General features: G+C 43.6%; 8 protein-coding genes and 1 long non-coding RNA gene across 25 annotated transcripts in view; 4 read left to right on the forward strand and 5 right to left on the reverse strand.

The window, feature by feature from the left end:
- pde1a (phosphodiesterase 1A, calmodulin-dependent) overlaps positions 1-17,944 on the reverse strand; it is a 22,860-nt gene extending 4,916 nt beyond the window's left edge. Inside the window, exons 1-10 of the mRNA XM_076030740.1 lie at positions 16,612-17,944; positions 9,878-9,904; positions 6,037-6,150; positions 5,760-5,942; positions 4,183-4,249; positions 2,736-2,852; positions 1,851-1,991; positions 1,667-1,767; positions 1,450-1,575; positions 1,228-1,329 (exon numbers count right to left, since the gene is read on the reverse strand). Coding sequence (XP_075886855.1) covers positions 1,228-1,329; positions 1,450-1,575; positions 1,667-1,767; positions 1,851-1,991; positions 2,736-2,852; positions 4,183-4,249; positions 5,760-5,942; positions 6,037-6,150; positions 9,878-9,904; positions 16,612-17,324 — 1,691 coding nt within the window. The 5' untranslated portion in view covers positions 17,325-17,944. The remainder of the gene's footprint in view (positions 1-1,227; positions 1,330-1,449; positions 1,576-1,666; positions 1,768-1,850; positions 1,992-2,735; positions 2,853-4,182; positions 4,250-5,759; positions 5,943-6,036; positions 6,151-9,877; positions 9,905-16,611) is intronic.
- Positions 17,945-24,023: 6,079 nt separating this feature from the next.
- On the reverse strand, positions 24,024-30,692 carry dusp19a (dual specificity phosphatase 19a). The gene is made up of 5 exons (XM_076030692.1): positions 30,522-30,692; positions 29,408-29,666; positions 28,493-28,539; positions 27,876-28,028; positions 24,024-24,566 (listed from the first exon to the last, which is right to left on the reverse strand). Exons 2-5 carry the CDS (start codon positions 29,628-29,630, stop codon positions 24,360-24,362), a joined length of 630 nt encoding a protein of 209 aa, XP_075886807.1. The 5' UTR covers positions 29,631-29,666; positions 30,522-30,692; the 3' UTR covers positions 24,024-24,359.
- Positions 30,693-36,383: 5,691 nt separating this feature from the next.
- On the forward strand, positions 36,384-51,212 carry frzb (frizzled related protein). The gene is made up of 8 exons (XM_076030749.1): positions 36,384-36,746; positions 42,313-42,561; positions 44,731-44,766; positions 44,936-44,995; positions 45,130-45,195; positions 46,908-47,112; positions 48,107-48,170; positions 48,639-51,212. Exons 1-8 carry the CDS (start codon positions 36,542-36,544, stop codon positions 48,696-48,698), a joined length of 945 nt encoding a protein of 314 aa, XP_075886864.1. The 5' UTR covers positions 36,384-36,541; the 3' UTR covers positions 48,699-51,212.
- Positions 51,213-56,871: 5,659 nt separating this feature from the next.
- dnajc10 (DnaJ (Hsp40) homolog, subfamily C, member 10) lies at positions 56,872-75,838 on the reverse strand. Of its 2 annotated transcripts, XM_076030742.1 has the most exons (25): positions 75,710-75,837; positions 72,519-72,758; positions 72,259-72,424; positions 72,092-72,142; positions 71,378-71,460; positions 70,243-70,374; positions 69,832-69,925; positions 69,628-69,705; positions 68,788-68,831; positions 67,907-67,972; positions 67,452-67,517; positions 67,274-67,363; positions 66,358-66,465; positions 66,168-66,282; positions 65,228-65,355; positions 63,541-63,657; positions 63,250-63,351; positions 62,688-62,748; positions 62,076-62,170; positions 59,697-59,830; positions 58,594-58,647; positions 58,334-58,481; positions 58,014-58,136; positions 57,269-57,376; positions 56,872-57,186 (listed from the first exon to the last, which is right to left on the reverse strand). In XM_076030742.1, exons 2-25 carry the CDS (start codon positions 72,726-72,728, stop codon positions 57,175-57,177), a joined length of 2,385 nt encoding a protein of 794 aa, XP_075886857.1. In that variant the 5' UTR covers positions 72,729-72,758; positions 75,710-75,837; the 3' UTR covers positions 56,872-57,174. The 2 variants fall into 2 exon arrangements, with proteins under 2 accessions (XP_075886857.1, XP_075886858.1); XM_076030743.1 differs by lacking the exons at positions 56,872-57,186; positions 57,269-57,376; positions 58,014-58,136 and adding an exon at positions 58,154-58,252 and having other exon boundaries at positions 58,294-58,481; positions 75,710-75,838.
- A 559-nt stretch (positions 75,839-76,397) lies between these two features.
- Positions 76,398-82,607, forward strand: nup35 (nucleoporin 35). Its single transcript, XM_076030751.1, has 9 exons — positions 76,398-76,735; positions 77,551-77,706; positions 77,799-77,935; positions 78,705-78,762; positions 79,572-79,680; positions 79,776-79,845; positions 81,676-81,804; positions 81,894-82,025; positions 82,355-82,607. Exons 1-9 carry the CDS (start codon positions 76,723-76,725, stop codon positions 82,430-82,432), a joined length of 882 nt encoding a protein of 293 aa, XP_075886866.1. The 5' UTR covers positions 76,398-76,722; the 3' UTR covers positions 82,433-82,607.
- LOC142891321 (uncharacterized) lies at positions 81,371-83,929 on the reverse strand. The gene is made up of 2 exons (XR_012927259.1): positions 83,852-83,929; positions 81,371-82,042 (listed from the first exon to the last, which is right to left on the reverse strand). It is a non-coding gene; the product is annotated as an uncharacterized LOC142891321 (long non-coding RNA).
- A 3,021-nt stretch (positions 83,930-86,950) lies between these two features.
- On the forward strand, positions 86,951-98,067 carry ddx3xa (DEAD-box helicase 3 X-linked a). Of its 3 annotated transcripts, XM_076030717.1 has the most exons (20): positions 86,951-87,293; positions 88,756-88,804; positions 89,009-89,056; positions 89,946-90,038; positions 90,130-90,198; positions 91,893-91,991; positions 92,296-92,422; positions 92,604-92,720; positions 92,814-92,913; positions 93,200-93,335; positions 93,431-93,528; positions 93,892-93,990; positions 94,092-94,252; positions 94,362-94,506; positions 95,267-95,411; positions 95,542-95,723; positions 95,897-96,014; positions 96,849-97,002; positions 97,597-97,739; positions 97,842-98,067. In XM_076030717.1, exons 1-20 carry the CDS (start codon positions 87,249-87,251, stop codon positions 97,925-97,927), a joined length of 2,214 nt encoding a protein of 737 aa, XP_075886832.1. In that variant the 5' UTR covers positions 86,951-87,248; the 3' UTR covers positions 97,928-98,067. The 3 variants fall into 3 exon arrangements, with proteins under 3 accessions (XP_075886832.1, XP_075886833.1, XP_075886834.1); XM_076030718.1 differs by lacking the exons at positions 89,946-90,038; positions 90,130-90,198 and having other exon boundaries at positions 86,952-87,293; XM_076030719.1 differs by lacking the exons at positions 86,951-87,293; positions 89,946-90,038; positions 90,130-90,198 and adding an exon at positions 88,261-88,402.
- A 9,519-nt stretch (positions 98,068-107,586) lies between these two features.
- nyx (nyctalopin) lies at positions 107,587-115,417 on the forward strand. Its single transcript, XM_076031180.1, has 4 exons — positions 107,587-107,608; positions 110,777-111,063; positions 111,682-111,986; positions 113,597-115,417. Exons 1-4 carry the CDS (start codon positions 107,587-107,589, stop codon positions 114,417-114,419), a joined length of 1,437 nt encoding a protein of 478 aa, XP_075887295.1. The 3' UTR covers positions 114,420-115,417.
- A 1,950-nt stretch (positions 115,418-117,367) lies between these two features.
- The window catches only part of caska (calcium/calmodulin-dependent serine protein kinase a), a 99,599-nt gene continuing 75,263 nt past the window's right edge, over positions 117,368-141,703 (reverse strand). For 4 of the 14 annotated variants that reach the window (XM_076030729.1, XM_076030725.1, XM_076030730.1 and 1 more), the window contains 15 exons: positions 140,395-140,475; positions 136,135-136,323; positions 135,837-135,915; positions 135,001-135,086; positions 134,828-134,896; positions 133,039-133,107; positions 129,262-129,297; positions 127,721-127,762; positions 126,956-127,152; positions 126,734-126,849; positions 120,821-120,901; positions 120,095-120,175; positions 119,806-120,008; positions 119,619-119,702; positions 117,368-118,278 (listed from right to left, as the gene is read on the reverse strand). In XM_076030729.1, coding sequence (XP_075886844.1) covers positions 118,102-118,278; positions 119,619-119,702; positions 119,806-120,008; positions 120,095-120,175; positions 120,821-120,901; positions 126,734-126,849; positions 126,956-127,152; positions 127,721-127,762; positions 129,262-129,297; positions 133,039-133,107; positions 134,828-134,896; positions 135,001-135,086; positions 135,837-135,915; positions 136,135-136,323; positions 140,395-140,475 — 1,590 coding nt within the window. In that variant the 3' untranslated portion in view covers positions 117,368-118,101. The remainder of the gene's footprint in view (positions 118,279-119,618; positions 119,703-119,805; positions 120,009-120,094; positions 120,176-120,820; positions 120,902-126,733; positions 126,850-126,955; positions 127,153-127,720; positions 127,763-129,261; positions 129,298-133,038; positions 133,108-134,827; positions 134,897-135,000; positions 135,087-135,836; positions 135,916-136,134; positions 136,324-140,394; positions 140,476-141,703) is intronic. The other 10 variants (XM_076030732.1, XM_076030728.1, XM_076030734.1 and 7 more) reach the window with 6 other exon arrangements.

Below are 141,703 nucleotides of genomic sequence, written 5' to 3' on the forward strand. Positions count from 1 at the left end.
TAACATGTTTCACACACAGTATGAAAACATTTGAGAACTTCAATGTGTTGTACACGCACATCGATAAAAGTTAATAATGTAATAATAATAATAAAGTAATAATGGGAATACAAACTACATTGAATCAAAAACAGATAAATAAAATAATGATGACCACAATAGTGAATACAATTAAATAGAATAGAGTTTTCAAAAAAAAAAAAAAAAAAAACTAAATGCAAAATTAGCTACATAAATGAAAATGTATGACAAATTGTAACTTGTTCCCCAACAGGGAGTTTTGCAACATACTGTACAATAGAAATGGTTGCCAGAGCATTCTGAACTTCCTTTCCGGGCCTTGAGTTCCATATGGTATCTAAGATGAGCCACCATGTCAATCAGCCAACGCCTATGTGTCGCTTGGTTAGCTGTGACGTGCCTTTTGTTTGAGACACTGGTCACTGTGTAGCTACAGTATGTACGGGGTGATTCTCTTGACTGCTGTGTTGATGCACCAGGGTGCTGCCAGGCTGGACACAGGTGTCTCAGAAGCGATCTAAGTGCGAGAGCCCCAACAAGCCTGGCAGCTGTCACCCCCCATCCCTCCACTGACAGTGATGGGAAGTTGCTCTCTGCACGTTTTATGTCGGCGCTCCCGCAGTTTGGTTCAGCACAGTTTCCGTGACCTAACGTCCTACACTTCATGAAGCTCCCGCTTATGATCTGCTTGTCTTTGATATTTGAACGGTGACTTGAATATTAACTAGTGCAGTTGCATCTTAATGTGAAGTCTTTAAAAAAAAGATTTTTTTTAAATGACATGATTTAAGAAGTCAAAAAAATGAAGTCAAAAGCAAGCTTTCTTCTGAAGGACTATAAGAAGAAAAGTACATGTTTTTTTTTCTCATTAAAACTACATTTTATACATATATACACATTATAGAAATAGACACATATATATACAAAAAATATATCAATAAAAGTGTGAAAGAAACATAATGACATATGTATGTACACACACACACACATATATGTATATACTGAATATACATTATAAATATATATATATATATATATATATATATATATATACATATATATATATATATATATATACATATATATATACATATATATAAATACATACATTCATAGTCTGATATTATCAGCATACAGACTCACATCACATCACAGATTCTACCAATGCTGAATGCTGCAGCAAACCAAAGCTACTTTAGTGCTGACCTGTGCGTTTGTGTCAATGCGTTCCTCATGGTCTTGATCTGCTGAAAATGGCAAGACATGTCTGTGGACATGACCATCTCAATGACCAAAGCCCTCAGCTCCCTGCAGATAGATGGCCAATACACAACATCATCTGTGAATGAGTGCACAGGTACTGAATGATTGTTGTGTGAGCTGTGTGTGTGTGTGTGTGTGTGTGTGTGTGTGTGTGTGTGTGTCTACCTCCAGTCCTCCTTGTTCAGGTTAACCAGAATGTTCATGTCCTCCTCTGCCATCAGCCTGTAGGCAGCGCTCACGTGATGATTCTCCAGCACTGATCGGTCATTGTAGAGGATGGCCACCTCTGACCTGACGTACAGACAACCTTATAATGAGGCAGTGCGGTGCAGACTGGAACGCATCAGCTGTGCGTTTGTGTTGTCGTTCAGATCTTCGTTACCTCGTATGAATGTGGAAGTTGTTGGTGGTTCCCGTATGTTCAAAGTCGTGGATCGCTGCGGCAAAAACCATAGCAAGAATCTCCAACTCACTTAGCCAGTGCTGTGAAAACGCAAGCACATTGTTGTTTGATGCCCAGGTAGCCAAACGATTGTGTTTTGAGTGGTGCCTCGTGTGTTTATTACCATCAGTCCCGTGTGCAACATTAGGAAGTGAGCAGTCTGTGTGACATCAGCGGCATGAATCAGGTTGTGGTAGGGGTTCTTGTATTTGCTGTATCCACACTCCAGCGCTTCGACAAACAGCACCAGAGCCTGAACCGGAATCTAAAAAAAATAAAGAAAGCGGGGAAAAAAATGAAAATTCTAAAGTCAATGGTAACACTTGCCCTGAGAGTGTCAATCACACTGAGCTCATGCAGAATGAAAAAGCTTTGGAAACGGTTGCCAGTCTTTGATATCAGTTTCAGGATTTGCAAGTCTTGCAAAATCTAAGCCATAGCAGCTCATGTCCTTTTAAGCAGAGTACCCAGTATTTAAAGGTCCAGTGTGTATATTTGTTACGATTTTTATATTGGTAGAAGCTTAATATACTGCACATAAAATACATTAATAAAAATGTATACTCACAGTATAATAAAGACAATTGGGTTTTCCTACCCTTACACTACTTCTTATATCTAGAAAAAGATCAACAAGGGTCTTGCTCCCAGTTAGCTGCCATCTTTCACCGCCATATTTCTAAGGAAGCCTGGTGTGGACAATCCAGTCTGCCAGCCAGCATGTTTCGTATTTAGGATAAACACTGGTGTCCTCAAATAAACCAACAAAGTAGAAGAAGGACGAGGAAGCTAGGTATGTGCGTGCAGGCCACCGTAGTCACTGGTAAGCTCGGGAGAGGGAGGATGGGCAACTAAGCGCTGAGTGGCTTCCTGTGATTGGTTCACTTGATAGCGGACCATAAACCACCTCTTTCAGTTGAACCGGACTAATTAAGGCTGGTGTGAACGCGCCCCTTCGCCTGATCCGTGACTTCAAGGACTGTTGCAACGATAAAAAAGCTGTGTGTACCCTGAACCTGTTGATGAGGTCATAGCGAGTGAGCAGGTCATAGACCAGGAACTTGAGCGCATGGTCTCCAGTGGCCTTGTGGAATGCGAAAACATCAAACGACCACTGATCCACTTCCTGGAACAAGACAAAGCAAAACAGAATAGTTAACGCACCGAGATTATTATCAGCCCTCATCCATCTGGTCATGAACTGAACACCATCTCTCATGCGACGAGGCAGCATCATTTTCATTTGAGCTAATCTGATGGCTGATTGCCCTCCATCATAGTTTTAATTTATTCTTTGATGTACTGATTAATAATTGATTACATTCTCAATATGTTTCTTCCGCAGCTTTGTTATGAAAATGAAAATTTTCATTCTATTAATATTTTATTTTACGATTGTGTCGTTTAAGTAGAACAAAAACATTCTTTACAGTAATCCGGAATTCTGGGCCATAAAACTTGCATCAAAAAGATATTGAAATCGTTCTCCATCTTTTTTATACTCTTCTACTCTCATCAAGTGCCTATTCAGATGTTCCCATCATTTTGGGCCTTTTGTGCTTAATGCACCTCTTTATTTTTGCCCACTTTGGTTTCTTTTTGTCTTTTTAAATTCATTGTTATCAGTACATTTCAGGCACTGGCTGCTTTTCCACCTCTTTGTTTCAGTCTTCAGCTTCTTGCATTTCATTACATCTGTTAAAACCTGCGGCTGGCGGCACGATGGCTTCTGTCCAACTTTTCTATTTTGCCTTTTCTCTTGTTTAAATTTTACCGTACTTTTTTTTTTTTCAAATACATTTGTTTCCATTTGCTCTCTGTCGTCTATTCCAAATCTTTCCCTCTGACATCCCTGCAGCACCGTCGATGTTTAGCTGATGTGGACCTTCTCTGTTCCTTTGCTATCCACTTGGAACCTCTGTTTTCAGGGAAAATGTCCGAATTAAAATCCATCACAAAATGTTCATTTTTCAACGCAACTGTTTCATGCAGGCTAGAAATTGGACTTGACATGCACAAAATATGCCTATGACTGTACAGTTGAAGTACAGAGAGACAGGAAAGGGACTATCAAAACTGATTAAAACTAGCGAAGTCTTGAAACCTCTTGAATGACACTATGGGTCATTTGTACATAAAAAAAAAAAAAAATCGAAGTTAAATATTTTGCCTTTGGTAATAAAGATAGATTGCACAAGTGACTGGATTGTGTCTGCTTCAGTTTTCATTTTCAATAGGAATTCAACTGAGGGTCTGTAATACCACTCATCCTATATTCACACCCCCTTTTATGTCTCCAACTGCTTTTTTCCTTCCTCACCTTGCCTCGGAAGATCTGAGTGTGGTCTTTATTCACCTTTAGCATATTCTTTTGATTAAATCATGAAGAAAAAAAAAATCTACACAAAAATCGTCCCTTTCAGCAGATGGGACTGTGGTTATAAAACTGTTCTCACCTTCAGTGCAGTCAAAGCTGTGGGAGGGTAGGTCAGACCAGCCATGTTAGACGTCCGTCTGTACATCCTGATACCAATCCACCCACACAGACGCACACGCACGCACGCACACACACACACACACACGCGTAAGCTTTCAAGAAATCTCATGCTTAGATACATTTTAGAAGTTGACAGACAGCAGCTGCATCGGAATAAGCGTTTCATCACGTCGACGTCCAGCTGCGCCTCTCTGCACTTTTGCGAGCCGAAAGGACGGCCGTCGCCGCGGCAACCACTCTCTAAACACACAGCGACTGCCGCCACGGTGCACAGATATTCTTTTATTTCATGCGTCATTAAGCAGCGGCAGATGAACTGATAGTGTCCCATTGCCGTGACTCATTTACACTCTAATGGTATTGGACCCCGTCGTTCCTCCGAACCACCCGCAGGTCTCTCAAACGCTAACATCTTTACACTCCGTGTGACACAGCCAGCCGGATGTAGCTGTTTTTTTTTCTTTTTTTCCAATAGTAATTTTGATAAGTTGATGACCCTTTTCTTGAGTGTCATTAAGTACTTGTGGTGTCTGCTGGAGACATTGCCATTAGTTCAAAATATTATATGCCCAACTGGATTTTTACACCGCTCTTAATTATCACTTTAAATATAATTAATAAAAACCATTAAAGGCCATATCAAACTGCGTGTTTGTGTTAGATGATTCGGTGATAAAGCCAGAGGAGTCAGGCTAAGATTCTTGGGATATTTACGAGGAGGGACAGTGAACATATCAGTGGAAGGATGAAGAGGTTGGAGACTGGAGAAATAGGGCACGGGGAAAAGCAAAGTGGAGATTTATTGGATGCCGTGGAAGAGGACATGAAGTTAGCTGATGTGAGAGAAGAAGATGCAGAGGAGAAGGCCAGATGGAGGCAAAGGATTTGCTACAGCACCCCCTGAAGGGAACAGCTGCCTTGAGATTCCAGAAGCAAAGCCATGGATTTGCTACAATGAATACATTGATGGATGGATGGATGGATGGATGGATGGACTGATTGATTGATATTTAACTACCAGATGAGTTAAGAGGAATTGTCAGATCTTTTTTCACTTATATCAGCACCTTTGAAACATTTTAAAATGTTGATTTGAAGATTTAAAGTAAATTCACAACACTTAAAAAATGTTTCTGCATACAAAAATTGGAAAAATAGTAAGTAAGTAGTAAATTGTTTGATGTTATACTTCTATTGTTTGGTATATGGACAGATAAGTGGGCATGGGAAAACTATGGTCTGCCGAATTTGAAGAAATTACATTAATAGTAAGGAAATCGTAAAATAGCTATATTTCATCAATTCTTTCAGTTTTTCAAGAGTCATTTCAATAAAGAGCTAAATATCGTGGGGCTTCAATGACATATTTTGTTGTAACACTTTTGTTCATTTTCAATTAAAGCACATGTTTTTCACATATCCCATGATATATTTTTTGGGTCACTCTCCATCCATCTGCTTTGGCCCCTCCCTGGTCTTCCCCATAAATGTGTTATATTTTCACTCTCAGTAAATAAATAAAACAGTTCCCATTACCTTTCTACAAATATCCCAGCTTGCACTGCGTGGACAATGCTCCTGAATCTCGGCTTCTCCTCGGGGCGACGCCTCGCCACGCCCGTCTTCCGGCTGAAGGTGCACGCCAGCCAATCGCGCACCTCGCTTGGCACCGATTCCACCTGCAGGTCGCTGAGCTCGTCCTCGGTGTCCAACAGACGCCTTCGTGACAGACAGAAACACCTGTCAGCAACATCTTGGACGGTAGATGTGTTCAGTTGTCAGCCAGCTGATCCGCCAGTGTCCGCCGGCCCACCTGGTCTCGTCTGTGTAAACAGTATCCAGCATGGCCGCAGCGAGCTCTATGTTCCTGCGGAGTTCCTGAAGGTCGACGACCCCTCGGTCCATCTGCTCCAGGACCCCCTTCAGCCTATAATACAAACAAACAGTTCAGTCAGCCACTAGCTCAGCTTTTGGACCATGACCAACAGTAATTACAAGGAAATTAGATGTCAAAGTCAATTTTTTTTTTTTATTTCGGGGCTCTCAAGGTCAACAACATTATGTGATACTCACACTGGAAGTTCAAAGGATTTCTCCATGCTTATGCTACTGTAAGTCTGACACCCATGGCTAAAAATGTATTTGACGTTTAGGTGAGTTAGATGTGGTAACTAGACAATTGTGCTTACATGTGTTGTTGTTGGCCTAGTGAACGGGACTGCAGTCGCTTGTGGCTGAGATCAATACAGACGTCAAGAACCTTAACGAAGACATTAGTTGTCCAACGTAACCAAGTAAAGAAGCACATCTGTTTTTCATGAGATGAACAAGAGATGTGTGTGTGTGTGTGTGTGTGTGTGTGTGTGTGTGTGTGTGTGTGCGTGTGCGTATGTGCGTGTGTGTGTGTGTGCGTGCCACATATTAATTTTCTCTTTCATTAGAAATATTCCCTGTTCAATTTTTAAAATTCTCCATCTTTTCCTTTGTTTCCATGAGGCCTGCTTTATTATAGTTGAAAAAAAAAATGTCAACCTGTTTCATTGTCTTGGTCTTTGGGCTTTTTTTTTATTTTTTATAAAATGCGTTTTATATCCTTGCAGTCCAATTTTATTGCTGAAGTCCAGGCTTTATTTGCTGGTGGTTTATGGACACCCTGGGTCATCGAACCCCATAGAATCATTGTTCTGTAATGCAGAAATGAAATGTCCTTCTCCCAGACTCACACACACACACACAAACACCGGCCTATATCCGCCTGACAAATGCCAACCCATGGCCCGAGTCAGTCCTTACGTGGGCTGCCGATAACAAGCATTTGTAAACAGGTCTAAACAGATCAGGCGACCAGCACCATTGTCACTATGTCTACTAATGTCTTCTAATGTCTTCCCTCCAGCCTCCTACTACTGCTTATCCTGGGCTCAGGGATGTGGGAGGAGGTTGTCAAAGCTGTAGTGGGGTGACTGAAGGGTTTCATAGGGCTGCAGAGTCATCAAAGCAAACTGAGCAAGTAAAACAAAGTTGTTAGAAAAATGAAACAGACATTAATCGGGGTTCTAACTTGAACGTCAAAGCGTTTTGGGCTAAATCAAACCTTTTATGTCACATGCTTCTATAGGAGCTAAAGTATGCTAAAGAAATCTCTCTGCAGGCTCCACCAGCTCAGAGCGGGGTGTACCAGTCTTCATACTTCACACCCACACGGCCCTTCTTTCTCTTCACACCACAAAATAAGAACATAAAAATCTGTTTCCTCCAGATGGACACACGACACTCCGCCCCCTTCAAAATCAGCTGACTCCCACAACAAGCAATGGGAGGCTCACCCAGGAAATAAACATGTCACCCGACGAGATGAGTCACGTCTATCATTTCTCGATTTGTGGGCTTTTCAAAGAGGAGAAAACTCTTCAGGTAGCTTGATAGACATTTCATACAATCCTCACTTGGGCTGTGCGCGACAATCTCACCCTTGCAGACCCAAAGAGTTTTGTTCCAACACTGGAGGAGCATGAAAACACCAGTGCAGCCAGGCATCGAGCGATTGCCATGGCAACGAAACGCCTCCCTGTAAACTGGAGGAAATCGGTTTCAGTTGCCATGGTTGCAGCTGGAGTCACGTAGGGTGATGGAGCAAGACAGAGGGACATTTAAAACTTCAACAATTAAAGTCTGTAACCGCATTGGATTCATCCTCCCATCCGTCTTTTTTATGTCTCTCCTGCACATTGAGGCTCGCAGGGTGGTTGCTGGAGCCTCTCCCAGTCATCAGGGCGACAAGTTGCAAGTTTATGACAGAGGTAAGTGTGACACCCACGGATTGTATTTTTATTGAGTTGTTATCATTTTATCTTTTTGGTATGGCGACAATTGTAGTTTTTGTTTAGGCCGCTACTGGCTAAAATGAACACCAGGTGGCAGCACCGATCGGCGGTATCACTGGGACTCGGCAAGGTGAAGCGGAAGCTAGCTAGGCTCATAATGTAAATACCGGGAAATGAGTTACAGGTGTTGCTTCGCCGGTGTAGGTTTTTAAGGTAAGTTATTATTATATTTTGTTCACTTTTCATACCACTTTATAAACACACGCAAAGCAGTCCTGGTTATGCGTGCAAGAAAAGGGTGTTGAATGTTTATGTGTTGCAACTATATGTGTTGCAACGTAGCGACATACATGACTAGCATGGATGAGAAAATGGCATCCGTCGCCGCAGCCTGCCGTTTTTTCTTTTATTTGTTTCTTTTTGGCTCCTGGTTAATTTGTGGGGTTTTCCCTCTGGGTAATTGAATTGATGAGCTAATGTTGCAGGCGATTGCTAAGTTTAAGTTTCAATCACAGTGGGCAGCCTTGTTTAATTGCGCCCACAGTTATTAGATAATGATAGTTCAAAGGCGAGCGTTTTAGTCACCTGATCTATCATTTCACTTCGCGTGTCTACCTGTCCAAATCCATCCGTCTGCCTGTTTGACAGACACAGTCCTCATCAGCTTTGTCAGTAGTTTACATGTGCAATGACATTTGTGCATGTTTTTTTTTTCCACCACAATGCTTTTGCGCCAGAAAATCCGTGTAAATAGCGCCAAAAACAGTGATTCCGATCCACAGAGGGGACGCAAACGTGAAAACAGGCGGAAAATGCGCCGAGGCGCAGGTAGCAGCAGGGTTGCGCCAGACTCATTTGAATGTATTTAAATGAGTCATTACGCGCAAAAGGACACACCCCCTTCTATGCAAATATGCCTCATTCAAACAGCGGCAGATCCAGAAAGAGTTTGCGCTCGTGTCCGCACGATGCAGTTTGACAGACGGAAACACCGCCAGCCAAAACCAGGCGCAGCTTCTGTCTGTCCAAGTGTTTCTGGCTTCTGAGTGAAACTTTCCTCTCTGAAAAGCCTGAAATATATATATATGGCTCCTGAAATCTTATATATAGATAGGCATAGACTACAGTATATATGCCAATATTTTAGATAGGCTATGAAAAATACAAATGGTACTCAGGTGTTGGTGACTAACGTGTCTTGCGTCTTGACTTTCTTTCCATTGTGGCAGCAGTCTTGGTAGACGGAGGAGGCATCGTAATGCCAGGCACATTTATCGTCCACTTGCTTCAGCAGGGAGGGCAGCCGGCTCACGATCTGAAATTTTTTGTCTTCTTTTCCGTGCTTCCATTAACACACGCACTCACGAACAACCTTTGGCGCAAACTGCTCTCAGGTTGCCAGACCGCAACATTTGCACCTGTTTCAGGTGCCGCATTTGTGGGTGTTTGCGCCTGCATGTCATTAGCGCAAAAACCTTTGTGGATACACGCATCTGTGGCGCAGATTGCAGCCGCAATCTCACAGCAAAACTCACCGCATTTTACCGCTGCGCGTCCGTGTGTGTGTGTGTGTGTGTGTGTGTGTGTGTGTGTGTGTGTGTGTGTGTGTGTGTGTGTGTGTGTGTGTGTGTGTGTGTGTGTGTGTGTGTGTGTGTGTGTGTGTGTGTTTACAAAATTCCTGGCAAGGGCATTTTTGACCAGTCATCTCTTTTCCTCACAACTGTCTCATGTAATTGAGAGTCTAACCAATGTCCAAGTACTACAATGACCTTGACGACCGAGAACCTTGACAAAAGTGCGCTGATGTGCATGCATGTATGTCTTTCTTACCTCTGCGATGTAGTTTTGTATTTTTGCCTGTAAAACAAACAGAAGAAAAACAGTCAAATTTAAATTTTAATACATATGCATAGCATAAACCAAGACAATATAGTACAGAATGGACACTAGATAGATAGATAGATAGATAGATAGATAGATAGATAGATACAGAAGGGTCTCTAGCCAATCACAGCTATATAGTCTGACCTTGAGGGGAAACTACAGCTAAGATGTGTTTTAGTGTTGACATTACAATAGACCTGTTATTTTGTTGTCTCTCTGTAATTGCATACTGGCCTGTGTGGGCGGATCAGCAGTGAATAACTAAGAGCAGTGAGCAGCGTACATTTACAACTGTACTACAATTAAAGGTTGTCAGGATTTGTTGGCAAAAGCTTATTACGCCACCCATAAATATATTTGTGTATGTGTACAAACGCTGTGACATAAAAGCAGCTTGGCTTTCCTACCCATGGAATGGTTCCTTCACATATACAAATAGTCAATGATCAATGGTTATTTTCTGTCACAGTGGACTAATTAGTGCATATTGGGGGGAAAATAACAGACGGACTGAAATTATGCGACCTTTATTAAGAACTCACCTTTCGCTAAGTCCTGTCCCCCATGGTTACTGTTGCTACGCCTAGCACACTTTCACTGCCACTTCATTCACATCAGCCATTTCAGTGAAAGATACTCCAAAAGATAATAATTTACGATTTCTGGAGTAGCACTAGTTCGGAAATGTCAGGGAGAACGAGCTAGAAAGGAGTGCAATATGTACACGAGGGGCGGAATAAGTGAACAAAACGCTCATACAGGCTGCTTGCACCAGCCGGCCAGCTCAGACAAAGACACCGTAACACTGGCTGTCTTGCGTGTGGATGGATGACTTCAAGTTAAGAAATCATCTTTGAGATGCGAAGACCACCGTAGCTCCCTGGCAATCTTGGGAGAGGGAGGGTGAGCGGAAGAGCCCTGCAATTCTAAAACCTGAGCCCTTGATGACAGAGTTTTACTCACTGTACCTTTAACTGAAAAACATGGCTGAGGATAGATGAAGGATGGAGGACATGGGGATGAAGGTTGCTTTTTAGGAATGAGTCATCGCTCTTCCATTTCCTCTTGGTGTGATACTTTAGGTAGAAGTGTTTCTCCTGTTGACTAAAAGCCCTGCAGCCAGCTTCTCCCCTCACTCGTCTCTCACTTTTTTCACCCTTGAGGATTCCAATGTTCAGCATGTTCAGCTCAGGTGTCAAGAGGGCGTTCATTAGTTAAAGCAAGTTTGTCCCAAAAGAAAAAGCAGTATTTGTCCGTGAAGAAGCACCACGGGGCGTATTTAGCGCAACAGTCGTTAACTGCATCTACACCGCCTACACCTACACTGTAGCCTAAAAGGAAAAAGATAAGACATGAATATCCATTAACTTGCTGTTCTGTTACCATGGAAACTAGCGATAACAACTAAAATGTGTGCACCTGTATATGCTCCTATACATTTCCAATTACCTATATACTTTACAGATTGATTTGAGTAAAAAATGAATGGCACTGCCTACACTTGGGGTCAACTCCCAGTTTTGGTTCAAAGGTTAAAGTTCAGAAGTTTCCCCAAATTCTCTCGACAAATGCTTGTGCAAAAAACACCTTAAGGAAGGAAACATTAACTAACAGAGTTCTTGTAGTCATGCAAGTTTACAATTTGGAAAAAGTGCTTTTATTCTATATATTAAATGTGATTATGAAATGACTACATTTTGGTTTCATTTTTTCTTTAAAGCAGCCCTAGGTAACTTTCGGTGGAAATGGCGAAGTGACGAAGTAAACACGCTGCAGCGCTAGTTTATCGATGTGGGAAAATACAAGTAGTCGCCTAGCTGGAGCGCTCATATGTGTTCAGGAAAAACACCAATATGAAATGCAAAACAGACATTGACAATAACGTCGTAGCAAACGGTCAAATACTTTTATTACTTTGTCTTTCATCGAGGTTAATTATTGGGTTCCATTCCGTCATTTTATAATCTCATGTATTTGTAATGGTAGTATGTGAAACCACCGTAAAGTGGTTCGTCCGGCATGTCGGGTCGCGCTTGAAAGTTACGCAGTGCAGTTACAGCCGGCACAACCCCCCTCTCGCTGCCGAGGCGGCACCATTGATCCTATTAATTGGTTATATACCGCTTTACTGAGTTTGGAATCATAATTTTAGGACAGATGTCATTGATGGTTTGGCTTGTGCTGACAGACACTTTACTAATTCATTCCTGTAAAAATCCAAGTGATGCAATTAACGTCTTTGTTCTGTAAGAAAAACATGGGAGTGATGCGGCGTTTGCTGTGTAAATCCATGTCTGGCATTCATGAGAACAGCTTAAAAAGAAAAAAATCAAAGAAGCTTTTAGACTCGTCAGCGCTTTGTAGTTCTTTAGATCGTCGACAGTCAGTTCTCACAGAATGGAGCTTCTTCTGATAGCGGCAGATGATGACCAGGAAGGCGAGAGTGAGTAAGTTGTGTTTTAAAGTTTCACCTTCTGTATCTCAGTCTGACTAAACCGCTGTCGACAGGTAGCGCGCTCTACTTGCCGATGTTTCCCTGCAGAATTTTGCAACACTTTTCTTGGCTTTGACTTCTTCGTCTACCACACAAGCTGCTCCATTTCAATTTTTTTGAGAAAAAACAAATTCTCTGTTGTTGTTGTTTATGCCAGATCGTTACAAATACAAGATGTTGTTTGGCAACTAGAGCCCATTTCTCTTAAAAAAAAAAAAAAAAAAAAGATTGCCAGAGGGCATGTTTTCTTTTGAATCGAATATTCATTTCAGTTATTTAGCTGCAGCAACATTCATTAACTCAAAAACTGATTTCGCCAAATGTTTTCCTGTCACAACATGATGAACGAGATGACTGCGACATGAAGGGGAAACAAATAGTTCCAATAGCATTTTTAATCAGCAGTGATGGGACCCAGAGGACTGTGTAGTTATTCTCGCAAAGAATAGAAACTTGATTGTGAAAATAAAAACCTCTTGGTTTAATGCGTGGTTATGGAGTAGTGCACCCATTTAGTGGTCCATACATCTTCTTGTGGAAACCACAGTAGAAATTATTGTGTGTGCCACCTCCAGAGTAATAGCAGAAAAAAATTGAAAATGGATGGATGGATGATGGATGGATAATTTGATATTTTTGGCAGCCAGTAGTTTGGCTAACACCCGGTCAAAAGGTCCAGATTCCCAATTTCAGCCTCAATTGTATAACTTTAATCTATTATTTAACATAAGTTCAAATTCCACAACGGTCCAGTGGCTTTTTTATGTATATTTTATTATATATCAAAAACAATGGCAAAGAGTAAAGTGTTCATTGATAATGATTTAAAGCTTATCTGACCACTGCACATAATCAATATAAGGGAAAGGAACAAGTACTTGGTAATCTGTTCCTATACTTGGTAAAGGACCAAGTAGAGTAAAAGTAAAGTATAGGAACAGATTCTTGCTTTTGTTAATGTTTGGTACTTCATGAGACCAAAGGCTGTACTCTGAGGTAATTCTTGACATAAGAGCTTATCGGAGAATGTAATGGAAAACTCAACTCAACTCAACACTGGTTTCGTATCAAATAGACCAGGCCTAGCCAAACTACGGCCCGCGGGCCACATCCGCCCCGCTGCGTGTCTCTGTCCGGCCCGCGTGAAGGCAGTCATAAATATACCCCCCCATCAACGAAAAAAAATGCCGGGACACAATTTCCTACCAGCACCCGGCCACCCCCGCCCCCGCCAGTCAGAAACAGAAGCAGTATGATTTAAGGAGAGTATTCAAGTATTAAGTCATATTACAACAAAAAGAAATGTGAGTGCAATGTGGTTCAGCCACCGTATTCTTGTTTGCCTTGTATTCTGAGAATCTACGCCTCCGAGATCTGATTTTAAAGACTTCTTTATTAAATTTCTCAAACTGCCCATGACCACCTTATATGCCTTACATAGAAAGAGGGACACGTCAGTGTTGCCTCCGGAGTCTGATGCTTTTTGTGTTATTCATTAAACCCGTGACCTTGGCAATTAGGGACTCTGGTAGAAAAGGGGGTATCATCGGCAAATTTATGTTTGCAGACGATATTCTGCTTCTTATTTCAAGCTCAACCTCAGGCATTGCCAAAATTACATTTAGCACTTACATTAGATCCTAATCATTTCAGTGGCATCACATTGAGGTTTAGGTCAAATTGAATATGTAATAACACCTGTAGGGCACTTGTTGCCAAATATGTTGACTAATAATATGCATATTAAGGAAAATGGGACATATTGTGATGCGTACGAGCCAGTGCATAGTGACAGCACATCCAGACAGATGTCAAGCAGAGATTGTTGTATTCTGTTTGATTTCGAAGTTTACTGGAAGCAATGAATGCTTACTCTGTCAATAGTGTTATGACACTGTCAGTCTGTGTGCTTCAGACTTAAACATGATGAAGATGCACAGCTGCAAGGTTGAAAAAAACAACAACATTCTTCTATCAGTGATTTCAGTGATCAGTCTTTAAAGCCTGAATAGGGTCGTAGTGTAATAGTTGCTGAGACCAGTCTTGAGACCAGTCTTGAGACCAGTCTTGAGACCACTTCTATGCCATCTCATCCCATCTTGGCCATTTGTTCTGGGTCTTGTCATGGTCTCAGACTCATGGTCTCGGGGGGGGGGGATCTCAAAACCTGGTCAGGCTGTTCCTGCTGCAGTGTCATTATTGTTATGTGCCTCTCTTCAAATGCAGCTCAAAAGATGCATGTCTTTTAAAGACATGTTGGAATGTCTATTTTTTTTCCTCATTAGGTGTTTAGGTCTTTGTTGGAACTGTCAAGCATCTTGCGTCTATGCATTTTATACCTTGTCTGAACAAACGAAAAAAGAAAAATATAACTTTTTTTTTCCCTATTGGTGCCTCCACAGCCTGCGCTCCTGCATCTCTTTTCTTCATGAGCTGAACAACCTCTGTCACGTACTGTGATGTATTGTGCCTGCAGTTGAAATTAGCCCGTTACCATAACAGCTGTGTTGAGTTCCTGCTGTTGAGCTCGGCCCTAGTATGATGTTTCTGTTCTACAATTCATGCCAGTGGTAAGTGGTGGTTCCAACAATAGACTAGTGTTTTGGCCTCAGTTACTGATGACGTCACTACTCAGGTGATGAAAGGGTGGTGGTACTGCCAGTGTACCTTTTTTTTCCTGATTGTATGTGATTGAGAATCAGTGCACACACTGTCGCAAATTGTTAGTGGTGACTTATTGATTCACCGCTCAACAACATTTTGTGAAGGGGGGTGTAGTCTGTCTGTCTACTGTTAGTATTTTTTATTTTTTATTTTATTTCCCTAATAAGTTTTTACTTATTTAAGTTGTCAAATTGAAAATTGGTACTAACAGTGTGTAGACCTTTGGCAGACGTTGCAGTCTCTGGTGACTTTATTGATTTTGTAATTTTTTTCCAGCTTCAATGATTTGCTGTTAATGTAAAACCCCCTTCGAGCAGATTTAATAGTTGTCCGGGCATGAGTGATGCACCTCATTTGTTGTGTTCCAAAAAGGTCTGTCTAACGCTTGTCTGACTCATGTTGTGTCTTCAGTGTGGCTTCAGTCCAGCCCCAAAAAGTCGTTGCTTCCACATGCTCACTGTAACTTTGAGTTAAACAACACATATCCGTGAAGCTTGGCTGAACATGATACATATGGTTGGTAACATTCCAGCGCCTACGTTGTTCAGCTTCTGCCATTGTCTAACCTTTGACAGTTGAAAGTTCTTGGTATTGTCCATGCAGTGCCGTGGGTAACACTGATCCAATGCTAACCAATAGTACACAATTTTTCCAGCAAGTTAAGTGTTTGTAAATATTTCATCTATTGGTTTATTTACTGTGTATTCGTACTTGACATTTAGATACGAGGACCCCAACCATAGCCCGAATCCATCATTTATAAAATATGAATTTCCATCCATCCATCCATCCACCTTCTCCTCAGCTTCCTCCGCGAAGGCTGGGTACAACCAACAACGAAACACACACAAATAACAAAAAACGTGTAAAACTGCAGAGAGTGTGCACTTCTTCAAAAGTGGTACCCTGCAGTCTAGAGAGGCTGTGATGAGGCTGCTGAGAACACACGTGCTGGAATACTCTCAATCATTCTAGCAAAAACATTGTGATGGTCAGTTCAAATATTTTCCTCCAGTTTTTTCCAGTCCTGCCTTGCCTCTTTCCACGCCTTCCTCTCCCATTGCGGACTTTGCTGCATTACAACGCGCGGCTGTTACCATGGCAACTACGGGGAACAAAAAGACAAGCTGTTTTACATCCCCCTGCCGTCGCTTCAGATTCTGACAGATGCCGCTATGGTCTTCCTGCTGCCGAGCCTGCTTGCTCACGTCCACTCCAAGAAACCGAAAAACAAATAAATAAATCAAATAAAGCATGAGGTGCTGTCAACAACAACGCGCTCGTGTTTGCGGCACGTTTAGCGACGACTCGCACATTTTCTCCTCTCACTCATTTCTCCGATGTCTGTCTTCCCTTCCCATCCGCTGCACCAGCGCCACTGCCTGCCGTCACCCCGATTCTAACGTGGACCTTCGCATGAACTCCAGTTGACTACTCAGCTATGACATCATCATCATTATGATCATTGCATTACATCGTTACCGGCAAAGCTGCCGCTGCCGCTGTTCTGGTGTCTACTCACATTCCTCTCAGTCGATTCAGCACCTGGCTGTTGTGACTTTGCTCCAGAACGTCCTCAAAGTCCTGCACCTCCCGAGTCCGCTGCCAGTCCTCCTCAGCCTCCTGCTGCTGTTGATGATGATGCTCAATTTGTAGCTCTGCCTTTACGGGCTGTTCTTTGGTCTCTGGCATCTCTTCTGTCTGGACATGGTCTTCCGGCAGCTCCTCCTGGACTTGTTTCATCTCGCCTACGGTTGCCTCCTCCTCATGGTCTACATGGACCTGCTGCGGCTCCTCCGGTTGCAACTCCTCCCCCTCCTCTACCCGGCAGTCCTCCACCTGGTCCGTCTTCTCAGTCTCTTCCTGTTCCTGCTTTAGCTCCTCCTTTAGCTCCTCCCTCTCAGTCTGTGGGACTGCCCACTGCTCTTCCTCCTGCTCCTCTTGTACCTCCTCCTGGTGCTCCGGCTCCTCATTTTGTTGATGCTCTTCAGCCACCAGAGTCTGCTGGGAGTCGTCCTTCTCCACCAACTCCTCATCAGCACTATTTTCCTCCTCCTGCTGCAGCCTCTCCTCATTCAGAACCTCCTCTTCCTGCTGCATCTCCCCCTCTTGGTGGTCTTCCAGTCGGTGCAACTCCTGCTGTTCCTGCTCCTGGTCTTTTTCTTGCATTTCCTCCTCTTCCTGGTGGTCCTCCTGCTCTGGAACAACGTCCACTTCACTGTTCTGCTGCTGCATGTCTCCCTTCTAAAGCTGTTCCACCACCTTGTAACCCTTCTCGGTGTGGTGGACAGAGGAGAGGAGGAGTATGAGGTGGAGGTGGAGTCTCCTAACGGGAGTCGACTTTAGTTCGCACGGCGTGTCCAGGCGTCTCTCAGAGTGACCTAAGCAAATGAAGCATCTAGACTGATCGCAGCTGAGAGAGTTGCATTTTGATTGACATTCCAACATCCAACTTCCCGTGAAGTCACTGGACGAGCCGGCCAATCCAAAACAAATGTTTTGCGATCTCGTCCTGCATGTTGCGTGTCATGAGATAAACTGGTGCGAGGAGAAAAAAAAAAGTTGGAAAGCCGAGACACAGAAACCAGCCGCCTGTCATCGATAAACCAGCAACAAGTTCAACAAGGTAACTGCTTGACGATCTCCGTCAGGGGTTCGAGCCGTGGAGCTCCGCACTCCGGCACTGCGGCTGCCAAACCATCCCGCTGAACGTCCCACAGCACTGCGTAGCAACACAAGGAGGAAGTCGACCAGCAGTAAAGACAGAACGGAGGCAGAGGGAGAATAAGAGAGAGGGAGAGGGAGAAGGAGAGAGAGGGAGAGAGAGAGAGCGATGGATGGAGGAGGACAAAGCAGAAGCAGAGAACATCACAGAGCGTTTCCGTGGTAACTCAATAACGGTTGCTAAGAGTGATGGAATCCTGCGGACCTCTTCTTCCTCCCCCTCTTAACTCCTCCTCCTCCTCCCCCTCAGCCTCTCTCGAATCCAAACACACGCACGCACAAACACACACACACACACACACACACACACACACACACAACTTTACCCTCCCATCAGATGCAAAAAAGCAAACAGGCATCTCAGTCAGTCCTTCATCGCTTAGCAGCTGCATCAGAGGAAACAAGATCAGGAAAGTGTGTGTGCGTGTGTGTGTGTGTGTGTTTGTCTGTTTGTGTGTACAGTGCTAAGCTGTGTGCGTGCTTTGCATGCCTGAGTGTGAGCTCTTGAGTCTGTGAATTCCAGACAATGATGGTGAAATGTTCCTTTAAAAATGACAACGGCAGGCTCAGACGCTGCTCAGACCTGCTGACGGCCTCTAGGGGCAGCAGTGGCAATTCAGAGACTGAAATGTTGTATTATTAACTAGCTGTCAAGTATTTGATTCCTTTTTTCATTTGTCCTTCCAAAATTGGACACAAGTCGGATACAAAACTCAATAATAATATTATTTTAAATTGTAAGCAATAATTTGTTACATTAATTTACATATATACATATACATATATACACACGTGTGTGTGTGTGTGTGTGTATATACACACACACACTCACACACACACACACACATATATATATATTTTCCATACAATACCTAAGTGGTGTTCTTAGCAGCACTTGCAATGCCATTATGAAGAACAATCAGAAGACTTCACTTCATAGTACTCCAGTACCTTTAAAAGATTTGATATAGATGCGATATCATCTAATAAAATATAAAACTGCCCCAGTATGATAATACCTTGGTAAATGATCGTCCTGCAATATGTATTGCAATACTATTAAAAACAACGAAAACAAAAAAAAAAAGGATTGCGGCTCTACTATTTTACAATTTTAACAGCCATAACTGAAAAGATTTTGAGAGTTGTGATGTCCTCCATCAACGAAGCTGCACAGAATTTTGATCTCCTGTTGATTATGTGAGGTTGTTCTTTTTACCATGTTGTGTCTCTCCTGTTGAGTCAGGTCAGGTCAGGTCAAAAGTTGAATAATATACTACACACAATTATCCTCAGTTGGCCAAAGACAACTCAAACATTCTTTTCATTGAATTAGTCATTTGCAAATTCTTGCTATCTTTTCTTTCATAAAGTAACTCTACTTCTATAACTTAACACTGCTACACGCATCTCCATCTCTGTATAGCAGATGTAAAGACAGTACATGAGCAACACAGTGGCTCTCTCCTCTGCTACTGGAGTGGATCTTGTTCAAGCTGGAGTCTACAGTTGCCGGCCTTGATTAAATGCCTGTCGTCCTCATGGCCCCCGAGGGGAAAGTGTCTCACCATAAATTAGTTCTTATCTTCATTTCCTGCTGAGGCCTATCGCCGCTGAAACACAGCTCTGTCTCAATCCCCTCCAAATAGTCATTGGGTCTGGTGGCAAGTCGGCTTATCACCGATTCACATGCGTAAACTCGAGCATATGTTTGGGTGGTTATTTGTCCGTACGTTCGAGGCACTACAAAGAAAACGTGACTTAAGCTGTTGCATAAGATTTCAACTTTTTTTTTCATACAGACATACTGGCCGAAGTCATTCCAGCACATCTAAATATGACCACATGAGGCACAAAGCCACGCATGACCATTTCACAGACAGAAGAGGTTTTGTTGTTGTTGTTGTTGTTTTTTTACCAAGTCCTTGGTGATTTCAGCGAAGAGTGACTGATGGATCCACAAACTCGACTCTTGATGTTCCACCTCTTCCTGAATGGGCATTGCAGGTGACTGACTTTAACTTCCAGAAGAGAGTCCCCTGCTGGAGGAACAGCAAGAAACACCTTTTTAGTATTTATTAAACACCACACCAAATACTCAAATAACAACCAAGCTGGACATGGCTAATAAAGAAGCAAACCTTTGGAAAAATCATGGGTAAAAATCAACTTTATATATTATCAACTTTTATTATTCGCTTTTAAAACTTTTGCTTTTGGTCTTTAACATGTATGTCACATTGTAGGCGCAGTTAGCGGTGGCTGTTGAGAAATACTCTAAGCATATTGTACAAACACGCGTTTAGATCCAAATTGGAAGTAAGAAACTAACAATTGAGTTCACACATTTTTTACAGACAAGGTTTTTGACTACAGCAGTGCTCTCTTGTGGCACAGACACAGAGCTGACAGGGAAATGGTGAATGATGTACAGCATTTAATCATAAAATCGATGTCAATAGTGTAATCACAAATTCACACTTATTTTTACTTAGCATATCAAGAAAAAAAAACCTGGCTGTCTAGCTGCATGGCAATGTTGGCTCTGCCTCGCACGGCTAGCTTGACCGTGTTAGCCCTATGCCTCCTCCAAGACTTTGTGGGGTTTTTTTTACTTATCAGTCTCCCACAAATTACACAGGCCATATCTGTTTAGACAGCAAACACGAAGATTAAGGAATTTGCGCAATTCATCCAACTAGCCAAGTCTTCTTGTATACCAATTACAGTAGAAGTCAATTTACCTTGCTCCTTCATGCTTGCTTATTTTGAGTCCCTGCCTGTTTTGTCTGCCTACACTGGATCTACAGGCTTTTGCTTGTTGGTGGATTAAAGAGATTGCCGACTGGAGCTGAACCCTCTGCTTCGCTCCGTTTCCTTTTGCGCCTGTTCAGCCCATTGCAACACATAACTCTGATGATATTGCAGCATCTTCTCACATAAATAAAGGGCTCTTTCCGAGCCTTCACTGACTCTGAACGTTCACTGTGGGATACCCCTACACCCAGAATTGTTTTTGCATGAAGGTATTGTAAATTAATGAGTAAGGTCCCATCCATCCATCCATCCAGCCATCCATTTTCAATACCCGCTTCTTCCTGAGCTCAGGGTCACGGGGGTAAATACAGCTTGGCCTGATTCGCTACCTAGATTATACTGACGTATAAGTGGCTGAAAGATCCAATCTTGACCTTCCATTGCGGCCTGTGCAGAACCAATTTATATCAAACATGTTTGATATCATGAAAGAATCTGAGTCTTTGTCTGAAAGTTTTACTCACAGATGACAATTTTTTTTCAAACCAATTCAAACCTCTTTGGATTTATTTAAGTGAGGATTTTTGTTTTGGATAATTGGTTTCAGATTAGCTCTGTGTTGTCTATAACAGGGCTGTTTTAGTATGTTTTGCCAGGAGGAAGTGGAGAGATCAAAATCCCACGGCTCTAGTGACATCAGCCAATTCAATTGTTATGCTCCAACTCCACCAGGAAGCAGGGCTGTATCACCTAACCAGCAGCGGTAATCTCCCATCCGATAAACATTTAAAGATATGTTGTTTTTAATCCTATGAGATCTACAATTTCATAAGAGATTAATAGGGAAGTTTTGAAGTAGCCATACCTGAATCACAGTTCAACCGATTTATCCAATTCATTTTATAATGTAACTTTGTAGCATAACTCTCACATAATCTATCCAATAGGAGCATGACTATTTGCTGAGGAGGATATTCGGGGCCATGCCACAGTCTAGAACAGGCATTTGGCAAACTATGTATTTTAGAACCCATTGTGGCCCCACCAGTCAAAAGGTTTCCCCACCTCTGGTCCAGGTAGTATCAGCAGTCCCTCGCTGGGTCTCTCACATGTATGATATGGAGCCTGGCTCTGTTCAAGGTGGCAATATCGTTTGGTCTATGATCAATCACCATGTACTAGCGTAGCTAAGAGATAGGAGGGGGTTGTGTGAGTGCGAGGGCCAGTGATAACAAGATCAGTGTCCAGCCTCAGGAAGTTACCACCTGATGATCCATAACACATCCTGCCATAGCAGCTTGTCAGTGGGCTTAGCTTAGCAGGCTAACTATGTGCTAATCTTTTTTTTTGTTTTTGTTTTTTTTTTGTTGGTAGTAGCAGTTCCTTGTGTTGCTATTGATTCTATCTAATAAGGATTCATCTCATTAAATCTAAGTCAGTTTTTTATCGTGAAAAACACAGAATTGACTCTCGTTGAAAGCCTAAAAGATTGTCAACTGAGTTTTAATTTGGACTGTTCACTTTGGGTTCACCTCCGGGGGGGTACCAACAACAATCATGGCAACGGCAGACAGTCTGATTGGTCATCTGGCTAATTCACTGTTAATTGGTTCTTCATCACCGTAATCAGCACCGTCATTGAGGAGACCGTTAGAAATGACCGTGTGTGTGTGTGTGTGTGTGTGTGTGTGTGTGTGTGTGTGTGTGTGTGTGTGTGTGTGTGTGTGTGTGTGTGTGTGTGTGTGTGTGTGTGTGTGTGTGTGTGCAGTAATATATTCAGATGAAAACCTTTTGAGGGAGCAAGACAGACAACAGGTCTGCACTGAGGGAAATGTTATTCAGCAGGTTTAGACCTTCATGGAAAAGAAGTTTCGAGAGCAACGTATTTCATATATTGTGGGGTTTTTTTTCAGAAATATATAAATAAATTCAAGTTTTAGACTGCACTTCTTCCTCTGATTTAAAGCTAATCAAACAATGACATTTGAAATGAAATAAATTGTCAACTTGTGCAAACTACATTCGGAAATGACACGGCCCCATGACTGCTACTCACATGGTTGGACAATGACAAGGGAGGTAGAGGAAAGTGACCGTCTGACCTGCTGTTGGCTGCTCCAACGTCTTCTCCTCGGGCTTCACCATCACCACCATTTTCTTCGCTCCCAGGGCCGAACAGAAGGAGCCCATTGTCAGGTGGAGCGCCAAATGAGAAACTCCACCCTGGCGACAGATCTCGTCGTATCTCTCAGGGGTTCCCAAACAAGCGGCGGACTCATCTTCCCGCTTCCATTGACGTGCCACTCGGCGCGGACCTCTGTCTCCCGAGTGCTGTTGCACCCCTCACACTCTCACTGGCCTTGCCCTCTGCAATCATTAACAGAAGGGTGTGTGTGTGTGTGTGTGTGTGTGTGTGTGCGCGCGCGCGCGCATGTACGTGCGTGCGTGTGTAATCATTTAGCAAGACTAATAGGGGAGCAGCAGGATTGTCTAATTGTCGTCCTGGAAGCTAACGGAGATAAATAAAGCCAAACAGCTCACACGCTGCAGGGCTCCTCTGTGTAACATTCTGAGCTACGTGCTCGTCCTCTAGACTGGAAAAATACATCTGGATCGGCTCATCATTCTATTGGATGTGCATATTGCATAGTTATACTTGGAAGCTAACCGAGCCTTATTTGTGGTACAAGCAGTGTGCGAAATACAAGGGGTCTGGTTGGACCGGACCCCATCTCATGAACCAATGAGACCCCCTGAATGCAAAGTTTAAAGGGGGTTGTGAGAGCCATATTTATTATTTTTATTTTTGTTTTCCTGTTTATATGCCAAGCCAGTAGGGGGCTGTATTGGGTCAGCACAGGCAAGACCATTTAAGCCAGGTGAACCTGGTAGCGACCCAGCGAGTTAGGTGGACCAGTTTTCGGTCTGTTAGTTTCGTTAATGCGATATTGACTCGTCATTATTGATGCTATACGCTATTATGAGTTATTGACGTGATATATGGAAATAAACAAATCGTAACATGTCGTAACAAATCCACAGTAGCAACCATAGTAGTGGCACAACAAAGGGGCTTTTGCCACTGCAGGGGTCTTATTTTATCAAAATGCTAAAAAAATAAATAAATAAAAAAAATCAATGTCACTAATGGTCACTAAAATGCCTGTCAGGTCAGCCTGACATTCAATTTTTCAAAGGAAATTTAGATTGGTGTGGAGTAACAATCAGGAGGATGGGGACACCCCGAATATTGATGGGTATTTTGCACACTGGTTACAAATATTGTGCCATGTCTACAGACGGTTTGCTACATTTTCCATCATGTCTAAATTTCATTTGCTAAAATATTCTTTGAATAAATGCGACAATAAGGCAGTGACATTAGCAGTCACCAAAGCGTCAACCTTGTTAGCGTGACCAAATAAGCTGAGGCTCAGCGCATGTTTTCAAAATGTTGCTTTTAAAGGATTCATCCAATCACATATCACACAGAGCTGAACAAGATAAGTGCACCGCAACACACAGATAATATGAACAGCAAAACACAAACACGTTTTCATTTTTGTGCTTTGCAGTCAACGAAGCTGTCTGGGAAAGGAAGGAAGAAACTTCACATCACCTCATCTCATTACATTTTTTTGTTTTAGCGTTTCATACAAACATAATGCACTATGATTCAGGTTTACTCAACCAAAACAAACAGACACGTGGACAAATCAATTCAAACTTTGCACAATGCGTTGCAGTTCTGCCTTCCTCGGAACGTAGGCGATCACTTTCCTTCCGTTCTCAGTGCTCGGATCCATTCGTCAACTGATTTTTGTATCTCTTCAGCTGCTCTACGAAGCCAGGGTTGGGCGAGGCGGCGGGCCGAGCTGACTGGACCAGGGACAGAGCGGCGTCAAAGGTGTGGTCTTCGCAGGACATGAGGAAGCCGATGACCACGGCAGGCGCTCGCGATACACCAGCGTTGCAGTGGACCAACAGAACTCCTTTCTAGGAGAGAAAAAAAAATGAAAGTAAAAAAAAAAGGCTGTGTGTACGGCTGGGCGATATGACCAAAATGTAATTTCCCGATATAGCTCCTGGTACGATATACATCACGACATAGCACATTTTTGGTAAATCAATTCAATTAATTAACACTCTAAATAGGGTGATTTTTATGTTATGTAAATAAAAAAAAAAAGTATTAAATATATATTTACTACAATCCACACAATATTATATATTTTTTTATGAACATGGTAGTGTTGTATATGATTGTCATTTTCTGGAATTGTGTCTAAAAGAGGTTCAGTTGTGTTGCAATGCGCAGTATGGTTGGCTCGTTTTTTAGTGAAGAGGTTTGGCCGCTAGCCGGAGCCTCACAGCTGCTTTTATGAGTGTCGCATATCTTTAGCTTCTGGTTTTAACCACCTTATTTAAGAGCATTGTTGTTGGACCATACGTTTTTGAAATTAATGGTGACTGAGGCTTTGCGAGTCGAATGCAGTGACTCATTTTAGTGTGACAACGAATAAACCTTTACATTTACATCCCGCTCTGTAAAAAGGAAAAAAAAAAAGAAAAAAGGACGGGATCAGCGTGCGCGACTCATTTGCTGCCTGGACTCGCAGTGGTGAGGGTCTCCTCTCTGAGGGTCTCCTCTGCTCCTCTCCTGACTGCAGCTGCCAAAGACTGCCGCGCGACTCGCGGCTCGACTCTCGAGGCTGTGACCGGTTTTGACTCCTTTGGGGGCGGGGCAGGCGCTCGCGGCAGCCCCCGCTGCTCGCTAAGAACAGGAACTGCGGAGGAATGATACGTGCAATCATGTCGGTCTCCAAAATACCGGGAAAGTCTCCAATAACACCAGGACAAGTCGCTAGATTTGTCGCTAGTCGCTTTTGACAACAACAACAAAAAAAAAAAGTCGCCATGGGGAGTTGGAAAGTCGCCGGATTTAGCGAGAAAGTCGGCGCGTCGGTGGCTAAAATACTGCCTGATATATGTGAACGATAGAGCTTCATGTTTAACGATAGACATTTTCCATCGTCCAGAAGATATATATCGTCATATTGCCCAGCCCTAGCTGTGTGTCAATGACTGGTACTGCCACAATGTTGTTTGTGGTTTGTTTCTTGGTAAGGAAGTGACTTCTCATCATTATTAGAATTATGAACGTGTATTAGGTTAATACAGGTATGGGCAAACTACAGCCCGGGGGCAATATGCGGCCCCATAAGCTTTTTAATCCCGGCCGGCCCGATTTGAAGAAATTATATTGATCGTAAGTAAGTAAAAAAAAAAAAATAGTTGTATGTCATCCATTTTTTTCAGTGTTTTTCAGAGTCATTTCAATAAAGAGCTCAATACCGTAGCGCTTCAAAGACACATTTTATCGTTGTGCTTTTGTTCATTTTTAATTGACATTAAAGCACATGTTTTCTCCCCATCCTATGATATATTTTTCCCTCCTATGAGGAGGGCCACCCAAACACTCCATCCACCTGCTCCTGCTCCAGCCCTCTCACTCGCAGTCAAAAAGGTTGCCCACCCCTGGGTTAATATTGTCCTCCTCCAAATGCGGTGATGAATATCTGGATTTGGTCCCTGGCTGGCTGCAAAACAATGACCGTCTACGACTGGCACGCAGAGGAAGGTGGCTCGAATTGAAGAAACTAATCATCATAACAAAGGCACCTCGACCAAATCAGGGCTGAATTCAAAATGCGCTCGATCAATTTGCTCGGCAGCCTTCCGGCGCTTATTGCAGCCGTTCCCGGTTGCTTTTCATTTCGGGGACGCTGTTCTGGCCTTCACCGGAGATAAGTGAGTCATTTTTCCCAAGTGTTCAGCTTGTGCAAACGCTCAACGTTAATAGACCCCTTGTTATGATTTTGGAAACCATGGTTATTTTTGCATTGTGTGCCCTTCTGACGTGCAAAAAAATCTTTGCAGGGAAACAATAGACGGAAAGAGGGACGTTTTTTGGGGGGGCTTTGTTTAAAGTGGCTTATAGGATTTTTATTAATAGTTTCCACTTTTGAAAAAATCAATACATCTCCATGAGACTTCAATGCAAGATTGATTCCATTGTCGAGCCTTGTGTTCTCTCCTCAAATTGTGACGTTTTGTCAGTGTTCCCTGTTGGATGGCAGAACTCTACAATTGTTAACTTTGCGTTTCACTTTTCTCAAATCAAACTGACCCCTGCAGGAGATTGGGCTCCACTGCAGCCACTGTGACCTGGTCAGAGGACAACAACAACTAATTTAAGAATCAAACTAATTGCCAATATTAAACAGGTCTGTTATACGGAATGCTGACCGTTCATTATGACAATGGTGTAATTATTGTGATGAAGGTGTAAAACTTGAATCTGAAAAAAAATAGAAACAGACTACAGGTTGTGTAGACAAAACGTTTCCAAAAAAAAACACATCACGTCACTCGCAGTCACATGACCTCAGAAAGAAAATTCAATTAAGACATGGACGGCCGTCCCGCACTGGGAGGGTCATTAGCAGTCAGATGGCCTGCTGGGTAATTTGACCCTGTGTTTCAAAGTAAAAGCATCAGTTTGATTATCAGGTTTGGAATTACCTCATATACAGGCCATCATATTAGAACAAACACACACTCCTGGTGTAATCATACACCACTAATGATAGCCTAATGACCGTGCGGTTGTGTGTGCGTGCGCGCGGTGCGCCGCAGCAATGGGGTGTCATGTTAAGGTGAACCACAGGATCAGCCGCTAAGAGGTTGTGTGACACTGAGATCGGATGCAGTTTAATAAAAGATGAACAAAAGTAGACATCTATTATTCAGGCGAGAGGAATGAGAAGGGAAAAGAAGGGAGGGAGAGAAAGACGTGTCAAATCTCAATCTGCCCCTTTTCCACAATCCCTTGACTGTGTGGAGTGGCTGCCTGCTGCTGGGCTTGGCATGGATTTCCCTCACTCATCGTCTTTTATGTATTTTGCAGAATGAAGCCGTTATCGCTCCAACTGTTGCTGTGGACGGGAGGTTTGATAATATATTTGTTATATTTATTTTTCCCTTATTTTTTCTTTTTTTCCCTTTTTTTTTTTTTTAATTTAATGATTTATTCACTCGCTGAAGGACATCATTTGGTGGCGCCATTGATTTTTGAATAATTACCAAATGAAGGGTTTGTGACTCTGACCTCATCACTCACTCAGTTTCCCCTTTGACCATTTGTTAAATTTTGCATGGGTTTATTAATTTTTTTTTAGGCATGCAAATTAAAAAAAAAAAAACACACATACAGAAATAGTCTTGATTCTAGGAGTCTATTACCTCACTGCGAGCCCGCCGGATGAAGTCACAGCAATCAGGTATGTGTTGCAGCAAATCAGCATCAGGGTGATCCTGGATGCTGACGGTCTTATAGATGAATAAGTCGGGGAAGACATTCTCCACCCCGTAGGCCACGTTTAGGATGTGAGACACCTGGCAGCGACAGGAAGTTGGGGGTTTGATCTTGCTCGTCTTTGCGAGCAACAAAATAGCAGCAGTGGGAATGTGAACGCAGACGTGACAATGTCACTGCTGACCAATAAACCAGGGAGTGAAGCAGGTGGAGCATCTTTTATGAGTGCATTTTTGGTCAAATTTGGTCTAATTGGATAGTAGCCTCAAACATGTTTCTTTTCTGATTATGGAAAAGAGACTTGATAATGATAATTAGTAATTATAGATAATAAATAATCATTGACGTGTAACAATATTCATGGTGCCTAGAATGGTAACATGAAAGCAAAAGATGCATTTTGGGCTTCAATTTTCATTATCAATTAATTTTTCGAAAGCCCCCTGAGACCTAGCACCCCCGTTTCAAGGAGGTGGGATTCTTGAAAGTCTCTGTTCTTGCATGGCAGAATAAGGAGAGGAAAATTACAGCCTTGGACCCTCACCTTGTGTTTTCTTAAAGTGGCAAAGTCATTTGCGGCGTCTTGAGAGCCTACAAAAAGACACCCGGAGGAGATGATGAGAAAAGAAATAATAAAAAAGACATAGAAAATAACAGATTCTAGAGGGGTTTCTGTGTGCTTGTTTTGTTTTGTCCCTTTCACCCGTAATGCCGTGTGACCTCGGGGGAACATTCTCTTTGTGAGCGTGCCGAGCACGGCCCACAGGTCACGGGGTCATTTTAGTTTCACCTGTGAAGCAACTGAGCCCTGACGGCTCCCTGTGACGGCTCCACAGCCGCGCTCATGTTACCCTCCGAGCTAAATTAGCAAGTCGTCCAAGTGGATTGAGCGGAGGTGGTATAGAGGGAGGGATCGCTGTTGTTCCTGTAATTATTTCCAGGAAATAAATAAGAAAATTGTAGAGGTACAGCCCATCTGCACTGTGGCGTGGCTTCATTTGAAAACGCATTTTGGATTCTTGAATTATAGAAATTCTAATTTATCTGTCCTACATATTCTTACAGAACTAATATTATATACAAATCTACCAAATTATACCACATTATATGTATGTTTTATTAGGATGATGCTTGGTACACTGGTTCCATACAAATAAGGTATTTCCAAAGAAGTTTAGATGGTATCAGTACTAGTATCGGCAGATACTCAAGGTACATGCACACACAGTGGGTACTTTCAGGCATTGGATATATGCAAGTGTGTGTGTGTGTGTGTAACCGAGTCCCTGATAATCTGTCTGCGTTTAATGTAGTTAACGTCATAATTTTTTAAACACCTAAATTAGAGGTCCAAAATTATAAGACTATTTGTGTTGAGTGTGTGTTGAGTGTGTGTTGAGTGTGTGTTGAGTGTGTGTGTGTGTGTGCGTGCTAGAGTGGGACAAGACGTATGACCTACCTAGAAGTAGGTACGGCCTGACGGCGCCCACCTGCAGGTCCCAGGAGGTGTCAGGGACGTATCCCAGCATCCTCTCTGGGGGGCTGGGATCTTCCACCACAGTGACTGTGCAACCCTTCCAGGTCTCCACGATGCGTCTTCCACTCAGTGACGTCACTCGGGTGCACTGCTTCCTCAGCCTCGTCCGAGAGAAGCTCTGTATCTCCTCCGTCAACGACTGCATGGCTCAAGCAGACTGCAGTGAAGTGGGCCGCAGCGACTTGGGTGGAAGAATAAGAACATAGCAAGGTTGTTTTTTTTTTTTTAAAATGCAGCTTGCAGGGAAATCACAAAGATGCTTTGAATTACAACTCGATATCCAGTCACAGCTCACACTAACTGAGGTACTTCCTCAAGGTGATCAATAAGTTTTCATTTTGGGAAGATGCGTGTTTTTAGGCTACGAAATTGATCGTTCTGACCAGTCAAACTGAGAGATGAAAGTGTGATTTCTACTCAGGTCACTCCATCGCTAGTCTAATCTTCAACCATCATTGGACTTATTGCTACAAGTATATGAAGCACATGTATTAACCAAAACACATGTTAATACTTGAGGTATGCATCAACAAGCTAGAGGGAAGCAGGGATGGCTCATCTCCCGTTGAAACGGAGTCAGTAACAAAATACAAATTACATGTTTGTTTTGTTTTTTTTTTAGTCATTTGTAACGCAATCCCGAGATTGTTCCCAAGATTCAAATTCCCATTTGGAAAACTCTGAAGCAGAGCCTCGGAAAAAACAGAAAACATTACCAGCATGCAGGCAGTTTGTGTTTTGTTTTGTTCCCTATTTGATCATTTATCATGAATGATGAACCATTTTCTGAAGTTTTGTAACTGCTTTTAAAAGCATTCTCGCTAACTGTAGTTCCTTACTCTCTGTAATTTCATTATCCATTCCAGATCCCTGTAAGTCACTGACCCAAACTAGGACCAAAACGTGTTATGTGGCTCTCAAACTTAAAAGTGCAGGCTGGAAGCCACAAAGGGATGCCAGCTCATCTCACTGCGGTAGATAGGACACGACACATCAACTGCATGCATCCGTTTAACAAACTGCATCTCATGAAGACCTGCCTCTCTGGACCAGCGGTTCCAGTCCTCCTCAGCTCCAGATGGATCCGGTTCCACTAAAAGCACTCGGTCCAGTTTAAATAACCGACACTGCGATCCAGGATTAAATTCCAAAAAATAATTAAAAGGTCTTTTTCCTCATTGACTGTTCCACAGAGAAGCACATCCAGGTTCCAAATGATGCCTGACGCTAGACCGGATCCAGAACATTACTGGTCTTGGCTCTGACCCGTTTCAATGAGCAGGGTTGAGAAGGTGAACTGGTGCAGCTCCGCTGGAGGTGGTGAGACTGAGTGCCTGTACGGTAATATGATCCTCGTTGTCTCCGTGTCACACTGTAACGGCATCAGGCTCTCGGTCAGGCGTGGGCAAACTGTGACCCGTGGGCCATATGCGGCCCGTTCAGCTTTTCAATCCAACCCGCCCAATTTGAAGAAATGATATTAATAGTCACTATGTCAATAATTAGCTGTGTTTCATCCAACTTTTCAGTGTTCTAAGAGTCATTTAAATTAAGAGCAGAACGCCATGGGGCTCCAAGATGCATAGTTTTAATGTATTGGGTGATTTTATTAGACATCTATGCGTATTCCATGACAGTCGTGACGATTTTCTTGACTGAATATCTCCGTCTGCAGTGCTCGTTTTAGATGCGTTTAAGTGGCGGGAACTTTCAGAGGGCTACACTGAATTTGACCACATGCCGATGTGCCGCTAGCCGGCAACAGTATCCAGCTGCAGACTCGGAAGAAGGCGTTTGAGGCTAGCCGGGGGCTAACTCAAACAAGAGTCCACAGTGACTAAGAATGCGCAGACACTCACACACTCGCACTAACGCAACACGCAACCCAACACAACGGCCGCCTCCCCCCCCCCATAATCCTTTGCGGCTCTAGAGAGAGCGTTCAGCTTCCCCCGGCCGCCACAAGATTTTTTTTTTCACCTCATCCTCATCTCCTCATCTTGAGATGGGTCACCAAAACACTCCATCCATCCATCCATCCGCTGCTGCTCCGGCCTCTCTGTCACATTTTAGAAGCCGTTGTGGCCCCACCAGTCAAAAGTTTGCCCAGCCCTGCTCTTGAGGGTTTCTCCTAACTTCACCATTAGAGGGCGCCACATTCCAAACTTTATCATTGAGCGTTCCTGCATGAAGTGGGTGCAGGTGTTGACAGAAAACAACAGTTTCAGCAAATCCACCTTTTTAATAAACATGTAGCTGTCAGTCAAGCTAAACTTCACTGCGAAGTGTTGTTTTATACTTTTAATAATTGATGAGATCTGTCTACTATTCATTTATTTATTTATTCTATCTTAAAATAGTTTATTCATAGCTTTACCTGGAACTCTGGTACAATCATATTTTTTAGCCACTTCGTGGATTTGCCAAAAACAATTCTGTTTTTTATTTACTATCCACTTCATTTGCTGTTAATCTACAACTCCAATTGGTCGCAGCTGTTAGCGCCCCTTCCTGGAATCGGAACACTCTCCGAAACAGATGTCAAATTCTGAGATGTTGTCAAGGGTCTGTATGAAATTTGTACTATTAGCCTAAATGGTTCAGTTTGGAAACTCAAATAATTGCCTGACCAAAAATGTGCTTTTTATTTATTGATTTTTTTTTTATTTTTTTTTTTCCAGGCTGGGATGCATTGAACATTTGGTCTTTGTAGGGAAAGCTATTATGATATTATTATTATTATTATTATTATTATTATTATTATTATTATTATTATTATTGTTATCATACAAAATTAAGGAGTGTCTTAAAGTACACAGAGATATGTCAATCATTTCCATCATGTGGCCTTCAGTGGCCTTTACACTGTTACAATATTTCTTTATTATTAAAAAAGAGAGTATAGACAACAGGAAGTATCATGATGATGATTGGTAAAACTCTCTCTCTCTCTCTCTTTCTCTCTCTCTCCCTGTGTGTGTGTGTGTGTGTGTGTGTGTGTGTGTGTGTGTGTGTGTGTGTGTGTGTGCTTGTTTACGTTGGAAAAGAGTCTGATAGTTTCCAAAAAATATTCTCACATGTACACTGGGGTGAGAAAAAAAAAAAAGGTTGCCAGGGTGAAATTTTTCTTGGCATGTAGAAGGGAAGAGTGAAGAGTTTGCTTTACACACCTGAGATAGAAACAGTCAGGTGGTATAAAAGAGGAGGGGCTTAATTGACTTAATAGGTCATATGTGTGCACACGTGTCCCTCGACACTAAAGAGAAATCAAAGGCGGGGAAATAATAAAAAAAAAAAAAAAAAAAGTCTTGTGCTGATTCAGCCTCGCACAGCGAACCATGACTCAGAATTCCCAGTTCTCTCGCTCTCTCTCTCTCTCTCTCTCTCTCTCTCTCTCTCTCTCTCTCTCTCTCTCTGTCTCCCCCTCGCCCCCCCACCCCCATTTTCTTTTTTTGCGCGCGTGTGCGTGCGTACGCGTGGGTGTGTTTGCGCGCGCACATGCGTGAGTGTGTGTTGGCTGCAACTCAAGCCTAACATGAGAACATGAGAAGTTCGTTCAACATCTGACAGCCATTACCACTATCGCGCGCGCGCGCACACACACACACACAATCGCTGCGTTTGCAGTGCGCAACATCATACTTAATGGGGCAGAGACATAACTTTAAATGTCAAAAAAAAAAGAAAGAAAGAAAGAAAGAAAGAAAGAAGAAACAGTTGGGTCAGAGGTTCCGATTTTGCCCATCGCGCGTTCTTCATCAGAAGAGCTTAAGCGGTCTGTTTGGGTGTGAAGCTTTTGACTGCACAGACAAAGAAATACAGTGTCGATGACCAGTGTTGTTGGGATTACTCCATGAAAGTAATCGAACTACTGATTACTCCTTAAAAGTAATCTAATTACTTTTTTCACTACTGTGTTTCATAAGTAATCAATTACCAATTTGTAATTACTGTAGTTAAAAAAAAAAAAAAAGAAAGAAAGAAAGTAACAGTTGCTCAGTGCTTTGGAATGAACTTTATTAAAGTGCAAATTCCAAATATTGCCTCCACTTGTCCAGGGTGTCACCCTGCCTTCGCCCTATGACAGCTGGGAGAGGCTCCAGCAGACCCCCGTGACCCTGAGCTCAGGAAGAAGCGGGTATGGAAAATGAATGAATGAATGAATGAAATATTGCCTCTGTCCCCTTAACATGAATGAATGTTTGCTCTCTGAACACAAACTGCACATTTCACAGAACAAACTCATGTTCAGCAAAAAAATAATAATAAAAAAAATAATAATATCTGCAAAATCGTTGTTTTTCTAAATTTCAGACATTTTGTGGGTGATAAGACATTTTTAGCTTGTAACGCAATCGTTACTTGATAAAGTAATTATGATGCTATTACTTTTTGCCACAGTAATCCCGTTACATTACTCCATTATTTGAAAAAGTAGCCAATTACAGTAGTGGATTACTTAGTAATAGATTACTCGCCAACACTGGCAATGCCAGCAGGCAATACATAGATTACTTTTGGCAAGGACGACTCGAGTTGCCATGGCAGCGTTCCTGTGCAGCACGCTGGGAGTTGTGGTCTTTCTAAGACATAAGAACTTGTTTCATCTTCCTCCTCCGTGTAGTTAAAAAGTAACTTTCATGCGTGCAGGTCAGAAAGAGCTGTTAAACTTTAACAATTAAACGCATAAAGATCTGATTCTGACCTTTATCACAAAATAAACATTGAACATTTCCTGACATGCATGCCAGCAGGCTAAAATTTTCATAAACCCCTTTTTAAAGAAGTAATTATAATGATGTAATTGTAATCATGAGCACTTTATCTGTGACCGATTTTGATAGTCATTAAAACATTGGCTTGAGAATGAAAGCAAACCACTGTTCACTGCAGTTCATTGACCTCATACGAGCCAAAGAGTTTTATTGTGTGTTTCCAATGTTACACTTCTCTGAACTTTTCTCATTCAGGGTGATTAAGGACGTTCCAGGTAAATGTTCTGAGGGGGCAGAACAATGAAACGTCAGTTCGAGTAAATGTCAGTGGAAAACATTTTTATATTCTATTTGCTAAACCGGTTGTTGCTAAACTTACCAAAGTTTACTGGCAAATATAAATGAAAACATGAATAACCTAAGATATATTTTAGGTTATATCTTAAAACTGTGCACGTATGAGCATATCGAAGGGTTGTTTAAAAAAGAACTAAGATTATTTGAGAGCTCTTGTTCATTTTGGGTAATTACCAACAACAGTGATTTGGGCCTCTTGCCGCATTTTAGACTTTAAAGACGTGAGATTCATATTTTCCAATGCCAGTTGAGAAGATGATTCTTTTTTTTATTATTATCTTTGTCCTATAATTGTGCACTAATCCCTCCCTGCAGATTCCAACATCTGGTTTGGGGGACAAAAGAAAGCCTGTTACCTCAGTCTCACTTATCCTAATCAGCATGTAGATTAAGTCGTTCTGCAAATAAAAGGTGGGAAGCTTAATTCTAAGTTTACGTGAGAAACAGACAGGACAGACATTATTGTACAGTAACTATAATCAGGCCAGTAGTAGTTGTAGTAGTAGTAGTAATCAGGCATACTAGAGTGTCTTGCTTGTCAGTTCAGGGCCTATCTCTGTTTTTATACACCAATAGAAAAAGAAAACTAGACCTTCAAGCCAAGGTTTTCGTTTGTGTTTGTTTTGCTTTATCACTCACTGCTTCTCTCGGACACAGCCATTTCTTACGCGGATCTGCAACACGAACAAACAAAGCCTCAAATAATGATTGACGCACGGACTGAGATTGTGCTCATGCCGCCCGTCGTGCCCTCAATATCAGCCCGAACACGAAGAGTTGGGGGGTCGTGATCAGACGGAGGACTACAGTGGAATGCTTTTTTTCCTGCTGTGCCCGGTGTCTTCATCATGTGGGCGCAGCCCCGCTGACTATATGAAATGAAACGGCGCGCATCCACCAGCTTCTGACGGCTTTGACCGGTGTTGACTTTTCATCTAAAAGGAATCTGACTTTTCGCACGGAGGATAAGGCACGAGGAGGAGGAGGAGGAGGAGGAGGATGGAGTAAAGGCTTGACAGAGGACGAAGAGGAGAAGGGGGAGGAGGAGGGGGAGGGTAGGAGGGAGGAAAGTCTTGACAGAGGAGGAGAGGGAGGAAGGGGAGGGTGAGAGGAGGTGGAGGAGGAGGAGGGAGTAAAGGCTTGACAGTGGAGGAAGAGGAGGAGAAGGAAGAAGGGGTAGAGTGAGAGGAGGAAGAGGAGGTGGAAGGAGATGGATGAGAAGAGGAGTAGGGAATAAAGGCTTGGCAGAGGAGGAGGAGGAATGTGTAGAGGAGGAGAGGGAGGGTAGGGAGAGAAAGTCTTGACAGAGGAGGAAGAGGAGGAGAAGGAGGATGGGGAGGGTGAGAGAAGGAGGAGGAGGAGAATGAAGACGAGGGAGGAAAGGCTTGACGAAGGAGGAGGAGGTGGAGAAAGGGGGACGGGGAGAGGAGGAAGAGGAGAGGAATGAGGAGGAGGAAGAAAAAGAAGAGGGGGGAGTAAAGGCTTGACAGAGGAGGCAGAAGGAGAAGGGTGAGAGGAGGAGGTGGAAATAAAGGCTTGCCAGAGGAGGAAGAAGATGTAGAGGAGAAGGTGAAGGAGGAAGAGGAGGAGGAGGAGGAGGAGGGGGTAGAAGGGAGAGATAGTTTTCACAGAGTAGGAAGAGAAGGAGGAAGGGGGATGATGAGAGAAGGAGGAGGAGGAGAATAAAGAGGAGGGAGGAAAGGCTTGACAGAGGAGGAGGTGGAGAAAGGGGGAGGGCGAGAGGAGGAGGAGAATGAGGAGGGAGTAAAGGCCTGACAGAGGAGGGGAGGAAGAGGAGGTGTGGGAGAGGAGGAGGAGGAGGAGGACGAGGAGGAGGAAGAGGAGGGGGGATAAGAGAGCGACTTGTGGAAGTGCCCTCAGAGCGGACAGCAGCGCCAACCGGCTCCGGACCTCCCGCGGTGAGTGAGTGAGCGCTTCCCCGGACTACCGACAGTCGGTCTCCCCGCCGCCGCGCCGCGTCGTCATGCTCCCGCCCGGACTCTCCGTGTCTCTGCTGGCCGTGTCGTGCGCGCTGTGGCCGGCCGCGGTCAGCGCGGCGTCCTGCGAGCCGGTGCGGATCCCCCTGTGTCGCACCATGCCGTGGAACATGACCAAGATGCCCAACCACCTCCACCACAGCACGCAGGACAACGCCGTGCTGGCCATCGAGCAGTTCGAGGGGCTGCTGGGTGAGTTTCTCCTAATAAGGAACTCCTTCATCACAGCAGGAGCGCACCCATCACGCCTTTAACGCGTCTCGTTGAGGTTGCAGGATCATCGTTCAGGCGTGGCGCGATTGATCCATTGAAGTTAATGATGAAGCGTCAAACTTGTGTAATACTTAACAATGTGTGAAACTGTCCCAATGTGTCTCGCCACGTGTGTTTCGATGAAGGGATGCATCGATACCATTATTTTTTATTTATTTATTTATTTTACAGAGTGCTACTAGAGTACTTGCATTTCATTGCTCACCATTACTGAGTACTTAATAAGGCCATTACACATTACAGAATTACTTTGTGTATGTTCCAAAGATGTTCCGTCATTTGAACAACATGTTTTTCAGGAGCACGTTTCACTGCAGTAGAAACACAAATTTAACAAAAAAAAATTTGTTTGATACATACATACATACGCAAATGATATCGGTGTCGTGGTATTGGTATGTATTTTACGAGTATGAGTAAAGTACTCAACCCCAGTATCGGTACCGATACCCGATACCGGTATCGGGTATCGGTGCATCCCTAGCTAGAACTGTGAAAATGTAGAATGTGCAGGGTTTTGTTTGTTGTTTTTTTCTCACAGCATTCAACAACAGCAACAACAGGGTAGAGTTACATTAGGGTTGATTCTGTGTGGGGGGGAAAAAACAAAGTAAAATATGATGGATATTAGTCTTTGTTCTGAGGAATGTGCTGTTCGTAGTTCTCACATTTAAATCCCCTATATTTGGCATATATAAACAGATTACCTTTTTGTAATCAGAGGTTAAAGTTGAGCCTCACTGTCACATGATGATGATAGATAGATAGATAGATCAGAGGTTCTATGTTGCAAGATCCCTCGCTGAGACACTGGACTTGACCACGTTATCTGCTTTGTGTTCACATGACAGCTCCGGTTAGTGTTGCATAGCTGTGGCACAACTGTGGGTAAACACGGGCGGCTCAGCAACAACAAAAAAAAAAAAATCGAATGCGAAAACGGAGGGGGAAAAAAAGACACTGGAAGAATGAGTAGAGGGGTAATAGCCAAAACCAGAGCACCAGGCGGAGCCAAGTAAAGCAAAGCCACTTTATTTATGCAGCGCATGTGAATGAAGACAGACAACCACAACAGTGCTTAGTTTTCGATTTCGGGAGAAGCCATTCTCTGATTATTTATTGGTGCCTGAAAATAATCTCCCTCAAATTGTTTTTATTTTTAAAAAAAAGTTAATTAATTTAAAAAAGATAGGAGGAAAAAAAAAAAACCCTGGAGACAGATGGAGGCGCAGCAAGCAGATACAGATGTAGCTTTAATAAAACGGCTGTCATTATGGCTTGTTCTTTTTCAGAGCCTCGGTCCGCCCACACTACCAAAAAAAAATGTCTTTTTTCGGGTAATGATATAACTGCTGGCAAGTGCTGCGTTACAAAAAAAAAAAAGAAAAAAAAAAGAAAGAAGAAGAAGCATGTGGCTCTGCGGCCCCTGCGAGACTTAGTGCAGACACTGACTTTGACAGGTGACGAGGCATTTCCAGCAGATCCCAGGCCTGCGGTGGCGGCCGCGCTGCACTTTCTTCTCCTTCCTCGATCTGTGGGCGATGGGAGATGGTTTGCTGCAGCTGCCGAAGGCCTGGATTTGTCCCTCATCCCCCCCCCAACATCAGTAACAGAACCTTGTTGAAATCCCCGCGGAGATCAATTTTACACGAAGAGAGAATATCAGAGACACGGTCCACTTTTGGCTTTTGTGCGCTTCACTCGCCAAGGCAGCGACTGGACAAACATTCTTTTATATACTTCAGAATTAATACAAAAAAAAATTTTCTTTTATTGTGAAGGTGTGTGTTCAGGATCGCAGGACTGTTTTCACCCCTCAGAACCATATCAGTGTGTCATCATTGTAGCCTCACACGTCCTCATGGCTTCTTAAAGTAGCCAGTCCTGAATCAGTCGGGATGAGTTCACCTCTGAAGGCACAACACAGTCTGCTTAATAGCCAAGGAGCTTCCATTATTTTTATTTGAACACATTTTAAGACACGTTAAGGTTTATAGCAATGTATGTAATAAGAACAAAAAGATTAAATGCAATCCAAAAGCAGATCTTTTAACAGACACATTTCGGTGTCAGAGCTTTTAAGTGACATTTCTGCAATACAATTTAATTCATTCCCTCCCTGTCCTTTGTTTCCATGGAAATGTCGTTGTATTTGTGATCTTGGAGGACCTAACCAGCTTCATTGTTGCCAGGCCATTTCCTGTTATAGATTGATTCCAAAGGTTAATGAATTCAATCCAGATTTTGATGCCCATAATTCATGGAAGCCTGCCACAAATGTTAAAGTGATAAAAACGTATCCATTAGCTATTTAAAATAAGACTCTCTGCCCTTGTCGATACAGCACGAAGCTTAAAGTCTTAATGCCTGCTGACTGAATCACTGAACGTTGTGCCTCCACCGAGCAGCACCACAGGAGGTGAAAGGGGTTTAAGACACTTTTCACTCTATTGTGTAAGCGGTTCTGCGGTTGCGCTCGGCTCTCTGTTGAAACCTTTCTATTCCAAACACCGGAAAATCACAAACGTCTGTGTGCTTTTTGATAAGTCGGGCGGCTTCTGCAAATTTGCACGTCCCGTTTCCGTTCGAAAGGTTGGGGGGTTTTTTTGTGTTACTTTTATGCACGTGAAAGCATGCAAATAAGGTAGGACCAATCCAACAGTCCCTGACAGAAGGGCATTAAAGCTCTTTCTGGCTTTGGCGTTACGTTTGCATCGCCACTATTACCGAAATAGGTGCCACTTTTAAACATTTAGTTGTGCAGTTGTGCATGGTCAATAAATGCCGACATCTTGTACTTGAGCGGTGGAGGTAAATGTTTTTAAGACTTTCAAAATTGACTACATTTAAACTTAGGTTTGATCTTGCTGTTTGTTAGTTAGCGTGTTCGTTCTAACAGCTGGGAAATGTTTTCCTGCTCAGGTTATTAATTAGAAAATGTCTTAGAGATGTATAAAAATGTTTTTACACTTTCTACCAGCTTCTTCTACTGCTTAATATATTATTATCATGATTTAATTATTTTTACAATAATAATTAAATTTTAAAAGAAGAAGAGGAAGAAATACCCACGCTTTGAACCATGTTGCGATTTTTGCTTAAGGTAATGTGGTTTTTTTTAAATATGAATCTGTATTCAGTAGACTGCACTTCTCTGATTTCCAGTTGATAATGTCGTGGTGCACCAAAGACATTCATTTTCTCTCCTTTCTGGATGTAAACTGATCTTCCACTGAAAACTACAAAGACGTGACTCACTTCTCTACGCAGTAATTCATCTTGCACGCCCGACTGTCTTCAGTAACATATTTATCCATTTCACCCACATCAAACTCGGCATTGGGCTGAACATTTGAGAACAAAATTGGAAACACATTAATGCGTTAGCCTAAAAAATAAAATAAAATGCCCTAATAAAAGCTCTGCAAGCCAAAGCAAGGATTCAGTTTCAGGTCACAAGTTCAACGAATTTCTGTGGGTCCGAGTGAAGCTGCAAAGCCAAACCTCAGTAATTCTCAGCAATAAAGACATCGCTGGATGTTTTTGCCCCAGTCCAGTGCTGGACTCCTCGGTCGTCCTGTGTGAAACATGCGGTAGGAAAGTAGGAGGCACTGAAAGCCCAGTGACCCTGGATGCCCTTGGATGTCCACTTGATAAGACTTACACTGAAGTTTGTCTTGTCCTACTGTTTAATAGATCCACTTTTTTTTTTTTTTTTAGAACTATTTCTTAATCTTTTTTCACACATTACAATTTCTTGTACTCAGGTAGTTGAAGAACATAATTACAGCAGTGATGTGGTGACATGGTCAAACACGGGATGCTGAGTCTCATCCAATTTTATATTGAAAATCATTAATTTGTCAGCACAAAAAGGAAAAAAAAAATTTGTAGGATAAATTAAGCAAATAAATGTGTGACAGATTAATGTATTCTAACTGGTCTAATTATATTTAGATGTAAAATATGTAAAAATACAAAAGGCAAACAATTAGCAGCATAAACATCCCAGAAATGGAAATTGAATTGCCTTAAAAAAATTTCTTGGAGTCTTGGAGTTGCACTCTCATTGCTCTCCACTTCATCACGCTGTTTAGAATGTTTTGGATATGTTTAACTACGCAGGAAGCAAACCAGTTTATCAACATTTCATATTTGTTAACATTCAGGGCAATAAAAAAAAAGTCAAGTATAAACACTTAAACAGTCGCTCAAACGCTCAAATAGAACAAGAAATACTGTTTCGAAAAAATCTCTGAGATTACAGAAGAGTATTTGACTAATCCTGCATCCGCTGTGTACATTCATAACAATTTCTGCAGGGCTTTGTCAGCCGGTCACATGTTGAAACTTTTATTGATGTGCAAAACTTTTTTTGCAATTACCTCAAACGTCAACAGCCAGATGCATCAGTTGAAGACTGCGGTTTAATTTAAATGGACCAAAACCTGAATTACAGTCATTTCAGTTCCAACTGACACCATCAGCGACCAGGTGAACAGATGAAGAAGCTGAACCGCTGCTAAGAGCCTGCTGCTCTGATGCGTGTGTCCCATCTCACTCTTCAACATGATAACTGGGTGTATGACAAGGAAGTAGTTTGAATCATATGCCATTTAATCAATTCAGTTAGATATCAACTGTATATTTCCAGAGGGGTGATGATGGCACTTAGTCATGCACAAATCCAAAGCTGCAGCCATGGTACAACCTTTATCATGAGCTTTTCGGTTTTAAGCAAGCAAACAAAAAATATCAATAACCAAAGTAACACACAACCGAACGTTAAAAAAAAAAAAAAATCAGTCCGACCTGGCCTGCACCTTTAAAAAAAAAAATGCAAAGAACAGAAAAGAGACATGGGCCAGTGCAGGAGCAACCCTTCTGCAGCAGACTGGGAGGTTGAGGAAAGAATTTGCAGTCAAAGTCTCACTGGCTGCGAACAGTTTTAGTCGTAAAAGTACAACCTCTGAATTCTTTGTGATTTTTGAAGGTCCAGTGTGTAATATTTGGCTTGATCTATGATCGTTATATTGGGAAACGCTTAACATACGGCCCATAAAAGTGTATACACGCAGTACAATAAAAGTAATTTGGTTTTCCTTCCCTTTACACAGTTATCACATATATATAAGAATGTACTTAGAGCAGTAAGGGTTTTGCTCCTAGTTAGCTGCCATCTCGCACCACAATTTTTTAAGGAAGCCCATCTGACAGTGAACTAAGTACAAAACTCTCTGTCAGGCGGGCTTCCTTTACATTTTTACACACTGGACTTTTAATAGCTCTGAACTTAACTGCATGCTTAGACAATTGTATCGCTCTGAAGCAGTGAGAATGTGTTCAGCTAAAGTTATTCCAGAGTTTCTTCACCATCAAACTACAAATTTAACAGAAAACACATCAAAGTTGGATTCTGTTGGCTCCTCGCCGACCAGCGAACCTCTCTGACGACGGCCTTGTTTCCGCTCCACTCCTCGTCAAGGTACCGGCTGCAGTCCCGACTTGCTGTTCTTCCTGTGCGCCATGTACGCGCCCATCTGCACCATCGACTTCCAGCACGAGCCCATCAAGCCGTGCAAAGCCGTGTGCGAGCGGGCCAAGGCCGGCTGTGAGCCGGTGATGAGGCGCTACAACCACAGCTGGCCCGACAACCTGGCCTGCAGCGAGCTGCCACTGTACGACCGCGGGGTCTGCATCTCGCCCGAGGCCATCGTCAAGGCGGAGGGACCAGGTGCGGCCGTCTTTCTCCATCATGTTGCCATTGGTGTCATTGCTGTTATTTATCTCAAAGGTTAAGTGAAATTGTGAGAAGGAACAGCGACATCAAGTGGTTACTTTTTAGATTGCAGTGCTTTTCCGCTCACACCTCCCTCTTCTGAGCTTGCCAGTGAACTACGGTGACTTTAAAAATCTTTAAATTATTTTAGATACAGTGCAAGTTTGGCATCCAATTCATTTTTACCAATCTTTTTTTTTTTATCATTTTATACTTCAGCAGGACTGATGCTAGTTTAACCTTGTCCACAGCCACACTGTCTATTCAGCATAATGATCATTTTTACTCTTAGTCATTTGAGGTTATATGTCTGCTTGTCAGCTTCATTTGAAAGTTGTGCGTCAGTGCAAATAACGACTCAATCAACTCTGGTGCATATTCAAACAACCCTATTCGAAACATATTCTTATTCTATCAGAGGGCCTAACAAATGATGTCAACTGAGAGGTATTTTTTTTGTTTTGTTTTGTTTCAAGACTGAATTATATATCTCCTGCACCAACTTCAAAATACTTCTTCCCTAAAAGCATGGCCAGTTAGAAGCCGCTTCCCCAGCTCAGCCAAGTCCTATCAGTATTTTCTATCGTGTTCTCCTCTCAGCAGTTCCCTCTGCTCCCTCTCGAACAGATAGCATGAGTCATTTCCCCTCCGACTTCACTCCCACTGACTTTCTCAAAGAGCTCCTTGATACTTGGGCCCACTCGTTTTACACCCAAAAGAAACCCTCACTGTCCTCCGCTTCTGGAATACCAAAGTCCCCTGGGAAAAGAAAAAATATATCGCTCCCCTTGACCTCTGAAATGATACAGCCAGGCATCCCCGAGCTGCCCAGTCTCGCCTCGGCTCAGCGGGGTTGTGGGATTTTCCCTGCGACTTGTTGATTGGCTGGGCTTCAGCCAGGGTGGATGGCTCCACTTAGTCCAAATGTTTTTCAGTCACTGCTTCTGCTGTTTAGGAGTTTGTCAGTGGCTTAGCAGAAAGTTGATGCAGAGGCACTTTTCCTTTTTTTTTAAATTTGATTCTGAGACTCTGCTCTGCAATCCCCAGTCTGAAGTAAAGTAGCTGTATTAAATTATTCTGTGTGGGTTTTATGTTACAGAGGGGTTATTATTGCACAGTTTATGAATGACCTGGACTGAAAGTTTGCCCTGAGGGTTCACTGAGTTCCATTTGTGTTTTTTTCTGTTGTAGTTGCTTCTGTTGTTCCCATGAAATGCTATTTTAAGCATATACAGCTATTTTGCAACCTCACTGATGATTAGCGGCTATCAGGTCTGTCTTGGTCGGCCTCTCAGGTAAGCATCAAAAGTGTTGCAGCCATTAGATAAAACCATTCAAATGAATGGGCAGCCTGTAAGAAATACAAAGCAGGGATAACTTTCAGATTCACTGTATTCTGGTCTGGTCTGGTCGGTAAACAAGTAGTCCACAGGGCAATTGGGATCATAAATATAAAAACTGGATTCATACTTTTAGAGTGTTGACAACATCATCATCATCATCATCATCATCATCATCATCATCATCATCATCAGCTAAATATTTCAGTTTGTTCAAGACTTTGCTCCAGTCCATCCATCAAGACCTCTATCAGACAACGAATCAAGCTAACTCACGAGGCAATGCTAGCCAGACTTTGGATTTAAAGTATTTCACTTTGTACATGTCGACCATCAATCAACTTTTATTCCTGACGCGCTAAATCACATCCAGAGAAGTCTCGAAGCGCTTTTGCACAATCAAAGAGAAAACCAACTGAACCCTTCAGAGGAAGCAACAGTGACCAGGAAACACTCCCCAGTGGGAAGAAACCTCGAGCAGACCCCGACTCGGAAGGGCGGCCGCCTGCTTTGACCAGTTGGAGTGATTACAAAAAAAATGATTGGCTAAGAAAACACTTTGCTCGTATACCACTTTTCAAGTTCATAGCAACTTACAAAATATCTGCATGAGCAGCGTATATTCAAACAACAGATGAACCATCCACGAAAAAAAGGTGCAAAGGTCTTGTCTTAACTGATGCTGCTGACTGAATAAGAAGTTACACCTACTGAAGGTCTGAGAGAAAAATACATATATTTTCTCTGTGTTCTGACTAATTAGCTCCTCTCTGTGTCACAACAGATGCATACTACCAGGACCCATCCCGGTGTAGCCCAGGTGAGGCTGACCTTTGACCTCCCTGCTCCCAAAGCAGTACTTGCTTGCTATATTGAAGTTAGCATGGTGTATTTGCATGATGCCTGAATGGATTGGAGAGTTATTTTCAGAGGAACTTGGCCAGAAGCCACTGTAAGCCACAAATGTGCCCTTATTGGTCTTTTAATAGAATCCAGTCCAAACCCTGCAATGGACTCCAACAACTTCCACTGCAGGGGACCACATGGAGGTAACTTATTCATTTGCCATTCTCTATTTCAGTTTAGGATCTTCTCTAAGTGGCTTTTAACAAGTGAAATCATCAGCATTGGTAAGGCTCTCACCATATCTATGGTTTTTGTTTGCTCGTGTTTGTGTCTGTAGATCGGTGCAGATGCAAGACAGTGAAAATGTGTCTGAAAACCTACGTGAGGAACAACTACAACTACGGTGAGTCACTTGGGACGTCTTTCAGTTTCTGTTTTGAAGCGTTTTCTAATCTAAAGATTGCATCTTGTACCACTTTGGAATATATTGGCAAAAACTCTTGCCGCTGTATGTGTGTATTATCGCGTGGCTAAAAGGTTTATCTTTTAGAGAAGTCAGAAATGCTAACAGCGCGAAAGCCGTCAGAGCACTTGGATCGAATTACTTGCACAAGAGCTGAAAGAACTGGGAAGTTTTTCACATGATTTCAACAAATGGGCAAGATTTTGACCAATTCAGTCAACTTTGATGAAAAACGTCTTACGCTCACTTTGGCTGTCTTTCTGTGTCTTTGGCTGTCCTTGACATTCTTTTCCTCCAGGCACTCACTTTGAAAATGAGAGAATTAAATTTCAGCATGATATGAGGAGGGCCCAGCAAGAGGGTCCTCTGTGTTCTTCTTACTCGGAGTATTCATATTTCAATGGAGTGACATGAGTTTCACACCAAAGTCCATCATACTGAACACACCCAATGGGTTTGGTAACCACTTACTATGTAGTTCAGTTGCAAGGACTAATATAAGTGAGATTCATTTGTCTAGGGTTAGTAGATTAAAAGTGAAAAATAGTAATTACCCAGCGACTTGCAAGATCATTGAGGATTTAGCAGCTGCTGCTGCTGCTGCTGCTGCTGCTGCTGGCGGTTGTGGTTGTTGTGGTTACTGGCAGTACTGAATGTCGCTGGAACTCGAGAAGGAAATATGAAAAGTAAGAAGGCAAATGGATGACAATTGTGGAACCAAACTTCGCAAAAGTGCTGTGGAGCATCATAAAAAATCTTAAACGACGGGCGTAGCGCAAAAACATTGTTCAATGGAAAGCCACTGAGCCACTTGGAAACCGCACTGCCAATATAATAATACGCTGTCATTTCCATTTGTCAGCCTTTTTTTTATGTAAACCATTTCAGGCTGCAAATGTGATCCAGGATCAACCACCCCCGCCCCAAAATGTTGTGGTTTCAAAGTATCATCTCATCCACACAGATCTCAACCTTTAAGGACACAACCGCTGTCCTCGAAACTCAAAGCGTAGTTTATCTAGTCTGTGTATCAATATGATAATGACCAGGGAATAAAAAGACATTGTTTTACTGAATCACCTTAAGATAAGTTTTGCTTAAAAAGGAAGCCCAAAAATGGTGGCAGCTAAAAGATGGCAGCTAACTAGGAGCAAGACCCTCATTGCTCTATGTATCCTTTTCACCGACCACATCCTTTTCAATACAAGAAGAGTGATTATCTCACACATCCCAGATAAATCACCTGTTTCCTGTCACAATGTACAGAAAGTTGCTTTTCAGACACATTGGACATATGTAATATTTGGAGCGTTTGAAGAAGAAACAGCAACATTAAGTGGTGACATCTTAGATTGCAGACTCTTTCGCTCCCCCTCCTGAGCTTGCCAGTGAGCTACGGTGGATTGTCCAAACCAGGCTTCCTTAGAAATATGGTGGCAGCTAACTAGGATCAAGGCCCTTTCTATATGTATATTCTTATGTATATGAGAACTATTAAAATGACTTTAATTGCACTGCGAGTATACCCTTTTTATTAATGCATTTATGGGCAGTATGTTAAGCTTTGACCAATATAAAAATCTTTAATCAAACCAAATTTCACACACTAGACCTTTAAATCTTTCCTCGGGTGTTTTTTTTTCCTCCGGCAGTGATCAGAGCGAGGGTGAGAGAGGTGAGGAACCGCGGCCTGGAGCCCACAGCGGTGGTGGAGGTGAAGGAGGTGCTGAAGTCCTCCCTGGTCAACATCCCCAAAGACACGCAGACGCTCTTCTACTCCTCCTCCTGCCTGTGTCCTCCTCTGTCCGTCGGCGAGGAATATCTCATCATGGGATACGAGAATGAGGAGATGTCCAGGTACGGGCAGCGTCCAGCGTGAGGTTGTTGAGATGAGCAAAAACCTTTGTCTCGGAAACAAGTCCGTGCAACCAGTTCAATCTTGCCTTGAGCATTTGGTGGTGCCAAATGTCAGCAAAAATAATTATACTACGTTGGTATTTGTGACATATGATAAAATAAAGTACATATTGCATTCAGGACCGAGAGATATTCTTAAATATCAATATAAATAGGGATGTACCGATACCAGTATCGTGTATCGGTACCGATACCAAGGTTGAGTACTCTTGTGCTTGTACTGCAGTGAAACTTGTGACACCCCATGTTCCATAAAAACATGATGGTCAAATAACAGAACATCCCTGGAAAAACATATTTTCAAAAATCAAAGTCATTTTATAATATGTAATGGCCTTATCAAGTAAGTGAGTACTGAAATCCATGTACTCATACTTTACTTGTTCTGTAAAAAAAAAAAAGTGGTATCGGCGCATCCCCATGAATACTAAAAGAAATGGTCTGTTTAATAGAAACCACCCACCTGAGATCTATACAGAGATTTAAATCTGAAACACCTGAGCATTTTTATTTTATTTTATTTTTAATTTTTTTTTACCTTTTATGAGTCCTAGCCTCGAAGGAGCATCCGACGTTTGACCGTCTGCTGCTCTCGTATGTGATAAGAGGCGAGATGGCCGCGACGCAAACTGTGTTTCATTAGCGATGTTCCCCGAGCGCAAATCAAATCATGTCAAGTACCACAGCTGCACTTAATATGCGCCTATGTTTCCTGCCAGTCGCTGTACACTGCAACACATGGTTCCAGTTTCCATTGAGGTTTTCTTCCTCCCGGTGGGGAGAGGGCTGGAAGGGCACAATATGTAAACTGCGATCCTACTGCGCAAAGAGATTCGAGACGAAGGCAAAACAAAACAAAACACGGTGGAACCAGTAAATCTGATGCGACGCCGTTTGGAAATAAGACAAAAAAATCCCGCTTCTCGTTCTCCAGGCTGCTCTTGATCGACACTTCCATTGCACAGAGGTGGAGGGACAAACTGGGAAGGAAGGTGAAGGTAAGGGTTGGTTGCACGTACACACACGCGCAGGAAAACACCGATTCAGCAGTTCTCTGTGAAACACACCAGCTCTGCTGCCTCCAAGGCAGAAACCTGCACCGCAGCTGGAACGCTGTCAAAGCTTTACGCGTTTTAACGTACACGTACGCACATACGTCAGCGTATCTCAAGGTTGCGTACTGTCGTCTGTTGTTGGGGCATCGTCATGCATACGTTCACGTACATTATCTTCTGCTTTTTGTTTGCCGATTAATTGCTATGTCAGTGAAGACACAGTATAAGAATAATTGAACCAGCGTCGAATCTAACAATGAAAATCTGTTTGCGTAATATATACAAAAAAAACCTGACAAACTTTATCCGCATACGCCATCTTTTTGTGTAATCTATAGACATTTCTAGAGTCCAAAATCTTGTCTGGCTACCTCACTTCCTGTTTATCTTTCTGTTTTGTTTTCTGTCCAGAGATGGGATCAGGTCATGCAGGGGAAAGACAGAGCACCTTCACGTCGAAATCGTCACTAAGAAACTGCCTCTTTGTGTGTTTGTTGTGCGTATTTGTGTGTCTGTCAGTGTGTTATGGGGATCCATTAAGCATTTGTGTATTTGAGTACGTGTGCACATGTTTTTTTTTTTGTGTGTGTGCGTGCGTGTGTGTGTGTGTGCGTCGTGAGTAGATATTGCACTATCACTGGCTGTTGTAGCTGAATGTAGTTCACCTCTTTAACGTCGTCCTGAATCAGAATCTGTCATTTCTTTCTTCGCACAATTGCCACCAAGTGTGCGTCTGTCTGTCGTGCAAAATTACTAGTGTATCCGAGCTTCTCTGACTTTTAAGTTGGGTCCGTGTTTGCACTTAAAGCACTAAAAAGCAACAAAAAAAAAAAGTAGTAAAGGAGCAGTAGAGCTTCAGAAGTGTGGCACTAAGTCATTCTGAAGTTATTTCCGTTGAAAAGCCAAAGTGGGTCTGAGGTTTTACCTCCATGAGCAAAGAGTCAAACGGTGTTTCCATGACGAAAGGGCACAGGGGACATTTAGTCCTTATCCTGATCTTGATGTACCTGCCACAAAGGCAGATGCAGATTATTTTTTTGGCGCAGGTCATCAAAAGTCAAACAAAAGTATCAAAGAAAGCGAAACCGACTGCAGCGAGGACACGAGCAGCGGCTGAATTAAGGACCTGCAGTGGTCAGTCGAGCTGTGGCCGTATTTTCCATATGCATCTTACGGCTTATATTAACAAACATGTATCAACACAGTATGCCTATTCTATTGCAATGCACTTTGTCTGATGATGCAAATAGACCGTGAGTGTCTGTCCTCTTTTAGTTTGTGATCACGAAGCAATTTTGCCTCTGCCGGTTGCACCAAACAATACTGTGTAGTATAAGTATCAGTGTCAATGTGGTTACGAGACCATTTAATGACACAGATGTTGATTGAGCGTCGTAATGCAGGTACGTGTTTTAAAGCGTACATGCATGCATACATACATACATACATAAATACATACATACATACATTTAAAATCAGATTTGACCAAGTTTACATGTACAATGTAAATTACATACATACATACATACATACATACATACATACATACATATGGTTCATACATACATACATACATATGGTTCATACATACATACATACATACATACATACATACATACATACATACATACATATGGTTCATACATACATACATACATACATACATACATCTAAAATCAGATTTGACCAAGTTTACATGTATAATGTAAATTACATACATACATACATATGGTTCATACATACATACATACATACATACATCTAAAACAAGATTTGACCAAGGTGTGGAGTCCATGTCTCATCTGAAAAAAAATGTGATCAACAAACATTGATTTACAAAAAGCTCAGCATTTGATCATACGCAGGTATGAACGCCACAGGCTGGCATACATGGTCCACAGTAACAGGCACGGAGGCTGTGCAGTGAGCTAAAAGCTTTGGAAACATCTGCAAAATTTCAGAGTCCATCTTAATGTCGCAGAGTCAGTCAATGTTTTTTTTTTTTTTTAAGCAGACTTATTGCAAAATTCGACGGCCACCTCTGACCGTTCTGTCCGTCCGGTTGCAGAACCTGCAGCTGCAAGGAAAAAGCCACTCTGTCTGTTTATTCCCGTCGCTGTTGGAGGGGCAATATTTGTGCAGCGAGTACTGCCTCCGAGCATTCATTCATTACAAATTGTATCCAGCTGCCCAGCAGACTCTCGAGAAAACCAGGATTGACATTTATATTAAAGCCTAGAGTTATTTAAAATACCTATATAGCAAACATTGGGAGCAAAACAAAAACACGGCCGTCTTTGGCTCACGTGGGGGCCGTCTTTTAAACAACGCAGCGGAGGACTGTGGGTACTTTGCCAAAGATCTAATGCCTTTTTCTTTGTGTTGCCTTTCGGCAGGAATTTGTCCTTTTTTTGGTTTTATAGGATCTCAGCCATAGGAGCAGCAGCCTTTTTTCATAGTCTGTGTGTGTGTGTGTGTGCGCGTGTGTTTGTGTGTGCGTATGCGCACGCGTGTGCGTGTGTGCGTGTGTGCGTGTGTGTGTGTGTGTGTGTTTGTGTGTGTGTGTTAGCCATGCGTTTCAACCATTTGAAGATCTTTTCTTCACTTTAAGAGGCACCTTGTACTTCGGGGGCCAGCCTTCAACTTGTTTGTGTCCCTCAGTGTTATCAGAGGCCTGGCTTTTATAGACTACTGTTTTACTTTGACTTGAGTGGTTGTACGCGGAGTCGTCCTGCACTCCCCCCCTCACCCCCCACCCCCCCTCCCCGTTCTTTTATATCTCTTACAAAGCATAGTACAGCTTTCTCTCATGTCCTTGTGATGCAAACAGTAGATTTGACTGAGAAGGAATGTGTGAACTGAGGGCAGAACTTTCACTCCAGTCTGAACTCAGTGGCTGAAATAAATGCAAAACCTTTTTTGTTTCATTATCGCACACGTTTATATAAAACATTAAACTCAATAAAACACTTCTGTTCAAACAAACTGATATCTTGAAGTGGTTCTTTTATGACGTGAATAATGATTTTTTTTTTTCATATATATATATATATATATATACATATATATAATTTTTTTCATCTGATCAAACTTGCCACATCTGTCAGTGTGGGAAATTAAAGTGTGAGCAGTTGAATTCAATTCACTCCATTCTTAGTAGTTTACCTTTGCTTTCGAAAACACAGAAGCTCACATTTGTTTTTCGTTTTTCCTTTTAAAATGGGGGAATTCTAAAATGTAAATGTATCCAGAGAGCAATGCGACTGAGAAATCGTATTGGTTTGGTTCGGTGTTTTGTTTCTTCTTTTTTTTTATTATTTTATTCATCTTCCAAAGCAATTTAACTTTCCCACAGTCATTGCACTTGTGTGTTGGCTAATGTAGGTACAAAACTAAACAGAAATACTTTAGGCATAACTAAAGCAACCCAACCTAAGCCCCAGTGTAAACATGAAGCTGATATTACAGGTCGGCTGAATCAAGCAGCGCACTGCTCTCTGACAACCTTGACGGTAAGTAAGTGTACTTATCAGGCTGTTTAATCATTAAAGCGTCTTAATAGATGCTGTTTGGTGTGTGTGTGTGTGTGTGTGTGTGTGTGTGTGTGTGTGTGTGTGTGTGTGTGTGTGTGTGTGTGTGTGTGTGTGTGTGGATGGGCGGAGATATTTAGACCAGAAGAGACTTGGGGAAAAATGAAGCTGATTCACATTGAAGGGGTTTCACATGGCGTACATTTGAACAGATCCTTGGAGTAGTGAATTCTTCGTCTTTTCCAGTGTCGTACAGTTGAGGAGCTCTTCTGGGGTTGGGTACGCGATCACTTCGCTGATCGTTCCCACACACTGGGCGATCTCAGGTATCTCAGTCTGTGAGCTTGCAAGGTTCCATTAGTGTTCTCACTCGTTGCTGGTGGTGAGTTGGCTCAGCAGCACTAAATGCAGCCAATGTGTGTGTGTGTGTGTGTGAGAGAGAAAGAGTGTAAGCCCAGTGTTTGTGTGTGTAGGCGTGTTTCCAGTAGTTCCTGCCTACTTATTTCCAGCAGTGTTTTCTCAGCTGAGCTTTCCATGAGGCTGCAGAGGGAATGTTTTCGTGGATTTACTGCTATTACACCTCTTTATCCCCCTCTGCTGCTCTCCTCCTCCTCCTCCTCCTCCTCTTCCTCCAGTGCTCTCTCTCTCTCTCTCTCTCCCTCCCTCGCTCGCCCGGTCACTCGGGCTGACTGAAAACACACCTGGTGTTGGCACAAGGTGGAGTCTGTTCCTGCGCGGCTGACTGGCTCCATTCATGCACCTGAGAGCCGACGACGCGGCCGACAGTCGCACACTTGTGGCTGTTCCTCATAGTGACTTTGTTGAAGGCACTTAGGGTGAATTCTCAACACGGGGGGGCAAAAGCAAACAAGTACACAGACCCTCGGTCCGTATATCATAAGTCAGCTCATTAAGTTATGATGGCTAAAATAAAATAAATTTTTTCAGCAGCACAGACTTTGCCTCGCTCCCTGTTTTATGCTGAATTTCAACAGACACAAATCGTGCTAAACACAAATGGTGTTAGAAATATTTTAACCAATAAAAGACACCAAGACACCATATGTATATTTTGGCAACAACAAAAAAAAAGGTTTAAATTGTTACACATACAAACTCAATCTAAGGAGTTCTTTAACAGGAATAATATTAACTGACCTCCCAGTCTACTATAGTGCTGAGCGCTATCTAGTGGCAGGATCTGGCAGGTGTATAGGGTAGGTACCGCATGCAAAGTACACGTTAGAGAAGCTCCTGTTCCTGGACTCTTTCATAGTTGCACATAAGACTTGTTTTAATTCAAAACGTTTTTTGACTGTTGATGTGTAGTGTGTATATTTGAATTGTGTACTATGCTTTTTTTTTCTTTTTTTTTTAAACCTGCAGCACTTATTCACCACCGCTGTTAGATGTTGTGTCAATAAATTGTTGGAGGTGATGAGGAAATCATCACTGAGTGCTTCTACTAAGACCTTCGGGAACTCAAGGAATTCACGCTCCAGATGCTTTTACCCCAGGTCCTCGAACTGACAGCGAGAGACCCGATCACCAGCTATCACCATCTGTTGTTTGTGTGTCCACACATTTTAATGACCCGCTAATTCCTGCACTTAAGGTTGCGGGGTTCAGCTGGAGCCCATCCCAGGTGTCATAGGGCGAAGGCAGGGTGGGACCCTGGACGAGTCGCCAGTTCATCACATTGACAAACAACCACTTGCATCCTCTGGGACAATTCAGAGTTCCCAATTCCCCTCACGTGCATGTTTTTGGAGAGAGTCGGAGAACCCGGAGAGAACTCACACGGACACGGGGAGAACCTGCAAACACAGTAAGGACCCGGAATCGAACTCATGACCTTCTTGCTGTGAGGCGGCAGCGCTAACCACTGCGCCGCCGTGTTTTTCCGCGCTTACGTCCCTTTTCTGTTTTCCCGCCTTTTTTTGTCGCCCCTTGATTTTTGTCAACCGTGTCCTGTTGTCAGTCCCGAACCTTGATTGTTCTCACCTGTGTTCCTCTGCCCTCTTGTATAAATAGTCCTTGTTTACTTCCGTCCTTGTCGGAACATTGTTGTTGTTTCCTGTTGTTGTCCGTTCATAGCATTTAGTTTTGGTGCTTTTTCAGGTCTTTTTTTCCCTTAAAAGGGAAAAAAACTTTTTCCCTTTTAAGGGCAACCTTAGTTTGGTTTTTGCTTGTTGTTTAAAATAAAGTTTCTCTCTCCTGCAACCCCGACTTGGCTGCATTCTGGGTCCTGCCTCCACCACGCCATCACACCAGCGCTCAAGCAATTTCAGCAGTGAGTGGCAAGCAAAACTCTCCTCCGTCGTTCTAGAGCACGCTCTCTGCTCAGCTCCGAAGAGCAGCACGTAGTTGGGATTAGAACGGGGGTGGGCAAACTACGGTTTGGGGGCCATATGTGGCCATTATGCTTTTTAATCTGGCCCGCCGAACTTGAAGACATTCTATTAAAAGTAAGTCAATCATAAAATAGCTGTTTTTTACCATCTTTACTTAGTTTCAATAAAAATCTAAATACGGTGGGGCTTCAAAGACGCATTGTATTTTGTCCTCACGCTTTTGTTCGTGTTCAATTGAGCTCAAAGCACGTTTGCTACATATCCCATGATATATATTTTCCTCCTATGAGGTGGCTCACCAAAACACTCCATCCATCTGCTCCTGCTCCGCCCCCCCTCTGCCAGATTTTAGAACCCACTGTGACCAACCGGTCAAAAAGTTTGCCCACCCCTGGATAAGAATGTTTGTCCTTCAAAGGTAAGGAGAACATTGACGGGATTTGTGAGGCAGATGAGAGATCAGATGAGACGACCATGACTTCAGAAAAACCTTGACTACATGCATACATTGTATTTTTGCACACAGTACATACAAGCGTGTGTGTAAATACACTCATATGTACATATATGTGTGTATATATCAGCGTGTTTACATGTGTATATATGTGTATAAATTATGAGTATATATAGGTGAAGGTAAGGTCATACCCCGGATGACCTTACCTTGTGTTTTCACTCACACCAATGGACAGTTTAGACTTGCCAGTTAGTGTAATGTGCATGTCTTGGGAATGTGGGAGGAAGCTGGGGGACCTGGAAAGTACCTCACAGGCAAAAGGGAAAACAGAAAGAGGTTGGAAGGGGTTGGAATGGAATCACAACCTCCTTCCTATGAGACAACAGCACTAACCACAGTTACCACTGTAGACAAATCAATGCTCTTTCTTTTTTTTCTTTTTTTTTTCCCCCTTGAACTTTCAATGTTGCGTGGAATTCGACCTGTGTTCCATTCGCTGCTTTGCTTTGCTTTGCTTTGCTTTTAACGGCGATATAATTTTGGCTCCGATTTGATCGGACATTCTCAGGCTGCTCCTGCACAACATCCAGCCGTCTTTGCATAGTAATTTCGACCATGGCGAGTGTCTCTCTGTACCGTCTGCAAACAAAACAAAAAACACAGTCATGTTTTTTTGCAAACAGAAAAGAGTGACTGTGCCCTTGAATCAGAGGAGTGACTTTATGGTTGTGCGATCGCTTCACTTTTTCCCAGTGTTTATCAAAGTGTGTGGTCCAGACTCCCTGCTCCATCCACAGCGGTTACGTCATCCTCAGGTATTTGAATAAATTCTGGTCTGCTTCAATGTTTTATGATATAATAGCTAATGACTTTAAAGCCAATGAGCAAAAGAATAAATAAATACAAAAAGAAGAAGAAACCCAAGAGTTCCCACAATACATCTGCTTGTGTTTCACTTTCCACTTCATGTCACACCAGTAAACGGCTGAACGCCCACAGTAAGTGGTCTCGGGGGCTTGTGGAGCAGCGCTGCGTCAATGCTGACCTCCAGCTGCCCACAAAACAGAGAGAGGGGGGGGAAAACGGAGAGGGCGGGAAGGTGGAGGTGGAGAGATATTCACAAGTGGAAAGTAACGACGGTAATTAATCCAATTACAGCGCAAACGGTTGCTCTCTTACGCGCGCGCGCGCGCACGTCAACAGCGGACTTTCACGAATTTAATGTTTTACACATCTCAATTAACCTCATTAGATTTTTTTTTATAATAGAAACTTTTGATGAGGCTAAAGTGTTCCGGTTCTGTCATAAAGCTTTTCTCCCAGGTGTACAACATAATATAACAGAGGTTGCGTTTCCCTTTTTTTTTTTTTTTTTTTAAACTTAGCTCGTTTAAAAAGTATCATTTCGTGAAGACTGACAGATGAGGAAACTTTAGTAGGTGACGTGTCTGCAGTGTCCCACGTCATCGGGACTCCAGCATCTTCTCCTCAGACGGCCAGAGTTAAATCAGTATTAAGCTTAAAGCACAATATGGGATCCTGTATTTATATGGTTGTTTTTAACTTTATTTATCTGTTTAAGGTCAGTAAAAGAAAATTATTATCAACTAATTGGTAGCCGTCAAAAAAAAAAAAAAACGTTCGGCAGAAAGTGCACGTGTATTTGTAATAAAACAGCGTTTGAAACAAGTTTCCCCAGGTTTAAGCTAGCGTCTCGCTAAACTGGAGAGGTGTGCCACCTAGTGTCATTACTAGCTCATCTCTGGAATCCCCACACAGCTTCCACAGACAATTCACGCTGCCTCGTCCAAGGCCAGACAACGTCAATTTTAGAAGTTAATTCCTAACCTGTGTATCAAAAACTGATATTTTGATAAGTGCATGAGAGAACCGTTAGAACCGCTCACTGTCTTGCAGTCCGCCTGAAGCTAAAGTAATTTTTCCTGACTCCAGTTAATTACGTTATTATCATCAATGTAAATCAAAATGCTGTTGTAGTAGTGAGTAAAGTAAGTAAGTGGTAGCAGTAAATCTGGAAATGGCCATATTATGGCACCTTTAAGAACAGATGCGTTGACTGTCATAGTCTTCAAACAATAACGCAAGATTATAAAAAAAAAAAAAATGCATTTTAGGCATTTGTTGGAAACCGTCACATCATTTCTACCACGTATGACATCAGCTATAAGACTGATCCTTACAAGAGAAAAAGACCTTTTCGGCAGTAAAAACCTCAACGTAAGAAGATCAAGACACTTTTGAAAAACTTTTGAGAAAGGGTTTTATTCTAAAAAGTTCACACGATAAAATACAGTATGTCACCATTTGGTTGTGTGCGTAGTGTTTTGCGACTCGATGCGTCAGCCAGTATGCCGTCAAAGTGCCCCGCAGTTTTACTTCATAGAGTAAATACAAACAACTTGAGACCAAGTAACAAATTCAAAGGAGGGCCGAAGTATTTCAGTACATTTGGCACAGAGCAGTCAGTGTTCACCTCTCACCGTCTTCTACAAAGGAGTGTTCAATTCAATAGTCGACCTTTGTGCTAAACCAGTCGTGTCCACTTCTGTTCCTCAGCCAGAAGATTGAGGTTCTTTCCGGGACCATCAGAGCTCGTCCTGCAGAGAGAGAGAGAGGTCATAAATCTCGTAGTGGCCTCTACGCTGACTCTGCCATAGAAGCGACCTGCGCCTCTGTTACCTTCGGGCTGCTGTGTAGCTGCGGCGAAAGCTGCGCCAGTCGATCTCTGACAACGTCGCCGATCGTGTTAGCGTCTCTGCTGTTGATGTGCTCCCCGCTTTTTGCATGCTGTCGACAAAAACAAGAGGCCGATAAGTCTTGCCTGTGAACTGGGAAGTGCTCAGAGACGTCTTGCTTATCCGTGCAAGAGAGAAACAAACGCGAGGAGGAACACTCAGATTCAAATGAGCCTTAAAGCTCCAGTGTGTAGTATTTGGAGGTTTTGAGGAGGAAACTGCGACATCAAGTGGATACATTTTAGATTGCAGCGTCTTTCACGCTCCCGCCCACTCCTGAGCGTGCCAGTAAATTACGGTGGCCTTGCGCACCCAAACCTGGATACCACGTCCACTTTCTTCTTTGTTGGTTTATGTATATACATATATATATGTATATATACATATATATATATATATATATATATATATATACATACACACATATATATGTGTATATGTATATATGTATATATATATATATATGTATATACATATATATATGTATATGTATATACATATATATATATGTATATACGTATATATGTATATACATATATATATATATATATGTATATGTATATATGTGTATATATATATATATATATGTTACACACTGGACCTTTAAAAAGATTTCAGCCTCGTTCCTCCTGCGCTACACGCTCGGTTTTCACAAATCAAAGGTTTCTGCTGGTGCTGCTCGCTCTTACTCGTCTTGTTCCCAGGTAGGGGTAAAACCTGACGGTGGGGTAGGCGGTGATTCCTGCTGACTGGCAGGTCTCTTGATAAGCCTGACAGTCCAGCTTCCCCGCTCGGACTTCTCCTTTCAGAATCTGTCGGTCACATTCAAAAGACATCCATCCGTTAGACAGCGCTGAGACATCGACAACAGGTCTCCCGCTGGCTTTTCATGACGCCGCCTCAAAAGCTCAAGTCTCGTCTAGTCGATCTGATGTCACCTGGGCTGTCGATTAACAGAAACCTACACACACATTTTGAATTTATTTTAATAAATAATTGTTTGACTTACTCTCGCTAGCACTTCAAATTCTGGGGCGAAGTGCTGACAGGGTCCACACCAGGGGGCGTAAAAATCCAGAATCCAGTGATCTTGGCCGGACAGAACTAAAGACTTGAAGGTGGCTGGCGTCAGGTCCACCGACGCTCGCGGTAAAGAACTGACGCACAAGCAGAACACGTCAGGTGAACATAAACATTCAAAGAACTATCAAAAAATAAAAAAATAAAAAAAAGCTAAAGCCCCAGTCCATCCTAGTGTTAGCGACTCACCTCAGTGCCCAGGCTCTCAGTGACTGGGCGTCTCTGTGCCAACCGTTGTAACTCCTGAAGGGACAGAGACCAACAGATGTATGAAACACTGAAGAGACTTAAGAGGAGGCCCACCATCAAAAACTGACTTTTTCAGCTCTATTACACGTCTTTTTGCGCTACTGTCAAGCCAACCGATAAGCGAAGTACGAAAGGAATTCGAACTTGTATATTTCTCGGTGCTCTGGCTTTGTCCTCATTACAGTGCTGAAACCAGCCGAGAGGATTCTGCTGCCCTGTCGTACATATGTAGGGGCCCTGATGATTCATAGACACGTCTAAATGCAGTCATTTTTTTTTTTTTTTTAATGTTAGGCAAGGCGTCATTGCATGAGAGCTAGTAGCCACCTTTCCCCACTAGGTGGCGCTAGCACTGAGCGGCTGACCAAGAGTATGGAGTGGGCTGTTCCAAACGACCTATTCACAGCCACTTTTTTCATGCTTTCATGTTGTGTTTTAAATGTATATGCGCTTTATAAAGGATGCTGCTGCAATTTTGTCGCGCACCATGTATGATGACAATAAAGGAAATTCTATTCTATTCTATTCAGGCTGAGTGATGATAAGACATGTTTTGTAAGTTTTTTTTGCCCAATACAAAAATTATCCATTGTCCAGGAAGAATACAACTGAAACAATTTGTCAGAACACAGGAGCGACTTGCCTGTTGTTGCCTCTTGTTTTACATTTGCTTGTCGCTACATTTTTAGAATTAGCAGAGTCTGCGATAGGTTTATATGAAGTATTTAAGTACATAAAATAAAATAAAATAATTGTTAAGTACTGCTGACTGCTTTTGCTATTGTTATTGTTCTGCAACTTTGTATTTGAAGTGATTCTTTTTGTTTTCAAAGTTTGCCAGTGATAATAATATTGAATAATAATATTGTACATTTTTTTTTTAGTTTTTATTCATTTCAAGACACTCAACGTCGCCTTAAAGAAAAATATTAAATCGCATTCAATCCCCGGATCTCAGCCTGTCGACAGCGAGGACGTGTTGGAATGCGAGCAGTGTGTCAAAGATAATAACGCAGCAGCGACAGCGTGAGCCGAGTACGTACACGAAGCGCTCGGGCTGCCGGCCGTTGTCGGGGTACAGGCGGATCTCGGGGTACGCCCTCACGCCTTGACCCTGGCAGAAGGACTGAAAACGCTGGCAGTCAACCGAGCCGACCAGAATCTGACCTGAGAGCAGCTTGAGAGGAAACACACACACACACGGATTAGTCGATGACCGTCTATAACAAGGCATGGGCAAGCTACGGCCCGGGGGCCATATGCGGCCCATTAAGCTTTTCAACCAGGCCCGCCGAACTTGAAGAAATTATATCATCGTAAGTGTTATAAAATAGCTGTATCTCGTCCTTTTTTCCAGTGTTTTAAGAGTCATTTCAATAAAGAGCAAAATACAGTGGGGCTTGTTCATTTTCAATAGACATTAAAGCACATATCCCATGATATTTTTTTTTTTCTCCCATGAGGTGGGTCACCAAAACACTCCATCCATCTGCTGCTGCTCCAGCGCCCCCTGGTGAATTTTAGAACCCTTTGTGGCCCAACAAGTCAAAATGTTTGCACCAATATCAATACCAGTATTGGGTATTGGAACCGATACTGGGGTTGAGTGCTCTAGTCGTACTCACGAAATACAGATACCAGTTGTATATATGTATGGGAGTATATGACAGTGTGTTGCAGTGAAGCTTGTTTGGGGAAAACATGCTGAGGAATGTTCTTTAAATAACAGAACATTTGTGGGGAAGAAAAAAAACATCAAAGTAATTCTTTTTGTGTAAAGGTCTTATCAAGTACTCAACATTGGTATCGGTGAGTACTGAAATGCGAGCAGTCCTAAAAAAAAAAACGCAGAGGAATTAAAATATGTCACCACTAGAGGGCACAATTATCACACATGTACAACAATGGTGCAGCGGCGGCGGCAGCCAACTCCTCTTCAATCTTTCCTTCAACACACACGCCCGACACGTCGGCAGCCTCCTGCATTTTTTCCCCCCCATGTGAATTACAGAGGAAGGAGGAGAGTCGCATGCAGCGACTTGATGGTGGAACCGTCGTGGCCAGAACAGGAAGTTAAAGTAAAACATACAACGAGGGCGTGTGACGCCACTAGAGTTTGTATTTAGCTAGTGCTAAATCTCTGAGCTTATCGAGCTTAATTCAAATGAAGAGCCTTAATACAAGTGTATAACAACGCAAGCTGACTTATCCCGCACAGTAAATAATGAATAGGGAAATCAAACAGATCCGAACAGGTTATATTTACCTAAGTTACATAAAAAATCACCACACTGTGAACTGCTCAACTATTCAGCTCTGGAAACAAGTTGGTGACACTACGAAGCGCTCATTCTGTCTTCCATCAGCGCTGCTCCCGAACTCGGGGTCATGGGGGCCCCACTGGAGAACCATGCATGGACATGGAGATGGATGTATTGGTACCCGGAGATAACCCGACCCACACAGACACAGCAAGAGCATTGCAAACAGGTGCTAGTGCTAACAGCTGCACCACCGTGTTGTTGCCCCCACTGTGTGGCGTTTTTCTACCTTCAAATTTTATCCCAAAAAAATAAATGAAATTTCCCCACTTCGGTGACTTGTAATGGATATAAAGTCGGCCCAGCGGGCCTGTAAAGCAGGTGTAAGCTGTATAACCACTAGAAAAGTCACGAATTACCGTACAACCACTATGATACATATCAGCATGTTGTTGGTTTTGTTTTTTTGACACAACGTTAACTTTCCCGTTTTATGTTCTGATCTGTTTGAGAGTTTAGTGCCACTTCAGAGAATTCATTTGCGTGTTTGCACCACTTTTTGCACTTGACTTGCTGAAACGTTTTTTTGTTTTGTTTTGTTTTTTACAAGTGTGTTCATTATTTCTTCATTTTTCTTTACTTTAACAAGTTTGACTTGTGACCGCTGTTGGTCAGTTAATTAGAGTCCAGCTGTTGTATATCTTGACGATACATCATCAGTCTTTCATGTCGCTCACTGACATGTAGATGCATTACACTTAATGCATTACTGAGCCTGACGGTGGTTCTTATTCTGTCTTGTTTTGAAGCAGCTGCCGCCCGACAGACGTGTACGAGGCTGGGATGGGGGAAAATTAGACTATAGCCACTAGAATAAAGTAGACTATAACCACTGGGTGATGCCTCATTCACAATACAAAATATAGCACTGTCCATGTGTTACACAATCAACAAAAAAAAAAAAGTTATGCAACATGATTTGAAATTGTACCATATGTACTAAAACAGGAGGATGTGACATTTAATGAGCCTGTGAAGGTGTGCATGTGAGTTTATGTCTTTGGGACTGGGTGCACTAAGTCAGCGGCATGGCTGCCATTTACCCATTAAGGATATTAGGATTTCATTTGTTTTTGTATGACTTGTGCATTTGCGTTGTACCCTGGCCATGCGTCTCCACTCTGGCAGCAGGGCCTGGCAGGGGCCGCACCACGGAGCGTAGAAATCCACGGCCCAGTATTGTCCTTCGCTTCGCCCTGGAACCGACAACAGGAGACAAAACAGTAAATCGGTGGACGGAGCAGAAGACAGAAGATGCTTTATCAAACAACAACAAAGCAAAGGTCCGATCCGTTAAAGCATGGGTGTACTTCAGAAAAAAGAGAAACTTGAAACCCCTAAAATCCTCAAGTGGACAATTAGCATTTACAATTATGATACCGTGTCATTGTAACAATATTCAAAACAAAAAAAAAAAAATTAATAGATTTTTAAAATGAACAATTACTTGAAACTTTTTTAATGACAATTTTGGCCTCCACTAATAATAAACACTTGTGTTGCATGTGTATTCTGAAAAGACTTCCATAGCAAATGATATATAAAACATAAAACTTCACAAGGTGAAATTACATTTTAATAGCAATTTGACGCCATTATGTTCCAATGGTTGAAAAAACAAAACAAAGAACGACATACTGCACTTCCAACCATTGAGTGTGTGAAACCAACAGAGTCGCTTCTGCACGGTGGTGCTGCTGCAGTCCATCTCACCTTTAACTTTGTCCGCAAAGCTTGAAGGATCCAGGACGACCACCGACGGGCTGACTAGATCCTGCAGAGACCAAACCTCATTATGTTAGTCAGAGGTGTGCTGTTGTTTGTTTTCCCCCCTCTGTGTTACTGTTTAACAGTAAAAAAAAAAAAAAAAAAAAGAGTAACACTTTATAATAAGTACACATTATTAAGCGTTAATTAAGCAGTAATAAATACTGACTGCATCATTTATAAAGCATGTTTCTGATATGAATACTTGCAAGTATATCGTTTATGAACAGTTATAAATGATTTACTCTTCATTAATAAGCTCATCGACAGCATGCTCGATGGTGAGTGAATGTGTTAGTAGCTGTTTTATAAAAAGTCCGCAATGTATTCTCCAACAGATTTTGTAACTGTGTTTGGAGACTACATACTAATGAGCAGTCATGTCAGAAACCTGCTTTATAAATGACGCATTCAGTTTTTATTACTGCTTAACTAATGCGTAATATTATTATAATGTGTACTTATTATAAAGTGTTACCAAAAAAAAAAGCAGCAGTGGTGCTGATACCTGTATGAACTCGAGGATGCCGTCAGCTGAGTGGTGCCCTTCATATTCGTGCACCGAGGAGCCGTTAAAGATGACCGTCGTCGGATAGGCCTGGATGTTGTACTAAAAGAAAGAAATAACAAATAGAAGGAGAGACAAATAAGTATCGGTCTCTGGTTGACGTCACACTTTTGTCCAACTTGAAGGTCTAAAACGAAGAGCAAGTCGTTACACTGTAACACCAATTCTTCCCTCGGTTTTCTTATGTTGCGATCCAATGAGAAAGTCAAAAATTCCTACAGGTGTCCTCACCGTGGAGCAGAGGTTGTGATGGATGGTGCAGTCGATGGTTCCAAACTTCATCTGTCCGGCCAGCTGGATGGAAGCTTTCCTCAGCTCGGGCAGAAGCGCTCGACACGGAGGGCACCACTGCAGAGACGCGACATGGAACGGCACTCAGAGAAGCGGCTGATATTGAAAAGATCGGCACAGGCAGGCACGTCTTCTTGAAGGAAGTCTGAAGATGAGGCGCTGTTCAGAGGTGGAGGGCTCGATACATTCTGCGCTCTGATTGGATTCCTGCCACTTTTTTCGCAAAACGGCAGCACATTTGAGAATCAAATTATTTCACTTTCCATGAGGTTTTGATTTGTGTTTACTAAAAAACAAAAACACGACCAGTTAAAAGTTTGGGCACACCTTCCCATGCAATGTCTTTTTGTTATTTTTACTACTTTTGGCATTGTCGATACGTATTGAAGACATCAAATATATGAGCGAGATATGAAACTGTGCGGCAAAGAAAAATCATTCCGTACGGGTCACGGCTTCGTGGGTAGTTTACCTTTTTTTTTTTTTTTTTTCCTTTTTTTAAAAGGGATTTTTGAAACATTTTCATTCATAGAGAAAATGTTGAACATTTACTTTGCAGGAAACAATTCAATTCAGTAATTTCAAGCATTTATTTACCAAGACGTGATACAAAGTAGGCGAAATAGCGATTTTATTTTGGTAGAATAAATTTGGGTCCTTTTCACGTCATGACAAGGAATAAAAACTGTGGGTCCTGAGACTCCACCACTTCTTTTTGTTACTACACAATTCCCTATGTGTTCACTCATAGTTTTGATGCCTTCAGTAGCTGCGTTTCCGTTACCCCTAGCATTGCTCAAAACCCTAAATATCGCAATAAAAAACTGGTAATGGAAACACGAAACTTCGAAAAAATATGGCTGAAAGGTTTTTACGCTCTCATGAGGTGGTTTTTCAGACGTATCGATGTGGAGATATCTCGAAAAAGTGTCATGGAAACACTTTTCGCATTTACACGTACGGGGTCACGTGACCAGTTCACTTCAAGAGAAAAATAGCGCGTTAAGTTTGCACGGAGGAGGAGATGGAATATTTTTTACTAGCAATCAAAGAGAAAAGTACAACAACCATTTTGGACGGCAAACAAACGTAAACAAACAAAAGCTAGCGTGATTACCGTAAAAAAAAATCTCGCGGGATTTTAACGAGAATTACGTCTTACGCGCTTCACACCATTCAATGGAAACACCCGCAAATCGCAATTGTAATCTGTCGAAATTTTCGAAATATCGCTTTTATTTCGCGGAAAAACTGTCACGGAAACCACAGCTATCGAGAACATCGCACACTGTTGACGAAAGGAAAACCATTAAATAAATGAGAAGGTGTGGCCAAAGTCGAACTGGTTGTGTATAATGGGACAATTACTTTGTAGCGCTGCCCGACAATTTACAGGTCGATGGAAATGAAAGATTTCGCTCGCGTGTGTCTTTAGCTGCGTTTGTGTTGCAGGGCGAGACTAACTCTGCCAGCCTCGAAAGCAAACAGGGAGCCGGCGCTGCGAGAATCGCTCCCGTCAGGGCGAGGATGTGCTGCCGTGCGAGGCCCAAACGTTTTTAAAAAAAAAAACACCGATACGAGGAGGCTTCCGCGCGATGACGTGCAAAGTAATTGAAAGTGTACAAACGGGAGCAAAGAAGTCGACCAGCCACGGCTCCTTTCTGTCCGACGGAAAGTTGTCGGGCCGGAGGGTCGTCACGTGAGCGCGGACGCTGTCCCTCGCAAAACTCACAATGTTGTACAACACATCTTTGCCTTGGAGACACAACACCGTCACAAAAGACAGAACAGCGAGGGGGGAAAAAAAAAAATGAATCAGCATTCAATTTGAATTAAGAAATAGTGGATTATTGAACAGAGAACAAAAAGTATTTTTCTCTGTCACTTCATATGCACTTCAATTTGGTTTTCATTGACAGTCAACTGAGCACATGTTGAAATTAGAGCAGCGTTTCTCAACTGGTGGCTCGCGACCCGCAGCCGTTCTGATTGGGTTGCGGCTTCATGTGCACTTTTCTTTTGAAGGGATTTTTATATCTTCTTATATTTATTTGATATATTTACAGAGAAAATGTTGGGCATTTATTTTGGAGGACAAACGATTCAATTCCATCATTTGTAGAAAGTGAGCCAATATTTTCCTTTTTGTGGATTCAATTTGAGTTGCGTGAAATTAATTTGGGTCGCAACTTCGTTGTAAGGAAAAAACAGTGGGTCCTGAGACTCCACCAGTTGAGAACCACTGCATTAGTTTTAAAAAAAAAGAGCTGATTTTATAAGTCTAAACAGTGAGTTTATAATTATGAATTGAAATGAGTGGTTAGGAATGATTTATGGAAGAAAAAAAAGCGAGACACACACAACACAGAACATGCACGCATCCATCTATAAAGACATACACTGGCCCCTTTGGATAAATACTGCAAACTCGAAGTTTTCCAAAAATGTTAACAATACAAGACAAAGCAAAGGGATTGCTGGTGAATGAAAAAGATGCAGACGAAGGAGTGAAAACAATCACTAAGAGTGAATTTGAACAACGAGCACAAACCCTGGCTGCTACTCACCGTGGTGGATCTCAAAGTCGTGGATGCCCAGGCCTTTGAAGACGGCCACGCATTGCTTCAGGATGTACAGAGACTGGCACAGCTGCGTGTCTGCTATGCAGTCCACTCTGCCGACCTGCGGGGCAAAAACACTCGGTCTGACACCGGGTCGGGCCGCTCGGACCGACGGAGAACAGGCTTGGTGCCGCACCTGGATGTTGTCGTTGCGGAGGAGAGCCTGCAGCTTCTTGTACTCGTTGGTGGAGCCGCCGCCGCCGTAGGTGAAGCTCACCAGCCAGCGATGACGGGCTAGCTTATGCTAGGGGATAAGGAGTTAGACACAAATTCAAAAACAAAATGTGCCATTTCAAATTTGGAAACAAGAAACAAAATCTTCTCTGATAAATGACATGAGCGGCCACTGCTTTGGTTTATCTTTGGACACCGAGCTAACAATTGTCGCTATTTAGGGTGAGATAACGCCAAAAGAAAGAGTTTGACAGGACCTTGTGTGCAAGTTCAGCCAGTGTGCTACTTATCAGTGGAGACCGCTTCGACGCGTTCATCCAGTCCCGGTGGGGTTTTAATCTTATCCGCTCCACTGTGCGCCAGAGGCAAATGAATTATCACGGCAGACTATCAACGCAAACGTCTGTGTTGATAGCGCAATGTCGGAAAAAACAAAACTTTCATCGCAATGATTGCAGAACATTACATTTTGAGGGACTGGCTTCTCAGCAGTGGCCATAGCCTACTACAAGCGACAGTAAGTGGGAAAATACGCGCGCGCACACACACACACACACACACACACACACACACACACACACACACACACACACACACACACACACAAGTTAAAACATTAGTATTAGAAAAAATCACCTTCACATATTAACCCCATATGAAGTACAAAGGCTGGGTTAGCCAAAAGTAATAACACAGTAATTACAGTTGTGCTACAAACTCATTAAATCCAACGTCTTCTGGACGAACACTTTTCACATCGGCTTTTTTTTTTCAATCAACCCCCCCCCCCCCCCCCCCCCCGCCCCCCCAGCTGAGTGCCAGCACTGCATCAGGGTCTAAGGTTGGTGCACGCAGTCGTGAACTGTGGCTCTCCTAACCTGAAAAGTGTCTCCGGTCAGCGGCTGCAGATCAGGCAGGTGGTCGAGGACCTGGCCGTAAATCTCTCTACAGTCCAGGGTGCTGAGCCACTGAGAAGAGAAGCACATCGACTCAGTTCCGTAGCGCAACGACGCATCACCACTGACTCGTACAACAGTGGCGTGCTGTGCTTCTTACCAACACACTCCCCTGCTGGTCCAGGGAGCTCCCAGGTGGGAAAAAAGCTGTCGCCCCATTGGAAACCTGACAATCACAGATAAATAAGTTAGGATGATGACAACTCGTGCTTTTTCCCATCGGCATGCATACTGACGTCCAATGCGCTACAATGAAACAGCGCACACGCTGGGCTCAGTGTATGCAACTTGAGAAAACTATAGCCAAAATATCCTTCATCCTCATCATCATCATCATCATCATCATCATCATCATCATCATCATCATCATCATCATTCAGGTGTACTGCCACCTTGTGCCGAATCAAATCTTCAATACCGTGTGATATAAATGAGTGTTATTGGCGACGCCCGGCCAAGCGAAGGTATTTCACGTTGAACTGATCTCTCAGGAGCTCACGCTGCATCCTAATCACTGCCGCAGCAAAACATTCCCAGTGGGTGACGAAGCCTCACCTGGAAGCTGTCGCAGAGTTGTGCGTCTGTAGCGCAGTCCATCCAGCCCACCTTCACCAGCCCGTCCTGAGCAACACATGACACACAGTGCGAGGATCAGACCATCGGAACAGCGTTTCTCAAACGGTGGCTCTCCACACCAAAGTGGGTCGTGGCTTCGTGGGCAGTTTCCCCCCTTTTTTGTTTTTGTTTTAAAAATAGTGGACTTAAAAAAAAATATATATATATATATATATTTATAGAAAAAAAAATGTCTATTCACCATTCATTTATTTTGCCGGACACATCGCGCAATTCAATAATTTCAATAATTTAGTCACTAGACACGACAGAAAGGTGAGGTTTTTATTTCTGTTGAATAAATTTGGGTCACGATTCATGATATGGAAAAAAGCAATGTGGGCTGAGACCCGGCACCAGTTAAGAACCACTGCTTTGGAACGCACTGAAAGTAAATGAATCGACGAGTGAACAACAAGCCTGCTGCTCTGTGGGCCATTCAATTTCAAACATGGCCTTTTATTGCGGCACCTAACAGCGCAGTGTTCAATGCAATGCCATCGGAAACAGGCTACGAGTGTGACTTAGTCAGAAAAAGACACTCACGCGCATTCTGTATGTAATAGTCCGTTTTGGGTATACATATATGTATGCTGTGTTTTTTTGTTTCTTTTTAAATCATAAAGTATAAATAAAAAAGGATTAAAGAAACAGTGCAAGTACTAATCTAATGACACAAGAACCAGTTGCCCTGTCAAGGCTCATCATTATCCTTAAGACCAATGCCATCGCTGCATGGCTTACACTGAAAACGAGAGAAACAATCAGACTTGCTGTTGCTTTAGCTATGACTGAGTAATTAAACACTTAAGTTTCCTTACCAACATTCCGGCCAGTTTTTGTCTCGTTCTTGGTTCCAGACAATCTGAGAGGAAGTGAGAGAAGGAACCAGGAGAGAAGGAACCAGGAGAGAAGGAACCAGGAGAGAAGGAACCAGGAGAGAAGCAACCAGGAGAGAAGGAACCAGGAGAGAAGGAACCAGGAGGGAAGGAACCAGGAGGGAAGGAACCAGGAGAGAAGGAACCAGGAGAGAAGGAACCAGGAGGGAAGGAACCAGGAGGGAAGGAACCAGGAGAGGAGGGAAGGAACCAGGAGAGAAGGAACCAGGAGAGAAGGAACCAGGAGAGAAGGAACCAGGAGAGAAGCAACCAGGAGAGAAGCAACCAGGAGAGAAGGACAGCGGTCATGATGGCAGGAGAGACTGACTGCACATTTCTGTCAGCTTTACAGGAACTCTGAGTCTTTTTTGGTATACAGTCTAGAATGTCGTCCACAGTGTTGGCAAGTAATCTATTACTAAGTAATCCCCTACTGTAATTAAAGTGCTTTTTGAGAGGAAATGTAACGGGATTACCGTGGCAAAAATGGTAATTACATCAGAATGGCTTTGTGTAACCATGGTCTTTCTGTCTGGACTTGGTCTGTCACGCATTAAAACTATTATTGCTTTCTCGAAGCTTAAAAAGTAATTTAAGGTGATCCTGAAGCAGAGTCATATCTCTTTACACGCAACCTCTCTCTCCCCCTCTGTCATTTCTCCTATTGCTGCAGGATCGGCTTTCCATTTTGAACCGGCACAGAGTTGTCCAATAATCTCGGCGAAAACCCAAATATGTGGCGTCTTTGTGGTTGTCAGAAAAATAATCGTATTTGTTCGTTACCTCCGACGTCAAAGCAGAAGGTGATCAGCCATCCAAACCCAGATGCGAAGGCGCTGTCTATCTCTTTGAACACGTTGCCTTGGGAAAACACAGCCACACCCACACATCAAACCATCCTTGCCATTCGTCGTTGCTCATTTGGAATAATGGCTATTGGAAAAGAAAAAACAAATACGGGGGAGCGACGACGCGAGTTGGTTTTACCCTGCCAGAGCTGAGTGACGGTTGTTGTGATGAAGCGCATGGAGAAGCGGAGCAGGTTGTCTTTGGAGCGCTCCTCGGTAAACTTCTCCGACTTCTGAGAAGACAAATAGAAAACGTTTGCGGTAACAAACGAGGCAAACTTAAACAAGCAGCATTTTACACCAACTTTTAACACGTTAACTTGACACGAACTGGACCCTCGATGCAGTGTACGAACACCAAACGTTCTTGCTTGATAATGAGACAGTCAGTTTTGATCAGCTGGTGACAGTGTGAGCATCTTGGGAGGCAACAGTGAAATATCAAACTCATGCGTCCTAAATTTAACTTGAACACACTCGCTAACTGCTAATCGCCAACTGCAACATCAACTGTAAAACCATTTTTAAATAATATAAAATCAATCCGGACCTGTCCAGCTCTGTAGATGAAGAGACTGGGGTAGCTGGTGATGCCGTTTCTCCTGCAGAGGTGGTTGTTGTCTCCACAGTTCACCGCTCCGATCCTGATGACGCCGTCCATCTCCTTGGCAAACTCCCTCCACTGAGAGACAGTCAGAGACGAGAGACATCAGTGACACTTCTCCCCCACAGTCACAGACGATGCCCCTTCTCTCCCCGTTTAGTCGCATTGACACTTCAGGATATTGAGTCATCGGAAAAAAAGAAGACGGATGAACGACTGAATAAATGTTCCATATATGTTAAGTTCATCGCTTCCTTGCTGTTGAAATGATCAGATGATCACCTTCCTCTCTTCATCAAGGGGATCAGTCGATCAGGAATTGATTGATGCGAGGCCAAGCGTTCGCAGGGACCGGAATGCAGCGTTTCTCAACTGGTGGGTCGTGACCCAAAAGTGGGTCGCGGCTTCCCTCCTTTTTTTTTTTTTTTTTTTTAAAACACATTCACGTACACTACCAGTGTACCAGTGCATCTACTTTAGACACTGTAGATTCATACTGAAGGCATTAAATATATGACCAAGACGTGGATTAATGCGGCAAAAGAAAAACGTGTAAAATACCTAAATTTTTACCTAAAGTTTGAGTGATTACACAATTTTTTTGCTTAATACATATTCCATATGTGTTCATTCATAGTTTTGATGCCTTGAGTGACAATCTGCAATGTAAATAGTCATGAAAAATGAAAGAAAAACCATTAAATCAGAAGTATGTGGCCAAACCTTCGACCGGAAGTGTATAGTTATAGAGAAAATATTGGGCATTTATTTTGCAGGACACACAATTCAATTCCATCATTTCAGTAATTCATTAATTCACTAGACATGATAGAAAGTGGGCTGGCGTTTTTTGTTTTTGTGGAATAAATTTGGGTCGTGACTTCATGACATCATGATGAGGGAAAAAAAACATGATGCGAGTCCTGAGACTCCGCCAGCTGAGAACCACTGCCTTCAAGCACACTGAAGCCGGTTCACGTTCGCCTCCACACTGATGTCAGTGGACAGTGGAACAGCTTTTTAACCGCTGAAGCTGTGAATGAGTCAATCTTTTTTTACTTTTTTGAATGAGTGTTCGTACCGTTGGAGCCAGCTGGTGGCAGTGTGAACATCTTGGGAAGTAGAAGTTGATGAACCAGATTTCTCCAGAGCTGACTGCCGCGTCTGAAACACACACACACACACACACACACACACACACACACACACACACACACACACACACACACAGTCTTAACTATGTAACTGACGCAGAGCCTAAGTTTAATTTATACAAAAGTAATGTTTTGTGATTGTTTGTTTACTCTCTTTTTGACACATCCTGGGCAGAAAAAGCACCAATGATGCTGTAATGACTTATGAGACTGTCTGAAAGGCTGTGGGCAGCTCTTCTCGTTGATTGTCATACAACTTTGCCTGACATCAAAACGAAATGATTCTAGTTACAAAAAAAAAAAAAAAAAATGATTTTCAATGTGGTCAGCAGCTCTGAGTGAAATTTAAATCACAGCTCACTTGACGGTAAGGTTCCACCATCCAATGTCCCGAGTGCAATGAAATGACATGGAATCAACCGCTTCTTTGCGATAGCAGTGAAATGTGAATTCAAATGACAATGATTGAAACATTAACATTCTGACAATTTTAAGATTCATGACCCATAACAAAACAATATTAAAAAAGACTGAAGTGAATGGAGCATCCAAGTCATTTATACTGTGCTGCTTTCCATCTTTCACTGGGACCATTTCGTTTCACCGTAAAACCAGTCAGTCAGGTGGGCCCTCGTTCTTACCAAAGTCTCCACTGTCCAACGTGACGATCTCCAAATCGTCATCGTAGATACCTAGTCAAAAAAAACAACAAAAAAAAACAACAAAGATTTTGAAAGGTTTCAGCTTCAAGAACCGCGACCATCTCATCAGGATCGTAAACGTTGCCGTGATTGCGACGGAGACGAACCAAAGTCGTATCGGTAGTAGTTCCAGCTCTCGTAGCGCCCGCCGCTCTGCTGCTCGTCCAAGCCTTTCTCTCCGTATTTATCGTATTTCTTTCTGAGGTCTTCGTCCTTCAGAACTTCATAGGCTCGATTGACCTTCAGGAACTTTTCATGGGCGGAAGCGTCACCCTAGAAGACGACGAAAACCAAAAAAGCGGCGTCGATTCGAGTCCGGCTTTGTTTAGAGGCGTTCGTGCGATTACATTTTTTTTAAGTAACTCACAGGATTTTTATCCGGGTGCATTATGAGCGCCAGCTTCTTGAAAGCTTGCCGGATCTCTCGGACTGAGGCATCCCTGGCCACTCGCAGAAGCTCGTAGTAGTCTTGGCTCTCGGCTAAAACCGCCTGGGACAGCGTGAGAGAGAAGACCAGGGCCCACAGGAGCAGCCCCCCGGCAGGCCGCTGACTCCTGGGGGAAACCTTGCGGCTCATCGTCAGTCCTTAGGTATGACCACTGCGCACCTGGGAGATGCAACCAGAAAGCACGGCGGAGGTCCGATTTACAGTCAGGTCAGACTTCGAGCGCTTTCCCAGAACTTTGACATTCCCGTCTTTGCATCCAGTTTTTGGCGAGTAATCTATTACTAAGTAATCCACTACTGTAATTAAACTGCTTTTTGAGTAATGGAGTAATGTAGCGGGATTACTGTGGCAAAAATGGTAATTATATCATAATTACTTTATCAAGTAACAATTCCGTTACTTTTTCGAAATATTTTTCAAGCTAAAAATGTCTTATTTTGTCTTATTATTATTCACAAAATGTCTGAGATTTAGAAAAAAAAAAACAACGTTGCAGATTGATGATCCAGCTGTGCATGCAACATCAGTGATATGCGACGACGCACCAAAACAAGCGATCGCGTTCGATAGCTGGAAATGCAAACATAATTTTCATTTCATCTCGTCGAAATCAAAGAATGTTGTGGTTCGTTGCGCGTTACGTTATGTGGAAAATATCCACGTGGAACCTCATAAATTCTTGAAAGCCATATTTTACGAGTGAGTCAGCAGTGCTCCGCACTGGGGGAGATATTTTAACTACTGCGCTTCTAATTATGTTAACAATATGGGCTGTGCAAAAGGCACCGGCGCTGCACATGAGGTTGTTCTGTGAAATGCGCAGTTTGTGTTCAGAGAGCAAACACTCATCCGTGCTAAGAGGACAGAGGCAATATTTGGAATTGCAAACTTTGTACTTCAATAAAGTTCATTCCAAAGCACTGAGCAACTGTTAGTTTATCTTTTTCTTTTCTTTTTTTTTTTTTTACAAAAGTAATTAGTAATGGATTACTTATAAAACAAAGTAGTTAAATAAGTAATTAGATTACGTTTTTAAGGAGTAATCAGTAACCAGTAGTTGCATTACTTTTATGGAGTAATCCCAAAAACACTTTGTATTGAACTGTGCAACATCGCCGATCAAACATACATTCAAACAGCAGCAGGTCGATACAGTCACGGTCACCTTCACCACTCAAACCGCTGGTCATTCATTTATCCTTCTGGACAGATGTGCATCTCTCAGACCCCCCTTCAATTACATACCAGCAGGTGTGTTGCTGCACAAGCTGTTAGCACTGGATACCAGGCACGGCATGTCACGTGGCAATTACTGCAGGTGTCCTTAGTCTGCGTTTTCCCAAGGCTTGTTTGTCATGATCAGTTTGGGGTGAGGGTGTGGCTGCAATAATGCCACCTGAACACGAGATCCAGAAACAGGCCGACTGTCCCATCGGCCCTGAGTTCCCGTTGCCGGATGGCAAAGGTGGTCTAACCGGTTGCGTGTTTCATTTAGGGCTATCCCGATACTATATTTTCACTTCCGATACGATACCGATACCGATACCGCATGCTACAAATGAAACATACTTTCACTATTTATTCTGTAGTGTGGAGTGTTAAAAAAGGCAGCATCTAGTGATATTACTCAAACAGAGAATAAGAGTCAGAAACAGTTGTATTGGAGAACATACCACTTATTATGAACAATTTTTTTTTTTTTCAAACTCAGGAGGCCGTGAACAACGACTCAAATAACTTATAGTGCAAACAATTCACAACAAATTAACAAGTTTACTGCTCGTATATTCTGAAAACAACTGAGAGCAGGAACAAAAAAAAAACAACAAAACAATATTGTCAGTTAACTAAACTCGTGATGAGCCTGACTCCTCCATCTCCACTTTCTGCAGTCCGAGCATGATGTGGAGATTCTTTTTTCGCCGGAGTAGAATGGACTGCTTTCTATCGGAGTGTTAATATCGGCGACTTAAGATGACGTCCGATGTAATCCGATATTCCTTTTTTGGCTGATATCGGACCGATATCCGATATCAATATCGGATCGGGACAGCCCTAGTTTCATTACAACATTAATTTAGTGTAACAGTAATTTGTGTAAATTAAAAAAAAAAAAAAATGTGTCACTGTTGGTCCCAAATTAACACTTGTTTCTTCCAATTGACAATTCCAGTGATGTTTGTCAATACTGGACAAGAATATGAATCCTATGGAATGAATGGAGAGCTTTGAATGAATGCAGCTTTCAGGTCTGATGCAACAACCCCAATGTCAAATCTTTCTTCTTAATCCCATCCTCAGTACGAGCAAAATCGCAGACACAAAAGAAATGCCGTCTCTAAAGAAGAATTAATATTTGCAGCGTTCTAGAAATCCACTCAGGTTTTTAGCCGCTTGCTAAAAACTGATGCATCATGTGGCCACAGGGTGTTGTCACTATACCCAGGGAGCTCTATGGCTTTTGTGACAGGATACATTCTTCCACAGGTAAATCAAATCAAACTATGAAAAATATTCGTCAATTTGCGCGGTGACTGGTGAATATAAAATCCCATTACACAACATCAAGTAATTAAGAACAAGAAAGGGAGGCCTTAGAATCATCTGTCGCCCACCCTGCCAGTAGTTTTAATGTGCAGCTTGACATGTAGCATTGGCATTCCGTAACAATCGTAGGAAAACGCCTATATATGATGAGGGTCGTACGGATACAGGAAGTAGTGCTGGACATTGAAGATCTGGTCTTGTTATCTAGGCAAGACCGCCAAATGGAACTGTGAACAGTATCAACTCAAAGCCTCTGCGAGTGTCAATGCACTTGGCTGGGTTTCTTTAGTTAGGGGATCGTGCTCATATGTTATTTCCAAATGTGCTAACACTCATGTCTTAGATTTCCCAGACATGGTCCTTTTTCACAAGACACAAGACAAGCTCCACAGTCACTGGGCTAACAAGCTTTGGACCTAGTTAGCTGAAACTATCACAACTTGGGAGCCAATCCCACTCAGCTTAATCATGACATTAGGCAATCGAAAATTTGTTGCACGCAAAATAACAGTATTTCATATTTACAAGTATTTCACTCCATGTGCAAATAACTGTTTTCTTACCTTGGACCAGAGACGTCCCGAATTACGGAAAGTCTGCAGATGAAGATCCGCATCAGCATCCGGCTAAGACCGGCATCAAGTTGCCATTACTAACATGTGATTTCCGATTGCATTATTTTCAAAATAAGAGTTTCCATCAAAACCTGAGAACTGAAAATACTTGATTATGCAAATAAGTATGAATAAAACTATTTGTATCTCATACTGAATATTCAGTTATGTATATTTTTGTATAAATATTTGTCTGTGATTAAGCCAGGATTTCTTTAAATTTATGTTGTACTTTTATCTTAGTATAAGAATCGACGTTTATCACGTTTTGTCTACTTTTGAGTTTTAACTTAACAATAAGGTGCGCTGACGGTCGCAGTGAAATGACGTAGAAGCCGGGGGGTACAAAAAAACGTTTTCAGGAATGTTTATTTTAACAGGATGTAGTTGACTATTTTAATTAGCATGAAATTATTTTACAGAATTGTGTTAAAGAATAGCGTATTTACGTCTCGGTGCTTGCCAAGAAAAGTAATCGTTGTTTTCTAAGTGGTTGAAGACGACTTGGTTTATTCTTCCGAGCTAAATTTAAAAACGAATCATTTTGTTTTACCAACTTCATTTATCACAGACAATGCGATTTACAGTTTAAATAGTGTACGTTTAAACACTGAGCATTTAAAAACAGTTGCACGTTTATCGCGACGCAATGTAAATGCGCCGGAAGTAATCACGTCCATCAGTTTGACTACGTTGTCGTGATATTCTTTTCCAGCTCCCGGTAGCTTTTGCTGTAAAATAAGAAATTCATGGGTGTTTTTGTCGTTGTTTTTCATTGTAATTGAGTGGATTCCATACGAGGTTACTGACCCATGTGCATCTCTTTTGTGTTTCTTATCACGGCTTGCCTCTTTTGCCAGTCACTGTTAGTGACAGGCCTGCTAGCCGAATAGCTAGCAACTTTATTGCTTTGCGTCACTTCCTGCTTTTAAAACTCGCGGCCAAAGAGTGGCACAGCAGAAATGGAGCTACAAGGTAACGTGTTTTTATGTGTTAAGTTTTTTGAAACGTTATACATTATTGTTTTTATATGCTGCTTGATTATTGTCCTGATCCCATTACCTTTTTAGCGTAATCATATCTTAAATGTACTCACATATCAAGATTTGCATATCACATTGACGTGTGTTAATTTTCAAGGTAACACATGCTGAGCCATGTTTAGCGAAACACAGATTCAACTGTGTGTTTGTGCTGTGCTTAGTCGTCATTGACATTTTTGTCAACTGGCCTTAGCTCAGAAGCACCCTGGTCATGGCTGCCTGTTCCCTGAACCTTGCTGCCAAGTTACCAGTTCAAAATACAAATTGCTATTGAAGAAATTACTCTAAAAAATATGTATGAATGACAATCACAAATTGTTTTTCCTTCAAAATTGAGATCACTATTCTCAAACATTTGTTTGAATTGCCAGCATCCTTCAACTGATGTATTCACTGTCCTGCATGTCCAAATCATCTAGAATCAGAATAGCCTTTATTGTCACTGTAGCAGAAGATACATCGAAATTGTGTAAAAATCTAAAACATCTCCAACAACATCTAACATGCCCTGTCCCTGTCCATTCATGGTCCTGTCAGTCATCCCCAAAAGAGAACCTTAACATTTTAAACCTTGCTACATCGAGGTCTACCACCTGTCTTCTGCTCATCATCCCAGTGACATTTATGCGCCCTTAATTTTATTTGAAATTGTTCAGGACAGCTAAAATAAATAATAACATACACAATTTATGTATTTAATTGTCCAAAGCTTAGTTAAAACATGCTTGTCTTGTCCTGACCTTTCAGTGGGATCTGAACCAATGACCCTCGGTTCTCCGACGTCTCCCAAGCTGGCCCCCGGGGCCCAGTTTCTGCCGGGCTTCCTGATGGGTGACCTTCCAGCTCCAGCGACGCCCCAACCGCGCCCATTCAACCTGGCCTCACCCCTGACAGATGGCACGGGTATGGTCCACAGAGACGTCGCATGCGCTGTCGTACAAGCTCTTAACTGATGATCGTCCAGATTTATTTGTGGGTCTTCTCTTGCGCTTCAGGCTTAGGGGGAGATGGACCAGGCTCTGCCCCGCAGCCTGTAGTTCCTACTCCGAAGGATAAGAGCGGTGCCCCTCCCGTTCGCAGTATTCATGCTGATCTGATCACTGCGACAACCCCACTCAGTGCACACAGGAAGGTTAGTAAACCCACTGACAGCTGTTTAAGACCAACAGCAATTTCTTCAGCTGTGTCATGTAGAAGGAAACCCTCGTTTTTCCTGTGTGTTAAATGTGACTTTTCTGTTGTTGTTGTTGTTGATGTTGCTGTTGCTGTTGTTGTTGTTGCTGCTGTTGTTGTTGCTGTTGTTGCCAGTACATTGGGTTTGCTTTTTGTACTTCTTCCCATTGGACATTATTTGTCCCGAATGGGATAATGGGGATTTATTTGATTTTGAACTGGATTGGAGAATAAAGTCATCCTGCATGACTGCTGTATGTTTAAAATGACCCAACGTCCCATTGCAGAGCACAAGTGGGGAAATGGTCGCAAAAGAATTAATGCCATAATTTCTGAGGCACTTAAACTGTCACTTTGATATAAAATACAAACAGGAAACAATGTGAACAACAGAATGCCATTTTTGCAGACCTCATAAAAACATTATAATTAAAAAAAAAACATAATTAAAAAAATCAGAAGACAAAGGAAAAAGTGCTAAATCTAAAATTGAAAATGCCATTACAGTTACATTATACGTAGGCACACATAGTGTCAACATTTCTGCAGTAGAAGCTAACTCAGGTGCTCAATGAATACTGAATGGAATCAAAGTGATGTGCATGTTTACATTTTAGGCTGGAGATCTGTGGCTGATTTCAAAGGGGATGAAGCTGTAGTTGTGTGGTCATGATAAAGCGAGAGCATGATTTATTGAGGACTAACATTTCCTGTCTGTCTCTCTTCAGGGTTTTTCAGTACTTCAATCTCCAGTGTCTGTACGCGGTGCCTCAACTCCACGGCCAGGTAAACGACATTACAATCAACGCTACTGCTACAAATCTAACCAGTGCTTATTACTAATGTACGATCATCATCATCAAATTCTTAAAGAAAGACCAAAACTATTTCATTGGCATCTTCTCTATTTTCTTTGTGACTGTGTCACAACACAGATGCATCTAAAAAAAAAAAATGTAAAAAAATTATGATTTTTTTCAATAACTTAATGCCAAAAGTGAAACTTTTAAGATATTGCACAAAGTGAAAAATTTCATGTCTTGTTTTTTGTCTGTGGACCAGTCACCGAAGGGTCAGTGTTCAAAACTCGTATGTCGAAGTGTCCTTGGGCAAGACTCTGAACCCTAAATTACTCCCAATGGGCCTGGCAGCGCCTTGCATGGCAGCAGCCGCCCGCTGGTGTGTGACTGTGTAGAGAGGCCAATGAGATGTAAATCACTTGCGGTACCACGAAGGTGCAGACAAGTGTCAAATAAGTGCAGTCCATTTACCTTTTACCATTAAACAGTCATGATTATAGCTCACAGCTGGGACTTTTATTATTATGACAACAATCATAATCAGTTATTATTAAGACAATTTGATAAACATGACGATTATTAGCTTTCACATACTCTACGCCATAAATCAACAAGGTTAAAGTAAGAAAAGCATCAGCAGAATGGGTCTACAGAATAATTCTAGAAAAGAAAAGACAAGCCATTAAACTTGTGGTTGATTTCTATTCCCCCCTTTCTAACATATGCATTAGCCTTAATAAAAAGAGTTTTCTTTTTTGATTGAAATCAGCCTTTTCTACCTGCATCTATTTTCAGCCGTGCACCAGATGTGCCTGTCTCCAGCCCAGGTAGATCCCTTCTACAGTCAGGGGGAGTCTCTGTCGTCTGATGATCAGCTGGACCAGACCTGGGTCACCGTATTTGGGTAGTTTGAAGTTTTTGGCACATTTGCTTCGCATGCTCAGTGACTTTTTTTCTTTTTAAATGTATATAATTCCATATGTGTGTGTTTTTTGTTAGATTTCCCCCAGCCGCGGCATCCTACATCCTGCTGCAGTTTGCCCAGTATGGCAACATCCTCAGACACACAGTAAGATGCACGCACCTCTCCTCCCTGAGGTCCTGTAGGGTGTGCTTATCATTTTATTGAAACAATATCTGAGTTTGCAATAGTCTGACTATTTGGGATACAGTCTTGGACATGCCATATTATTTTTGATAAACTGCCATCTAAACAGAGAATGTAATGTAAAAAAAAAAAAAAAAAAAAAAGACCATAACAGCAAGTTAGGAATCCTCTCATCTGTAACATGGGAAACATTAATGGCAGCAGCATCACTAAATATTCCTGAAATTCCGGAAGAGAAGATTAAATTAGTATGTAGGCTATTTTAACATGAAATGAACTTTTAACTGCACAATGAGATAAAAATATGTAGACAAAATTAAATATGTTGGATAGTAGAAATAAAATGGGCACTGCCTCTCAGCAGTATGACAAAAAAAAAGGAAAATGAACTGAGTCCGAGGTGATAAAATGCCCTCTTGTCTCTTCTGTCAATAATCATCAGTAGGTCTGCGCCAGACAGGCTGCCTGACAACAACGTTCAGACATCCCTCAGGAAGGTGTCAGTAAAATGAGGCAGCCTACCACACAGCAAACAACATTCAGTTAGGTCATTGCACAAAAATGGGGAGTGTACGAGTGAAGTGCAGGACGGGAAACTGAAAAATCCAAGGCAACTCTGTCGCATGTAGAAAATGATAAAGCCTTTATTATGGCTGGGACGGTGTCATGTTCAAGACTGTTTGGACTTTTACGCTGATGAAGGCACAAAACTGAAACACGTAGGTCCAGTCATTTTAAATCCATGTAGCCATGCCCTAATACAGGCTTTTTAATTTTCTATATACAGCAGAGTTGCCTTGGATGTTTCACTTCCTCATCCTGAACTTCCCTCGCACACTCCCCTGTTTTGTGCAAGGACTTGCCTGAATCGGTCAGCTGCTATGAATGCACCCCAGCCAAAGCACCTCTTTTTTTGACTAATTTTATTAAAAGGACCCAAGCAGCGCTCCTTCTTTTTTCCTTCTGTCAAAAAAAAAATCAGTGTTCCCGGCCTGACATGGCTGGAGTTTTGGTGTTACTTTGAAGCACAACCACATTTTGTGCGTTTGGCACTTTTTGTGTTCTTTTTTTCTCATCATGAATTAACTTTAAATTGTTTGTACTACATTCTTACCGCCTCGTGTTTGTTTTGTTCTCTTCTTTCTATCTTTTTTTTAGCACATTTCCATTGCATACATTAGTCACAAAGTGTTTCAAAGACGTATAGAAAAACCATTCCATGTCCATTTTGCCTTTCTAGTTTCTTTTTTCTGGACTGTCTCTCATTTTAGTTGAAAACGACAACAGAACAGAACAGAACTGGGGTGGAGCGCACCTCTTCCGAGCATCCGAGTATCACACAAGAAAGGAGGACAGGTTCATATAAAACAAAAGCACATTCATATGAAATCGGATCCAATTGGTTTCATGTACTCAGTCCATTTGGACCAGATCGTGTAGAACTTTTCTTTTTCAACCTTGAGAGAATAATTAGTATAGTGAGTAGTTTGTTTGTCTTTGCTGTTCCATGTTTCACACAAGATATTACCCAAATGCAAGTTGTCACAATTAAAAGGGAAGTTTTGTTCTCTTCTTTCAATGTCATTCTTCTTGAGCTTCGCCCTGAGTGGACCCCACAGAACTTTACAGGGAGTGTCACGTCCCTGCCAGTGAGCAACGGATTGTTCAGTTAGATAGAATCCATTGCATTTGGTCAATTGAGTTCTTATCAGGGGGGGGGGAAGAAACAAAACCGACCGGTTTCAAAGGTCATCGCGGGATTAACGGAAGCGTTGCATGTCTCGCTGGCAGATGGCGTCCCCTGGCAACTGGATGCACATGCAGTATCAGTCGAGGCTTCAAGCGAGGAAAGCTCTGTCCAAAGATGGGAAAGTGTTTGGCGACGCCATCATGGTGGGAGTGAAACCCTGCATAGACAAGGTCGGTTCTGGCGTCTGACGTTTGCTTCGCCTCTGTCAAGCCGTCCTCCTCGGGTGAGGTTAAAACTTGTTCCTGTCTTCCGTCTCCAGAGCGTGATGGACAGCAGCAGCGCGGCCGTCGCCTCCCCTCTCCGCACCCCCTCCTCTGCGCTCCCCTCCACCCCTCACTCAGCCATGAGACCACTCACTGCGGCCTACAGGAGCTCTGGGAGCGACTACCAGGTGATGCACACTTCACACTGGAGATAGATAGATAGATAGATAGATAAATGTACTTTATTGATTCCAACTTGGGAAACTACGCCGTTGAAGCACTAAAAACAATACAAAAAATAAACTATACAGTCATTACAAGAAATATTTAAGTCAATCTATATACAACAACAAAAGCAGCAGTTGTGTGCAATCTTTTCCATAGAGTCCAGAAAAAGTTCAGAATATTATCAGTCACACGGCGGGGAAGAGTTGTAGAAACATTTGTTGTGTGTTTGTTTGTTTTTTGTTTTTGTTTTTTTCCTTTTGTATTATTAACCTCTTTGTCATTTTTTCAGGTGGTAGCCGACAAACAAACCCCCAGAAAGGACGACGGCTATGTTTCCAAGGCAATGGAATACTTGTTTGGCTGGTGATTGACTGCTCATTTTGCATTCTGTGTGCGTATGCGCGTGCATGCGTGTGTGTGTGTGTGTGTGTGTGAGATTGTGTGCGTGTTTAAAGCAAATGGCGGAAGATTCATTTCCCTCTTCCTGTTTTATAAATACATTTTAATGTTCTTGTCCTAATAAAAATAAATTGTTAAATTGCCTCAGTTCAAGACAATTATTCAAGACTCGCAAGAACAATACAAATACTACATGGCCACAGCAAACGGCCAACCCACACCTGAATTAAGACATGTTGAAGCATAGTCTGTCTTTGACAACATCCACATGCCTCGCTAGCGTGAGGGTCTTCACTGTATAGCTCTTAGATATGTTTTGGGTTTGATCAGTTAATCATCAGAAATACTTTATCTGAGTGCTAGAAGAGTTTCTTTATAATCAAAGTTAGCTTTAGCCTACATTTAGTTCTTTCTTTGTTTTGATTTTCTGTGTCTGTCCAGATTTTCATTTAATTTTAACACCCACAACATAAGCATATCAACTCTGTTTTTTTTTGTTTATTTTACCAGCTATATAGGTTCAGGTTAGCAACATAAATACGACATTGAGGTAAAATATTCAATTGCTCACAGGAAAGAGCAAGCAACTGATGAAAAGGGTTCAGAATGCTCAGTTAATTGGTCATTTTTAAGAGAAGAAGCAGTAACAAAATTAGACCGTTCACGATTACATCACATTTCATAAACATGGTAAACACATAATTAGCAACAGGTAGCTGGCCAACTAAAATGTACACAAAAGCTGCCCAAAAGTCTTTTGACCTGAATTGATTAATGAAAAATTCAGGTGGCCCAGTCTCAATTTGTATTAAAGAATTTAAATATAATGTAATTTAATTAGATGGTGGAATTAAAGTTTTAATGTATTGCTAAAGTGATAGTTTTATTAAATGTTATATACGTATAGCATGCTGAATAGCATACAGGTGAAGGTTTGGAATTATGAAAGTAAAAACAATAGTAATATTTTTTCGTCCACCAGATGGGGCTACAAATTCTCGACACAAACTTACTATACTACTCTATACGGTGAAAATATATACCGCTCACAAGAATGCTACGTGTATGTGTTGCCTGTTTGTGTTTGTCTATAATGCGTACGTCTATATGCAAAGCCATTCACTTTAATCGAAGAGTATACACAGTTATGTAACTGGTCTTGACGTCACACCTTCCTGGTTTGTATCAAGTTGAGCAACATTTTTTAAGTAGGCGCACACTTCGACCATTGACTGTTGTGTACACACAAATAAACTGTGATTATAAGACTATCTGATGACTCATCGAGCAGGCTAACGCAGCGACGCACACTGACTAACTAATATGCTGGGGAAAAAGGGCTGAGCAATACATTATCGTTGTTATGACGAAATAAACACAGTGAAACTGCTTGGCCTGTTAATGCTGTGGGCTGAGCAACTATGCATAGAATAGCTGGAGGGCTTTGGTCGGAAATTACAGGATGGGAAACTTTATTTTTCTCTTTTTTTTTTCTCCTTGTCTTGACACCATGCCCCGCTCTCTCACTCTGTTAAACCGAGAAAGTAGGAATCCTCTCTAATTCACCTATCTCCTCACAGCTCATGACTTCCCCGGTACCTTATCTCACTAACATATGGTGTCCGGGTCCTCACGTCACTGTCAAAGCGTACGTGGGGGATAAATGACAAGAGCAGACCACGAGGCCTCCAATGTTTACGGCACATGAGGCGTTGTAGAGAATGTGGGGGGGGGGTTAAAATAGGCTTTAGTTGAGATTATGCTTAAACCCACTCACCTTCCTAAAGACACCTGAAACTGAATGATTAGCAGTTGTGCTCCTTGCCCTGTTGATGTGGCACTAATTTAACAGTATCCAGTTTACTATTGTGTTTATTAGATTATTACGTAGTCATTGGTGTAGACATGAAAACTGTATTCAATGCAAAAATATTGTTCAGTCAAATCCGTCTGTGGGCGGTTACCAAGGATCTGTTTTAAGACTTAACAACAGTGCATATAATACCTCAATCTGATGGATATATTTCAATTTTGCAACACAGGAGTGACAAACAATATTTTTCTGAATGATATGAATCATACTTGAGAATAGATCATACTGTAGACCCAATACAGCATATTTAGCAACAGTCTGCTAATGCTCCTTTATCTATCACTATACAATTAATGTTTAAAACAAATGCAAAGAAAGAGAAAGAGCAACAAGACTGGAAAATCAATACTCTGAATATTAAGTAATGACTTTTCCTCCCACTTTAAATAAAAAAAAACAAAAAACAAATCTATGCCACTACATTTGGATTCAGTGGAAGATTTGCTTCATTTTCGTTAAAAACGTTCCCATAGATTGAAAAGGCTGAGCTGGAAAAACACAGGTGAACACAGCTACTTCCGACTTCTGTGCAACATGAGCACATTTGTGAGATTTTGTACATCATACACTGAGCGCTCAGTCATGGGCACATACGAGGACTCTTACAAGCTTACGAAAGCTTACGAAAGCTTGAACCCCCTAAGTGCCGTGTGAACATGAGACGGACATTGAAAGCACGTGTCGCAGGCCAGATGTTTGAGATTTTGGCAGCCTTTTGTTCACCAAAGGTGCGCCAAAAGAAATGAAAAACAAAGCTTCTTCCCAACTTCAGGAGTTCAAACTGACTGTTGCCTTCCTTCACCTTTCTTCCTTGTCTTTCAGTTGAAATATTGAGAAGATATAGTTGAGACCCTGCTTGATTTGTTTTTGTTCTCACAGTGGTCATGAGGCAGAGATATAAAGGTAAACGGTATTTGAAATTTGTGTACATAAATTCTAAAAATCTGAGGACTGGCACCAAGACAGCTCAGCCATCATAGAAGACTGCAAGAATCAGTCAGCATTTCTTAAAGATACGATGGGTATTTGCAGAAAATGTGGCAGTCAAGATCTGTATCAAGTTGGTAATATGTTTTTCCCACAGTTTCAACAAGTTTGCCTTCAAGTGAAACCGGAGGCCAATTTGTCTTGCTTATAGTGCAGATAATCAACTCTTTTGTTTTGGGACACATTGATGAAGCTCCAATGGCCTTAATGTCGGGATTGGATTTGAGGCCTCATCATTATCTTGTATGGCCTGCGGGCCTTTCTCTTGAGTTTAGCCATGCGGCTCCATTCCAACAATCAAGAGGGGTTGCCAGTTTATCACGCAGCCACATAGGGAGACAATGAATCTCATTCATACCCACACTCAGAACTACGCCCACTGTAGATTTGCTGATTATCCCACTGTGCATGTCTTTGAATGTGGGAGGAAGCCGGGGTACCTGGAGAGAATCTGCCGAGACACAGGGATAACATGCAAATTCCACCGAGACACTGAATGAATTTGGATAAATATCGGGTCGAGAAAGTATTTGTTTATTGTAGTGGATGTGAAGTTTTAGTTGAAAGTTTGCCATTTTAAAAGTCATAACTATGTTAGTTGCAATGGGTTTAAAAACAACAACACTAAGACAGCATTAGCCAAAGCCTTTGATCAAAGTTAATATTATTTGCATACAGTATCAAAAAAAGAAAAATGTGTATATGAAAAAAAAACCAAAACATCAGATGCACTCTCAATAAAAACTATATTTAAAAAACAACAACAACAGTAATCTAAGAGGATTAGTCACTGAAGACGCAGTCAACAGACTTGAGAACCTTTGGGCCATATTAAATCAAAAATAGCTGAAAGCTTTGTTTTTATTAAAGCTCTATTCATGTCAGGCAGCAATTGTACAGTCAGGCGCATCCTACTCCTCACATTTTCCATTTCATTGAGTTTCCCATGAAGACTGTCCACTGTTACCTATACCAATTATTTTAACCTTTAGTTTAGTTTTAGTTTAGTTTACTCATTTAGTTCTTAAGAACTAGTCAGTCAACTGATATTATTCTATTGAGATGGTGCGCTCATTTTTATTAGTGAATTATTGCTTTCTGTCTCTGCTCTATCTTTAGGTTAATGTTCGCTTGAGTCCAAGTGAACAAAATTATGATGCACGTCTGTTGTGTGGACGAAAACCAGAGGGAGGGCCACAGTGGTTTCAGGAGACCACATGTCCCAGCCATACCTTTACAACTTCTTTTTGGGAAGGTCTGTAGTTTCTTAGCTTAGCCATTCTCCACTTCTTTTTTTTCTTTTTTTTTTTAAATGTCTTTCAGAACTACACTGTGTCACTGTGAGCTTCTTATTTCTACACCACAACAGTCATCCTTTTTGAGAAAGTCAACAGTTACCCACATTCTTTGTAAGTTCATATCAAATCATCAATTTGGGTTTTTAAAAAAAATCGATTGATGGTTGTAATGACGAATTACGTGATTTAAAAAAAAAAAAGAAAATAATATATTTTAAAAAATCCTCTGCGCTGTGAATGCCAGTGAGTCAAGGCGACGGGAAACATCGCGATAGTTTACCACACGAGCTGTGTAATGCACCGCGAGGTAATATCTCGCGCTACATCACCCTCGACATCTCATTCCACCACGATCAGCTCTGCCGGGAGTGGGTACTTATTCAACTGCTACAGAGCAATCATCCATTTGGAAACTTGAACAAATTGTTGTTTGGAAACGACCACCGTCGTTTTATTTATTTACAAGTAAACGTTGTCTCGAGCAAGTGTATCGGTATTTATTTGCTTAAAATCGTGAAATTTTAGCTCGCGAAGGGGGAAGCTAACTCAACGTTACAGTAAAGCCGGTCGTGCTAACAAAGAAAATCCTTTCTCTTCAAAAATAATCCCCACTTCTCTCTTTAGTTATGAGTCATGTGGTCGTTGATAATCCACACGGTCTAGAGCAGCAGGTAAGCGCTTTCAATTGTTATTTGACTGTTTTGCCGTAAAAAAAAATTACTTGGGTTTTTTCCTCGGGCACATGTAGTTTCGACAGAAAGATTGCCCCATTGGCTAAGTCGCTAGCTTTTAGCTCAGCCGGCCGGTGAAATGGTGGCGATGTCGCTTCGGGGAAGATTGTGATGGCGGAGCTCGGTCTGAAATGGTACCAGCCAACTTTAACGGCTGTTTTTGTGTTGTTAACGCTTGTGTAATTTTTCTTTTTCGTAAGCCTGTGGCAAACGACGAACATTTTAAATATGTCATTTGAGCCGATAGAAAATGCGAACGTCCGCTAACGTTTCGTTGGGTGTTATGGCGACTTCTGCTCGCTTGTAGCGAGTTGCCTCTTCCTCACGAGGTCGCGCTCAGCCATACTGGAAATTACAACGCCGTCGATCTCGCGTTCGGTAATTTGACATGTTTCCGTTCGGTGGATACTTTACCAGCAATGATCGCGCTTTGTTAAAAATAAATAAAATAAAATAAAATAAATGTCAATTAGCCTTTACTGTCTAAATCTGTTTCGAGTACGCTTCGTATTGGCTGAGTGTTCGCCCTTGATTCGTAATTAGTTCCAACGTCCTTGTTAAGAAGGAAGCGGGGGGGAAAACATCGATTGCGTTTGAACAAAGTAAATCCGGTGTTTCCCTTGGCCTTCCACCGGAGACAACCTCGGTCGTACCACAGTACCATCAAGGTACTGACACTTTTGACTTTCATCTCGGAAAGAAAAAAGTCAACGTTCTGGCTTTAAACTCCTTTCTGATAGAAGAAGACGGTCGTGGACGGAGGATGGCGGTAGTCTCACATTTTAGATGCCGACTGCCGAACCAAAATCAAATACAACAACTAAAACTAAAACGCGACTTTACTTCAAGTGCAACCGGCCACCACCCCCACAAGAGGCGAACAAGACGGTCGTAATCCTCTTTTGAGTGTCGGATCCGGCGGCGTGCACGCAGTTCTCGGCAGGCATGCAGAACTCGACGTAACACCGGCGATATCCTGTCGAAGTAGCCGGCTTGTGTGTTGGGCCTTCTCAACCTGAAACGTGGCGCAGGGGAAAATGTTGGCTCGGGCAAGTGACATTGATGGTCTTCGAGTGTAACACTTCGGGACACTTTCACGTTCGTGTCGCGCACACTCTGTTTCGACGTCTTGGCACATTAGTTTGCCTCGCACTTTTCGCCGATAATTTGGCACTGGATTATCGCGAAGAGTTGGTAGCGGTCCAATGTCCGTCGTCGACGCAACTGCGTCGTTTCGGTTTTTTAAACTGTTTTCACCGTGACGCGTTTAGGCGTTCGTCGCACTCTTGTTTTTAAAACTCATAAGCCCGTTTGTTTTTTTTGTTTTTTTTTTTAAGCCTGCTATTCATTAGTTTATACAAGTGATTTTCATAAATGCAACTTTTTTTCTTCCCCCTCCCAGCTTGCTGCCCTAGACTTAAACCCTGACGCTCAAGGTGGAGGAACTGGCAGTAAGTAACAAATATTGATTTTGTATATAAAAAAAAAAAAATATTTGCGTTGTATAATCTTGTAAGTAACCGGTTTAAGATATTTCGTTTTATTTTTTCTATTGTGCTGATGGAACTGTACCTGCTGAGTCATTTCTGGTAATACTAGATTGTAAACATCAATGAAGCCTGTGTAATGGTTTTTCTCCCCTCGCCTCCACCCAGGACGTTACATTCCACCTCACTTGAGAAACAAAGATGCTGGGAAAAACGGTAAGTCCACGGAGACGCGTCGCAAAGCGTGCGCAGTTGTATTCATGTTTTGAGATGCAGGGTTCATGTTCACGAATGCCGATGACAGCATGGTGGAAGCGAGCCTGTTTGAGGAACGATTTGGCTACTTTTGAGTTCCCATCATTTGCTACGTGGATGCTGACGCCAGAACGCCGCCTTGTTTTGCCGTCAGACCACATAAGTGTTGAGGACGTTCTCTCGTCTCACCCCAGACAAGAGGGAGAATGTCATGAAAGGGTCTTGTGTCTGGCATTTATGAAATGGGTTTATCAAAATTGTCAAATTCTGGGGAAAATATTTATTCTGATTCCTATGCTGCTTCTCAAGGGGATTATTTTTTATTTTTATGTGGGATCCAGACAGAGTAGTTTGAGGATGAGGATCTGCACTTATTTGTTCTTAAAGGTTAAATCAAGATACACTTAGGCCTAGTTGACTCATTAGCTTTTTTTGTGTCATAAAACAATCTTAGATTTGCTGAATCTGTTTCAGCAACAAAAAAAAAACACACGGTACTGTGTCATTGCACACTTGACGTGTTCTCCGTTTTACTGTTTTCTTAATCCACAGCAGGCAGTACTTATTCCGCCGGTAGACAGTGCGGTTATTCAGTGGCACCAGTAAATCTCTGTAAGTCCCTTCTGCCTGCATTTGCTGAGGGCAAACCTGCATTTCAGATGCATGAAATAGCCATTTTACTCACCAGGAGGAAGCGCAGTTCAGACTTAAACCATTTCCATCCAAGTGCTTGCAGTCAGTGTGATGGGCATTCACTTCAAAAGCCACACCTGCCTATTGGTCCTTTTGTTTTGTAGTTCCCTCTCCATTATGTTTGTGAAAAGTATCCCTGACCTGCCGTGTTCCCTAGTTCCCTCGAAACAGTGGCCGCAGATGTGGCAGGCAGAACCTCCTCACAGGCAGAGGGATGGTTTTACGTCAGGATGGGATGACTGTAATATTGGTAACTTTTAAAAGTAACTTTTATGGCCATACCACATGAGTCAGGAAGTTTGGGTGAGTCTTTATAGCCTGCCCTCCCTACCTTTGCTCAGGTTACGCAAGACTGGCGTCTCAGGAGCTCGCCTATTACCATGCCTGCGGCGGGGGCTGGCAAGACAGATGTGGTACATTCTGACGTGTGCATGTGTGCCGTCGAATCGACGCGTCTCACTCGGTGGATGTGCCTGAGACCCGGGGCTAAACCTCTCTGCGCTACGTGCTATGACCATTTTGGCAAAAGGAAAAAGCAGGAACGTGGGCCTAACGTTGTGCATACCAGAGTTTGCAGTAGTCTCACAGCGCATGGCGATCGCGCCTCGGAGCTGCGCTCCGGACTAATAGAAAGAGGATGTCCGCTGTCCCTCGAAAGGAATCCATGTGGCAACGACGTCACATTGCGTCACGGGCAGCAGAACACAAAACTACCGCGGCGTGACGTTAGCAACCGTCATAGCAAAACTGTGCTATTTCTGCACTCGCACAAGTCTGCAAATACCCGCCCTGGCATGGCGCACTGCTCAGGTGCCCGAACGAGCCGGAGGCCAAGTCTGAAGTCACTGATGCACCCCCCGTCGTTTTTTTCCCAAGAAATCTCTTCCTCGCGGGTTCCCCTAGTTTTATTTCCCCCAAATCAACGCAAGCCGATTGTTGGCGTGCGAGGGACGGCGTCGCCCATCGAAACCCAACAAACCTGTTTTGATCGTCTTCAGTAAGCGCACCCACGATTTAATGGCTGCTCCTCTGTGAGCCGTCATCTAAAAGCCCGATTCACAGAGGCACAAATGACTGACCAGGGCGATTGCCACCACAAAACATTCACAGTGTAGTTCGCAGGACGTTAATGTGAAGCAAATTGACACGCGGGGAGAATTGAGTCTGGCAGTGGGCTTTTGCTTTTTTTTGTTTCTTTTGTGTGCAGTTTGGCATTTTGGTTTGCTTCTGGATTCACACTAAATATTTAGTAGATTGTGTGTTTTTCCTACTTTTTAAAAAATTTTTTTTTTTTTTTTTTTTTGAAAGTGCCGCCTGAGTGCATTTTGTTGTTGGGCTAAATTACGGAATTGTGATGCAATTTACCACACTGCACTTCATTGAAATGCATTTGAATTTATTCCAAGTCAAAGTTGACGGAGGTCTGTAGTGCACGGCCATCGGCTGCGTTTCTGTCGGTGAATAGCGAATCGCCACCACAAATGGCATTGCGAGTAAAAAGCACCCACACCCGTCTGTGTAAAACGCAAGTGGAACCAACGTTTCAAGAAGATTTGGTTCAGATAAAGTTCAGAGATTTTTTTTTTTCATCGAGCTCGGCAGCGCTCAAGTCTTCCTAACCAAGACGAACGACACGTGAGTTCACAATGCATTTCGAGCGCCTTGTTACTCGGTTCACGATTGCATTGCCTTCAATTCAAAATTTACACCCGGTCAATTTCGACACCGCCCCGCACTCCTCTCCGTGCGTTCTTCTAGGCTCTAATCCCGCGCTTGCATCAATAGAATCGCCATAGTAGCCGTCGTCAAAATGGCTTCGCTGCAGGCATGAGCCAGTACAAACGCACCCGCCCCTCCACCGGCCTGATGTGGTATTAAAGGACTGTGCATTAGAACATGAACGCAGCCAGTCTGCATGCAGGGGAGCAGCACGGCCGTTCTTTCAAAAATGGCAACATTTGTGTAAAAAAAACAAAAAAACCAACACACAACTAATGCAGTAAACCACAGTTGGTTGTCAAACGCCAGGATTCCGGATGGCTGACCTGACCGCTCGCCTTCCCCCCCACCCCCGTCCTCACCTCCTCCCCTCTCTCCCCACCAGATTCATCCGGAAGTGATGGCGGGCGAAGCAACGGCTTTGTGAACGGCCACCACGACAGCCGCGCCAACGGCGGACGAGGACCCCCCCGACATGATAGAGGTGAGTGCGGTGCCTACCGGGGTGGTAACAGGGTGTGGGGGCTTGTTTCCCGCAACCCATGCAAAGTGCAGGCGGGGCCACTTAGAGTGATGTTTTTAAGGCAAAAATGAAACCATCGCAACCACTGTCGGAGCGATATTTATTGGAACTGGGAAAACCTTGAAGAATAACGCTGTTTTCTCAAGAGAAGAGTTCAGGTTCGCCTCTGTTAGGAAGGCGAGCGGCTCTGATAAGTGCTTCGCAAGTCGTTTCTCCTCTTGAACGCAACGGCGAACCTAACTCGAGTGCCCTCTGGCCGCGACAGGGTTCGGCACCTACGACAACAAAGACAGCAACTGGGGAGGACCCCCCCGGGACAGCAGCTTCGGGGGTCGTTCCGACAGGTCCAAGAACTCCTACTTCAACGAACGTGGCACCGGGTCCAGAGGAAGGTGTGGGAAAAATCTCTGCTTTTCAACACACAGTTTGCCACTTAACCTGATGCTGTCGGCTCTCCTCGGCTGTGTTGGATCGATTTGTTTGTTTTGAGATCAGACCACCGCTGATGTACCCCGAGGCTTTTCCCCATCAATGCACGCAAACGTATTAATGATGACGTTTGCACGCGTACAGATACGAGCGCGGAGGCTTCAGCGGTAGCGGCGGCGGCGGCGGCGGCAACCGCTGGGGGGAGGACTCCAGAGACGAAGACTGGTCCAAGCGCACGGCCGCCAACGAGCGCCTGGAACAGTAAGGCCGACGAGCCCACTTTCAATTGTTTTTGCGTCGCCATCGCCCGGAACGTTTGTAAAAACGCATTTCTTTCCTTTCCTTTATTTTCAGTGAGCTCTTCTCGGGAGGCAACACTGGGATAAACTTCGAGAAGTACGACGATATTCCCGTCGAGGCTACCGGAAGCAACTGTCCGCCCCACATTGAAAGCGTAAGCTCCTGTTCTGTGAAGTGAGCCCATCTTGGAGTATTGCTTGAACGCAGGACAAGAAGATTGCCTTTATTGATCCCACATTAGGGATATTTGCATAGACACAGCAGCGAGAGAAGAATTAAAGAGAAATAATATAAATGTGTATGTATGTGTGTGTATGTATGTGTGTATATATATATATATATATATATGCATGTATGTTATATATGTGTGCGTGTGCGCATGCGCAATGGTTTACCAAAGCCGAAACCATTTTCTGATGTTTTTTTTTTTTTTTTTCCAGTTCCATGACGTGGACATGGGGGAGATCATCATGGGCAACATCGCGCTGACCCGCTACACTCGGCCCACGCCCGTCCAGAAGTATGCCATCCCCATCATCAAGACCAAAAGAGACCTGATGGCTTGTGCCCAGACCGGTACGCACCCGCCGAGCTCGTCTCAAACATAGGTCGTTCAAAACGGAACGCCGCGTCTAACGTTTGTGTGTGTGTCGTTTTTGTGTGTTCCTCAGGCTCTGGCAAGACGGCCGCCTTCTTGCTGCCAGTTTTGAGTCAGATTTACACAGAAGGGCCAGGGGACGCCGCGCAGGCGGCCAGAAGCGGTGGACAGGTACTGAGAGCTTCCGTTCCTTCTTCTTCTTCTTGTTAAAGGTTTGATGTGTAAAGATCTTAAGGAAGCCTTTGTCAGGTGGGCTTCTAACTAGGCCCGTCAAGTAGGAGCAAGAACCCTATCGCTTTATGTACATTCTCGTGTAAATGTATATGAGAACCGGTCGAAGGGTTGGAAAACCAAATGACTTATTGTACTGCGAGAATACACCTTTGTTAATGTATTTTTGGGCAGTATTCTAAGCTTTCACCAATATGAAAGAAATTGTAAATCAAGCCAAATATTACACACTGAACGTTTAAGTGCCAGTAATTGGATTCCACTTGGTTACAATAAAAAACAAAAAAAATTTCAACCTTCCAGGAGAATGGCAGGTACGGCCGTCGCAAGCAGTACCCCCTCTCCCTGGTCCTGGCCCCCACCAGAGAGCTGGCCCTGCAGATTTACGACGAGGCCAGAAAGGTGAGCGCCACCAGCCAAAAACAAAAAGCCCGGCCGCTTCGGCGCCTCTCGTTCTCGTGCGTCTCCCAGCTTACACCGCTGTCGCCGTCTCTACTCTGCAGTTTGCCTACCGCTCGCGCGTGCGTCCGTGCGTGGTTTACGGCGGAGCCGATATCGGACAGCAGATAAGGGAACTGGAGAGAGGCTGCCACCTGCTGGTGGCCACCCCCGGACGTCTCGTCGACATGATGGAGAGGGGCAAGATCGGCCTGGACTACTGCAAGTCAGTGTCCGACACGCCGTCGAGATCCGACCGATTGGGTCCGCCAAAGTTTTTAATGTAAGCCGGTATTTGTTTTTGACGATAACGTCGGAATCCGTTTTCCGCTCAGCTTCCTGGTCCTGGACGAGGCCGACCGCATGTTGGACATGGGGTTCGAGCCGCAGATCAGACGCATCGTGGAGCAGGACACCATGCCGCCCAAAGGCATTCGCCAGACCATGATGTTCAGCGCCACCTTCCCCAAGGAGATCCAGGTACTGGTTCCACTGCAGTAGTACTTTAGGACTACTGACCCGTCGGCCTCTGCGCTTGGATTCGTGTGGTTTAGTTTATTCCATCATGTGTTGCACATTTACCATTGGGTACACACGGAACCATATAGTTGCATTTGTGGTTCACACATGATGTAGTTATTGACGCAAAGCAATAACTAAGTTATGACTTGAACATTAACAGTAGTTATATAACTTTTTTTTTTTTTTTTTTTGCTAGGAACACAGTGTCCTCGAACTTAAAATTGAAGGGGTGCAAGCACAGCATCTTAGGGGCTCACTGTAAACGCACTTGCAAAGTAAAATTCCTGATTGCATTACAGATAAATATTTGACACGAAACACAGGAACTGCACTGTTTGAAGTGAACACTTTTATGATCTGCAAATGGGTCAGAAGTTTGTCACCAACAAAATGTAAATGATTCATATAAAGCATCTGCAGGTGGATGGGAAACCTTACACGCACGGTCAGAGTTTAGTTGCAAAGTGAGGCCATTTAGGGCTCTGGAGCCCAGACGGTCATGAAGGTCCGTGTCAGCTAAAAAAAAAAAACAAAACTCAAATTCCGACCATAATCCGGAACAGGGACAACTTGTCCGGAAAGGTAGACAGTAATCGATAGTGCTGTCTTGGATATTGTTGCTGGGCACGAGACCCGTCCAATAAGCCGGTGCGATAATCGTCTCACTTGGTCGTAGCCAGCGTTTAACAAATTCATTCCTTGTTTTTAAAAAAAACAGATCCTTGCACGTGATTTCCTGGAGGATTACATTTTCTTGGCCGTGGGCCGCGTCGGCTCCACCTCGGAGAACATCACCCAGAAAGTGGTCTGGGTGGAAGAGCCCGACAAGAGGTCCTTCCTGCTCGACCTTCTCAATGCCACAGGTGAGAAAACGAACAAAAAAACAAAAACAAAAAACAAACCTTTCCCGTCGAGCCACCGAGCCGGTGGTGGCGGCGGCGGCAAGCGTTCCGCATTGTCTGAGCGCCCGAGTTCTCTCTTCCCACCGAACAGGCAAGGACTCGCTGACTCTGGTGTTTGTGGAGACCAAGAAGGGGGCGGACGCCCTGGAAGACTTCCTCTACCGCGAGGGCTACAGCTGCACCAGCATCCACGGAGATCGTTCCCAGAGGGACAGAGAGGAGGCGCTTCACCAGTTCCGATCTGGACAGTGCCCCATCCTGGTGGCCACAGCCGTATGTATCCCCCCCACCCCCAATCCCCTGTATACAAGCAAAGTTGGGTGGGTTTGATTAACGTTGACACGTGGCCTCCAAATTTGAAACCGGATCAGGTATTATTTCATGATGTCCATGTTGCAGCTTGAGGTGTGTGTGTGTTATTGAACTTCAACCTCCTCGTTTTCCAGGTGGCGGCCAGAGGCCTGGACATCTCAAACGTGAAGCACGTCATAAACTTTGACTTGCCCAGTGACATTGAGGAGTACGTTCACCGTATTGGCCGTACGGGACGTGTCGGAAACCTCGGTACGAAACCCAGTTTCAGCTCCCAGAACCTGAACTTTATTTTTTTTTGCTCATTTGTTTCCTTGCCTGAACCTACTTCTGAGTTAGCTATTGTTCTGAAATTCAGTTGATGGCCAATGAGTATCATTAAAGGGTGATTCCGAATTTTCTACCTGGGACCCTAATTTCCAAATTCGCCAGTGTGCTGCTATTTATCAGTGGAGACCATTGCATCAAATTTCATCCGCTTCTAGCAATGGTGGAATTTTACTTCTTTGTGCACTGTGTTCTTTGACAGTGGCAGGTCAATAAAAGAGCCAGCAGACTATTTAATCAGTCCGCCACTGCTGTGGTCTACTACCAACTACAGGGAATAAGAAATACGTTGTCGTTAAGACAATATTCACTCAAAATACAATGTGATTCAAGGGTAGTTTTCTTCGTAACACTATTTTGTCAACACAGACATTCATATTGATAGTCTGGTTTTAAATTTACTTGCCTCTGGTTTCTGCTAGCCTATCAGCGGTCTCCATTGATTAAATAGCGCACAGGCTAACTTAGAAATGAGGTCCCATGTCCAAATTTCTAAGCCACAACCGTTAATCAAATGTTCTGGTTAAACATAATTTAGTCTCTAATCCTGACTCAAGATTATTGTAAAAGTGAATCATTTCTAAATGAAACCGTTAGTCATTTGTGCCAAAAAAAATATACACTAGTACTTCATCCAAGCAGATCCTTGTAAATGTCTCATAAAAAAAACCTGCCTGCAAGTCTTCCGTAACTTTGCGTAGAACTGACATTTTGCTGTTCGCGGTCAGGCTAACAAGGGCTCTGTGTTGTGTTGTGCAGGTCAGGCCACGTCGTTCTTTAACGACAAAAACAGCAACATAACCAAAGATTTGCTGGACATTCTGGTTGAGGCCAAGCAGGAGGTCCCCACCTGGCTCGAGAGCCAGGCATACGAGCATCAGCACAAGAGCAGCAGCCGCGGACGCTCCAAGAGGTAAAAAAGCTTTTCGGCTTTGTCATGACATCTTTTTAAGGCTTGATATCGGCGAGAATCTTCACCTCTTGGTTTTTTACTATTCAGCCCTCAAAGGGCTGAGGGTACAAAGCTATGCCAGTACTGCTGGCTGAATATCGTGATATATATATCATTGCTGGCTGAATATCATGTTATATATCGTATTGTTGGCTGAATATTGTGATATATATCATATTAGCTGAATATCGTGATGTATATCATATTATGAGCTGAATATCGTCATATGTATATATTGCTTCCTTGGCTGTATATTGTGATATATTTCGTATCGAAGTTGAATATCGTGATATGTATTTTGTCCTTGGCTGAATATCATGATGTATATCGTATTGTTGGCTGAATATTGTGATATATATCGTATCATGGGCTTAATATTGTGACATGTATTGTATTGTTGACTGAATATCACGATATGTCGTGTCATAGGCTGAATATTGTCTGTCGCATCGCGAGATTAGCGTGTCGCTACCGCTCCAGTGATTACCGACCTCCCGTTTGCGGAGTGTCTCGGTCGCAAATCTGTCCGGTCCTAACGTGGAGCACTTTGTCCAGGTTCTCCGGTGCCTTTGGTGGAAGGGACTACCGTCAGTCCTCCGGCGGCTACGGCGGCTCCAGCGGCGGCTCCAGCGGCGGCAGCTACGGCAGCAGTCGCGGGAACCGCAGCGCGGGCGGAGGAAGCCGCGGCTTCGGCGGAGGTAAGGAAGCCGTTTCGCTCCCATCAAGTCTCCCAATCGATTCGCTCCGATCGGCTTCGCACCGTGCAAGTCCAACCAACCGTGGCCGCGTTTTCTCCTCAGGTGGCTTCGGAGGCAACTTCTACGGCAACGACAGCTACGGGGGAAACTACAGCCAGTCTGGGAGTGTGGACTGGTGGGGCAACTAGTCGTCGTAGGGCGGAGCAGGCGAGCCCACCCAATGGAAACCACATGTTAACCTAAGCCAGACCATAACAACCTTCTCTGCGTAGCCTCACCTGAGACACAGTACACGATCAGTCCCGGTTTTCTGCCGTTTGCCTCTCTCTCTCTCAAAAAAAAAAAGGAAGCGCAGCACGTGGCCAAAAAAAAAGGAAAAGTCACCAGCACGTGCAAAAAAAACGCACTGGAGAATGCCGAGTCGCGCGCCTCAAGAGCGAGCACGGCTGCAGACGCGCACTGTCTGACAGCAACCTAGACTTTGTCATTGTTAAAAAAAATATATTTTTTTTTGTTCTTTTTGCAAAGGAAAAAAAAAACAGTCAAATAACCTGAGGATCATACGTATGTTAATGTACTGTGCCTTTGGAATTAAAAAAAAAAAAACAAACAAACGGGACATCTGGGGGTTTTTCATTTCACCAGATGGGACACGGCCAAGAGCTCATTCTGATTTCACAGTTAATTTGTTTGGTGGGACAAAAAAAAAAAAAAAATGTTAGACGGATAAAATAAGCTTGGACTTAATCAAACCTTGGCAAACACTGGGATGTCGTGACTCGCGCGAGTCATGATTTCATTTGAGCTTCAAATTTATTGCAGGAATAGCGTGCGATCTTTACCACGGGCAAACAGCTAAAAACGGAGCCATTACAATGTCGAAAAACCCAATTGGCCGTTTCTTTGAAGCAAGCATATTATAAATCTCAAATGCAAAAGTTGACTTAACTTTTTTTTTTTGTTTGTTTTTTTTTTTTTTTTTTCGCTCACTCTATCCCAGACGGGGCTCCTTTTTCAAGGATGTGATAGTTTTTGAAATAGCCATTCCTATCGTTAAAACTTAAAAGACAACACAGGAGTCATTAATTAATTAATTAATAATAATAATGATAATAATAAGCTCAGTGCCAATAATTGCTGAGGTTTAAACAAGAATCACTGCTGGAACTTGTTACTCTATCTTTTTAATTGACTTTTCAGTGTTACGGCAGCTAGTGTGTTACCAAGTGCTAGCTGCGCGCAAAGTGAGCGGTGTTCTTTTTTTTTTCCTTTTTTTTTGTCTCTCTCTCGTGCGATTTCTCGAAATTCGACGGTGGGGGAGGGAGTTTCTGTGGAATTTTTTTTTTTTTTTTTTTTTTTTTTTGGATTAAGTTTCTCTCACAGGTATCGTATCAAAACTAAAGAACGCCTGCCGTCTGGAAACTGCAGCTCGGACGACAAATAATAAAATATAAGAGGCGGGGGCTGCGTTCAAAGGACCACAGCATCGGGGAATGGGCATAGCGATGTGTTAGTGTTTTGAAGAGTTGACTCGGCGACCACGGTTGGCCCGGAATTGGTTATTCTTCGCTCGCAAAGTGTTTTGTTTTTTGGTCAAGGGGGAAGGACACCCGAATTGAGTCGCAAGGCTTTACTTAACTTAATTACAAACGTTTTCTCTTTTTTTTCAAGCTGCGTTGGGAGGCTCGCACGGTTCACCGAAGAGACAGGCATCCGAAGGATCACCGCGGGGGGGGGGGGGGGGCGGGGCGGGGCTAAATGGGGGGGTTATCCACTGTGCGCCCTGGCGAGGGGGCGGGGGCTATGGGGGCGATTTTCAGTGCACCGCTGTCGTTGGGGGTTTCCACGGCTTTTTTGCGATCCCGGCTGGTTGGCGGCCAAAGATGAGGGATGGGAGGGCGGGGACGGGGGAGTTTCCACTCCCTCGTTTCAAATCTGTAGAAGTACTGTCAGCTCCTCTGAGAGTCTTTTTTTTTTTTTTCTGCTCAGATAATGTTCAAAAAAGAAAAAAAAAAAAAAAAAAAAAGTCGATGGCTTCTTGAAGCCAGAGCAGGCTTTTCCTCAAAGAGGAAGCAGCCATCCAGAAGAGAGCCGGGAGTTCCGTCTCCGTCTCCTGGCTCTCCTCATCAGGTGTGTTGTGCCTTGAACAATTCTTATTTTTTAAGAAACTGAACTATAAAGCGGATGCACTGACTGACTGGCGTTTAGAACTCGAGGTTTGAATGGTGCTACTTGGTTTTTTTCGGTGTTTGTCAGGCCCTTCGTGACGTAGTTCCCGTTGAGTTTTACTAACTTTTTTTTTTTTTTTTGTTTTATGACGCATCTAAAAAAAAAAAAAAGTTTTATATAGATGTTGCGGATGTTGTCCTTTAAAAAAAAAAAAAAAGAAGAAGCTTCCAAGTGTTGTGTGTGAGGAGATTGTTCGAAACGCAGCTTGTTTACAAAAAAAGGGGAAGGGTTCTCAACATTTAAAAACCAGAATTTATTTGGGACCAGGGGGATTTAGCAGTCGGGGGGGGAATTTAGCCATTTGCACAGATTTCTAGATTCTACTTTTGCTGCTAGTTTTTGTGTAATTTATTGAGCATTTTTGACAAATATTTATTTTTGTAAGCCTCAAAGTGATTCTTTGAAAGTTTCAGAAACTTGACCAAAAGACAGTACAAAAAAAAAACACTGGCACTTGAATGTTGAATGTCACCTGTATGCGTGAAATTTATATATTTCAGGGTAGTGTGAGCTTTTTAATGTTTATGATACATTGGATTCAGTAAATATCCACAGCTGTTTCAGGGCCTCTCCAGGGCCCCTCATCGTCGATTAGATGCGAATTGGGCAACAAAATTTGAACTGAAATTGAACATGCCAAGGTTTGGAATTTAGCTGTCAAAAGAGCAAAAATACATTTCGTAAGCGTATTGTTGCAGAAGTGTTCGGATTCTCCTAATGTGCACATTAATGATTCTGTACTCCAATTTGACCCGATAATTGTTTTTTCTCCAGTGAATGTCTGGCACATGGCAATCCTCAAAGAAACATGTGGTTTATTCTCATTGTTGTATTTACATTTGATACCTTGCGTTCTCCTGCAATGTGGACCAAGTCTTCAGCATTGATTTTTTTGGGGCGTCTGGGTCCACCTGTTGACCCCCTCACAAGCCCCCCTCACACCCTACGGGGACTTGTTCCACGTTCTCTGGAGAACCACAGAGCTCTTTAGATGTAGACTTTGCTTTCTGTATTAGCTTATAGGCTGCTGCACCGCATGGGGGAAATTAAACTCAGCTGTGCAGTTGTATGATTTTATCAAAAATAAAAAATGTTTGAAAAGCAAAAGCAAAAAAATAAAAATAAAAAAATCAAGCATGTTTCAAGAAGACTTGTTTACTGTAGTTGTGCTGCAAAGACCTGTAGCAAGCAGTCCAATTGTTACTCTGTGGGTACAGGGTGGCCGGGCTGCAAACCTCTACTTGAGATATATTGTCTTCATTTTTTTCATGTTTTGTTTTTTTTTTTGGAAAACTATAAAGATTTCATTTGTAAACTGAACTGTTTCACGTGTCTCCGTTTTCATTGTATATTGTATAATGGGGGGAAAAAACAAGACTACGTATTTTCAGTTTTGAAATTTGTCGAGGAGCCGCGGGTTTGGCGGACCTGATGAATATATTGGACAATTCTATTGGCCCATCATTCAAGACCCTTAAGGTTACCGTTATGTACGGGAGGGACGTCCAACCGAATTTTAGTCACAGGGCCGAAGAACCCTTGATGACACGCTACACTACATATGGGGCAGGGCCCAAATTTCTGGCTGCTCCGCAGATCTCGATTGACCATGAAATTGGGTCGACTTGACCAAGCGAAAACTTTTTTTTTTTTAATTAATTGCCAATTAATTAGTCACATTTTCCAGTTGACATGTCTACAAGGTTCCCACGTTCATAGGGTAATCTGGAAAGTCATGGAATGTGCAAATGCTTTTGTCTAGGCCTGGGAAAGTCATGGTATTTTGTAAAAGAAAATTTTTGAAGAGTCGGGCAATTTGTCTGTGTTCTTTACGAACTAGCAGTATTTGTTGCTCTACCCCAATGTCAGTGGTAAGTGCAGGGCGCACATGGGCGTACCCCCTCATTTCTCAGTCAGCATTGGGTATACCCACTTCTCAACCCCCTAGGATACACATCAAGGCATGAGTCCGTTTTTGAGCGACTTGCTTAAAAAAAGGGTGTGAATTAAGAGTATACCCACTTCTCCAGGGACCACTGCGCCACTGCCTAGCCTAGGCCATGTCCACGTCTAGGCCACGCTTACAATATTACGGCTCCCTGAATGTCGGATTATAAAACGCAAGCAAAGAATAGTCCCTCTAGAATTTCCCGTTGGAAGTGTTACAAATGGATACACGACATGACTGCAATTGGCTTTGCTTTGAATGTCCCATACACCAACAAAAAAGTATTTTCCTTTGCTAAATTCAAGATAAGATAAGATAAGATAAGATAAACCTTTATTCGTCCCACGACGGGGAAATTTAGGTGTTACAACAGCCAGAAGATAGGGCAAACAAGAATAAAGTGAACAGAGCGTATAAAAATAACCTAAATAACCTAAAATAGTGCAAAACAGTATAAAGTAAAAAAGTAAATAAACAAGAGCCTGTACAGAGAAAAACAGTGAAAAATATGCGCAGCTGAGTAATTATTGCACGTTATAAATAGATGGAGGGTTATTGCATTTAGTCCGGTTTGGGGAGGTTATTGGTGTTGATTATAGAGTCTGACCACTGCCGGAAGAAAGGACCTGCGGTATCTCTCCGTGAGGCACCGCGGGTGAAGAAGTCTGTCACTGAACGAGCTTTCCAGTGTTGTTAGGGTCCCCTGCAGGGGGTGGGACGTGTTGTCCATCAGAGAAGATAGTTTAGCTATCATCCTCCTGTCAGCCACCACCTCCACAGGGTCCAGCGGGCAGCCCAGGACAGAGCTGGCCTTCTTCACCAGCTTGTTCAATCTCTTCCTGTCAGCAGCAGAGATGCTGCTTCCCCAGCAGACTACTCCAAAGAAGATGGCTGATGCCACCACAGAGTCAAAGAAGGACTTAAGAAGAGCCCCCTCCACTCCAAAAGACCTGAGTCTCCTGAGCAGAAAGAGTCTGCTTTGTCCCTTCTTGTAGAGTGCAGTAGAGTTGAGTGACCAGTCCAGTTTATTGTTCAAGTGGATACCCAGGTACTTGTAAGATTCCACAATCTCAATGTCCACTCCCTGGATGTTTACCGGTGTGGGGGGGGGGGGGGGGGGGGCTTGCGTCTTTTGAAATCCACCACCAGCTCCTTGGTCTTTCCTGCGTTGAGCTGGAGGTGGTTTCTCTGGCACCAGACTGCAAAATCCTGGGTCAGTTCTCTGTACTCCGTGTCGTCCCCATGGGTGATGAGGCCAACAATGGCAGAGTCGTCAGAGAACTTTTGCAGATGGCACTTCGCTGAGTTGTGGGTGAAGTCTGCAGTGTAGAGAGTGAACAGGAACGGGGCCAGAACCGTACCCTGAGGGACCCCCGTGCTGCAGATGATAGTGTCCGACTGACACCTCTGAGCCCTCACGTACTGCGGACGATCAGTGAGATAGTCCAGGATCCAGGCCGTGAGGAGGTCGTCCACTCCAGAGTGCTCCAACTTGCCCCTCAGAAGCAGCGGCTGGATGGTGTTGAAGGCGCTGGAGAAATCAAAGAACATGATCCTCACAGTAGCCCCAGCCGTGTCCAGGTGAGAGAGGGCTCTCTGAAGGAGGTAGATGACAGCGTCATCCACCCCGATGCCAGGTTGGTAGGCGAACTGCAGTGGGTCCATCGATGGTCTTACCAGGGGTCTCAAATGACCAAGAACCAGCCTCTCCAGGGTCTTCATCAGCTGCGATGTCAGCGCCACCGGCCTATAGCTGTTGAAGTCCTTTGGGTGAGGGGTCTTTGGCACTGGTACCAAGCAGGATGTCTTCCACAGCTCTGGTACCTTCCCCAGTCTCAGGCTCAAGTTGAAGATGTGTCCCACTATCCCGCACAGTTCCTCTGCACAGGATTTGAGGAGCCTTGAGCTTATGCCATCTGGACCTGCAGCCTTCCTTGCCTTGCACCTTCTCAGCTGTGTCCTCACCTGGCTAGTTGAGAGGAACAGGGGAGCACAGGGGGTCTGGATGCCGAGTGTTGTTGAACAGGGGTCAGTTGAGGTGGGGGGAGGGCCAGTCACAGTTACAGTAGGTAGTGGGGGTTGCAGCAGTGGTAACTGGACAGGGGGTGGGGTGGGTGACTGGTCAAATCTGTTAAAGAAAGTGTTCAGGTCGTTCACCCACTTTAGATCCCCCTCAGACTGGGTGGCAGGTTCCTTGTAACCAGTGATGGATTTCAGGCCCTTCCAGACTCCGCTGACGTTGTTCTGCTGCAGCTGTTCCTCCATCTTCATCTTGTATCTGTTTTTGCCCTCCCTGATCTTCCTCCTCAGCTCCCTCTGCACAGTCTTTAGCTCCTCTTTGTTGCCCGACAAAAAGGCCCTCTTCTTCTCCTTAAGCAGAGCCTTTATGTCGGGTGTAATCCAGGGTTTGTTGTTTGGGAAACACCGTACAGTCTTGGTGTGTACGATGTTATCCACACAGAAGTTAATATAGTCCGTAATGCAGTCAGTGAGGCTGTCAATGTCCTCCCCATGAGAGTCACTGAGTTCTTCCCACACCGTTGTGTCGAAACAGTCTTTCAGAGCCTCCACAGACTCCTCAGACCATCTCTTAACAGTGCGTGTGACCACTGGCTGTCTGCGGACAAGAGGTTTGTACACAGGCAGGAGACGTACCAGGTTGTGGTCAGATCTTCCCAGGGGGGGGAGAGGTGATGAGCTGTATGCCCCCTTGGTGTTAGCATACAGTAAATCCAGTGTTTTATTTCCTCACATTGGAGTCTTTTCCAGCTGCCTCACACCCAGGACGAGTTTATTTCAGGGTCCAACACAGAGAAACAGGCAACCATACTTTGCACCCACCAACAATTCAGAGAAACCAGTTGGCCTGATGTGCATGTCACGGACTGTGGGAGGAGGCCGGTGCATCAACGCAGACACGGAGAACATGCAAACTCCACACAGGGAAGGTCAGAAGACCTGTGACCTTACTTCTTGCAGTGACGCGGCAGTGCTAACACAGTGCTAAGTTTAATTTCAAGACATCGGATATTGGAGATGGTTGGTAGGACGTGGATGTCCTGCGGTGTTGTCGGACTATTTGGACGAAACGCCAGAGGAAGGAGGTTCTTAATGTCTCCATGTCTTCCTGTCAGAGGGTTCCATCACTGTAGTTGTTGGCATACCGCAGGGTGGGTGCAGTCGATCCGTGGGCTCTGTGCAGGGCGACAGTTGTTTAAGTTACAGTTATAGTTGAAAGTGAAGATCACTTCTTGCCACTGGCAGGGCCATGCATTTCACACCTCGGCTTTCAGTGACGACATACTTAGGGCCAATTCCAATTCCTCCCTTAACTCCTCAATCTCAACCCTCGCCCTTAACCCTTCAATCTTGGCCCTCAAAAATAAGTGTAAGGGTATCTTGTGACTTAGAAATGGGACACCCCTTAAGGCAGTTACGTCTTCAGACTGTGGGGGGCGGCCTTACGCCAAGGCTACGTCCAGTCTGTCAAGAAGACGACAACGACGAAAAAGAAGGCGAAGAAGAAGAAGACGACGAAAAAGAAGAAGTCCTCCGTCGCTACACAACGATGTACACAAGTAACGTGAAGCCAGGACCGCCGGCCTGGCTGACAAGCATCGTGAAGTTAAAAAAAAAAAAAAGAATGTTACGCAACGACGACGTCAATAATCCATAAAAAAGTCTTAAACTAAGACAATAAAATGGTTTCGTAATATTTATATCTTTATTAACTAAGAAAATACTTCCATTTGTAGCTCGCTTTTTTCATCGCCGAGATGTCTTGGCGAAAATACGCAATGCCTTCTGGGTAGCCCTTACTGCCAAGGGTGGTGCCGGAGAATCTCAACATTGAGGGCGATACAGCCCTTAAACTCGTCCCTCAACTTGACGTTCTGGGAATTGCGACAGCACTTGCACTTCGCGGGAGCGCCCATTTTTGAGATTGAGGTTTGAGATTGAGAGTTGAGATTGAGGGTTGAGATTGAGGGTTAAGGGAGGAATTGGAATTCACCCTTAGTCCTACCTAAGCGAACGTCCGGAACATCCATTTTTGTTGAACTGAAGGCCAGCACAAATATTGTGTCTGTACTTTGAATGTTTTAATTGTAGCATTACAAGTATGACAATTCTGTATAGGTCATGAAAATTTAATGCAAGGTCAAGGAAGTTTTTCAGTGAAAAGGGAACACTGTGTCTGCTCAGGTTTATTTTCACTAATTGATGCTGGTTTTGGGTGTTTGCGTCGCAGCTGATCTCAGGCATGATGAACTGGATTTCCCAGACGACCTAAATCCATGGCACCCGTCGCACTGATCACATTATCTCTCCCAACGGTGACAAAATGTGCACAAGCATGCAACTTTGAACTTTCAAGGGATGTCTTTTACCCACCCACCCTCCCCCATACCAAAAATAAATAAATAAATCTGTTTTTAATGACTCATTCTGGTGAAACGAGGGTAATACGGACCGAGAGAGAACAGTTTTTGCGTTCACAGATGGATTTCTCAACCATCTGCGCGGCTTTTTAGGCACAGAGAAGACAAAGCGGCGGCGGCGGCACGTCGAAAATGTGGTTTAGCCCAATTTTGGTTGTTTTTTTTGCAAGGGTTTTCACTCCACTCTTCGCAGGTCACATGGTGTCTAATGTGCTGAGAGTGTTTCATAACCGGTGGCCCACTGACACCCATTAAAAGCCTGTTGTATAATTTCATCGTTTCTACGACAGAAAGACGTCTACGTCAGGTGAAGCCGACGCTAGCGTAGCATTAAGCAATAGCCCTTAAAGAGCGCGGCTTGGGGCGGGCGGGCGGCGGTCACGCGCGAAAGCGGCCCATTGATCGGCCGTGTCATCAGATCAAAAGTGGCCGTGACATGATCTTCTAAAGCTAGTTCCACATCTGCCTCGCTTAGAACTTTTATATCCAACTTCATCCTGTGTGTGTGTGTGTGTGTGTGCGTGTGTGTGTGTGTGTGTGTGTGTGTTTGGAAGGGTGTAATCTCCGTGCGACTGGGTTACCGCTCACCCTCGGGGTGGGGTGGGGTGGGATGGGGGGCGTTTGATCTGAGAGCTTCGCCTTACTTCTGTAATCCCCCGCCGGCCAAACACCCATCTCCACCGCACCCTTCCTCCCCTCCCTCCCTCCATCACTCCATCACTCCATCTAGGGGATTTGACTGCCATTAAGAGATGGCTTTTTGTGTGCCAGTGTGTGTGTGTGCGCGTGTGCACCCGCACACACACACGCACACACACACAAACACACCCACAAAGTGAAGGGAGGAGTATTAAGAGTAAGAACACAGCCGCGTCCTCTCGTCAGAGACCTGAAACGCCAACACTGAAACATCCATCTAGCGAGTGGTGGTTTTTCGCCCAGTGATGCCGGACGCACTTGCACAGGATGCCACGGGACGGACGGGCGGACAGGATGAACACATACGTAGACATCACTGACCGGACGGTGACTGCAAACCCTGATGGAACCAGCAGTCAGAAAGAAATCCACAGGTACGTCCCCTCTGTTTCTGTGAAAGCCCAAAATGAATCGTTTCATGGTATTGTTTGAATGATTTCAACATTTTAAATGTGAAATTGCCATGTGATTTTTTTATTTTATTTTCAGCCTGCCGATGATGCTGGCATGCCTCGAATGAGAGACTACAGTCATGGCTGCCATCACTTTCACTGGTGAGTTTGGCTTGGTTTCTTTTCTCACTCCCCAACTGCTGCCTGAACTGACGTCCTCATCGTTTCACGGTTCTATACGAGTTTGTAAATCTGTGTTCCATAGCAGTGTTGTGCAGCTCGATCTCAGGTCAGCGTCACGTCTCGCAATTGAATGTCTTTGAAATTCCGACAAACCCCCCCCCCCCCAAACTCCATTCAAAGACCTTTGAAACCTTTCATGGAGCGATTGGATGGATGCAGGGTGAAATCCCAGGCACAGACAATACCTATTGTTGGACGGCTAATCTCTGATGTAAGCTGTCCTCCCTCAATCACATCATCGTTCGGCAGCAGCTGTAGAAAACAACCCTGGACCTGCCAGTCAACGTGACCCGAGCCACACGCTATCGTCCGTGTGTTACTGCTAAGAATTGCTCTGGGCCAATGTCTTGGGCAAAAAAACACCCTTGTCTGACTGATTCATTTTATACCCAACGATACCCAACGATACCCAATGATACCCGATGAACGTGCTCCCTGAGAAATCGCGGTCAAATGCAGGTGAAACGAGTAAGTTCTGTGGAGCTTTCTGCAATATAACTGTGAAAGCCTCCATTACAATCAATCAATCAATCAATCAATCAAGTTTTTATTTACAAAGTGCTAAATGACATCCAGAGGTGCCCTAAAAAGCTTTGCAGTTACGCGGTAATGTAATGTTAGAGAACAGGTGTTGTTTTTGTCAAAGTACAATCAGAAGTCCCGAAGAAGAGGAGAGGTTTTGTACAGCATCGTAAGGTGGATCATTTTCCAATGTGGAAAGTCAACGAGGACGTGTTCAAAAATGGACAAGAAGGTCGGTTTATCAGAAAGGCCATCAACAAGCTCTTACATGACCAGGTCATGTCAGTTCTCCAGTGGCTAAGATTTGCTCAATTATTATTTATGACTCTATGAAACTCTCAATGATAGAGAGAGCAGAGAAAAGCCTTTCTGGTATTTCTCACCATTTGAAGTGTTACAAATAACGCAAACAATGTCCTTTTCACCCCGCCTGGTCAAAGCAGATGAGTGCCATCTGGAATCTGGATCTGCTCTCAGCTTCTTCCCACAGGGGAGTTTTTCCTGGTCACTGTCTCACCTTGCTTGCTCTGGAGGGTTCTACTTTACACCTACAGACAATTCAGAGCAGCCAGTTTGATGTTTTTGGACAGTGGGAGGAAGCTGGCGCACCGACACAGTCGCAGGGAGAACATGCAAACTCCACACGGGAAAGGTCAGAAGACCGTCCGTCGTGGAGCGAGATGGCGGTGCTAACACAGTGTCAACAAAGTCAAATTTTCATGAAACATCAGATATTGGAGATGGTTGGACTTAAATGTACTGAGCTCCCTGGCGTCTTGGGACGAACTGGACGAAAACACCAGAGGTTATTTCTTGATGTCTCCATGACTTCCTGTCAGACGGTTTCATTCACTGTAGTTGTTGGCATACCGCAGGGTGGGTGCAGTCGATCCGTGGGCTCTGTGCAGGGCGACAGTTGTTTAAGCTACAGTTATAGTTTGAAGTGAAGATCACCTCTTGCCAGTGGGGGGTAGAGGGGGGCATGCATTTCACCAGGCCCTCAGTGACGTTAATTCGTCCTGACTAAATTAATACACCTCATAATGCCACCAATACAGCACGACTCGAGAATCCATGCAGAATCACACTTACACGCGTTACGTCACCTAACATTAAATGAGCTTGAACAAGTTTGTCCAGTAAACTGTGCTATGTCGCTGTTTTATACATTAGACACATGCGAGATGACTGAAACACTGTGAAACTATTCGTAGAACAGATTATTTGCACTTGTTTTTGAGAAATTGCAACAGCAAGACATCTGCACTGTTGGTGCAGCTCTTACATTATAAATGGCAGATGATTCAGAATCTAAATCTTTACCTTCCCCTTCAGATAGGTTCCAGCCAACGGATATCCAGGCTTAGTTAAATGTCCAGTGTGTACATTTTTTTTTAAGAAGGCCCAGTATTTAAGGAAGTAAGCGTGACAGCACATTTTATATTTAGAATAAATACCAGGCTTCCTTAAAAAAATGCCGGCACAAGATGACAGCTAACTAGGAGCAAGACCCTTGCTCTATGTATATACTTACCAATGAGGACCTTTCTAAGGGTAGGAAAAAACGTCTTCCACTGTACTGTGAGTGTACACTTTTATTAATGTATTTATGGGCAGTATGTTAAGATTTCATCAATATAAAAATCCCAAATCAATCCAAATTTTACACACTGGACCATTATGTCCTTCAGGCTCTCGCGAGCGCTCATCCAATTTCACGACGCGTACATGGTCAGCTGCAAGACCTTCGAGCTGACCTCAAGATCTGATTGACTGTCGCGACTGAATGTGACCCACACACTGGAGCTGCTCTGTGGATTCTGAAGGCCTCGTGCACCTGACAAGCACAAGCTAGTTGAAATGTTATCGGATAAATACTCTACCATAACGTATCTTTAGGTCAGCAGACAAGACCTTGTTGGCTGCCGCTGCTTTCTTGCTTCAGACAAGAGACTGTCGCACGTATCCTCTTTCTAGACAATGATGGATGGATAGATGGATGGATGGATAGATGGATGTATGATGATGCGGAGGGTATTACTTGGACCGTTCTTTTTGGTCTGGTCCTGGACTGTGCCTGTATACTTGGACTTGCTGCAACAGTCTGTCATGCCAAGTATTAGAAAAGACTTTGAAGATGAGGAGCTTTATTTTCAGCAAGCTGGGGCACCCCGACACGACCATCGCGACGTCACATCCTTCCTTGATGAGATCCTGCCAAACAGGTGGATTGGCCGAAGGGGTCTCATTGGAGACCCTCCCGCGTTCATCAGACCTCACGCCACTAGACTCTTTTCACGGGGATACCTAAAAGACAAAGTCTATGCCGTGAAACCTACAAGAGTCGCCGATTTGACAAGAAGCCATTGGCCGTGAATGCACGCAAAATACCGAGGGAATTGATTTGTGATGTTTGCGATTGCCCATTGCTTGTCAGTCAAACGCAGACTCGGTCAGAGGTTGTCGTTTCTACCAGATGTGCATGTCTGCCATGTTATGCTTCGCTCAACCTTCACTCTGTTCACTCTGCCTCCGTCTCTCCCTCTAACCGCGCCCCGCCTCCAGTGTCTGTGCTGTGCCTGCTGCCCCAGGCAGTGTTGGCGCGCTGGGCCTGCGTCCGGGCCTGTCCGCCGTCCTGCTCCTGCACGCAGGAGAAGAGCTGCAGCGTGCTGTGCGATCGCACCAGCATGGCCGAGTTGCCCAAAGAGTTTCCCTGTGAGGCCTCTGCCATCAATCTGGAGAAGAACCGGCTGAAATTCCTGTCGGAGCGGGCCTTCGGTACCCTGCCCTCGCTCAAGTCCCTCTCACTGGACCACAACAACATCTCCTTCATCACGCCGGGAGCCTTCAAGGTGGGCTGAGCGTTGGCCAAATTCTCATTACATTTCATTTTGAATGGGAAGAAACCCATAAATGTATTTAAAAATCTTTTTATGATTTAATTAATGATATAATCATTGATGATTAATGCTTTTTATGAAATAAACACAGACATCTATCCAGATTGTTCAATTCCCTAATAAGACAGTAATATTTTTGAGATTCATAGATTTTGTTGAAATTTTTTAGTAAAAACCATCCTGTATCATGTTGCAGAAGTTTAACAACCCTCACAAGACGTATGACTGTAGTCAGTGCCGGAAGTTGTTTGACCCAAATACAAAGTGACTTCAAGCTATCTGAGCTGCTAACCAAGAAGTCAAATCCATCAAACCCAAATGTCTGCAGATGTCATTTACATTTGACTCCATTGAAGCTCACTGACCCACAATTGGCCAATCGATCAATTGTTGAAAGATTTTTTAATTCAGAGTAGCACAAATGCTCCAAACGCCCACAGGAAATCATTGTAACTTGTGTTTTGGTCTATAAACTTCTGCAGTCCTGCTGACTCGTGAAGAAAAATAGTTGTTGTTTTTTTTGTTTTGTTGTGTTTTGTTTTGAATTCAAATGGAACTCCTGTGTTGCAGGGTCTCTCGAACTTAGTGGACCTGAAAATGGCGCACAACGAATACATCAGCTATCTGCACACGCGAACTTTCACCGGTCTGAAGAAGCTGGTTCGCCTTGACATGTCAGACTGCAACCTCTTCAACATCCCCGATCGCATCTTCATCGAGCAAACGGCGCTGAAGGAGCTGCTTTGCTTCCAAAACAACTTCAGGAGGATCCCGGGAGCCTTCCGAGGCATGGAGAACCTGACTCACCTCTACCTGGAGAGGAACAGGATCGAGGCCATCGCGTACAACTCCCTGCTCGGCCTCAGTAATCTAAAGTAAGTCGAGGAGATCATTAATACTGATTAACAATTAGCTCAAGCCCAAATTTCTGACAGTTAATCTTACAAATTCTCTTGCTGTTGAGGACGGTGCTTTTTGAGTTTGGAGAAGTAACAGCTCTGCTCCAGCCAGGGGTGCAGCACAGCCAGAGGTGGCAAAAGTATTCACACTCTTGTGTAAAAAAATCAACTCAATCAACTCATTTACTCTAGTAAAAGTAAGAAAGTACAGGTTCTGAAATGTACTTGTATTTATGTGCCATTAATGAAACAATACTTTTACATTTTTGTTTTTCCCTGTACTGAAAATGTACTGAACAATGACTCCAAAGCTGAGGTACTCCAAAAAAAAAAAAGTATATATGTATATATATATGTAACTACACAAGAGCATAGGTCAATTAGCTCCACTTTGAGCAACAACAACTAGGTAATAGGTGAATAACTTTTAACAGAATTTGTCTTTTAAACACATAACACATAAGGCATAGAAAGTACAGATATTTGTGTCCAAATGTACGGAGTATGTAAATGTAAAGTAAAAAGTCGACAGAAAAAGAAATATTCAAGCAAAGAAGTACGGATGCCTGAAAAATCTACTTAAATACACTGACAAAAGTATTTGTACTTCGTTATTTACCACCCCTGAGCACAGCAATCAGCCTTCCCCACCTCATGTACACTTTGTCGCTCACAAACAAAAGCAAAACCAACTACAGATACACTGTCTGTGTAGTTTGTCGTTTCAGCAAAAACTTTCGCTGAGCCTTTCCCTCGTGACTGGCAGTAAAAGTGGAAAAAAGACCACAACGGCTCAAACTTTTAGCACAGGCAAACCAATGATAATGCTTAGCTGAGGACTTGTAAAGGCTAAAACATTGTTAAATCATGAGTGCAGTAAAAAAGGTATGTCTTAAAAGGCAGCAATACGCAATGTGTCAAGTGGAAACGTCATTGGATGAACTTTGCGTACGTCACTTCCAAGGCGGCCAGTCAGTACTGAACTAATACACAATATCTTTGCGTGTCTAATTTCAAAAGTGCTGTTCTCAAATTACTCTTTGATTGAATTGATTGCAGCGGTCATATTTGAAATATTTCCTGCATCTTCTGTGTTGTTCCACTAAGATGCTGAACATTCAACTGGGCTCAGGGCTAGAGCTGGCTATAGCTCAGTTGGACTACTGTAGTTGTAGTCCGGACAGTGGTAGTGGGAGTACTGGGGGTTCCCTTGGCTTGGCCTCCAAGTTGAGTGCCTCGTCTATTGTGAGTCTAGTTGAGGTGAATGTGTGTAGGGGTGATTTAAGTGTGTGGGAAAAATTCTATTTAGCATAATACTTCTTTGACTAAGCTGTTTAGTTGCGATAGTGTTTATTGCTTTCATGTTAATGTATTCAGTTGTTCAGGTCGTGTTATTTTTTTCCTTTTTTCGACAGTTTTGGCCGAAACTGTCAAAAAGGTGACGCATCAGATTTGTTCCTAAAAAGGAAGTACTCAGCTGCATTCGGTAGACGTTTGATTGCATTTGAGGACAACTCACACAAATTTGTGTGCAGCCACTTTAGATTTTGGGAAACACCTTCGAAACATCTGTCTTGCAATCCTAGGTACCTGAACCTCCAGGAGAACCGCATCAATGTGATCCACGACCAGGCCTTTCAGGACCTGGTGCGTCTGGAGAACTTCTACCTCAACGACAACGTGCTGTCGGACCTGCCGCGGCTCGCCTTCAAGGGCCTCAGCCGCCTCAAGATGCTCAACCTCGGCGGGAACCAGTTGACCAACGTGTCCAAGACCTGGTTCAGTGACCTGGTGGAGCTGGAGATCCTCTACCTGGACAGGAACCAGGTGTCCTACATTGAGGAGGGCACCTTCGAGAACCTGACCAGCCTGATCACGCTTCACCTGAACAGCAACAACCTCACCACCCTCCCGTTCCCCGTTTTCCAGCCCATCTACTTCCTCGGCCGCCTCTACCTCTTCAAGAACCCCTGGGAGTGCGACTGCTCCCTGGAGTGGCTCCAGGAGTGGATGGAGAGCTACAAGCTGGTGCGGGACATCCCCTGCGCCACCCCTTCCTCCGTGGCGGGGCTGGACCTCGGCGAGGTGGTCTTTGCCAAGCTGAACGGCACGTGCGTGGACCCCGCCGAGCTGAACCTGACCACGGCCGCCTCGGACGTGGCCTCCACCACGGAGAACCGCTTCAACAGCCTCATCTCCAAGCTGCTCCAGCAGGAGCTCCGCGAGGAGATGGGCAACGGCACGGAAAGCCTTCGCAACGGGACGGCGCCGGAGGAGGGGCAGCTGTCGGCGGGGGTCGGATGTCAGAGGGCCCCGGCGTACCATTGGCTGATCTGCACCGCCGCGCTGGTGCTCACCTTCACCTTTAGCGGTCAGCCGGCCGTTTGCTTCTGTCTTTTCTGCACCTGAGCCGAAGCAAGTGGACTCTATTTATTTCTGCTCTACGGCACGTGAATGCGGCCGTACGCATCTGCTGGGGATTTTATTTCCTTTAGACGCTTTGGCCGGATGGATGGAGTGCTTCAGCGATGAAAGTGGACACAGTCTGTTTTCACAAGAGCTGCTTCAACGTCTGATCTCCGGTAGACGGTCTGCTTGCATGCTTTATGCATTTAGAGTCGGCGATGCCAAAGCACAAGGACCCCAAGGGCCCATCTGGAAAAGGTGGACTGTTCAGTGAGATCTGTGCCGACACAGAGGAAAATGTGTGTGTACCTCTACCTTTTGTTGCATAATACTCTTTAGTATTAGTATTATGTAATATTCATAGCATCACATAGTCTTACGCAAGTGTTTATTATTATTATTATTTTTAAAAATTTTCATTCACATCAATGCTGTAAATGAAAGTCGATTCCGTAGCTATGTGCTGAGTAGACGTCCTTTTTTTTCGCTCCTCTCTTTTCAATTCAACTCTAAATGTCGGTTCTGCAGCTTTTCCACGGACACATTAATCTTCTTACTGCATGTGGCTCAGTGTTGAGCGTGTGCTACTTCGCCGTGTAATGGAGGGACTTTCTCGTTGCTTCTGCCTCTTTACGCATGTTCGTCACTTATGGATGCGATTATTTTTTTTTTCCCATTGTGGGGGGGGGGGGATGTGATGCCATATGTGTGACTGCCATATGTCTGGTTGTATGTGGGACGAGAGTGTCGAGGCGTGACGTGTGTCTTTCGGACAGGAAATGCTTTCAGCTCGGTTACATTTCTAAAAAATTAACTGTCATCTATTTGCACTGTGCTTTGCACACTGCATGGCTTAAGATGCTAAATATATATTTACATATGTGTATGCATATACATATATGTATACAGTATATATGTGTACATATACACAAATATATACATATATATCCATGTGTATTCATACATATAAACATTTATATACATATACACACATCTATATAAATACATATATAAATGTATGTATTTACATATATATGTGTACATATGTGTATACATACATACATATGTATATACATACATATATGTATACAGTATATATGCGTATATATATATGCACATACAGTATATGTGCATATATATCCATGTGTATATATGTATATACACACACATGTATATATATATACATACATACATGTGTATATATATATATATATATATATATATATATATATATATATATATATATATACATACATATATACAGTATATACATATACATATATATACAGACTAATGTACTCTGTGTTGCTTAAGAAGTTAACCCTCGTGAAAGTGAATAGACAACACGCTCTGTCACTCGAGATCATTTTCTAAATTAAAAGCGTTGCTGTTGAACTTTTGACATGACTGCCGGGTGAATCCTTTCAGCTTCACGCGGAGAACCTGTTCCAGCGGTGGACACCAGTTAAGCTGCACACTGGCCCGTTGGCTCTTTAATGTGGGATTAGGCACAATGGCCAAGACCTCCCACCCCTCCCCCTCCCATCGTTCCTGCGCTGCTGTGATATTATCCCGGACCCGTGCACATGCGGGGGCGACGAATACATCCGCCTCGCATCGATCAGTAGCACAGTTGGACTGGGAGTGGAGAAGCAAAACAGATCACCTGGTAAAATACCTGAAAGTCAACAGATTCAATTTTAGAATAATTTCCTAGGTCATCAAATTTAAAGAAAATTACACAGAAAAATGCACATTTAAAAATGTCTATAGACTGAAAATGTAACATCTTTGGTAGATGGTGAGAAGGTGGTGGTTCAAGGAAAGAGACTTGGAAACAAAGTTGCGAGTCCATCGGGACAAATGGCCCAGGGAGTTGGTGGGTGGACTGCAGATCAAGAGGTTGCTGCTTCAGCTCTTACGAAAGCTTCGTGTTGTTACGTCCAGCAGCCAAAATACAAAGATAAACGCATAAGCAAAAACAACTAAGCACTGCCAAGAACCGAAGCTTGTTGCTGGTCTGAAGTACCAAGAAAGTGATTTCAGAAGGTATGATGATAAGCTAAGTCTAATTTCACTTTTTGTTTTTGCTTGTCGTGACCCAAAAGCACGATGAGGAAATGTGGATTTCCATATGAGACAAAAGAAAAGTCAGGCACATGGACAAATGCGTTTGGCCCATCGTGTTGGTTGTCATCTTATCATTTGTATGGAAAAAAAAAAAAAGAAGATGGTCCAAAAACAAAACAAAACAAACAGTCATTCATCAGTTGTTTATGATTCTATTTTAGGAGTTGCCAGAAACAGCTGATTGGCAACATGTGGTGATTGTACAGGAGAGAGTACCGACTTTTGATGGCGCCAGTACCATGGTGTGGGACGTCTTCATCATCACGGTTATGATTAGGTAACGACCAAAATGTGATGAACGATCCAAAAAGCAAAGATGGACGCGGCCACTATCAAGAAGTTCATCCCTTTGGACTGAATAAGGAATCGCCCAAATGACCGTCGTATGATGGTTGAGAATGAGACGGAGTGGAACGATTGCAAAACACCAACATTTCCAAAAACTGAAAAATTGACACAAATCGACACGCTGTCTTAAGTTTCTTTTGGGTTGTAGATGACAAACGAATCAGAGAATAATGGATTTTTATTTCATATTCGTCCGTTAAACAAACATATCATCACATGGTCAATGCTGTTTTCGCATCTTTTTTTTTTTTTTCAATATACGTTTTCATAGAAATCTATGTTGTTGTTTTTTTTTTTTTAAGAAATGTCACCCAAGATGCAAGGGATGTGCATAGGCGTCAGGTCAACGTTCGTCTCCGTCGTAGGGTTCGTTGGTTCGTTGGTTCGCTCTGCGTCCCTTGGCTTTGCAGTTCAGTCTCCCAAACACCTGGAATGTTTGTTACGTTTAACTTTTCCGTCATTTTTTTTAAATTTTGTTTTTTGTTTTTCGTTACGGAGGGACACTGGAAACACTGACTGACTGAGTGACTCATGTCCACATGCATGGGTAACCTCATTCAAATCTCTAAACACATTGATGGATTTATTTAGAAGAGACAGTACCTGGTACAGATAAGACAAGGAAATGTGCGTGTTTGTGTGTGTGTGTGTGTGTGTGTGTGTGAGAGAGAGAGTGAGAGAGAGAGAGAGAGAGAGAGAGATAGATAGATACTGCCACTGTACTGAAGGCCAGGTCATTTTGGGAATGATAAGGAACGTAGAAAAGAGGAGGATGAGCGACATTTACAACCAGGATAGTGTCTCTGTGTGCTTCTCAGTCTGCTCATGGACGGGTCACCCACCGACAGCAACTTCAGGACTCACGACACCCAACAAGACGACAAAGAGATGGCGGAAAGCGGCATCAGGGAACAAAGTACTGTCTCTTTAAAACAAACACTTAGGAAAAATGTTGCCTTCTAGCTAGTACAGACGTGACACGATTCACTTTTGTTTACTTCTTTTTTTTTTTCTTCTTGTTTGTACAACACTATGATTAGGTCATCAGGTAGGCAGGGAGGCAGTCCCAGAAGAGTCTTGGCTGTATAGAGTCAATGAGGCTGAGATCTTTGTCTGAAGCAGTCCACCAGGGGGAGTGTTACGATCTCCGGTCACCTCACTTGAGTCACTGTTCGTACGGTTCTCACGCAGACCGAGGGGTGTTTTTTCAGTAGACCCAGGACACCGGCACCCACTGGCTGGTGGTGCACACCAGGTCCATGGCCTCCTCCAGGAGCCCGATGGTTTCGTCGATCTCGTTGTTGATGATGGTCTGGTCGAAGTAGTGGGCGTAGGTGTTCTGCAGGATCTCCGACTCCTTCTGCAGCCGCTGCAGGGACTCGTCCTGGGAGCAGGATGAGGCAGAAAGGAAAGGCAGGTCGTCAGAGGACCCGGTTGACAGGAACGTTCGGAACCGAGTTCTGAGGCCGTCGAGCAAAGTTTGTGAGAAATCAAACCAAGAGAGACGCTGTTGTAGGGTTGAGGTTGTTCCGAGCTGCCAGTCTAGGACTAGGAATAGAACGCTTGGGAACACAAACTATCACAGCACCAAACGCATCTGCATATTGTCGTGTGCGAACAACAACGGACTTTCAAGCAAAAGTGTATTTACAAAAAAAAAAAGAAAAAAAAAAATCAGACAGAGGAGAGCGAGATGGATTTACCAATCGTTCAGTGTCTGTATCATCCGCTAACAAAGAGTGAGGAGAACCACGGGACAAAAGAAGTGGGAAACTGTTGCACGAACTTTGCTGTCCGACGGTGGAAGACTTGTGGTTATGAAAAAAAAGGGGGATGGACCGACAGACAAAACAATCTGCAGATGACAGCAGATAATCACTAACACACACCTCACACTCCAAGGTCTGAAGTTCAACCAACTGTGTAAACACTGACGGGCCTCTCATTTTTATTCTTATTACAAATGAAGGAATGGGCAGTACTAAGTCACAGTGTCTATATCCACAAACACATGGTGGGGGGGGGGGGGGGGGGGGGGCGAGGGACACATGGACTCGGTGAGTGGAGAGGGTCCGCCGTCAGGTTGTACTTACTGGCAGCGTTCGACACCACCGGGGCATCTGAGGCAAAGCGCCAAACAGGAAAAATGACATGCGGCATGCAGGGAGACATGAGGCGTAGAGCCGTGAGAGAGGTAAGTGAAGGAGAGGCTGACGGAGGGGAGTGAGGGGCTGGCACGATTCATTTCCTGTTTAAAGGTCCAGTGTGTAATATTTGCCTTGATATAGGATTTTTATATTGGTAAAATCTTAATATACTGCCCATACACACATACTGTATATATATATACATATATATGTTTATACACACACACACACACACACACACACACACACACACACACATTAGTAACAATATCAATAGTTTAAGGGCCTTGCTCCCAGTTAGCTTCCATCTTGCACCACCATATTTCTAAGGAAGCCTGCTGTGAACAATCCAGCTGCACTGACAGCGCATTTTGTATTTAGGGTGAAAGCTGGCGTCCTCAAATAAACCATCAAAGAAGAAGAAGAAGAAAGAACGACGGGGCGAGGTATCCAGGTCTGTGCGCGCAGGCCACTGTAGCTCACCGGCAAACTCAGGAGGGGGTAGAGGGAGTGCATCTCAAATGTAACCCACTGGATGTACACACTACACATTTAGGAGTGTGTTTTGCTCTCCTACCTCATTGATGCCCGGCGTGATGGTTGGCGCCGCGATGAAAACCACATACGGGGCAAACTCTGCTGTCCGCAGGACCTTCAGGGCCTGATGGAGAGCAAGGGTCGGAGGTCAACAAAGAGCCCCTACATTGCCGTGCGCCCCTGACCCTCGTGCAGACACGCACACGCACACACGCACACACACACACCTGTGGCTCCACGTCCAGTATGGCCACCAGTCCCACGTGGTGGATGTTGCGGATGGTCTCCAGCCGCGTGCCGTACATGGCGTCCTCGTGGCTGCCGTACTCCAGGTACTCATTGTTGCTGATGTCCTGCATCATCTGGTCGTGGGAGACAAAGTAGTAGTTCTTCCCGTTTTCTTCGTCCTTCTTCGGAGGTCTGGTCGTGTCTGTGGGAGGACGGAATATTTTTATTCTGGGACGCCATTGGCGCCGGTGCCAAAGGGCCGGGGAGGTTGGGAGGCGCAGGACTTACGTGGGATGGGGTACGCAAATCTGTCCGGGTGTTTTGTGATGAGCGTGTTCTTGATGTGTCGTCGACCGACTCCGTGAGCTCCTGGAAACACACGGTGACGGTCAGCAGTGGATCCAAATATCAGTTTGATCGATGTCAGTCTACTGGGATTGACACTTTAAGATTTAAATCGAGGTGTTGTATTTGAGTATATTAATCAAAGGTGGCAAAAGTATTCACATTCTGCATAAGTACAAGTACAGATACTTAAAAAAAAAAAAAAAGGGTGCCGATTTAAGTTCTTTCAATAGATAATTGAAATTTATCGAATTTCAATAGATAAAGATTTGTATCAGCAGGAATGTTCCATTCATCAAGATGTGGTGATGTGGTGATGTGTGATTTAAGAGTACCCATTAGTGCATCAGTATGGGCGATACCGGCCCTAGAGCTTCCTGGTATCGGATCGATACCGGATCTTGCAGTATTTTACCACTAACAGCCAGTGGCTGGGTTTCCATGGAGCCTAATGATCTGATTCCACCGGTGCTAAAAGCTCAACTCCAATGAAAACGCTTCATATCAACACCTGATTGAGACTAAACTGGCAGAAAGCAAATGTGTCCCCACATGGGATGGAATTCCTTCAAATGACCCAACACCCGATAATGCCCTTCTTTGGCCACATTTATGAAATGGCTTTTGTTTGTCACCATCTGAAATGTCCAACCGCTGATCACAACTCACCTAACAAAACCAGCGTTTTCCTCTTGAAGGCCGGGAGCTTCACCACCTCTTCGTAGGTGACGAGGTCTAGTTGGTCAAACACTACACAGGAGAGTGAGAGAGAGTGAGGAACGGTGAGTGCACATGCGGTGCGCAAGGGCGGGCAGCTACTAGAGGGCGCTACTGAGAGTACACACACACACACACACACACACACACACACACACACACACACACACACACACACACACACACACACACACACACACACACACACACACACACACACACTGGGGCCATGTGGTGAAGACAAGAAAGCAGCTTGACAATTCATTCTAAATGAGCCAAGTGCTATAACAGGGAGTGCGGGGGGAGAGCATCCATGAAGAGAGGACACGGCTGAAAAAAACAAAAACAAAAAACATCTACTGCGTTGTTGTCAGATTACAGGGACTCGACCGGGGAGGATTCATCCAGGGAGAAAACATTAAGGCGCTTCAAGGAAAGGAAAAAAAAAAACATCCAGCCGAGGCAGTGACAGACATTCAAAATATCCGTCTGGCTGCATTTGGAGGTGTCACACGTGAAAAGAAAAGGCAGTTTATTTTGTGAAGAAAGACATTTTCCCTGACTTCTGACAGTCACTGTTGTTTTTGTCCAGTTACTGCTCAGGCGCTGCTTTGGTGTGTGTGGAAGATGAGCTGCAGACATGTTACTGAATGTGCTGAATGAGCCAAGAGAAAAAACTGTGCGCACACACACACACACACACACACACACACACACACACACACACACACACACACACACACACACACACACACATATATACAGCGTACATTTGTACATGTGTGTATATAACCACATACAGTACACGCATATATATACAGAAACATATATGTATATGCATATATATTTACATTCATATACATTTTTATGTATATGCATATATATGTGCACACACACACACACACACACACACACACACACACACACACACGTATGGTAAGGGTTTAAAATATTCAGTCATCTTGTATCCTTCTCTGTCTTTATTGACATATTGAGGTTTTAGCAGAAGGGTAAGATACCACAACGGCAGCGAGGGCGTGCTTCGTCAATCATGGCTTTTAGGTCCTTCATTGTTTACCCAATAAGTGCTGGGGTTTTGGAAGGTGGTGAGACAGGTTGGTCCGTCCCTCTGGCGACGTGTTGTTGCAATAACAAGTCACAGTTTCAGAGATCTCTCTCTCTCTCTCTCTCTCTCTCTCTCTCATTAGAGGCTTTGCTGCTAGTGAACTGATTAGCATGTTTTAGCTCGCCATGGCTCGCTATGGGTGCGACCTTGACTGAACCCGGGTACTGCTACTCAACACTGAGCACTCTCAATACACTCTACGCTGACTTAAAACTCATCAAGTCCATGTATTTGTGAGGGAGAAATTTCTCTCTCACTCTCTCTCTATACAGTATGTACACACACACACACACACACACACACACACACACACACACACACACACATGTATATATATATATATAAATATGTATATACTTTTATGATTGTATTTATAGGCTGTATGTTAAGCTTTTACCAGTATAAAAATCATAAATCAAGCCAAATTTCACACGTTGGACCTTGAAAAGTCTGATGATTATTCTCATGAAGGTTTCACCATGATAAAGCAGTGCCACATAAAGAACCCTTCAGGCTGTGAGCTTGATTTTGGGCTTCATCACTTTCTTTAAGGGCAACGCGAACAAACAATTCTCTCTGCTCCAATTACATGACAGGTACAAAAATAGCAAAGAGTTGAACGGCGGGAAAAACAGTACTTAAGTTAATGCTGAGTGATGAAAAATTGCAGGGGGGGTGCGGGGGGGATAAACACGGGAAATTGCAGGTTATCTGCGAGTCACACGTGAGTGCAGAGCATTTTTTCTTTTCGTTTTCTTCGCCTGTGAAAGTCGAGCCTCCGCGCAGCCTCCTCGGCCTCTGCTGAGGAGCGAAATACAATACCCACAAGTCACTGGGTTCTCTCGCGGCAACACAGAGGACGAAGCAACAAACTGCAGAAGGGAAGGTGTGAGACAGGTGGAGCGCAAGGGGTTGCGTTACAGTGGACGACACAGCCGACAACCGTGCGTGTTTCAGTTTTGTCTCACACGGCACTTGTGTTGGTGTTCGCGACAGAAAGCAAACCGAAAGCACTTGGACTCAACTAAGAGGGTGCCTGAAAGTGACAGACAGACAGACAGACAGACAGACAGGGGGAAGTGTCGGCTGCCGTCAATGGTTCTTTACTTACATGCAGCGAGAGAGAGAGAGAGGCCGTTCAGGAGGAGCAAGTGAGCGAGCGAGAGACAGAGAGAGAGGCACAACATGGTCGGGTTACCACAGCAGAGTTACATTACACACAAACAGCAGGTTACAGCAGCGACGACACCACACTGTTGTTGCTGCTGCTGCAGCTGCAGCACTTTGAAGAGTGGCTCGCGGCCAAAGCGTGAAGTGACCAGAGCAGCACGAGTAACCTTTAGCCAGGCTTGATTATAATTTTAGACTTTGATGTCATTATACACCTTAGATTATTAACCCTCGATTAATGTAGATTAAATTAGAGTAACCCTCGATTATCAACCCTATTAGACTTTGATGTTATTATAAACCTTAGATTATTAACCAAAGATTAATTTAGATTAAATTAGATTAACCCTCGATTATCAACCTTATTAGACTTTGATATTATTATTATTATTATTATTATTATTGTTGTTGTTATATTTCAACTAGGCAACTTCGGTATTAATCTTGAAAAGATCAGTTGATTCAAAAAGTAGGCGTGATCTTCTGGTCCACAGCTGCTTTTCTCCCCTCCGCTACGCTAACTGAGTTATCCAGACTCGCGAGTAATTGTGCGACTGGACATCAAAGTACATTTATTTCCTTTTCACACACTTCTTCGTTAAAGCGGTTAAAAAGAGAGACAGCAGATGTTAATAACAATGGGAATTTCCAGGGAAATGAACATGCATCAACATGAAGCGTCAATGAATTGGTCGTCAATGACAGGGTTGGATGAGCGAGGAGAGCTTGAGTTTTTTGAAAATGGGTCCCATGCATTCATGCTCGACAGAAACACACGCTTGTCTTGAAGGTATACGTGTCAAACTCTGGCCCGCGGGCCAAATTTGGCCCACAGTGTAATTATATTTGGCCCTTGAGGCAATACATAATCACTACGAGAGCTGGTCCGTCTCTGTGACACAGCACATGTACCGCTAATACTACAAATGTGATAATACTCTGCTGGTACTTTAACACATCAATCAGGACAGGATGGTCATTGAATGATATTATTATTACTTAATTGGTTTATTGTCGTTTTATTTTTTAAATTTATTATTAACCCGTTGAAAATGCTGATCATCAAAATGCTTGAAAATCATTACTGGACAAAGTGATGAACCTCATGGGGTTTTTTGTTTTGCAGACTCATTTTCATTTCGATTCCAGCAAGACAAACAAACAAAAAAAACAAACAACACCTGTACGGGAGCATGTTTGCCGCTGTGTTATATCACCACCCGGGGGGGTCAAGGGTCACGGGCAGTCGGCCCAGATTTCTCAGGTTTCTGCGGTAAGAAGCGTTGCTCCTGAATCAGCTGGGCTGACATTTACAAACAGGTGACCAGGACCCCATAAATTATTAAATGTAGAATATTTCATAAATTATGTCACAATTATATATTTTTTTTATATCAAACTCCATATTTTGCGTTCCAATTTCCAAATTCTATCGTTTGCAACTAATCATATAATAATATTTTGTAATGCATAACACTTCAAACACCCTGATCTGCACTTGCAACTTTTTTGATTCGACTTTTTCCTTACTGAAACGTATATTTAACTTGTCACTTGCCACTTTCTAATTTTTTTTTTTTTTTTACCCTTTACTGATAGTAATGCACAATCCCATCAGCATTTCGCTGCCATGTAACGTGACGTGACCAATAAAATCGTTGAATCTTGAATCTTGCTTTAGCTTCTGTGTTGCGGGCATCGCACTAGCAAATATTTGAAACAAACCAAACCAAAACCTTTCATTTTTTATTAAACATCAAAATTGTCTTTGAAGTGTTTCAGTTAAAAAAAGATTTGCAATCTCTCGGTTTTTGTCCACATTTGCACCCCAAATCCGTGGCGATCGGGGCCTGGAGACACAAACGCAAACTGCAAGTGTGTGTTAAACTTCAACTTCTTCAAAACACCTGCGCAAATGTTGGCAGAAGCCACACGCACACACGCACACACACACACACACACACACTAGCTTGTGATGCGCTTCATCGGACTGGTTGCGGGAAGGCAAGTGCCTGGGACGGGCCCGGTGTAAACCCGGCTGGACTCTGGACCCCAGCGACACGTGAGGGTCGGTTTACAAGCGGGCAGCCGAGCTGGACCCGCTCCAGACTGCAAATAGTGCCAACGGTGGGAAAACAGAGGCGTGACTTATATATAGATGTTGGCTGGCTGCTCCGTGTGTAATCACAGCTGCCATCACGTGACGGTGCGTCAGCGTGTAAACGGTGGCTACGGACGAGCCGGTGACGCCGACGACCTCCCACCGTCGCCCCCACGCGACTCTGGACTTGAACTTTCTCAGATATATCCACGTTGAGATTGTACAGCCACTTCCCAAAAAGCCTTTCAAAAGAGAGCTAATAGCTCAAAATGGAACGTGGCATTTTCAGCAAAAATGTTTGTACTAACTTTTTCCACTTTAAAGTTGAGGAAAAGTGAAAAGAAACAAAAACCCTAAAGACAAACAAACACAGAACGATTTGAGGTGCATCAATGTTTGGAGAGGCAGCTACACACTCACCGTAGGTCAAGTTTTATTTGCACACTGTTTTAAAAAAGCAGCTGCGCACAAGAGTCATCCGTGGACAGGCACCAGTCAGTGTTTACTCTTGTATACCAACTGATCATTTATCATTACTATAACACAAACAACTGCCTGAGATGTCTGCATCTGCATCATTGACTGCACTTTGCACCTCTTGCTCTTCCTTGTTTGTTCGTTGTGTATCCAGCCACTTGGCTCTTTGCTGTGTTTACTGTATAGGTAATGTTTTGTATTGTTTTTAGCGCCGCATACAGCATAGTTTCTCAATTTGGGATCAATAAAGTACATTTATTCTATCTATTCTATTTCTGCATCAACGCGTTTGTGCAGGTTCATATACTATATTGCAAAGCGATCACTGTTGGTCTTCGTCCAATGTTTCTTTCATATATGGATGATCTTAAAACACGTTTACTGCGGCAGCGGTCCAGTATGTTGGTATCATAATAATAATAACAATCACAATAACAATAACGACAACAATAATAATAACACTAATAATATTTTACAACCAGCAGCTTAACAAGAAATCAAATTCTCGTTTGGAAAAAAAATCCCCAAAGCAAGAAATCAGTTTTTACCCTGCACACAACATGACCCCCAACCCAACACGTAATGCAATACACCCCAAACCGCTCACATGCACGGCCTCGTGCAGCCGAGTTACTTAACTAGCTGTATGGCACGTAGATGTCCTGACTCAAACCTGCGCTCCATATTAATAACCATCCACCTCGCTAGTATTAGATTTCTGCCTCACCGGGAGCTCCGGCTGTCCTGGCGGCCGTCTGGCTCTGCCACTGGAGGAGGACGACGACGACGCAAGGTCCTATTACTTGGAATGCCGGTGCACACACACATGCACATGCATCCACACACACACACAGACTTGTTTCTATGTAAAAACCATGTATTATTCTGTGCATGCATGCCTGCATGAGGGGACCGATGGCGCTGGTGATGCTGCGGCATGTTTAGCGTGCACGTGCGCGACACTGCGGACGTTTTTTTTTTTTTTTTTTACCTGCGTTGTGTTTGGCTAAATACTTGTCTTTGTACTGCTTCTTCTTCTTGCCAAACCAGGTGCAGCTGGCCTGCTGCTCCTGCTTGGTCTTCTCCATGGCGATGCACGCCACTCGCCTGCCACAGACACACAATCGCGGTTGAGTTGAGTGTCACAAGTATCGGTTCTCTTTTCAAGGAAATCAAAGAGCGAAAAACGGTCGTTGTCTTTTTTTCCTCGTACCACTCCTGCAGCTCCGGTGAGGGGATGAGGCCCGCGGTGCCGTTCTTGGTGTTCTCCAGCTTCCCCTGCCACCAGTTGTGGTCGTCCTTGGAGATGATCTGGATGATGTCGCCCACGCGGAAGCGAACGCCGGCCTCCTTGCACGGGATGAGCTCGTCTTTGGAGGGGTCGTATTCAAACTGAGCCCTCACGTAGATCTGCGGCCACAGGAGAGACAGTGAGGGTTACAGGTGAGAGGTGAGAGGTCGGGAAGTTGTGGTGGAGACGGTTGAAGGCGATGAGGGTTGAAACGGAAGAAACAGGCAAGAGCTTTAGTGCAGTAGAAGAAGAATGCTGCATTGGCGCTTTTGGACTCTCAGAAAAGGATAAAACCATGAAGGAGTGCAGTGGTTGCACTATTGAGAAATGTTTTCCAAGGGAAGAAGTTGTCCGGCAGAGTGAAACTAAGCACAACTGGGAAACTGAGAACTGCTACCGCTAGTTGTACTTAGTTTAACAGCACTTCAAACACTAGAAATGATGGCAAAGGCATTATTTGTCCATTAATTCAAGGCAAGTTCTTTGTCATTCCTGCTATTATTGTATTGACAGCGTCAACTCAGTGTGAGTGGGCTGGAAATGATACCAGTCCAGTTGCTTTCAGAGGATCAGTGTCTTTGCAGATTTACAAATATGGAAAATATGTTGTGGTCGTTTTAGTTTCAACTGGCAAATGAGGGTCTACTAGCTGACTGGGTTGAGGCTGGAGGGGTGGTGGCGTCTTACCTTTACAGACATTTTGTCCTTCATTGGAGGTCTGCAAACAATCTAGGATTCAAAAGCATTACACGTCATGCAGTGAAAGGCCTGTAGAATGGCTGAGGATGAGGTTGGTGGCTGGCCTCGTGGGCTGGGGAGGGGGTGGGAGGTGGTAGGAGCGGTGGGGTGGTGGGGAGGGATACGGGTTGAAGCAGCTAACACAGGGAAGGGGGAATTTTTTTTTTTTTTTTTCTAGCGACACGCCCATGTGATCACACTTCTTTTCCCATTCAACAAAGACCCATCTGATGAACTCTGGGGCTGCTCAGCTTGTGACGTTGTCAGATTTAGTCAAGACTTCACTGCCCCCTGCTGGCCAGATCTGTTTGCGAGCTAAATTACAAGAGTGCTCGTTGCCACGTCGCTGGCAGGATGACGTTATGTCATAACTGGCAAATGCTGAGAGGGCATTTTTGTTGTAGCTGCCAATGTCCTTAGTAGTAATTTAGTAGTTGGCTAAGTTGATACTGCAATGCTTGGCTTCAAAGTGCACAATGTTACTTGAGAGGATGCAGAGCGGACATCTGACTGGGGGTTGGTTAGGTGTGAGTTACGGTTGGATAATGCCTGTGCCATTATTACCATTTGTGTTATGTAAATGGATTGCAATGCTAGTCAGTACACAAGTCTCTTCTGTCCTACCTTCACATGTTTCATCTGAGGAATACGGAAAACATCCGTCGAAACATGTAAAGATAGGAAACAGAAAAAAAACTAAAACTTTCTGATATAGAAGGAAAAAAAAACTTCAAAGTTTTCAAAGACATTCCAACATTGTTGGACTATAATGGCAGTACAATTGGGAAATGTAAAAAAAAAACAAAAAAAAACAAGAAAAAAAATAGGATTGTTGCCATTAAGGTGTAATCAGTGTGAACTGGCATTTAGTCATGTTGAACATGAAATGTCCCAGTCTCTGATACTACAGGCTCCAAATCACCCTTTTCAACACTTAAGCTGATTTAAACTAAAAATTGTACAGAACTAAATAAATTGTCCAGATTTAAATTTCAGAATGAACTCATCTTTAATTTTCTCACAATACAATTTTGCATTGTACGGATATGAGCCTATTTCCTTTAATTTCTCTTTAAAGACAAGTCAGGTAAAAATATAGAAGTGTCAGACAATAAGTGACACTGAGCTGGGGTCGCAATTGATTTTTACACCGACAGCCTGCAAATGCACTCACACCTATCTCTCTTTTTTGTATATATATTTAAAAGAGACTCCATTCACACACAAAAAAACTTGCTGTTCATGAAAGCTACATAACTTTTTTTTTTTTTTAAATATCTAGTGCCAGGCTGCCTACTGGAGTCTGAGATAAGAAATAAAGACCTCAAAGGGGATTTCATTTGGGATGTGTAGAACTGGTCTAGATTAGGAAAAAACAGAGCGAAAAGGAAAGCTAGAAAGATAGTGGGACACATATTTCTGGAAGTAAGTAGAAACATGCAATGGACGCCATTAATAAGGGGTGAGGCGGGTGGGAGACTGTTATTCACCTGTCGACCCTTGGGTTGGAGGCTGGTAGGCAGGTCCTGAAAATGTAAACCATTGACAGCAAAATACACAGTTAGGAAAGACACAAATCTCAAGAAAGGAGCAACAATTTCTTCTTTAAAAAAAACAAACAAACAAAAAAAAACCCTGCATGCACGTTCATCTTTTGAAAATAGATAGGGGAGAGTGGGGAAAAAAACCAAGAGTAGCAACAATTAGCATCTGTTACAGCAGGTCTGGCTGAGGAGCAACAGGCAAGCACAAAGCAAGCAAGAAGCTGCAACATCAGCACCGCTGCAGCGTCGCTCGGTACCCGTGGCAGAGAAAGTCTAAGAGCTGAAGAACTTGATTAGGTTTAGAAAGATACTGGGCCAGAGGAGCAGAGAGTGTACGGCACACCAATTTTTAACTGAGATATCGGACACAGGGATCTGTTGCTCAAACAAGACAACAGGGAAAAATGATTTGGGACGGACTGCGCAGACACATCCACCCCTTAAAAAAGTAGGTAACAATCACAAGTTAGCAACAAACAGAAACACAACCTACACAAAACTGTTGAAGCACATTCACAGGACAAGTGACACACGGTGGATGAGGAAAGGGAAGACACTTTTCCTCTACGACACATAAAGGGATGTCACACGGTACTGAAGACAACTCTTTACACGCCTAGAATAACACTGACATGTGGTAGGGCGCATGTGCGGCCCCTCGCGCACGTACACATACCCCAAACCACAGTCACTTCTCGGCTGTTTTCTCTTCGCCTTGTTAAACGCCTCTGTCCAAAGCTGCATGGCTAATTAGTCGGCGGTAAATTGCTATTTTCCTTGGAATTTATCTCAACTTTCCCAGTTGGTGCTAGCTGCCTTATCTTCATGGTAAGTGTGGGTGCTTGCGGTGCCGAGTGCTTATTCCGCGATTCTGCTTTCAAGCTAAAAAAGCCAAGAGAGTCCTCTGTTCTGTCCTCAGGGGGAGCAGCTTTGCTTCGGCTGAAAAAGATAAAAACAACGCGTGTCTGTCCGAACATGTTATGTAGACCGCTTTGGCTGCCGACCCTGGGGAGATGAGTGGCTTCGTGGAGAGAGCGCTGGGTCAGGCTGCTGTTGTCCAGACCCAAAAGACCGAAGTTGCATCCGAGTCTGGTCCAAATGATCAGACTGAGCTCATGGATCCGGAACATGGCCAGCTACAGCTGAGATTAATGGACGATGATGACTTGTCCAACATCGGTCTGGACATGCATGGCTTGTGGGGAGATGACCCATGATGTTTTTAATCTCACGTACGGATGGGAGCACTACTGTAATCCAAGACAATAACCCCCTTCATGTTGCTGTACTGCTGTGCGGCCACAAACCTGGCGGTTGAATGGCCCTCACTCCAGAAACTCCAGAAAGTCTCAGATCCCTTCTGGCCGAATCCGACAACGATCTGTTGTCGAAGGGTCAACTTCCTTGTAGATCAAACCAACGTCTACCCGACTCATGGTGCTCCAATGGAGCAGCCTAACAAACAAGGGTGTAGGCGACACCAATGTCCAAATCTGCAGGTTTTCAAGCGTCTCAGTTTGACAAAATCTACTGAGAACATGTAAGTACTGCTTGGCCAGTGAGCTTGGTCACATATCATGCCGTCGGTCTGGTGGAACTTGGGTCATTCACTGCCTCCGACAATCTGAAAGCGCACCTCTTTGACGAGTTCCGTATCACTACAGATTACTTTCTGAAAGTGTCCCATTGTGCAGAGGAATAACAAAGATACCTTTCAAGGAAAAGGGCTGTTTATCTGGATGAGCCGTTTCTGCTTAGGAATTGTTCAGCGAGTCGCTCGATCAAGTTCAGGCAAAGACATCCAGAGGGGAGATGACAGCGAGTGAGCAACTTCACCTTGTCAGGCAACTTCTCTACCAAACGGGAAGGGAGGTGATTCATCCACATCCAGAAGTCTGGCAGCTGTGTGCTGAAAGGTCCAACGTGATTGACGAGTGCCTGCCCCCAAATGTTGTGGCGATGATCCAGAGTGCACAAGCATCATCGACCTCAGCCTGGAAATGACGTGCGCTTGAGCATCATGGTGGAGCATACATAACGTGCTGCCATTTGTCCTCAATTGTGGATATTTGACTGTTTCTTCACAATCTACTGGGCCGGTGGTCTTCTTTCATAAACGTATTGGCTTTGGGGATGTGATGCCAGGGGGTCACCTTCTTACCGCATTTCTTGAAACTGCTAGTTAAGGCCAGTGATCCGTCATGAGACCTGGTTTTGGTACGTGACGCCCTTTGTGAGGCTCGTTCTAATCCCGCTGAGGCTGTTGCTTTGAAGTTCCTTCATGCTGCAGACTGCACTTCTTGCTTTAACCTGAGCAGTGACTGACCAGAGTGTTCTGTCTGCACATCCTTCTTGTACTCAGTTTTCTTTGCATGGCATCAAGGTTACTTTGTGTCCATTGTGCATGTTTTTCTGAAGTCATTCCTGGCAATGACGTTTGCTTTCCTCCTTTCACATCTGAGATGCGGACGATAATGGATTGTGTGCGTCCTTTTTCATTGCACTGTGGCAGTACAGTGTTATGGTTTTGTGACCACTTATTTGTTCGCTTCGTCTGAGTAGCAGGTTCCACGCAGGATTGTAGAGGTGATTCGCTTGGCTTAGAAGATCATGGTGTGAAAGCCCATTCAATGGGCAACCTTGTGGGCTTTGTTTGAATGCGCACCAGTTAGTGAGATATCAGTGCTGTCGTCAGGTGGTCTTCATTGCTCACTTTGGTATGATTTTATCGCTTGGGTGGGTTGTGACAGCCATGTTAGTGGTCCTTTCTGTGTAATATTTGGGTAGATATGATTTTTTATATTGGTAAAAGATTAATATAATGTCCATAAATACATTGATAAAGGTGTGTAATCACATTACAATTAAAATCATTTGGTTTTCCTACCCTTGGAACAATTCTCATATACACATATAAGAATATACATATAGCAAGGGTCTTGCACCCAGTTGGCTGCCGTCTTGCACCACCATATTTCTAAGGAAACCTGGTGTGGACAATCCAGCTTTCTGACATGTGCATTTATTCATTAGGGTGACTACAAGTGTCTTCAAATAAACCAATGAAGAAGAAGGTGGATGAGGTATCCAGGTTTGTGTGCGCAGGCCACCGTAGTTCACTGGCAAGCTCAGAAAGCGGAGGGGGCGTGAAAGACAAATCTAAAATGTAACCACTTGATGTCGCTGTTCCTTCTTCAAAATCTCCAAACATTACACACCTAATATTTAAAAGCACTAGTGTGCAGGAGGGTTTTCCTGGGGTTGAGGAGCTGCTCGGTGAGGCGCATACACATTGTACCGAGTCAATCAACTGAAAAGTAACAAAATGTTGCACATACAACTTTGGTTCCCTGAAGGAGAGGAAGGAGGTAGAACACCTGGTTGCCCCGGCTCACAGCTGGGCTTGCTGAAGAGCTGAGGAATGACTGGTGTCTGATAGTTTTATGTGTGGGTGGGGCAACACATACACCCCACCACAGGGCATTTTCCGTTTAGGCATGCACAGAGTTGCCTTTAGTCAGCCACACAAGGGCCTGGTACCCCATTGATCCGTACCTCGTTCTCCTCCGTCAGTGAACCAGCAGTTATATGCATTACATATGTGCATTACATTTCTTTGTTGTTTGTGTGTGTGTGTGTGTGTGTTTTAAATTCCCCTTTTCCCTTCTTGTCTTTTGAGTCATTTTATTTGAGGGAGGTTGGGGGGTACGGGGGAGTCCTTACCAAGATAGAACTGTTAATGCTGGAGAGGCCATTGGTAGGGGACTGTCTGGAGGTGTTGGGGGACTCATTCTGAAATAAGACACACAGATCAGCGGCGCACACATACACAGACGTGAGCACACAAATTGGATTCTGGCATTCACAAGCGCAACGACACAGACACCCACACCCACACCCACACGCACACACACACACACACATTCTGGGTAGTGACTAGGCGATGGACCGGGTGGATAAATAGAATTGAGACCCATCACTCTGTGAAGGTAGTGAGCATGGCTGCAGAGCCGGTCATCACCACAGGGGGGTAGCAGAATAGTAAAGTAAATACTCAGATCCCTGGAGTTGCTGTTGTAGTGCACATATGTGCATGTCATGGTTATTAATTCATTGTCTAACTGTGAAATTAACGAAATGACAGAGATTATTCAAATAAATGGAAAATGTTACTCTGAGAGACAAGCACAGACAATAATAACAAGGTTTTATTCATTTAGTTTTTTTTCACCCTCCTCAGCTTGAGGCGGCTGATAGAAACGGTGGGAATCAAAGTCACTCTTTGCTTTTTCCCAAATGACTTTTCCAACATGAACCGTGACTGAGCTTAACTTAAAGGCGACCACAGTGACCATGTCCTTCCAACTTTAGAATGGTGGGCAAAGGTTTCCATTTCCATTTTTTTTTATTTTTATAGAGTTGTTCTAAAATAATCTAATTACATACAAGTTTTTACATAGTTGGGAGCCAGATTATTTTTGCCACTGGGAACCACTTTTTTCTTTTTTTTTAAGCCCGAATTGCCCTAAATTGTCAGTTTCTGATTCACTTATGCTCGATTTATACTTCTGCTTGGCACTGCCCTCTGTCCTATGCAAGGCTTTGGCATGCAGCCGTGTGGAATTGTGAGCATTGTTTTTTTGTTTGTTTTTTTACACTGATGTGTGCCTGTGCTGCAGGACTGCCGATGTGCTATGCTAATCTGACACATTTAAACTGATGTAAAAAAAACAACAAACCCAGATGCAAATCAAATGTGGTCAAGTGCGCAGATCTGATAATTGGTTCGTCATCTGTTTACACAAACATGTCATTTTGTTCGGCAGCACCTAGATCTCTAGAATCTGGAAGAATTCAAAGATTGCTTGGCAAACAAGACCACCAACCAGTTGCTGCAGACTGCGTCATTGCAATGCAACGCGTGCGTTAACTGGGAAGTGCATGTGAGGCTGTGCTGAGGGGTACGCCGTGCATGCAAGTCCATAGCAATGAAGACTTTTGCTTCAACACAGGAATACAGATCAGACTTTAGATTGCAGTCTGCATCTTGCATACGGAACGCGTTTCTATTCTTGAGGCTAGGAAAAAAAAAAAAAAAAAAGGCAAACGCTTCTCCAAACCATTGAGTTTGTGCGCGACTGCGAGTCGATTGTTTTGCGTGCGGATGCGGCGTCAGGCGCAGCGGGCAGGAGGCGAGACAGGATCACACAGAGAGGTTGCAGCTCATATCGGGGACCACATGAGGAGGAGGAGGTTCCGGTATCTTGGTTGTGAAATTGGTGTGCTGAATATTTGACCCAGCCCAAGCAGAACACAGAAGAAAACGTCAGACACACACGCACGCGCACACACACACACACACACGAGCCATGTCAGACACACGTACGCTCGGTTACCGGGCAAGCAGTTAGTAATCAAACCAGGAGCGATGGGGAACGATCGGCCGGCAGAGTTGGGAGGGGTGGGGGTGGGGGGGGGGGAGTAAAGAAGAAAGAAGCACGACAAGCGTCACCTCACACGAGGAGCCCTGCGTCCGGTAACTTGGCACGATTTTGAACGTGATGCTGCCTCGCATTTCTCTCTGCAAACACAAACACAACAAAAGACGTGAGATTCTTTTTTTCCCTTTTCTTTTCTATACACACACACACGGCGGCGTCTTGTTCATTTCCGGACAACGCTCACCAGCATCCTCTGCAGCTGCTCGACAGTCTGGTTGGCCACGCTGATGCCGTTGATCTCCCTGATCTCGTCCCCCACGTGCAGCGTTCCTGGGGCGAGGAGCGTTCAACTCACTTTATTCAATATCCTCTGTTGTCCTTTTTGTCCTTTTTTTTTTTTCCCCCCTCCCCCATCATTGCAAACAACAAAGAGCAAACTCTGCCCATGGAAGCGGCTTCCCATCAACAACAAAGCCATATCACTTTGTCCCACAACAGCAGCTGTTGAAATATCTCATCATCAGGAGTAATAATAAACGCCATGTTGATTTATTTATGAAGTTGAGGGTTTTCCCATTGTATTCACTTTATAGAATAGAATGGAATAGAACAGAATGCCTTTATTAATCCCACATTTGGGAAATTTATATATAACTACAGCATCAATATAGTGCAAAGAGAAGAAAAGTTATATTAATTCTAAAGATAAATGATAATAAAGAAATTAAATAAAAGGGTCAGAAAGGAAAATAACAAACAAGATATTTACATCTTATGGACAGTTGCACTATTTACAAGTTATCTACATTACATTGACAGAATGAAGCACATTAAGAGGAGACAATACAATCTCCCTGCGATGTCTCTAACAGACTTCCACGACATGAAACTGGCATTTCATGCAATAAACGAGGCGACGTAAAAAAGAAAAGGAAAAAAAGATACCTAGCTATCGGTGCACATTATCTTAATACAGTGGTGCCAACATCAGGCCCAAGTCATGCAACCGATGGTTGGGGGCGGGGGGGCTCGGCTTAGACTCAGTTCTGCATGATGTGAAGGGGGGAGACGAGCGTGTACCTTGTCTGTGGATCATTCCTCCGTGCATTATCCTCGCAACGATGCAGTGGTTTGAGTCATTCATCTTCAGCGTAATACCCTACACAAACAAACACACACACACACAAGTACATGCAAATCCGGAAGCAGAGGATGACGCAGTGCACTGGTTCTTAACTATAAGAAGCGCTGTCAGCCCTGGGCGAAGTGTGTGTGTGTGTGTGTGTGTGTGTGTGTGTGTGTGTGTGTGTGTGTGTGTGTGTGTGTGTGTGTGAGTGTGAGTGTGAGAGTGAGTGCAGGAAAGGAGGCAGACAGATACCATGGGCTCATCTGTGTTCTTCTGAAACTGGACCAGTCGGACCCTGGTGACATTGTCCAGGTCCATGTCCCCGTTGGCGCTCTCGGGCGAGTCTCCGTTCAGGTAGGGCGAGGTGGGCGGCGGCGTCACCCGCAGCGCCTCGTCACTGTAGACCTCATGGGCGACCACGTCGTGGGCCTGCAACAGGGCCTGCCAGCAGGGAGAGCGAGAGCGAGAGGGAGTGGGTGAAGGTGAGGGTGAGGTTGAGGGGTGTTGCAATTTTATTCTTAAAGGTCATCATTGGGTCATCAGTTATCCACTCATACTGTCCACTAACAGGCTTTTTAAAGACCATCCTGCTCTGACTGGGCAGCAGCGTTGAAAGGGAATTTCAGCCTTGCAATTAGGGATGCATCGAAACCAGTATCGTGCATCAGTACTGATATTGATACTGATACCAGTATCATGCATCAGCGATATCAATATCGTGCATCAGTACCAGTAACAGTACAGATACCAGTATTGTGTGTCAGTACTAATACTGATACCACCGAATCTACCACTTACAACACAAGCAACTTCCTGCCACAACAAAGAAGTGGTTCACTAGTGGACCCGGCAGAGGACAAACAACTTGTTGAATGTCAGTAGATGGCAATTTTGATAAATTTGTGTTTGTAGTGCAGTGAAGATGAACAGTGACAGGTGGTTTCTGGGTTCAGTGTTCATGAAGCGACTTTAATGGTTCCAGTGCGCATGAAGAAAAGGTGACAGCGGTTCGACGTGCGTTCAGTGGGTTCGGTGCGCAACTTTTCTGTTTTGGTTGATCAGCACTTTTACTGCCGTGTTACCGGCACCGTACGGAAAGTAATCAGTTCAGTTATGTAAATGAACAAGTAAGGAATCTTTCTGTGTACCGGTAAATCTATCCACCTAATCTTTACCCATCTATCTATCCAATATATATCTCATTTCACAACCTAGATATCGGCGGCTTATATATGTACATTTCCAATTTAAAAAAAAACCAAAAACTTAGTGGGTGAGGCTTATATTGAGCCTCACCCGGAAAATACGGTACTCGGTTATGAAATCGGTTCTTTTCGTTCTGTAAAAAAGTGCTATTGGTGAATAACTATTTGCAATTAGAGGCACACCAAGACATTGGCGTCGCACAACTTAAATAAATCTCAACCTGCTACTTGTACATCCTGCCTGGAGGAGAAACAATATTGTTTTCCTTATTCCCCCATCGTAAAATAAACGGTACATATGAGGCAACATATTTTTTTGGCACATAGAAATGTAGAGCATAAAAACCCAAAGTTAACTATTTATCACATTTGAAAAGAGAAATAAAAACAACACAAAAAAGCACATTGTTTACAAGGCACTCACGCCCCACAGAGAGCGGCGACGACTTCTGAGAAGACTTGAGTCGCCTTTCTCGCAGTTCCCTTCTGAAGCACCTCGCTGGCCGGAGCTGTGAATGACCGACGCCTTTATGCATCACACTCCCACGCTTTCGCCCGACCGCACTGAAAACCAGTGTGTTGAGTAACTTGAGTATCACTTTGACAAAAATTTTCATTGCTTCCCAGGGCTCACACACACACACACACACACACTGCAGCAAACACAAACTCAAACACACACACACAAAAAAAAAATCCTCTTTCAAGGTGCATGTTTTTTGCTAATGAGGATTCAAGGGTTCGAGGGTTTGACCCCAACATGTGACGTGGACACGCTTGGCTGCGCGCGAGAAAACAAGGCAACAGGACAGTGTGATAGAGGGCAAAGGACGGTGCTATTAAAGATACACAGACCCTAGTTGCGAAATCTGGAAGAAAAAAAAGAGAAGTCTCGATGAGCTTCGGGTTACTTCTGTTTACACATGTCTGCAACCTTGGATGCAAGATGGGAAGAAGGGAATTACGTCCCAAATACGTTGCACTGTACACAGACCCTACAATGGAGTTCAAACCATGGCTGGAATTTTAAAGGTTCTGTGTGTTAAGCTAACTAGTAGCAAGACCCTTGTTGCTCCATTTATATGCTTATATATATGAGAACCGTTCTAAGGGTAGGAAATCCAAATTACTTTTATTGTACTGCAATTATACACTTTTATTAATGTAGTTATGGGCAGAATGTTAAGCTCTTATCAATATAAAAATCATAAATCAAGCCACATTTTCCACTGTGGGCCTTTAAAAGATGTTAAAAAATGTAAAAAAAAAAAACAACAACAACATGCAACAGCATCACTTGAGAGAAATGGGAGATGCAGGTTCTGGTTGGGACTAATGAGCTGCTGGCTGGACTCTGAAATAAAATCCTAAATCCTACACTACTCCTAATACAAATAGTTATTTTCCCACCTAAGAATAAGACAAATAGGATGAGAACCTAAACGTTGCTCAGAATCTAACAGTTTAATATTTTAGCAGTTGAAAAGTGAGGCAGTTGACTCGTTTCCTTGTCGTTCCCATTTGGCCCCAATGTGAGCCTTGCGCCTGCACGGCTGTGAGGCAGCCAATCGCTCACTGCCTCAGACACACACACACACACACACACACACACACACACACACACACACACACACACACACACACACACACGGCCTCCTGACCTTTGACCTGCCCTCCCCTCTCACTGGACAAACCGCTGCCGCTTCTTCCTCCACATACTCCACTGGTAGATTCATTCTCACTCCTCGGCACTCAGTCGACTCTTTCCACCTCCTCCTCCTCCTCTACCTCCCCCTGCCACCTCTCTGTTCATCTGTCCATCCGATGCCGAGCAGGCTGCTGATCAGAGACGGAGCTCGCGCACATTAACGTGACGGGATTAGTGGCCGACAGCGGCTCAGGTCGCCTCCACTCCAGAGTTTTAACCCTTGCCGGCTCGGAACCCCGGAGCCTTTTTTCTACTGAAGCATTTTGTGAGTTCTCGGCGCGCTCCGCTGCGAGGTGCGATCGCAGTTGAACACTCGAGCCGAGCTGACACAGTGGCGGCGACAGCAGAAAACTCTAGCGCCTTCGGCCTTTAGACTTGTTATCTTTCAATTTCGCAACTGCGTGGAACCAACGGGCACAGAAACAAAGAGGAGCAGTCGGTCAAACTGTTCCCTGCATTGAACTCCATTAAAAGCAGCCCCCTGAAATAATGTACTGGAATGTTCTCAGAGCATCACCAGTGCAGGAACATCGGTGAGAAAGCGCTGAGCACATTATGGGATGGCTTTGACAGCTGTTGCCTTGAACGTCTATTTGAATGTGATTTGCGGAGATTGAACGTCCAAATGTGCAACATGCAGCCACCATGACACAACTTGAATGCTTTCAATGGCTGAGAAAAAGGAAATATTTCTAAAACAACGCTTTGCATCAAAATCACACTGCGTGTGTTGTGCTAAACCAGGGGTGGGCAAACTTTTTGACTGGTGGGCCACAGTGGGTTCTCAAATGTGACAGAGGGGGTCGGAGCAGCAGCAGCAGATGGATGGAGTGTTCTGGTGACCCATCTCATAGGAGAAGAAAATAAATATATCCTGCGATATGTAGAAAACGTGCTTTAATGTCAATTGAAAATGAACAAAAGCAAATTTACAACAAAATCTGTGTCTTTGAAGCCCCTCTGTATTTCGCTCTTTATTGGAACGACTCTTGAAACACTGAAAAATGGATGAAATACAGCTGTTTTATGACCTACTTGCTATTAATATAATATCTTCAAGTTCAGTGGGCCGGGTCAAAAAGGGCCGCATCCGGCCCCCGGGCCGTAGTTTGCCCATGCCTGTGCTAAACCGTAGAAGAGTAAACAAAGCATTACGATTTATATTTCAGGCTCTACTGTTAGTGTGTTCACACTGAATGTTGCACAATTCCCTTACTCACTTTTAACAAGACATTAGAAACGACTTTCAGTCGGCACAAAATGCTCACACACTTGTTCAGCACACCTCCGTTGATTTTCGTGCACTCACAACAATGACGGCGGAGTAGAATCACGTTCAATCCAGACATTCAAGGCAACACCTGTCAAAGCCATCCCATAATGACAGTACGTTCAGCACATCCTGACTAACGTTCCTGAAACCAGTCAGTGGGCCCAAACTCTCGAACAGCAGGACCGCTAAACTAAAAACCCAACACTGCCTGTGAACTAGCGGGTGACAGCGTCTCAGGTAAACATCCTGCTAACAGTCCTGCGAGGAGGCCTCGGCATGGCATGAAGAAGCACCGAGCCGGGTTGCGGCTTCCGTCGAAGACTCACCATGAAATGCGGCTGCGTCAGGATCCGCCTGAGCTCTTTCACTTCGTGGTTCTCCGGGTAGCAGGAGATTTCTTCCAGGACCTGCAGGCGCGTGCGAGGAGAAGAAGCGTCAAACAAGGACTTCCAGCCGAAGAAGGTAGCGGCGGACCGAGCGCCCTGTCATCACCCCTCCACCCCCCCGCCCCCGGTTCCTGGAGTCATGGCACGGTGCACCAAATTCACGCCAGACAACCCACAGCGAGCGCAGACCCTTGCCCCCTCCCCCCCCCCGCAACTCCCCCAAATCCGCTCAGCCGACGGGAGGCCGAGCGCGCACGTGGTCCCTCTGTCCCTCTGTCCCTCCTCCTCCTCCGGCCACTTTGGTGTGATGTCGGCTTCAGTTATGTATCGCCTGACTGGTGAATGCAGTGTTTGGTTGGGGGGGGGCGGGGGGTGAGGCCTCTCACATAGCGGGAGGGAGGCTGAGGAGGGGGGGCTATACACTTTAAAGATATTGCGCCCTCTGTTGCCCGAGAGAGACCCTCGCTGGAAGGTGCGCCACCTGGTGTTGAGGAGGGAACGGAGGACGCCCAAGAAGAAAATAAATAAAAAGTTTGCCGCTCCAGCTCAACTGCAGTGTCCCTGCTGTATTTGGAGCGCCCGCAACTAGATTTAATCCAGTATAAATATTACTATATTACTATATGGGACAAAATTGATTATCATATGTATTTCTACTATTCATGAAGATGCGTTTCTATGTTTGCTTCTTTGTTTTTTGAGCGACTGCAGCGCAGGAGGTAGAGCAGGTTGTCCAGTGACCGAGAGGTTGGCGGTTGAAATCCCGCTCCATCCCAGTCTGCCGTTGTGTCCTTGGGCCGTTGTGTCCTTGCCCCCATTGGGAGCAATGTCCCAATGGGGGCAAGGCAGGGCCTTGTATGGCAGCATTCATTTAAAATAATAATTGCTGTTACTTATATAGAGATCGTAAGGAATTGAGTGTGGGACTGGGAGTACATGAAGTTTTTATTTCTACCAACTCCTTTGAGAGCCTGTTTAATTCTATTCACCAATTTCTAATATTATATCTAATAATATATTTTGTTTACTTACCAACCTTTTATTTATCATTATTGATATTTTGTTTGTTTGGCTTGATTTTGATTTCACCGTTTACATGTTTGAAATAAAGAATTTCAAATCAAAATCCAAAACTTTTTTTGGTCTAAAAATCAGACCGTGTGATAACTTCTATTTTTTTTTTTTTTTCAATTGCATGTTTTATGTTATTTTTCGTACAGAAGATCTTGATCTCACAGTGAACTTGATC

This window comes from Nelusetta ayraudi, unplaced genomic scaffold, assembly GCF_046127955.1.
Source record: "Nelusetta ayraudi isolate G7.1 ecotype Tasmania unplaced genomic scaffold, CSIRO-AGI_Nayr_v1 ptg000031l, whole genome shotgun sequence".
In the NCBI taxonomy this organism is placed as follows: Eukaryota; Metazoa; Chordata; class Actinopteri; order Tetraodontiformes; family Monacanthidae; genus Nelusetta; species Nelusetta ayraudi.

Bases quoted from the DNA above. Each gene is read 5' to 3' on its own strand.
- dusp19a (XM_076030692.1), bottom strand. From the start codon at position 29,630: ATGCAGTCGTTGACGGAGGAGATACAGAGCTTCTCTCGGACGAGGCTG. The intron at 28,029-28,492 runs GTGAGGGTCCAA...TGTCGCTGCCAG, and splicing joins CCACTTTAAGAAAACACAAG to GTGTCTCACATCCTAAACGT. The intron at 24,567-27,875 runs GTAATAGACTCC...TTTCTCTCCTAG, and splicing joins TCCGGCGGGCTCGCAGTGAG to AAAGGAGTTCTGTTGGTCCA.
- dnajc10 (XM_076030742.1), bottom strand. From the start codon at position 72,728: ATGAGCCGCAAGGTTTCCCCCAGGAGTCAGCGGCCTGCCGGGGGGCTG. The intron at 63,352-63,540 runs GTGAGGACACCT...TCTTTCTTTTAG, and splicing joins ATCACAACCTCTGCTCCACG to TACAACATCCAGGCCTATCC. The intron at 59,831-62,075 runs GTACAACGCAAA...TTTCCTCTCAAG, and splicing joins AGTGGAGACGCATGGCCAGG to CTGCTCTCAGGTCAGATTCT.
- nyx (XM_076031180.1), top strand. From the start codon at position 107,587: ATGGCTGCCATCACTTTCACTG. The intron at 107,609-110,776 runs GTGAGTTTGGCT...CCCCGCCTCCAG, and splicing joins GGCTGCCATCACTTTCACTG to TGTCTGTGCTGTGCCTGCTG. The intron at 111,987-113,596 runs GTAAGTCGAGGA...TTGCAATCCTAG, and splicing joins CTCGGCCTCAGTAATCTAAA to GTACCTGAACCTCCAGGAGA.
- nup35 (XM_076030751.1), top strand. The intron at 77,707-77,798 runs GTATGGTCCACA...CTTGCGCTTCAG, and splicing joins ACCCCTGACAGATGGCACGG to GCTTAGGGGGAGATGGACCA. The intron at 81,805-81,893 runs GTCGGTTCTGGC...TTCCGTCTCCAG, and splicing joins TGAAACCCTGCATAGACAAG to AGCGTGATGGACAGCAGCAG.
- ddx3xa (XM_076030717.1), top strand. From the start codon at position 87,249: ATGAGTCATGTGGTCGTTGATAATCCACACGGTCTAGAGCAGCAG. The intron at 87,294-88,755 runs GTAAGCGCTTTC...TCCCCCTCCCAG, and splicing joins CACACGGTCTAGAGCAGCAG to CTTGCTGCCCTAGACTTAAA. The intron at 90,199-91,892 runs GTGGTACATTCT...TCTCCCCACCAG, and splicing joins CGGGGGCTGGCAAGACAGAT to ATTCATCCGGAAGTGATGGC.
- frzb (XM_076030749.1), top strand. From the start codon at position 36,542: ATGCTCCCGCCCGGACTCTCCGTGTCTCTGCTGGCCGTGTCGTGCGCG. The intron at 45,196-46,907 runs GTGAGTCACTTG...TTCCTCCGGCAG, and splicing joins GAGGAACAACTACAACTACG to TGATCAGAGCGAGGGTGAGA. The intron at 47,113-48,106 runs GTACGGGCAGCG...CTCGTTCTCCAG, and splicing joins GAGAATGAGGAGATGTCCAG to GCTGCTCTTGATCGACACTT.